At 39.9% G+C, this 122,586-nt stretch overlaps 2 protein-coding genes across 6 annotated transcripts; one reads left to right on the top strand and one right to left on the bottom strand.

Annotated features, from left to right (window-relative positions):
* The first annotated feature begins 4,835 nt into the window (after positions 1-4,835).
* On the top strand, positions 4,836-62,562 carry APPL2 (adaptor protein, phosphotyrosine interacting with PH domain and leucine zipper 2). 4 transcript variants are annotated; one of them, XR_009689807.1, is made up of 23 exons: positions 4,836-5,092; positions 13,124-13,222; positions 24,096-24,155; positions 24,717-24,788; positions 30,203-30,290; positions 34,191-34,232; positions 34,349-34,407; positions 35,377-35,523; positions 38,803-38,885; positions 42,239-42,397; positions 43,836-44,024; positions 45,468-45,510; positions 45,596-45,652; positions 45,753-45,841; positions 49,489-49,647; positions 49,803-49,855; positions 51,397-51,571; positions 55,676-55,712; positions 55,905-56,045; positions 56,823-56,870; positions 58,318-58,456; positions 59,844-59,955; positions 60,965-62,562. XR_009689807.1 is itself a non-coding variant. In XM_061125458.1 (21 exons), the coding sequence occupies exons 1-21, from the start codon at positions 5,039-5,041 to the stop codon at positions 58,342-58,344; spliced, it is 1,881 nt and encodes a 626-aa protein (XP_060981441.1). In that variant the 5' UTR covers positions 4,836-5,038; the 3' UTR covers positions 58,345-59,220. The 4 variants fall into 4 exon arrangements, 2 of the variants coding, with proteins under 2 accessions (XP_060981441.1, XP_060981440.1); XR_009689806.1 differs by lacking the exon at positions 59,844-59,955; XM_061125458.1 differs by lacking the exons at positions 59,844-59,955; positions 60,965-62,562 and having other exon boundaries at positions 58,318-59,220.
* Positions 62,292-114,943, bottom strand: WASHC4 (WASH complex subunit 4). Of its 2 annotated transcripts, XM_061125456.1 has the most exons (34): positions 114,812-114,943; positions 111,844-111,983; positions 110,896-110,949; positions 110,733-110,798; positions 109,911-109,956; positions 109,378-109,445; positions 106,115-106,197; positions 104,589-104,631; positions 103,837-103,940; positions 103,139-103,259; positions 101,385-101,508; positions 101,158-101,285; positions 100,152-100,312; positions 95,789-95,915; positions 92,151-92,276; positions 90,185-90,292; positions 89,552-89,698; positions 89,348-89,427; positions 88,075-88,180; positions 87,441-87,557; positions 86,140-86,308; positions 85,315-85,469; positions 82,775-82,849; positions 82,414-82,518; positions 80,118-80,252; positions 78,022-78,130; positions 74,025-74,091; positions 73,438-73,524; positions 70,628-70,775; positions 67,775-67,871; positions 66,974-67,170; positions 66,551-66,650; positions 64,476-64,551; positions 62,292-62,520 (listed from the first exon to the last, which is right to left on the bottom strand). In XM_061125456.1, the coding sequence occupies exons 1-33, from the start codon at positions 114,870-114,872 to the stop codon at positions 64,484-64,486; spliced, it is 3,522 nt and encodes a 1,173-aa protein (XP_060981439.1). In that variant the 5' UTR covers positions 114,873-114,943; the 3' UTR covers positions 62,292-62,520; positions 64,476-64,483. The 2 variants fall into 2 exon arrangements, with proteins under 2 accessions (XP_060981439.1, XP_060981438.1); XM_061125455.1 differs by having other exon boundaries at positions 62,292-64,551.
* Between the last annotated feature and the right edge of the window lie 7,643 nt (positions 114,944-122,586).

Here is a 122,586-nt window from a genome sequence, read left to right on the forward strand (position 1 = left end):
TAGTTGTGAGGTGCGGGCTTCTTAATTGCAGTGACTTCTCTGGCTGCAGAGCATGGGCTCTAGGGTGTGCAGGTGTTAGTAGTTGAGGCTCCTGGGTTCTAGAGCACAGGCTCAATAGTTGCGGTGTATGGACTTATTTGTTCAACAGCATGTGAGATCTTCCTGGACCAGGGATTGAACCCATGTCTCCTGCATTGACAGGTGGATTCTTTACCCCTGAGCCACCAGGGAAGCCATATCTATCGATAGTTGATAAACATTTGGGTTGTTTCCCACTTATTGGCTATTACGAATAATGCTACCCTGAACATTCACATATAAGCTTTGGTGCAGACAAATCTTTTCAATTCTCTTGTGTTTACACTAGGAAGGAGTTGCTGGGTCATTTGATAACTTTATGTTTAATATTTTGAAAAGCTGCCAAACTATTTTCCACAGTGCTATGCCATTTTACATCCCCACCAGCAGTATATAAAGAGAGTCTTTGGTTTTAGCTGGGCATACTGAGCCTGGGAAAAGGTCAATTTTCTAGCTTCTCACATATCTATGTGTGGCCATAAGACTAAGTTCTGGCTTAGGTGATGGAATATAAGAAGTGGTACGCGCACTTTCTGGTGGAAGCATGTCCCCTGCTGCTTTATTCAACCTGCTGGTTTGGAAGGTAGACTTAATGACCGGAATATCAGCAGCCATCTTCGGCCATGGAGTGACTTTGGGAAGGGAAGCCAGAGGACAGGATAGAAAGAATCAGTGACTGATACTGTGGAAGGCCATGCCACCACCTCTAGACTTCTTAAGTACTTAAGAGAAATAAAGTTATATCATGTTTGACACCATAAGCTTTTTCTTATTAGTTACAGCCATATTTAACCCTACTGATACCTCACTGAGCAAATTTTCATTGAAAGCCAATTATAAATCAAGTCCTGAGCTTGGTGTTGAGGAAATAAAGATGTGTGAAGTAAGGCCTGTGAAAATAAAAGCAATCAGAAAAGAGCTCCTGCATCATTCTCCATTTACTCTACCAACCCACTGCCTTATCTATCAACCTGAATGCTCTGTCCCTGCTTCCATTCCCCCTATGTGTGACTAGGTTCCCACTTCTTTTTGTCTGCTCAAGGATTGTGTTCCTGCAATTATTTCTCCACCCTTCTGTATCGTCTGTTTCCCCTGTTCCACTGGTTCATCCTCATCAGTGTACAAATAATCTAAGAAATACAGTCTTCTCACCCCTCAGTTTCTCCCATACCTTTATGTTTTCTTTAAGCAAAGAGGAGTTCGATTTCTGTCACTTGCAACTGAGAAAGTCCTGACTAATACAGGACACACAGATAGTTACCTTTGGAAACAACACTTGTACTTTTCCCCATTGGTCTTCAATGGGTAAAAAGATTGTAGCTCCATAGAGTTCAGCTGTCTCTCCCCAGAGGACATGACAACTCTAAATTGTCCATTTCTCTTCTTCCTGTCAGTAACCTCACAGCTGTCCAGGGATTTCAGATACAGCTGGGTGGATGTTTGAAGTCTATCCTCATAAGAGGTTTATAGGAACAGATACTTATAATGAAAAATGTCTCTTGTTTACATAAAAACTCCTCTTACATAGTTTTGTACAGATTAACTATTGAAGAGGAGAATCCTGGCTTCAGAATTTAAATGAGAACCACAAAAAAGACAGTAAAATAAGTGGGAGACACAGTGCTTAGCATCTAGCAGGGTATATTTATTAAATGAATGAATAATTGGATAAATTAATGAAATGAATTAACCATTTACAAATGTGTTGTATTCCCAGGTTGGTTTTATAACTTAGTTGTTTTGAATTTGGGATGCATTTTCTCATAGAAACAATTTTATAAATGGTCCTTAAGTGCCAAGAAATGCCACTAAAGCTGTTTAGCCCATAGTGTAGCAATAAAACATAGAAAAGTAAGAGCATCATGTAAGGACAGAGTTTAAACAATTTTGAATACTGGTGTTTGAGGAAAAGTAACTTTAATCAGGAGATGAGGGGGTGCATGAAAAATGTGGTAATTCCCAATGGGACTTCTGAGACCTTTCAAGTATTCTGTCCCCTTTTTACATCTATTTCAAATAAAAATGCATGCAATCTCTCTCCCTTGGTACAATCTTGTACTATTCTTATCTTCAGAAGGACTTTTACTGTTTGTTTGGTCGGGAATTAACAACTGTTGTGTTTCCAATTGAATGGAAGGGTAGAAACAAACCAAGATGGAAGGTTGAGGGAAATTCCTCTTAATTGGAAAGGAGTGGAAGAAGAACTAAAGAGCCTCTTGATGAAAGTGAAAGAGGAGAGTGAAAAGTTGGCTTGAAGCTCAACATTCAGAAAACTAAGATCATGGCATCCGGTCCCATCACTTCATGGCAAATAGATGGGGGAAACAGTGGAAACAGTGACTGACTTGATTTTTCTGGGCTCCAAAATCACTGCAGATGGTGATTGCAGCCATGAAATAAAAGACGCTTACTCCTCGGAAGGAAAGTTATGACCAACCTAGACAGCATATTAAAAAGCAGAGACATTACTTTGCCAACAAAGGTCCGCCTAGTCAAGGCTATGGTTTTTCCAGTAGTCATGTATGGATGTGAGAGTTGGACTATAAATAAAGCTGAGCATCAGAGAATTGATGCTTTTGAACTGTGGTGTTGGAGAAGACTCTTGAGAGTCCCTTGGACTGCAAGGAGATCCAACCAGTCCATCCTAAAGGAGATCAATCCTGGGTATTCATTGGAGGGACTGATGTTGAAGCTGAAACTCCAATACTTTGGCCACCTGATGCGAAGAGCTGACTCACTGGAAAAGACCCTGATGCTGGGAAAGACTGAGGGCGGGAGGAGAAGGGGACAACAGAGGCTGAGATGGTTGGATGGCATCACCGACTTGATGGACATGGGTTTGAACAAACTCCGGGAGTTGATGATGGACAGGGAGGCCTGGCGTGCTGCGGTTCATGGGGTCGCAAAGAGTCGGACACGACTGAGAGACTGAATTGAACTGAACTGAACTGGAAGAAATGAATGTGCTATAAACAGCAAACTTGTATTATGTGTCTCAGTATTCAGAATAGAGGGAAGGTGATAGAGAGAGACTCACTATAGACAGAGTAAGACCTGCATATAGAAAGAAAAGGTCCTACTGAGTAAGTCATGCTGGATGACAATCAAGTCACTTCAGATGATGGTCAAGGCTCAGAGGAGGTAGCAATCGTTGGTGCCAGGAAGAGAGAAGAAAGTGTTTGAGTCTGACCTTGCGGAAAAGGATTTCAGTCACAAAAGAGTTGGGAGAGTGTGTGAGGTGAAATTAACTGAATGCTGTGCATGAGGGCTAAGCCACTTCAGTGGTGTCAGACTCTTTGCCACCCTCTGGACTGCATCCTGCCAGGCTCCTCTGTCCATGGGATTCTCCAAGAAAGAACACTGGAGTGGGTTGCCATGCCCTACCTGTAGGGGATCTTCCAGACCCGTGGATCCAACCAGCATCTCTTACACTTCCTGCATCGGCAGGTGGGTTCTTTACCACTAGCTCTGAATGATACTTGATAGAAAATACAGGAAAAGGAAGAAACACAGTTTGAGCATGATGCTACCCAACAAGAAGAAAGAATATGATGGGGGAAGGATGGTGGACGATTTCCCCATGGAGCCTACACCATGGCTCAGGAAAGGTTAGTGCTGTCTAGAGCCAGACAGGGAATAATGGCCTTGGAGCTTTCAAGTGATCAGGCAGAACACCACTGGCTTTTCAGAGGTGTTTGCAATTCAGACTGTGCCTTAATATACCCAGGTGTTTCTATAAAACACAGAATTTGTATTTTTAAAAAAATCATATTCTGCTTGCCATTTTTGTTTGTTGGTTTGGTTTTGGTGTTTTTGTTTGTTTTTGGTGACATGTCCTATTACAAAAATCTTAGATTCCTAAAGGAGGAGATTCTGAAACCCTTGCCTTTGGTATAAGAAGATACCAAGTTTCATTCGCCATCACCTCCTCTTCCCTCTTTCTCTTCTTCCTCTAGCTTCCATTAACTGACTGACCAAATCATTCTTTGGGTCCCTTAAAAAAAAAAAATCTCTAAATGACAACACTGAACTAGATCATCTACCCTAAAAACTTAATTAGGACATTTTCCAAAATGATAAAACGTAGCAATTCACGAGGACGAGACCTAACCATGTTGGCCAAATAGCTGTGGTTTCGCCAAAAGGTTATTTGTAAATACCACAGATGATTCAGTTACCTATTTTTTTCCCCTAGAACTAACTGACCTCTCTGCTCCCAGAGCTGTCCCGAGGGCACGAGGATTTTTCTAGAAAAAGTGGTGCGGGGAGCTTAAGATTTTCACACAGCATTTCACAGATTTTCAAAACCTATCGACTCTTAATCTCGTTTACTCAAAAAGTCTGGGTACCACAGGCAGATAAAACCTTATCTTTCCGCTTTTGTGGCTCAGCTGGTAAAGAATCTGCCTGCAACGCGAGAGACCTGGGTTTGATCCCTGGGTTGGGAAGATCCCCTGGAGAAGGCAAAGGCTACCCACTCCAGTGTTCTGGCCTGGAGAATTCCATGGACTGAATAGTCCAAGGGGTCGCAAAGACTCGGACACGACCGAGCGACTTTCACTCGCTTCCGCTCTTGAGTTCCCCCTCCTGGGCTTTAGACGCATTGACGAGCTTAAGCACCGGCCCCTTCCCACCGACCCTCACACTCTACTGGCTCTCTGGGGCCCGGCGGGGTATGCGGTTTCCCGCGAGAGAAGGGCGCTGGCGGAAGCGGGGCCGCCACACTTCCGGTGGCCGCGTCGGCCGCTCGCCACACTTCCTGTTGATCCTGCTCAGCTGAGGGCTGGGCTGAGAGGAGGGCCGGCGGGCGGACGGCGACGGCCACTGGCCAGGCGTGGGCGCGCGCGGGGCCACCCAAGGCACAGAGCATACGCTCGTCGCCTGAGCCTGGAGCACCCTCGACTGCCGCGCCATCCGCCCTCCGTGCTTCCATCCGGCCCCCGGCTCTCCGCGCGGCGCCATGCCCGCCGTGGACAAGCTCTTGCTAGAGGAGGCGTTGCAGGACAGCCCCCAGGTACCTCCCGCCGCCCGGGTCCCCCTCGCCCGAGGGCTTGAGGCCGAGGAGGCCCTTCCAGCCCCGGGGTGGGGGCGGGGAGTACGCCGGGCCACCTTGGGGGCAAGGAGGGGGCGGGTCCCGGCCCTGCGTCCTGAACCCGGGATGCTCCGGGACATGGCATCCCTCAGGCAGAGCTGGAGACACCAGGAAAGCAACCCCCTGTCTTTGTGTCCCGACCCCTTTCCAAACTCAGCTGAAACCGGGGCTGCTTGGCCTACACCTGGGCTCACCGCTTACTAGCCGAGTGCCCCGGTCAGATAATCTTTTTCTGCCTCAGTTTCGTCATCTGTAAGATAGGGATAATGATTGTACCTGCCTCCTAGAGTTTTAAGAATTAAAGAAGTGCCTGTAAAGTTGTTAGCGAGTAATGTCTGACACAGAATAAGAAGGCAGTCTTATTACTGCTGCTGATATGCTGAGACCTGGTGGATTTAGGGCCAGAGTGAGAGACAGAGAGCCTCGACCTCTTTCCCAGCGGTGCCAGACCTCCCCTTGGCCCTGTTTTCCCATTTGTGAAGAGGAAATTGTAACAATACAATACCTCTCTCATTTGTCGCACGGGGATACTTCATTAGCACTCCCGAGATGAGATTCAAGTCCTTTGAGGTCTGCAGAAAGCTGGTGTGTAAATATAGTGAGTGCAGAATAACTTTAGTTCCTAAATCAGTGCACCTTTCCCCAGGGAACCTTTGTTCACCTTCATTAACGTTTCCCCAGCTTCTTCTTTACCCTAGTGGCTCTGCATCCCTGGGTTATTTAAGTAGGTCTCTTTATTCCCTAGTGTCTCAACTCTTGAAAAATGAGAGTAAGATTTTAAGAGTAAAACTGTTTTTCTCTCACAACTTCTCTTCCCTTTTTGCTTCCTTTCGATTTCCTTCTTAATGAATTGGGCCTCCTGGAGATGATCCTTTGATGAACTTACCCACTCTACATCTCTCCACTTCAGACTTAGTAGTCAAAGGACTCTGTGCTTAGAAACTTGTGCCCATTTCTTTGTGATCTTCCTTACATAGTCAAGAAATTGTAAGGAAGCTGTGATTTTTTTGTCTGTTTGTGTTTTAATTGGCATCCTCTGGTCTGATTGACTTTTTCAAAGTCTGCTTTGAAGTTTCTGTACTTCTGGCATTTTGATGGGACAAAAGCCCTTGGTAGAAGTCATTTTGTCCATCCTCACACCTATTGTATGGGATCTGAAGATAATAAAGTGGGATTTCTATCATTTTGAACAAGAATTTCCCCTTGCTTTGTAGTTGGAGAAACTGAGATGCAAAGATACATTGCTTTCCTAATGGAGCATGGTGATGGCCGAGCCAGGTTAGAGAGGCTGCACTAACTGAATCTCAGTGTTGCCCTCACCGAGGAGTTAACATTCGGAATTTTTGGGTTTCACATCAATGAATTTGCACTAGTTCTGAGTGGTTTTCGGGATGTACTCAGCTGTGAGGCAGGCTAAAGAGGACTGGCAAGCAAGTCGGGACACCTGGGTCCTAATTGTGGCTCTAACATTAATTCACCATTTGATTTGGGTGAATTCCTCATCTCTGTCCTGTGACTCGGGCTTCCCAGGTGGCACAGTGATAAAAACACATGTGCCAATGCAGGAGACACAAGAGACCCGGTTCAACCCCTGAATCAGGAAGATCCTCTGAAGGAGAAAATGGCAACCCACTCCAGTATTCTTGCTGGGAAATCCCATGGATGGAGAGAGGAGCCTAGTGGGCTGCACTCCACAGAGTTGCAAAGAGTTGGGCATGACCGAGCGACAGCACGAGCCCAAGCGTGTGACTGGCTCGGTTTTTCTCATCTGCAGAATGAGAAGCAGATGATCTTTAAGGGGCTTAAAGTTTTATCATGCGTGAGGAAGAAGAAGTATGGAGGCCTTGTCCTTCGTCTTTAATGTTCCTCTTTATGTGATGAATTTGTCATTGCTTTTGAGACATGAGTGTTACTTATAAGGGTTCTTGGTGAGGTTTGAAAGGAAGCTAACTTCTAGGACACATCAAAGCGTAGTGTTCTTGTGTGGGGCCTGTGCCTAATGCAGCTTTCCTCCCAAGAGATTCATAGACTTATAATTGGAAGGAATCTAATCCAACTCCTTCATTTTATCTATAAAGAATAAAAACCATAGCAAACACCTGTATCATACATGCACTTTATGTGCCAGGCACTCTTCTCAATACTTTACGTATATTAACTCATCTAATTCAACAATCTTTGAAGTAGGTCCTCTATTAAAATTACCAAGGAGCAGAGAAGTTAAATAATTTGCCCCCAAGATTATACATTATAGACTGGAAGAGCCGGGATTGGAACCCAGGCAGTCTGCCTGTGTTGTTCAAGTTAGCCCAGCTACCTAGCACCTGGCTTTTCTGTTATTGGTGACCTAGAATATTTCACTAAAAGGAAGTGTTCTTAAGAAACCGTCTATTGTTTGTTTCCTCTTGTTTTATATGGAATATTTATGAGGGTTACTCTAGTAACCTGGTTGCACAGGATTCTTTAATGAACACAGAAGCTTTTATGTTTAAACTCAGTGACCCAAGAGAAGCTGAATAACAGTTCACTGACCTTAGATACATCTATTCACATCCTTTTTTCTTTATAGTTCACAGCGCTGCACATCGTATTATAAGACTAGTTGATGGGTGTACATGTATTATTTCTGGTTCAGTTCAGTCGCTCAGTCGTGCCCAACTCTTTGCGACCCCTTGGACTGCAGCATGCCAGGCTTCCCTGTCCATCACCAACTCCCAGAGTTTATTCAAACTCATGTCCGTCGAGTCAGTGATGCCATCCAACCATCTCATCCTCTGTCATTCCGTTCTCCTCCTGCCTTCAATCTTTCCCAGCATCAGGGTCTTTTCTAAGGAGTCAGTTCTTCCCATCAGGTGGCCAAAGTATTGAAGCTTCAGCATCAGTCCTTCAGTGAATATTCAGGACTGATTTCCTTTAGGATGGACTGGTTGGATCTCCTTGCAGTCCAAGGGACTCTCAAGAGTCTTCTCCAACACCACAGTTCAAAAGCATCAGTTCTTTGGCACTCAGCTTTCTTTAAAGTCCAGCCCTCACATCCATACATGACTACTGGAAAAACCATAGCTTTGACTAGATGGACCTTTGTTGGCAAAGTAATGTCTCTGCTTTTTAATATGCTGTCTAGGTTGGTCATAACTTTCCTTCCAAGGAGTAAGTGTCTTATTTTTACAGCTGCAGTCACCATCTGCAATGGTTTTGGAGCCCAAAAAATAAAGTATCTCTCTGTTTCCATTGTTTCCCCATCTATTTGCCATGAAGTGATAGGACCAGATACCGTGATCTTCATTTTCTGAATGTTGAGTTTGAAGCCAACTTTTTCACTCTCCTCTTTCACTTTCATCAAGAGGCTCTTTAGTTCTTTGCTTTCTGCTATAAGGTTGGTGTCATCTGCATATCTGAGGTTATTGATATTTCTCTCGGCAATCTTGATTCCAACTTGTGCTTCATCCAGTCCGACGTTTTGATTGGTGTACTCTGCATATAAGTTAAATAAGCTGGGTGACAAATATACAGCCTTGACGTCCTGCTTTCCCGATTTGGAACCAGTCTGTTGTTCCATGTCCAGTAGTAACCGTTGCTTCTTGACCTGCATACAGATTTCTCAGGAGGCAGGTAAGGGGGTCTGGTATTCCCATCTCTTCAAGAGTTTTCCACGGTTTGTTGTGATCCACACAGTCAAAGGCTTTGGCCAAGTCAGTAAAGCAGAAGTAGATGTTTTTCTGGAACTCTCTTGCTTTCTCAGTGATCCAACGGATGTCCACAATTTGATCTCTGCTATATGAGAGACAGGATATTTTAGGGATTAAGATACTTGTCTCTGTTGCTGTTTGGGAGCCGCTGATCCTGTCCGTGCTAAGTCACTTCAGTCGTGTCTGACTCTTTGCAACCCCATGGACTGTAGCCCGCCAGGCTCCTCTGTCCATGGAATTTTCCGGGCAAGAATACTGGAGTGGGTTGCCATTACATTCTGCAGGGGTTCTTCCTGATGCAGGGATTGAACTTGCATCTCCTTTGTCTCCTGCATCGGCAGGCGGGTTCTTTACCACTAGAGCCACCTGGGAAACCCCCTGCTCCTGGCTGAGTGCCGGTAAATGCTGGAATGTAGTGACAAATTAAGACGAGAGTGCCTGCCCTCTGCTGGTTCACAGTCTGTTCTGGGAGACAGATAAGGACGCAGCAGTTGCAGCACTGAGTGAGCACCACTGTGATAGGAACACAGATGCAACTGTGAGCTGCTGCAGCTTGCCCCTCTCCAGGGGCTGGTCTTTTGCCTGTACGTGGTGTGCTTTTGAGATAAAGGGAAGCGCTGTTGCTTGCTGTTTTGTTATGATGTTTGTTTCCTTTGCAGTTGGCACAACTGAAGCACAGACAATTTAAAGATTGAGTTCTGAGATCACACAGTGAGAGGTCCAGCTGGGAAACCAGGCCTTTTTTAACTCAGGCAAGATGCATCAGAACATTACCTAGTGGTTTTGTCTTCATTGTGGAAGACTTTTGTCCTGCTGTACTCTTTGTTTATAATACATTTTTATTTCAGTAGACTTGGCTCTACCAAGACATTTCTCTCCCTCTCCCATAATATGGGAATAAGAGTTTTGTTTTTACCTTAAACATATATATGTAATATTTATACTTGTATATAGTATATGTGATAAATATTGAAACATTTTAAATATATATAAAATATACACATATGTGTGTATACATACACATATGTGTGTGTATATTTTATAATCACAGCTATTAAAATTGTGCCATTATATAATTAGATGCTGTTTTTAGGCATGAAAAATGTTTAGGACTATTTTATTAGATGGTGCTTGGTTTCTTTATTCTGAGATAGAGGGTAGTGTGGAGCTAAGGCTAAGGTGTTTGGTTTTGTTCTTCTATCCAGGCATACTCTTGAGAGTACAGACTAGTAGAGAAGGGATGGAATTTAAATCTTGATCCAGCAGGTGACTCAACCTCTCTAAGCTTGTGTTTCAGCATGTGTAAAATCAGAATAAAATACTTGCTTAATTCTTATGGAGAATAAGTAACATGTAAAGTATCAGTATCTTCATGCTTGCATATTACAGTAACTCCATAAAGGATTGCTATTATTGTCCTTATAATTATATGCAACAGTGTCCTCTGGATTTTTTGGTAGAACTTTCCAGCAACTAGTGTACCTTTGACTGGTCCTGTTCCCTCTTCATATCTCAGAACATTCCTGTTGTTCCATGTATAAGTTTAAACAGATATAGAGCTGATAAATGTGGATGTTAAACAGTGTCCGAGATAGCTGGGTATTTTTTTTTCAAGAATGATCATGGCCTCGTTCAGTTAGAAAGGGAAGATTGGAGAGTTTTTGTTAGTTTTAATGAGTATCATGGTAAACATGTTCAGGATATAAAGAAAAAAAGATTTGTGATGTAGTTTTGGCTGTTATCACAGGTGAGAGCATGATAGTAGGATGGCCGAAGAGAAGCCAGCTCCAGACAGCTGCATCCTGCCTCCAGACGGGATGGTGGGCTGTGGGCCAAGGAGCATGCCCACTGATGATACCCATCTTTGCTGGGTGATGGACGCAGACTCCTATGGTGGAAAAAAGGTTGGCCATTGGTGCCAGCCAGACCTGGGTTTACATTGCAGCCCTGCTGCTTCCCAGTTTTGGGAGGTTTCTTAACCTTGATGAGCCTTAGTTTTGTCATCTGTAAAATGGAGTTAGTTTAACTGTGGTATCTAGTAAAGTTGATGGAAGGATTAGATGAAGTAGTGTTTAGTGCTCGACACAGTGTCTGACACTTAGGACATATAGAGTAAATGGTAGTTTTTAGTTTTCTTTCTGCTTTCTTTGTGGAGGATATTTATACAAGCCCTCTCATTTCATCCTACAGCTCTCTGTTTTGTTCCTAAGAGTTTTAAAAACAGTAAGTAGGAGTCAACTAAATGGATGTCAGTAGTGTTTTAAAAAATTAAATAGCCTCAGTCCAGTTGTATCACTCTTTCTCATTCTCTTAGACATACTGTTACAGCAAAGAAGGGAACCCGAATCATAATAAACATTGAAGAACTCCTTCATCATTGACACCATGAATACCGAATGGTTCTCTCCTATTAGCTGATGTTTATATCAGTAGTTAACTGTGTAGATGATGTTGTTGCCGTAGAGTTGAAATGAAATCATACATGTGAAGCCAATGTGTAATAAGCAGCCGACATTCATTTTCTTCTTCATGATCACTATCCTCCGATACCACTATGTATTAGACGCTGGTGGGCACCTTAAGTGCTTTCTTTACTAATAGGGCTACCTGCAAATTAGTGTTAGGGCCTGAATTAGTACCCAGGACTGACATGGTCCCAAGGGGATCACAGAGCCTTTGAGAGGCCCCAGTAGACTATAAGCTTCTGGAGAACAGAGTTGGTTCTGATCACCACTGAATCTCAATTCCCATCACAGTGTTTCATCCAATATTGGATGAAGGCATAAGTATATACATGAATGAATGACTCCAGAGTAATAGACTAGTCACTGTAGGTTCTAAAAACATCTTTTAGCAATCTTCTTTTCTTCAAATAGTATATTTGAAAGAGATGTAATGAAGAATTGTAAGCCAGTGCTTTTCACCTACTCATTGACACCCAGTGATGGATTAAGAGATCCAGTGGGTCACAGCCATGGTTTTTGTTTCATTTGTTCGGATCCTTCTGTTGATAGGAATTGGTACTGAAGAGAGTTCACTGGTTTCAGAGAAGGTATTTTTAGCCATAAAGACCTCAGGCAAAGCCAGGATAATATGTACTGCTGTGAAGTGCCCCAGAGTTTGTCAACAAAATCAAAGGTCGGATGATTCAAACGCCTGGATTTCTCTTCTAGTTTACTGGGGGATGCTTTTGGGTCAGTTATTGTTCTCTTGCCTGAGATAAGTTAGAAAAAGAAAGAAGGAATTGAAATTCATTTGCAGGGAAGCTGTGCACCTTAATGGATTGTTCTTTGTAAGCTGCCTGGGTATCACCTTATTAAAGACATTTCTGTATAGTTTACTCTCTGTTCTGTGCCTCTTGGGTTGTTCTCTGAAATAGAGATCCCATTGTCACTAATGTTTCCCATTGTGCTGGACACATTAACAGTAGTCCCTTGAACAGACATGGTCTCTTATGTAATGCCGTGATACTTCTTTAGACATCTTCCAATATATAAATATTTTCTTAGTGCTCAGCAGATCAGGCACTCTGCATGAAAATGATAGGAAATACCTTTCATCTAAGACATTGGTCAGCTGTTCTTGAAACACTGAGTAGTCTTCCCAAAGGAATGGAGCTAGCGTTCCTAAGTTTTTGTTTGAGTTTTGTGCCCAGAACTTCTGCTGGCATGCCCACCGTACACGAAGTTTCCTGGCCATGAGTTTAAAAACTTGGTTGACTAGAATGTGATGAAAGACATGGAGATTGACTGTAGTGTCTTAAGCGGAAGCAATGACACACTCCCGCAAGACACTCAGGATTGCAGAAAACCAGACAGGTGGTTAACTGCTGTGATGATGCCGTGCCGGGTGACCGCGCCCCAGGCACACAGACAGGACTGGCGGTGAACTCAGTTTACAGGCTTGAAGGGAGAGGCCGCCCTTTCTAACACTGCTTTATTGGGTGAGCTTGACTGGTGCTTAGGTAAAGGCTAAAGTCAAGACAGATAATAGCCCTTGAGTCTTAACCCTTTAGAAACTGGCTTTCCTTCTCTGTTCCCAGTACTCGAACTGTATTCAGTTTGCCCTTGCACTGTAGTCTAAAGGATTAGAAAAGGAATTCTAAATTAAAGCTCCAGGAATCAACTTGTATCAGTATTAGGAATAAAAAAAGAAAGCCAGAGAATAGGCATCTTCCTTCCCCATTTCTGTGTGTGTCTGTGTATTTGTTTTACTTCTTTGTAACTTTCCCACTTAGAAATAATATTGTTCTCTTTTCTTCCAGACTCGCTCTTTACTGAGTGTATTTGAGGAAGATGCCGGCACTCTCACGGATTATACCAACCAGCTGCTCCAGGCGATGCAGCGCGTCTATGGAGCCCAGGTATCCTCCTGCCCACTCAGCTGGAGGCGAACAGAGTAGGAGCCCTCTGCCCTTGTCTTGAACTTCTCTCAGGAGGTTGAGAGATTTGAGTCAGAACACCCCCTTTTAAATTTTTGAAATAAAATCACAATTGTTTTTCTCTTCTCTTCACCTCAAAAACTAAGACAGTTTGTTTTCATAGCCTAAGAAAGAGGGTGATTTTCCTGTAACTAGTAGAACCAGTAGAAAGGTACCACATCACTGCTTATTTAATTAAAAAAAAAATGCAGTCCCAAAGGGAAACATTTGAGTCTCCTCTTCCTACTTGTGAATGAGTGGGTTCAGTATTCTGAGGCATGGCTCTTTTCTTTCTCATAAATGGTCAGTTTTAGATGTCAGTGCAGGCACGTAGAGATGTTTTTTTCAATTGCTTCCTCTGAAAAGACTTGAGTCACAGTTCTAGAACAGTTGGGTGGTTCTTTGTTTTGAGGAACAAGTATCTTTGTCTTGCAAAACCTTGGAAAATAAACTGCTGAGTAGCAAAAGTGAATCTTTTTAAAATTAAGAATTGCCTATGTATGTTACTTTCTAGGATAAAACTTGAGAGTTACTTAAAAATAAAATTTGTTACGTTACACATCAAAATATTATGGCAGCCAATTTCGTTATTAATTCCTTGCTGACTTAAATCTGTCTTTTTCTCACTTATGATCTCTAAATAAATACCACATTCAGTGTATAATAGTATATGTTAGTAATCGTGTGTAGTCATTTATTATTACATGCTTACTCTTCATGTATAATCACTTATTATCATTGTTTTATTAATCATTCGTCCATATCATAAATGGGAAAAAGACTCAGTCCTTGCCATTAGGGAGCTTACAGCTGGGTTGGGAGACAAAACAGTTACCAGAGTGTAGAGGTGCTGGGCCAGAAAGGGCACCTAACCAGGAGGAATTGTGCTGGGACACCCAAAAGGAGGAGGATTGTGACAGTTGAGATTTATTGACTACTTCTTAAGTTCCAGGCGCAGTTTCAGAGGCTTTTACCTGTAATCATTTCATTTAAATTCACTCACAACTCTGTGAGTTGAGTGTTGTTACTATTTTCTTCATTTTCTAGGTCAGGAGATGTAAGGATTCTGGTGATGAATGGCTTCCCAAGTCCACCCTATTAATACGTGGTATAGCAAGTCAGCCTGAAGCCAAAGCCCAGACTCTTAACTACTAAACATACGGGTGGTAGCCTGAGCTAGGGCGGTGGCAGTAGGAAGAGTAGACTGGTGCTTGACTGAATGTGAAGGGTCAGGTCAGTGAAGAGGGAATCGGGAGTGATGCCCAGGTCTCTGACCTGAACGACAGGGTGCACAGCTGGGAGAACACAGGAGGAGGAGCGGGCTGTGTGTGGGGGTGAGTGTGACCGTGACAGGAATGGCAGAGATGCCGGTCTTAATTCTTGAAAGGCTGAGATGTCCATGAGACATCAAAGGGGGGAAAGAGATCATGTTGAAAGTTCAGATCCAGAGTTCAGGCTGGAGATAAGAGATTTGCAAACTACTGTGTTATAAAAGTGTTACTTATTAATTGGAACTAATTTTAATGACCAAAAGAATCACACACTTATTTGTGGTTTTGCTTGTCTGTTCAGGTAAAGCACTCAGAAACTGGGAGACCCACTTTGTCAGTTTTTTAAAAACCCTCTTTATTTCAATTACATTTTTTGTATTTTTTTTCCTGAATATTCAAAATTTAAGAGAATAGAAAATTTTTTTTTACTGAGCTTGTACTGAAATTTGCTTGCTCTTCAGGAATTTGAATATTGTTGTCAAATGATTGGTCTCCTGTTTAAGGTTTAAGAGTCCCAAGACTTAAGGGACTACGACTCCGCCATTCCCAGGAGTCTCTGCTCTGCTTCTCCATGTCTGTCAGAATCATTTACTTGGAGATGTCCAGAGACTCTCTTATGTGTTTTTTTTCTTCTGAGCCCAGAAAACTGCATTTTTCCAAAATTAAGTGGGTCTTGCATTCCAAGAGACTGTAACCAGTTTTCAGTTCACACCACATGATTGTCACATGGGCTCTTGTGCTGGCAGAAACCCTTCCTTCTGCCTCGGCGTTTCCTGTGGCAGAAGCTTAGCAGGAACGTCTGGCTGATGCTGCCAGCTCAGTGACGGATGCTGGCAGTGTCCAGAGGCACTCAGATTGGCTGAGGTCAGGGCTAGTTGGGTCAGGGCTACTTGTTTTTCAGGTTTATTTGAACATGTTTTGTTTCTTTTTAATTAAATTAAAAAGAAAACTTTTCTAACTCCTCTTTGATCCATTTGTTTATGTCTTTGTATGTGGTTGGGAAGAAACAGAGAAAGAGAGGGAGGAAGAAAGAGAAACAGCTGCCAATATTTTCATTCAGCGTTTCCCCCTTAGGTTATGTTTTCTTGGTTTTATTTAACATTCTTCCTTAAATATTTTACACCTAGACCTGTTAAATTATATTAATAGAGTTTTGTAATTTCGTTTTAAAATACAGGTGCTTAGCAAGATGTTTTTCATTATTACATTTTTTAAACCAGGTTAATGCTGTTAATAAATGATAAATGTTCATAAATGATATTTTAAGTCAAGCCACATGGTAACTTACTAGATTCTGATACAGTGAACTTGACCATTTGGGCCTTAGTTTTAGAAAGAGGAAGAGTGAAAAAAAACTAGAGCAAAGTTCTGTGAGCAGTTTTGCTGATATTGGCTGCTTTGGGGAAAATCTGTAATTTTATTTGTCTTAAGCAGTAGAATGAAGCTATGGGCTCTAAGCTGTTTTCAGCGTTTTGCAGCAGTCCCTGGATCACATGTGGTTTCCTAAGTGTTAGACATGCCTTTGCACACGCAGGAACTGAGTACTCTATTGTGGGTCATCTGAATGAAAGAACTCGTCTCCTGCAGCAGAGGTGGTTTGCATACTTAGAAATCTCTTCTGTCTTTGAAACTATTGACTAAGTAAGTTTAAAACTTACATAATGTTTAAATATATGCACGTGTATACATATTCAGTAAAAATCTGCCCAAGTTTTGCATTTGATATATTTCATATATTTGTTTTGATTTTGTATATCTGCCTTACTTTTGTTTCTTTCCTAGAAAGGTTAGGATTAATGGATTTATTAGGGATCTGGCAAGTTTACTTTGGTAAGATACCTTCCCCTCTCAGACACTGTACTGAGGAAACAGGGGGAGGTCAAATGATGTTCCCAGCAGTGTTAGTGAAACCTGACGTCTCCTAGAACCTGTCTTTCTCCTCCAACAGATGACAAGTCTCTGTAATTGGTGCCTTCAGTCTGGATGGATTTTTTCGTTTGTTCTGTTTGTTTTTTTTTAATTACATTTTGGATGGAATTTTTTGATGTGAGAACCATGGTTCAGGCTCTTTGCCTTTCCTTCAGCAAAACTGGGTTGCTTAAACATGGTCTTATCTTTGCAGCTGTTCCTTTTTTATTTAACTTTTTTCTTTAATTTTTTTTTTTACAAGTTTAAAACACTCCCTGCAGCATATAGGATCTTAATTCCCCGAATAGGGATCGAACCCATACCCCTTGGATTGGAAGGTAGAGTCTTAACCACTGGACCACCAGGAAGGTCCCTTTGCAGCTGTTCTTAAACAGACCTTTTGGAGTGCAGAACTCCTGATTCTAAAATGTAAAAGTCCACACTGGAGTTGGGAATCATATCTTTTCAAATTGGGCTTAGACAGCAGGAGGGGATAGGAGTAAAATACTTTGCAAGATATGCATACATTTGTTATTATAAAAAGGGAAATACTTTTCTTTATAAATGATGATATATATAGATAGGTAGATAGATATCAAGCTAAGTAAGTCAGTGTTCCTCTTGGGAAACAGAGTGGTGGGCATCCAGGAGTGTGAGCCTCAGTGGGGAGAGAAGGATTTGGGAGGCACAGAGGATCAGAACTGTGTACTTTAGTGATAAAAATAGTGTGAGACACATAAATGTACCACACACTTGGTGAGACACCTCTTGTGTATAATCTCATTTAGCTTTCACAATAGAGAGGTGTTGTTATAGTAGGTGTTCACAGGCAGGGAAACGAAGAGAGGTTATGCAGCTTGCCTGTGATCTCACAGCCGATGAGAGGCAGGATCAGAATTTGAACTCAGGTCTTTGGCTGTGAAACTTTACTGCACTCTCACTCTGCACCACCCCTCTTGACATGTTGGTCTCTGGACGTGGCAGCCGAGGCTAAGGAAGTGGGAGTCTTCCACAGTTGTTCTTGTCATCACGGAACAACCCTGCTTAGCAGCCTAGCAGCTTTGTAGTGTTAAAGGTGGGAGCCAGCTCCTTTTTGTGTCCCGGGGAAACTCCCCTTGTTTAATTGGATTTATTCATAATGGTTTCAATCAGTGCATTTTAACAGCTCTCAAAAACAGTCACACTGAGGTTCATGTGACCCGGACGGAGGAATACGTGTAGCTCAAGGAACAGGTACAGGTACGAGGTGAGGTACAGGAGCAGAGAGCCCCTGAATGGTTCCTGGAAGCAACCTCAAAGACCTGGGTTTGCATATGGAATCTACAGCCTTCCCTCATGCCAGCACTGAAGGCTTTCAGATTGGTGGGGAAGATTATTCTGGGCCAGGCTCATTCCTTAGGTACAAGGTTAAGTGTGTGACCTTAGCTGTATCAGCTCTGAGTTCCAGTCTTGGCCACTTGCTGGGTGACCTTGAGCAGGTCACTTGATTGCCTGAGTTTCCTTATCAGTTAAACAGAGGTCATATTAATATTAATAACCACCTCATAAGTTGTTGTGAGGGTTAATGGAGCTAATACCTGTAAAGTATAAGATCAGTCCTTGGCAGGAAGTGCTCACTGTTAACATAACCACCTTCTAAGCATTAGAATAATCATAGTTACGATAGCACTGTACCCTGGGTCCACTGGTTGGGTTAAATAGAACTTGGTCCTCTGATCTTGACTTTCCTGAAGCAGCAGTGTACCTGCGTTCTAACTCCTCACTGCATCGTTGATGTTTGCTCCTCATTCTAGATTCCGTCCCCCGCTGGCTGCACAGGCCGCTTGGTGCCTGGTTCCCAGCCCCGGTCCACCGTCCCTCCGGGGCAGCCCCTGACGCTGATACCAGCGGCCCCTGCACAACTATCTTTGGTCCCCGTGACAGTGTCTCTCCCGAGTCTCTGCCCACCATTCTTGATTGCTTTCTTGTGCTGGCACCCTTTGCTGCCTACCGCTTAAGTCTAATTCCACAGGAACCCTTCTCTGGTTAGTCTCTATAGCTTCCTGGGCAAGGTCACTGCAGCACAGCCTGGCCATTTCAGAATCTATTTCTAGCCCTCATCTTTAGGTTCTTATTACAAATGACTTTTGCCCCTTGTCACTGTGGAGAGTGAGTTTTCCCCTCTTAGCTGGGCTACTGCAGCACCGTCCTAAGCAGTTTCCCTTTAGTCAGAGGATTGTCTTTTGCTTTTCAGTCCATTCTTTACCCTCAAGCTACCACATCCAAACCTTCCCTCCCTCCCTCCCTGTCTTCAGATGCTTCTGTGGCTCCCTGTAACCACACAGCAGAGATGAAACCCCTCAGTAAGGCATGCAAAGCCCTTTGTGAGCTGAGTCTCAGCCTACTCCTCTAGTTTGGTCTTCAGCTGGGCCAGTGTGCCAGGCCCTCCACACATCTCGAGACTTTGCTGTGCCATTCCTGCAGCCAGGAACCCCCGTGGGCCCCTTGTCCTGGCAAATGGCCTTACCAGCAGGCGACTTTTAAGACTGACTTCAGACCTGAGGTATCTGACGGCTTTCCTTTGTTCTTTTTCTCCCTTCTGACCGAAGCACCCGGATACCCTGCACTCTTGTTGGTCAGAGCTCTGAGGGACAGTGTGTGGGGTTTTTTTTTGCCTCTCTGTGCACTGTGAGCTCTGAGAGCAGATTTTCTTGGTCTCCAGTGCCCAGCACCTTGCCTGGCCTCATTCACCATTTGATAACTAGGTGTTAAGTGAAGGACCGACTAGAATGTCGCGTACCCCCACTGTGTGCTTGATTGTCCCTCCCAGATCTGTGCCCCGCCATCAGCACCGGAGCTTGGGACACTGCCATCGTGGGTCATCCGGTCTAGGGTCCAGCCGTCTTGGACTCCTCCTCCTCCCCCATTCACTCAAGCCTGATGTTTTTGCCTGGGCAATATCAGGCAGATCTCTGCCACCTTCTCTACTTTCTGGCTTGGCTTCAGCCTTTTCTCTGTCTCACTCAACTTCAAATGGTCTCCTGACCCTCATGTCATCCTCTTTCTCCCTTCAAGGTTTCTTTTGCAACACAGCCACTTATGAAATTCTGCTCACATCTGACCTTGTTACTCTCTTGCCCAGGTTCCTCAGGGCTTCCCTGGTGCCTGCAGAGTACTGTCGGAGTCCTCAGCAGGTACCCCTCAGGGCCTGCCCCGTCAGGGCTCTCTAACCTCTGTCCTCCTCAGGGCTTCCCCGGTGCCTGCAGAGTACTGTCGGAGTCCCCAGCAGGTACCCCTCAGGGCCTGCCCCGTCAGGGCTCTCTAACCTTTCTCGCCGCGCTCCAGCCAGGGCTCCCGATCCCGTCAGCCTGGGTGTAATGCTGTGATGAATGAGACTCTCAACCACTTGACTGTAGGCAACGCTTCTGGCCAAATGTGTGGTGGAGATGCAAGCAGAGCCTCGCTGTGACAGTGACCAGTGGACTTCCTCTGCCCCCGCCCCGGCCTCTCCTCCCCTGCCCGGGGCCTTCAGGTGGCTTCAGGTGACAGTTGCACTTGGGGAGTGCTCCCTGCCACCATGAGGTGAACTGTCCTTTGTCCAAATCTCAGTTTTCCTTCTGGGTTTGTCTACCAATGGTCTTTCTGCTCCATACCAGCCTTGCGAAGCGCTGTTTAAAATAGAACATTCTGTCAGTAAGCCCTTCATCAGGTTCTCTCTCTTAAGGATTCTTATGACACATCTGATAGAGTAGATAGTAACCAGAGAGCTATTCCAGAGTGCTGAAGGACGCTACTCCCAGAACTCCATTATTCATAGAGTCTACATTTTAGACCACTGCTTTTGCTGAACTACAGCTAGAAAAATAGAGAATTTATGCTGATATTTATAGGCCCTATGAGGCCTGTCCACAGAGTACAACTAAGTGCAGTTTTGGACTTTGGATAGAAATAGTATTGGGTTGGCCAAAAAGTTCATTTGGGTTTTATAAATGAACTTTTTGGCTAACCCAATATATTGTTAAGAACTTGCACTTTAAATTTTGAGTCTGACAGATCTGAGTTGAGTTGTTGCCGTTCCGGGTACTAATTGTGTAGTTATAGAAGAAACTTTCTGCTCATTTGTATAAGAATAAGAATATTCTCTACATTGTAAGTGCCGTATAAGGATTAAATGTGATGATATATAAACATGCATAACAGCAATTCAGGTACCTAGAAAAGACTCAGTAAATATTAGCAGCTACTTTTATTATTGTTACTGCTAATATTTACTCTTCACACAAGTTCCAGTTTTACAGGTCTTATTGCAGAGATAATTAAGCAGGCTTACCTCACAGGGTGTGGATTAATTAATTGATGTTGGTAAAGCGTTTATGAAACCTTTGAGTACAATAGATTAAGTATGAGTTAAGATTAAAGTTGGTCTAGTTTAAAAAGACTTCATGTCGTGTGCTCTGTACAGGGGAGTTTCATTTCCTTTCAGGGCAGGTGACAGGCCATTTTGTAGCATGTATTGTTTTTGTCCTTGGTGGAGTCACGCTGGTAGAACAGTCTTGCTGCCTGGAATCACACACATGAGATGCACAGCATTTTCAGAAACTCTCTCTAGTAGAGACCTGGCAGAGGCCAGTGTGCACAGGAGTTCTGGAAGCGGCCATGTGCGTTGCTGGCTCCGCCCGTCTCCCCGAGCCTCTGGAGCTGTGCACCACCCCCTCCCCGTGAACACCCCCCTCCCCCGCAGGCCTGGGCACAGTCGGGGGCCGGCGGCTCCCTGGCAGGTATCTCCACCACATGTGAGGGTGCTTGCCAGGACCTCTGAGGTAGAGAAGGATTCAAGCAGCCTGTGGCCCTTGCTTGTTATGAAAGCAAGGAGTGTGGTTATCATGTTGATTGGTCTCTAAGGAGGCAGATATGGGGCAGTAATATTTTAGACTTAGCTAAAATAAAGAAAAGAATGGACTAGAAGAGCAGAGTCTGTTCCTGTCTCTAGAAGGGTTGTAGCTTCATGGAGAGCCTCCTGAGGGAGGTGAGGCAGAGGACAGTCTTGTGAGACGTTTACTGTCTAAACAGGACCAGCACTTGATGGCCCTTGGACTGGCCTCTTATTTTTGTAAATAAAGTTTTATTGGAAACAAAGCCACACTCATTTGCCCATGAATTATTTATGGCTGCTTTTGTGTCATGACAGAGACCATCTGTCCAATAAGTCAAAAATAATTGCTATCTGGCCTTTTATAGGAAAAGTGTGTCATCTCTAGCCCAAAGTAGTGGTCTTCTCAGATCTTTTCTCTTAGCAGGACTTAGGTTCTTAGAGAATAGTGTTTAAGAGCATGGGTTTTAGAGTCAGACAGACCTGAACTCACATCCCAGCCCTGCTACTAACTAGCTATGTGACCTTGGGCAGATGGCCTAATGTCTCTTCTTCTTCTGTAAAATCAAGTTAATAGTTAGAACTTGTCTTACCGGGTTGTCAGAATGAAATGACACAATGCCAAGAATGCACTTAGTGTGGTATCTGGCTTGAATTAAGTGCTCTGTAGATGTTCACTGCTATGGTTAGGATGATTCTGTGGATCTGCAAATCATAGTCTCCATTGTGCTGTCTGCGGTGACTTGAACAGATCCATCTCAGACCCACTGCCATGAACTCAGAGAAGAGGAGTCGGGGGTTTTCTGATACCGCAGAGTAGCAGCTCAGTGAATGGGCTCAGACCTTGTTCCCCTGCGCCCTGATCGTCAGAACAGCACTGCTGAAGATGGTCAGCAGACCGTCTCCTGGCTGACTGCATCATCCCTGTCCACTCTGTACTCTGTTCCCCCTTGTTTGTGATGCTGCATTATACGATGAGGAAGTATTTTTGCCCTTACACTGTGATCCCAGGTATTGTTTAAAAACTTGAAATTTAGGTGAATCTTCTAACCCTCTCTGTCCCTCCATTCATCACGTACTTGTGGAGCGCTTCTCTGTGCCAAGAACAGTTGCACACTCCTGTTTAGACCCAGGACACGGTGCTTCTGGATTTGTTCCTTGCCTCCCTCTTGGCTACCTGACTGCCAGCTCTAGTTTGTTTTCAAAGTGGTGGCACCCCGGTAGGATGCCAAAGCTAGGAATTTTCATTATGTTTGCCTGACTCTGTTATGGGAGAGAAGAGAGCATACCATGTTTCAGGGTCTACTGATGTCTGTTTCTTGGGACAGATGAAGGAAATTGGGGAACAGGTTGACCAGTTATCTGCAAAGAAGGCCAAAAAAAAACCCACAGGATTGGGTTCTGATGGATCTTGCAAAGGAGGCCCATGAAAAATAAAACAAGCCCCGGCAGAACTCAGGCCTTCACCCCTAAGGCACAGAAACCCAGGAGAATTAGAACAGCAGTGGAGGTCAAGGCTGGCCAGTACCCTCCCCTCATCTGGCACTGTTCCTCTCTTAGGAGTATACCCCAAACCTAGAGAGAAGCCTTAACTGAGCTATAGAAATGTAAGACACATTTTCTAGGCCAGATGTGTTGATTGTGGGAGGATAGTGGTAGACAGCTGCTGTGTAGCCAGAGATTAGAGGGAGAAATACAAGATGAAAGTGGACCATGTCTGCCAGTGAAAAACAGTACAAAAGGGACCTTCCCAGGCGTTGTAGCCGTGCTTCTGAGTTACCGTCCATCATTGGTAACACAGTGATAACCCGTGGATAACACTGACCTAGTGCCGTGGTTTTGGTAGAATCCAACTATGTGTCCTGTCGTGATGCTGCTTACAGCTGGGCCGCAGAGTCCTGCATGCCCTCCCTCTGCCTGCCTTGCCAGGCTTGTCTCACTTCCACACCCTGTACCCCAAGCTCCAGCTGCTGCTGCTGCTAAGTCGCTTCAGTCGTGTCCGACTCTGTGCGACCCCATAGATGGCAGCCCACCAGGCTCCCCCGTCCCTGGGATTCTCCAGGCAAGAACACTGGAGTGGGTTGCCATTTCCTTCTCCAATGTGTGAAAGGGAAAAGTGAAAGTGAAGCCACTCAGTCGTGTCTGACTCTTCACGACCCCATGGACTGCAGCCCACCAGGCTCCTCCGTCCATGGGATTTTCCAGGCAAGAGTACTGGAGTGGGGTGCCATTGCCTTCTCTGAAGCTCCAGCTACACCCCGCTTTATAGCTTTTCAAACATGCTGGTTGCTTTTCTACATGCCCATCCCTCCTGGAAAGCTCATCCCTGTGGCCAGTTCCTGGTCTTTCTCCAGGGGTCTGTCTGCTTAAAACATCTCTTCATTAGAGACCATCCAGCTCCTCCAGTCAGAGCCTCCTAATGCACCCAGTCTTTCCTCTGTGGGTCTCATCATGCTTGTAACTAGTTTTTAATGTCTTCTTCCCCAACAAACCCTGTGAGGGCAGGGACCACACCTTGGTTGGATGTTTGGCACATTTTAGTGGTTTACTACATTTGTTTACTGACTGAATGACCAGAAGGAGCACTGATTTATAAATGGTGGGTATGAGAAAAGCTTTTTTTTTTTTTTTTAATTTTTGTTTTGGTCTTGTATTTCAAATAATTTCTGAACAAAGTATTTTTTTATTTCATAGATACATACTATGTTTAAGGGATTTTCTGAGGTGGCATTATTTTCAGTGTATGTGCACTGGACAAATCTTACTTACTTTTCTCTTTTCCCTACAGAATGAAATGTGCCTGGCTACTCAACAGCTTTCTAAGCAACTGCTGGCATATGAAAAGCAGGTAACAGATATATATGTGGCAGATGTCTTAAGAGAGTCCTAGGTGGAGTTCTTATAAAGGAATTTTCTACGGGCATCCTTTAGAGACCTTCCTTCTTTCCTTTGTTTTTTTCCATAGGCCAGTTCCATTTTTTCTTTTTCTTGCCTTTTCCTGTCCACTGATAAGTTCTAACTGATGATTATCCCAAAGTCTTTATGATGTATTCTTATGTATGCTTAAAATTAGTTTACAAAAGTAATCAACTGCCCTGAGGGTTCATTTTTTTTTGAGGGACTACAAGTGCATCACCACTGAGAATTCCAGGCAATAAACTGAAAGATACCATTATATCGAGACAGAGGGGTGATGACCACCAACGGGATAGCCTGGGAAGGGCAGTTGACAGCGTGGCCGGGGCAGACCAAGGGAGAGCTCTGGTTCTCTGCAGTCAGACCTCTGACATCATGTGCTCTTGGGAGGAGAGGCGGTCGATGTGGAGGGCAGTGTCTTGTGGGATGATGCTATAGTGCTGAATTCCCTGGTATTCAGCTAACACCTGGCCCTTTTTTTCTTTGGTCTTAGAATTTTGCTCTTGGCAAAGGCGATGAAGAGGTAATTTCTACACTCCACTATTTTTCCAAAGTAGTGGATGAGGTAAGAGAGCAACATGGCAAACTTTTTTTTTTTTTTTTTTTGATTGAAGGATAAAGGTTTTACAGAATTGTGCTGGTTTCTGCCAAACATCAACATGAATCAGCCATAGGTATACATAGCAAATTTTTATTTGATTCTTTTTCTGAACTTTCTTTCATCTTTATTTCTGCCTACTTTTTATTTTTAGATATCTACTTAAATATTTGAGAAGGTATCTCAACTTTTATCTTCCAAGGCTCATTTCATAAATGAGGTTGTGTGTGGTTATATTTGATTTTGGCTTGAGGGGAAGGGCTTTGGTACACATAAGCAATAGACTGAAAGAAAGACTTCTAAGAATTCAGTTTCCTAAGGAGGAAGAATTAGTGTCTTGGGGCTGCTATAATAAAGTTACACATAGGTGGCCTAAAACAATGGAAATGTATTCTCTCACAGTTCTGGAGGCCACAAGTATGAAATCAAGTTGTTGGCAGGACCACGTTCCCTCCGGAGCATCCAGGGAAGAATCTGTCCTTGCTTCTTCCACCTTCTGGTGACTCTGGGTGTTCTTGACTTGCAGCAGCATCACTCCAGTCTCTACCCCTGACTTCACGTGGCCTTCTCTCCCTACCCTACCAGCATGTGTTTTCTTCATCTCTGTGTCTTAGCTTCTTATTAGAACACTTGTCAGTGGGTTGAGGGCCCACCTGGATAACCCAGATCTGATTTTGAGATCCTTTATTGTATTTGCAAAGATCCTTTTCCCTGAAATTCACATGGTATGACATAACTTTGCAGGAGCGTGAGTCAGCCCACTACAGAGATTCTGACAGCTGTTCTTACGGCTCTGTTGTATGATATATGTGGAATATTTGTGAAAAGTGCCTAAATCCTAATTGTAAAAAACTCAGAGCTCAGGTGCTACTGGTGCTGGGCAGCACCCTCTGCCAAATTAGATGAGCATAAACGACTTCATTTTTCAAAGCGTTTGTAGTACTTACAATAGAATGTCTTCAGAGAATAAGCAAACAAGACAGTGTACAGGTGCCATTTCATTGGGCAACCATTGATGTGAAGGTGACAGTCTTCAGCATATAAAATGAGAAACTAATGTTCACATAAATTTGTGCCAATTGTTTGTTCATTCAGTTCACCAAGTCGATATTCATTCAACAAATACTGACCACCTGCTATTTAGCAGATGCAGTTCGAGGCACTAGGGATGTAGATACAGACTGTCCAGTTGGTAGTGAGCTTTGTCCTCTATTCCACTGCTGGGGCTCTTTGTATAATAATATGGATGCATGTCTAGTCCAGAAGAGGAGGAAGATGAATGGAAAATGGAATTAGAGAAGAGCAACAAGTGCAGAAGAACTAAAGAGCCTCTTGATGAAAGTGAAAGAGGAGGGTGAAAAAGTTGGCATAAAGCTCAACATTCAGAAAACTAAGATCATGGCATCCGGTCCCATCACTTCATGGCAAATAGATGGGGAAACAGTGGCTGACTTTATTTTTCTGGGCTCCAAAATCACTGCAGATGGTGATTGCAGCCATGAAATTAAAAGACGCTTACTCCTTGGAAGAAAAGTTATGACCAACTTAGACAGCATTTTAAAAAGCAGAGACATTACTTTGCCAACAAAGGTCTGTCTAGTCAAGGTTATGGTTTTTCCAGTGGTCATGTATGTATGTGAGAGTTGGACTGTAAAGAAAGCTGAGCGCCAAAGAATTGATGCTTTTGAACTGTGGTTTTGGAGAAGACTCTTGAGAGTCCCTTGGACTGCAAGGAGATTCAACCAGTCCATCCTAAAGGAGATCAGTCCTGGGTGTTCATTGGAAGGACTGGTGTTGAAGCTGAAACTCTTAATATTTTGGCCACCTGATGCGAAGAGCTGACTCATTTGAAAAGACCCTGATGCTGGGAGAGAGAGATTGAGGGCGGGAGGAGAAGGGGACGACAGAGGATGAGATGGTTGGATGGCATCACCGACTCAATGGACATGGGTTTGGGTGGACTCCGGGAGTTGGTGATGGACAGGGAGGCCTGGCGTGCTGCGGTTCATGGGGTTGCAAAGAGTCAGACATGACTGAGTGACTGAACTGAACTGAACAAGTAATTTTGTTGAAAGTGAGAAGAATTTTTCTTAATTAACAGTAAATTAATAACTCGGGGAGAAGCAGTAGTCCACTCACTGAAGTTATGTTTTCTTGACCAAAAGAGAGTTGCTAAGGAAATGTGGATTAGGATTAGAAATCCTAAATTAGGATTTCTACTTTAAGATCTTTGCTCGTGACTATATTTTCCTGGGCAGGAATGGTGATTCTTTTTTTTTTTTTTTAATGAATTGATTTTTATTGAAACATAATTGATTTTTCAGTGTTAGTTTCTGGTGTGCAGCAAAGTGATTGAGATATATATTTTTTCTTTCATATTCTTTTCCATTATAGTTTCTTACACAATAGTGAATATAGTTGTGATTCCATAGTAGGACCTTGTTGTTTATTTTATATGTAGTAGTTTATATCTGCTAATCTCAAACTCCTAACTTATTCTTCCACACCTTTTCCTCTTTGATAACTTTAACTTTGCTTTCTATGTCTGTGAGTGTGTTTCTGTTTTGTAAATAAGCTCATCTGTATCATATTTAAAATTCCATGTAGAAGTGTTACCATATGATTTCCATAGTAGCTGCACTAGTTTACATTCCCACCAACAGTATAGGAGCTTTCTCTTTTCTCCACACCCTGTCCAGCATTTATTATACCTCATTGTAGTTTTCATTTGCATCTCTCTAACAATTAGTGATGTTGAGCATCTTTTCATGAACTTATTGGCCAGTGATGATTCTTTCAGTGGGGAGTGATCATTCCAAAAGGATGGAAGCTTGGAAGTGTGATTTTTATAGGCAGTATCATAGCCTCCTGGAAGCTTAGCACTGTGACTTTTCACACAAGCCTCTTGATGTCAAGACTTAAGCCAGTAAAAGCAGTTAACTCCGGTGGGAAGTGGAGAGTAACTTTTGAGGTAGTTTTCTCTTCCTGGCTCTATATCAGGTTGACAGTTTTTCAAAAGAAGTAATTTGACTCAGAAATTGAAAAATCTAACTAAAAGTAGAGATTTGTGTCACTTATATTTAATAGGATGTGTTGGATTCAGATCTTTGATGTTATAGGCATATAGAGATTTTTATCCTGTATGATTTCACCAAAAGCAAGGTTTCTAGATTACTTATTTTTAGTGCATCTGAAACAGGAAATTTTTTACATTATTGATTCCGTTGCCTAGTGTGTGTGTCAGGCCCCTGCTCTGAGTGTTACTTATTCACGTTATTGTTTTATCCTCAAAAGAGTCATGCAAGGGACATGCTGTGATGCCCATTTTCTGTGTGATGATACTGAAGTGCCAAAAGGTGGTCTGTGCTCTTTGCACACTTCTCAGCAGAGGCGGTGTGTTTGGAAGTGATTATCCCTTACCTCCCAAAGCCCCAAAGGAAAGAGTTGGCGACACAGATCCCTTGGTCCTTAAGAAGAAATTAGGAAGAAAGTGAATAATTCGGAAATTTGCCATTCCTGAGGTTTATGACCTTGGGAAAGAAAACCATTTAACCTCTCTGTGTTTTGTTTTTTTTCATCTGTAAATGACAGAAGCAGGATAGTCCACTTAGCCAAGCTGTTATAACGATTAAATAATTAGAGCATTCGATGCAGAGCCAGTTCATTGAATTCATCTAATTAACTTAGTTAAAACAAAAAAAGGTACACTTCTTATTGCAGTTATTCAGGAAAAGTAGTTAACACATTCTATCCTAATGCATTTTTTGGCATGGCTGTCTTCATGTGTTCCCCCACAGGTAGAAAAGAAAACAACTGCCATTCTTTGGCTTGATTGAAAGATAAGGGGAACATTGACTGTTTGGCCAGCTGCTCCCTTGCCTGACAGATGGTTGACCTTAGGCCAATTTTTAATCTTATCAGAGCAGCCCCTGCAAGCACGACCCTGAAGGACCAGATCTGTTGGGAGATCTATGTGCAAAAGGGGGATGCGGGCGTGTGACTTTGATCACTGCTGAAAGAAACTTCGCCTAACATTTACCCCAAAAAACAGTCGTTGGGTGATTGCTCCTTATACCCTTATACACCCAACAGGAATCCCAGAGCATCCTCATAGTATCCGGAAGTCTGGGCCTTCCACTGTGTTCATTACCAGCTACCACACGTTTAATGTTTTGGCCACTTTGTGAGCGTGAAAGACAAACTCTGTATCCTAGACATTGTTTTGAGAAGAGTGTGAATTTTAGATCCCAGTAGCCAGAGATTAACATCCTAGCTGTTCCACTTATCTGCTCTCTAGATTTAGAGATTTATTTGCCCACCTATAAAACTGAGGATAATAAATAATACCCATCTGACAGAGTAGATGGGAAGTAAGTGATGCAAAAGCACAGAAAGCTGGCACACAGTGGTACACGAGGTGCTCCAAAGAGCTAGTGCTGGTGGGTTTTATTTCTCCTAGACCTTTTACCGGAGAAGGCAACGGCACCCCACTCCAGGACTCTTGCCTGGAAAATCCCATGGATGGAGGAGCCTGGTGGGCTGCAGTCCATGGGGTCGCTAAGAGTTGGACACGACTGAGTGACTTCACTTTCACTTTTCCCTTTCATGCATTGGAGAAGGAAATGGCAGCCCACTCCAGTGTTCTTGCCTGGAGAACCCCAGGGACGGGGCTGCCTGGTAGCCTGCCGTCTATGGGGTCGCACAGAGTCGGACACGACTGAAGCGACTTAGCAGCAGCAGCAGACCTTTTACAAAGACAAGATTTAGTAAGGCCTTGAGATGGAAGGGAGGAAAGAATCAAGAGCTGTTAAAATTATCTGGTGAGGAGGAGCATATCTGAATATAGCCTTCTTGCTCCTGGAAAGGTCTGCAATCTGGCTGGGTTGTCTCCACAGGGAGCTTTCTCTCTCCAGAGCAATTCCCAGGTCCCCAGTGCCTACACTTGCAGGGTAGGTAGGTTCCCAGTGGGCCAGTCTTTAAGGTATGACCTCAGCCCCGTCTGAGAGAGTGCATGCGCACAGAGGCCTGGCAAAGTGCTAACCTCACTGCCCACACATCAGAACTTTCTCCTTCTCCAGGTGCGTGTGGCTCACATCGAGAACACAGAGCCAGAATTTGCACAGTAAACAAACAGTAACCATGGGCTCAGAAATTCCTTTAGCAAACTTAAATGGTGCTCTGGTCAGTTAGAACCTTGCCTTTAGTTTTTAATACCTCTTAGCCTATGTCATTTACTGCTTTATGAAGGGTAATTTGTTTGCTAAGAAGTCTAACTGAGCTCTTTAACCACATGGAAGTGTTCAGTGTGATGGCTCGGTGAAATAAGACAATGTCAGAAATAGTAGGTATAATTTTCTTCAATAGATTTCTCTTTCTTTCAGCTTAATGTTCTCCATACAGAGCTGGCTAAACAGTTGGCAGACACAATGGTTCTACCAATTATACAATTTCGAGAAAAGGATCTTACAGGTAAAGTATCTGAGTTCAATGCCATATACTTTCAGAATATTAATTCTTTTAGTATTTTTTTTCTGCAACTATTTAAGTGTGTGGATCATTGAGAAATAGCCTCTTTTTCAGCTTTTATTAAATCCTCACAGTGTTCTTGGCTCACCTAAAGGAAGTCAAAGGCTAATAAGAAAACAGAGTTGGAAACAATTGTAATGTGACGAGGGCAGCAGGGTAGAGCTGTACAGGGAACAGAAGCAGCATACAGAAAGGCGCGATTACCCTTTTGAGGGTGGGGTGCCAAGGAAGGCTTCCTAGAGAAGAAGATGATCTCTGAGCTGGGTTTTGATAAATAAATGTTTACCAAGTAGACAGAGATAACAAGGCTCATATTACAGGTTGTTGTTGATCAGTCGCTGAATCGTGTCCAACGTTTGTGACCCCATGAACTACAGCATGCCAGGCTTCCGTGTCCTTCACTATCTCCCGGAGTTTGCCCAAACTCATGTTGGGGGCATTTGTTAAAGGCATGCTGTTCTTGTGGAGCCAATGAATACTTTGGAATGTAAGTGGGAAGCTTCGGGAGGAAACGTCAAAGTGGGGACCTGCCGGGGTCCAGCCTTGGCAGGATCTAGGGGGTATCCTCGGGGTGAACGGCGTCGGCGAGAGAAGACACGTGAGACCAGCCTTGATGGGGCCAAGTCTGCGAGGGGGAGAGGGAGAGAGAGACAGACAGACAGACAGAGACAGACAGAGACAGACAGAGAGAGAGGGGGAGAGACCAGACGGGGGTGTTTGCAGGGTCTGGTAATGCTTTATTTTTTACTGTAGCTTTTATACCATAAGTTAGTACATTTCTAAGGGGAAGATAGTTTAACATTACATCAGCTTGTTCTTCACGAAACCAGGGTGTTTTCTGCATACTTCTTTGTTTATGAGGGTCTTGTACATTATCTTTTGGCCTTGGGGCCCATTAACATTTTATGCAGGTCAGGTGAATGTAAACCTATTTTCCGTTTCTGTGGTGACCTTAACTGAAAGGTAGCAGTCTCATAGGGCAACAGTACAGAGTAGAAGTATAACCTTGTTAACATAAAAATTAATCCTTCTGCAGATGTTGTCAGTTGAGTTTATCTAAGAAGTTTACTCCACACTGACTCTGCGACTTTGGTGAGGCAGCCTCTGCCTAGCACTCCTGGGTGACAATTGACAACCATCTCATTGTCACCACACTAGGGCTTAGCTCTTATTTTTCTAGATCTATAACTATATTAACAATGGTTTCCATAACACAACCTTAGCACATTAAGAGCAAAAACAGCAAGCAAATGTTAATCCAATAACCACCTTTAGAATAATTTTTCTTATGTTTTCTAATAGGACTCCTCCACCCCACAAAAAGGCTCTATGTCTATTAGGGCTTTTATATGATCAGTTTCTTTACGCTATTTTATGATTAGGGTATTATGAGCAGTCATGCATATTAGTACCAACGGCATAAAGGCATTTGCTAAACAAACTAGAATGCCAGCAAAGGAGTTTAAATTGAAACACTCCTTTCATCCTGGATAATCTCGTAAGATACTACCACCCGGGAAAATTATTGATGAAAGTTCTAAATTGATTCTTATTTGGAAAGAGATCGGGGAAGGCCTTCTGCCTGTGTCACAGAAATTAGGGAGTAGTCTATTGAAGCAAGCATCAGAAAGACAGATATCATCTTTAAGGTGAGCACCAGGGGCAGCTTTTCGAAACCCCTGAAAAGCTGATCCGCCTGGCCTGTCAGGCTTTCTCCTCGTGACCTTGTCATGGGTGGGATCTCGTGAGCTGGCCTTTTCGAAACCCCTGAAAACCTGATCTGCCTTGCCTGTCAGGTTTTCTCCCTCATGACCTTGTCATGGGTGGGATTTTGTGTGCCGGCTCCCGGCAGGGACCATGCAGTATCCGTGCTCGATTCTGGGATACAGCTATGAACAACAACAGTGGAGCTCATTTAGTGGGAGGGAGTACCTGTGACTAGTTCAGAGAACCTAGTTGCTCTTTTCGGTTAATTTTGGTTCTTCAACTAAAATAAAACTTTAGGATAATTTTATATCATTTGAAATGAAGGTAGTGAAAAAATAAATATAATCTTGAAAAAACTTAGTTGATATTACTTTTGGGAATGTGGATTTTCTAGTCCTTTTGTCCATTTTTATTTCATTGAAAATATTCATTGCTCAGAGAGTAAAGAATTGTATTTTCTACAACACCGATATAAAAAATTATAGAACAGAAAGTCTGAACCTGAGTACTGAAAGATCTGTTGTTTAGGATAGTACTTCCTCTTTAAAAATACAACACCTTAAAGTTTTCTTTTTAGGCAGAAAAGATACCATTCATGGAAGGCCAAATCTTAAATATGACGCTTTCTTCCCCCTCACTTTGAGATCCTCTGTGATCATATCACCTGAGGCCTACCAGAGAGATGGCAGAAGTGGCATAAACTCCACCCAAGAGCAGTTTGGTAGCAGTAACACTTAATAAATAAAAAATAATACATAGTATGTCAGCTTGTACGAAGAGAAATCTCGATTGAGCAGAATTTTTTTATGTTTTTTAGTGTTGCTCGTCTATAATGGCATGTAAATCCCAGACCTAAATACAATTGTGTTGTGTGCTGTTTATCCAGTGGTAACTGAAAACTTCATAGAGTGCGTTTTAAAAAAAGATTTTCTCTAAATGAAAATACTAGAAACGTGTAGGGGTGTCATTTAAAAAACAAACTCTAAGTCTTTTGGAGACAGAAGAATTTCCCCTGACGACTTGTATGGTCAGACTGATGTTTCTCAGGTTTGTTGATGGGAACCTCGGCTTGAGAGTGCCCCGCAGCCTTGATGACGTGGCTTTGGTTAGTCCAGAGGGCTCAACTTGTGGAGTAGTAGTATTTACCAGGATGTTAATTTTTATTTTAAGAGAATAAAAATATCCAGTAGTAGTTTTGAAAAGAGAAGTCTCTTAGTATCCATGAAAGAAGTTGTTATCCTTTTCTGATGACACCAAGACAGAGATTTGAAGGGTTTGCCTTGGGTCATACCAACTCTTTAGCAACTCCGTGGACTGTAGCCCACCAGGCTCCTCTGTCCATGGGATTTCCCAGGCAAGAATACTGGAGTGGGTTGCCATGTCCTCCTCTGGGGATCTTCCCAACCAAGGGATGGAACCTGGGTCTCCTGCATTGGCAAGGGGCTTCCTTACCACTGAACTATCTGGGAAGCCTGCTTACCCACCAGTATAAGTACATAATCTGAATGAAGATAATACAAAAGTTTTTAAGCAAGTGATTTAAAATTGATAAGGAAAAAACTCTAAAACTGCTCCAATGGGAAGTAAAAGATGAGAAAGAAAGAAAAATTAAAGAATAGAAAGGTAGAAAGTAGCCCCCATATTAGAAAGAACAAAAATGTGAAGAGAAATTTGTAAGCTGGAGGCAGTTTTGAGACAAAAAAACAACACAGAAAATGTGAAAATGCTTTTCTCTGTTGATAAAGTAAAAATGGATTATTTTAGACTTGTAGAAAGTGTCACTTCCTTTTAAATATCTCCATGCTTTTAAGTTTTTAACCTTGGACGGTCATTGCTGTCTTAACATTGACTTTGATTATTTGGTCTTAGACTTTGTTACGCTGTCTTTATATATGATGTGTGTGGCACCTACATGGGGTAACATTTATTGGTGTTGGCTTGTTGCAAGTACAGTATACTAGATCACTTCAGATGTTTTTCATTAAAGCAAGCGTCCCCAGTCACCAGGACCTGGGAGTGCTGGTGAAGACTTTCCCCTTCCATGTACATATCTTTATTTTCCTGGGAAAACACAGAGCTCTGGGTTGGCATACTTTCTTTTTCCTTGTTTTAAGATGATTCTTTTCTCTTATTCAGAAGTAAGCACTTTAAAGGATCTTTTTGGACTCGCCAGCAGCGGTAAGCATCTTCTCTGGTCTTGGTATGAGGGTTTAGTTTGTCTGTGGGTAGAGATGCTGAATGAATGTTCTTGCCTTTCAGGCCATCTGGGTGCTAAAATATCTCTTTATTTTTAGAGCATGACCTCTCAATGGCAAAATATAGTAGGCTTCCTAAAAAAAAGGAGAATGAAAAGGTAAGAAAACCTACCTTCTATGTTATTTTTCACTTCATTTATTTAAGCTCCTTTTATGTTTTTCTGTTATAAATTTGTGGCATTGAGGGTATCCTGATGAATTCTTTTTTTTTTTTTTCCTACACATGGATTTTTAAAAATATTTATTCTGAATCTCTTAAGTAGACTTCTGCTTCTCTGTTCTAGCTTTTCAAACTGGTTTATTAAACATGAACTTGGAACCATTGTAAAATGATAATCATGTAATGATTCTAACTTAAGCTTGATACCTCATATGATTATCTGAGTCATATATACTCAGGCACTTGATCAAATCCTTGCCCTGGATGTAGACTCTGATTCTTTAACTCGTGCTTTCTAGCTTCTTAGCTGCTATAGAGAATATCGGGGACTTCCCTATAGCCCAGATGGTAAAGAATCTGCCTGCATTGCAGGAGACCCGGGTTCAGTCCCTGGGTCCAGAAGATCCCTGGGAGAAGGAAATGGCAACCCACTCCAGTATTCTTGCCTGGAGAATCCCATGGACAGAGGAGCCTGGTGGGCCGCAGTCCATGGGGTCACAAGGAGTTGGACACAACTAAATGACTAACACACACACACAGAATATCAAATATTTTCAGGTATATAACTTTTACTTCCATTCCATGATTTCCTGGGAATACAGTCTTATGAGTGAACCAGAATGTTTATGACTTTGATTGCATGCTGCCATATTGTTTCCCTAAAGGATTGTAGTCTTTGTAGTGCTGCCAGCAGAAAGTCTTGTCTTCACCCTCCCAAACACTGAGATGCCATTAATTTTGGTATTTTTAATTTGACTTTTTTAAAAACTTGAGGGAGAACCTTACGTTTTTTGTCACAAATATTGCTCTAATGAGTAAACAAACATGTTTTGAAGTTGCCAGCTTGTACATTTTGCCTCTTGCTTTGGACAGCTTGCCATTGGTCTTGCTTCCCCCTTTTAACCAGGTGAAGACTGAAATCGTGAAGGAGGTGGCCGCAGCCCGGCGGAAACAGCACCTCTCCTCCCTTCAGTACTACTGTGCCCTCAATGCGCTGCAGTACAGGAAGCGCGTGGCCATGATGGAGCCCATGCTGGGCTTCGCCCACGGACAGGTAGGCCGGTCCCCCTGCCCCGAGGCCTCAGACCTGACCAGCTGTGGAGAACAGCGTGGTGTTCTGCTGACGTAGCCCCTAGGAGACATGGAAGCATCATCAGAGAAAGAAACACAGGTGCACAGCCTTCCTGGAAGCTACTAGATGCAGCACTTGGAGAGCTTCCAGAGGGGCTGGGTCCTCAGTAGCTGGACCTGTTAGGCTGTATGTGCAGGAAACAATGGCCCAATCCCAGGACTCCGTGGGGAGGAGCCGGCATGGCCTTTGTGTCTGATTCCAATGAAAGCCAGGCCTGGTTCAATTTTCTGAGAAGCCTCTGACTCCCAGATTGGTGGAGCTGGGCCTGCAACCCAGGACTCTGCATGTTCCTTTGTATTCTGTGTGGGAAGGGCTCTTCTCACAAGATAACCTTGCTGAGGTTATTGCCAGCACCTTGGCTTCTGGGGCATGGGGAAACGTTGCCACTGCCTGATGAAGTCTCTGTAGAATACTGATCCAGCTTCTTCCTCCCACTTCACGGGCTGCTGAACACTGTCTGCAGGGAGGCTACAGTTTCAGGATGGGGCCTTGACCTGGGGCACCAGCCCTCACCCTCCACCCCTACCCTGCGTTTGCCCCACTTAGCTTGGCTCCAAAACCTCACTTGGGCACGTGAGAAACACACTTGGGAATCCTCTCAGTTAACCTTCTAGGGACAGAAGGGAATGTGAGGAAGCAAAACATTGAGAAGAAAAAAAGCAACTTTAAAAAAACCCCACATGTGAGCATCTATTATTTTTAAAATACACTTTAAAAATACATATACTTCCAAAAAATAAAATATTCGTTTCATACAAAAAGAATGAGAGAGAACCTTCAAACATTTAAGCTCAACTATCTTCTCAATACGTTTGTTACATTGTTTAGTGGTGGGGACAGTAAGGTCAGCTTATGTCTTCGGAGGTAATATTTAACTAGAGCAATATAATCTGTGTGTCAGCTGAGTAAAGCTGGATTAAACCAAAAACTGGCGCTGTCCAGCTGTGGGCTCCAATCCTCAGCAAATCCCTGGGCGCTGGCCAGCTTCCTCGGAAGGGGCACGTGTGTCTACTCGTGTATACTCACTCACACCGTGCTGCCCTCCCCTCTCCTGCTAAATACTGCCCCTCTGCCCCTGCCCTTGTCCTGTCATAGTTAGACAATGCCAGGATTCCCTGCTGTCTCTGACTGATACCTCTTCTTACATCTGACCTCCTTGATTAGCAGTTCTTGCCTTTGGAGCAGTAATTCCTTCTCAGTTAGAGGCCCCGAGTCAGGGAAGGATCTGAACTCAGCATCTCAGAAAGATGAACAGCTCCAGCCCTGACGGGTCAGTGCCTGGGGAGCTGGGTTGGTCAGAGCAGGGTCCTCACAAGGCCTGAAGAAGAATGGGTTTGATACTGGCTGGTTTCACTGGCTTTCACCGCCAAGGATTCCAGCACGTCTCCCAACCTGGCCGCGGAGGGGAAGACAAGACGGGTGCAGTAGCGCTGGTGTAGCCCTCGCACCTGGGAAGGCAGAGCAGCGCACACCATCCTTGTTTGATGGTGGCAGCATCGTTTTTGAGGACTGAGGATGGCATGTTTAATTTTTTATATGAAAAGTATGCAGATTTCAAGACAGAAAGCTGGATGAAAATCTCACCCTGCAGACTTTTTAATTCTGATAAAAACTATAGTTCCTTCCTGTAAACAAGGTTGTTGTCTGACACTGAATCTTTGGATGATTCTGAAGCATTCACTGTCCTCCTGCCTCATCAGCCCTTTGTACCCACTGCCCACGGAGCACCTGCTTTGGTAGCGATGGTCACATGACCACAGTACTTCTGTTGTTCACAAAGGGCCACAAACTGAGGTCTTCGGATGACGTTGCCCCAGATGAGCACCACTCACTTTAATGGGGGTGGTTTGACTCCATGTTTTCCTTCTCTGGCCCTCAGTAAACAGCTTTCCAGTTAAGCCATGATTCAGGCTTGATGCCTGCCTACAGATTGAGGTTTTGTCATCTGTGTACAGGCACACGAGAACACAAAAAATGTTGTATTTACAGGGTGAGTTGTACATCATGTGGTGGTAGAAGCCAGTGGCGAATGCCTTCCTTCCATCAGGTTTTTTTTAAGAACTGCATGAGCCTCTGCCCTCGGCATTTACGGAATAGTAGGGGAGCTGAGGTATGGACTTAGAGTATCAATTCCAAGGAGTTCAGGGAGGAGAAGCAGAGGAAAACCACCTTCATGCTGTGTCCTCAGAAATGTGGAATGCTCATTTAACAGACTTTGATTAGTTTAACATTTCTGGGACTCAGAGTGGCATTTACAATGTTGATCTCTGTGTGGGTCCAAGATCATGGAGCCAGGGCATCTCCTTGCAGGTATCCCTTGCGTTAGGAATACCCTGAGCATTGTGATTCTGTGCCGTGAGAGCTAAGTACACTGGTGTACGTACCTCCCCAGGGCGTCTGGGGGGCCAGGCATAAGGATGCCAGACTGTACCAATGACACCTCCTAGCCTCTTCGAGGTGAGAGGTCGATTTCCATGCCCACCACCCAGACAAGACCTGCTTCCAAATGAGAATGTAGGGGAGCAGGAGGGCCCCGCCCCCAGGGTCCAGCACCCATGCAGTGCCACAGCCCTGCTGTGTCCTTCTCATGCACGATCCCCTATAAGTTGATGTCAGAGTTGGAAGGGCCTTTTCAGGATCCTCAGCCCCATTTTCCCCCTGCAGGCTGGCAGCCAGGTCACCGTCTGTCCGGCCTGTTGAGAGCCACACGTGGCTCGGTGAGCAGGGCGGTCAGTGTGGCCTGCCCCTCGCTGAGAGCCGCACACTGCCTCTCTGCTTCTTGCTGGTGCTCTGCCTTTCACCGTGGTAGCTGCTGGAGGTTCAGAGGTGAATAAGACCTAATTCTGACCCTGAAGAAATGACTCTAAATTCACACAGGAAAAAGGCGGATGATAGTATCTAAATAATTATGAGTAGTAGTTATTGATGAGGGGAGTGTGCACCAAGCACTTAAACCACCTCTGGTCTTTACAGACTTTCGGCGAGTTAGCAGGCTTCATCCCCCTCCCTCTGCCGACGCACTGAGGGCTTTGGGAGTGACTCTCAGCTGGTAGGGTGGGGCTCAGCTAGAAGGCAGCCAGTGCTGCGGGCAGGAGGGCCTGCTAGTGTCTTCTGCCCTGGTGCTGTCAAGCTCACATTTCATGAGTTTTATCAATCACCTTTCCCAGACAGTTTTCAGAATGTGATAATTGTATCTTTCAGATTAACTTTTTTAAGAAGGGAGCAGAGATGTTTTCCCAGAGTATGGATGGCTTCTTATCCTCCGTCGCAGACATGGTTCAAAGGTAATGCTGTGCTCTGGTTTGAGTCTCCTTTGCCTTTTGTCTTTTCTCCTGAGTCAGTCTCTCTGCAAGGTGGAGGGAGGGCCCTGCAGAGCCCCCCACCCCGACCGCCTCCACTCCGTAAATGCTCAGAGACCGCACCCATCTCTTCGCTGTGCTCTTTGTGAGTAGTAGTGCTTGGAAAGTCATGATATCTTCAGTTCTTGACTTGTATGGAGCCAGAGTCCTATCTACTACAAATTGTAAATAAAAATTAAGACGTCCACAAGGGTACTTTCCCATTAAGTCCAAGTTGCTCTTCTTAAGATCTTCTTTTGTTAATACTCAAGTTTCACATTATAAGCCAGCAAGTTTGGTTTAGAAGAGATGCTTGCTTTTTTCTCTTGAGAATTAATGGGGTTATCAGCCAGAAGTGCTGCACCTTTTCAGGAAACTTGCCATCGTTTGTGAATGACAAATAGATAAATAAGACATTAAGCCTTTTTAAAATTCATTTAACAAACTGCAGTTCAGCCTTGCAAATATAGACTGCCCTGCCCACGTTTAATTGAGGCTGCGGCTGCTCGGAGTCTCCTTGCTTCCTGCCATCAGTGTCCCCGGTAGTAAGCTCATGGAAGGCGCCCAGGCACCGCCAACACCAGGCTCATTTCATTAACAGCACAGACGCGCAGTTCCTTGAGCACCCCTCACGATTGCTGGAATATAGAAATGTTGTCTCTCTCTATATATATAGATGTATAACTGATAAGTCAGTGTAAAAAAAGTATAGGATCTTATGTTGTGTGGAAAAATGAAAGTTGTTCATTTTCTTGAGGACATTGCATTTCAAAGTATCTTTAAAAGGCCAAGGAGCAGAATTTACTTGGGCAACACGAGGAGAATTGTGGTTTAGGAAAGCATATATTCCTTCGTGAAAGTCCCTGAGCTGTTTCCCCCCCGGCCCACCCCAATTTCTGGATGCAGGGTAAGTTTATAATTATGCTAGAGAGGCTTGTGAAATCTGAATTCCGTTTCCTGCCTTGTAATTTGACTGTGAGCCCCTGGGAGTGTCAGGAGAAAGTGAAAATAGGGAGCCCATTAACTTCTCACTGCAAAACGCTCTCTCCCTTATCTCTCGCCACCTCTCTCATCCTGCCTTAACTCTCAGAGTCCTGTGGTTTTCTGTGTCTCTGCGAGACTTATTTGTGCTTCAGGGTTTTCTCGTGGACTAGATTTTTATATTAACGGATGGCAGGACGTTTGTGCCCGTTTCCGGCATGCTGCAGTGCTCGCGCCCTCTCTCCTTATCAGCCTCTCTCTGAACCATCACCAGGGCACCAGCTGTTCGCAGAGTCTCATGACTGGGCCCTGGCCACACAGCTTGCTCCCGAGGGCTGGGTCTACTTTTGTGAGTTGCGTTACGTTTCTGCTGCCTGATGAGGCATTTTGCTACAGAGGCAGCAGGTAGGGTTCCCAGCTGAACCCGGGAGCCCCGGAACCTCCTGGTTCAAACAGTGAAAGCATTCAGTGAAGAATTCTCATTTTCCTGTCCCTTCCGTTTTCTTCTGGTGAGTAGATAAGTACTGCTGCCCCCCGCCACCCCACCGGGAGGGGTCTTACCGCTGCGCTGCCGTGTGTCAGCAGCCAGCCCACCTGAGAGGCCGAGCAGCAGTGTCTCGCGGCGGCTCTGGGCTCTGCAGTGCTCCCCCGGGAGATGGACACCTGGGCTCCCATCAGGTGTGAGAGGATTCAGAACCCAGCCTGAACCCAAATGGGTGGTATTTCAAACCACCCCTGGTGCCAGGGGCTTTGCGTTTAATCCCTACTCCAAGTGATAACACTTCAGCCTTTTTTTCTTGGTTCCTCCTCTCACACACTTTTTTTTTTGTTTGTTTTGTTTTGTTTTTTTCCATTTATTTTTATTAGTTGGAGGCTAATTACTTTACAGTATTGTAGTGGTTTTTGCCATACATTGACATGAATCAGCCATGGATTTACATGTCTCACACACTTTTTAACTAAATAAAACATGATTTTGTAAAAAACAAAAAACTTTGAAGGGAACATATGAAGATGGTGACCTTTCTACCCTGTTCTCTGAATTCCTGCGTTAGCGCAGTTTTTGAGCCCGAGTCCACATGGGTGGGGAGGGGAGGGGGCAGTTACTAAAAGCTCCCTGCAGATGTGCGCACGATGTTGTGTTGGTTCACATGAGGGCTTTTCTGGGGGAAAGCATGCTTACCTTTCATGAGATCTTCAGAGGCTTCTCACAAAAGCTGATGAGCCTGCGAGGTTTTGTATATGTTTGGCTTCCTCTTTCTATGTCTTTACTGCTTAATTTTTTTTCCCTCATTTCTTTCTCTCAGCCTTGGCAGTGACAGGCAGGTTAAACTAATGAGGTTCATTGGTGGAGCCCCAGGCATTCCATTCAAATGTCTCAATAGCCAAAATTAACTCAGACTGTCTGCTTGTATCAGGGCAACATTAAACAAGACCCAGGCAGTAGACACTGTGAACCTCTGAGAGGAGAACGTGGAATGACCAAGCCCGAGCTCACTCACCTGCAGAACGCTTTTGAAAGGAAATGCTGAGGAGCTCACTCTAAAACCCTGGACTCACTGGCCCCCAGGCTTCCTTCTGAAACCAACACTGGAGTTCAGTCCTGCCTCCTTACCGCAGTGGGGACGTGGAACAATGCCTCCAGAGTTTGTTTTCTTGGGTGGAGGGACCATCCCGGCAGATTGTGTTTAAGACTTTATAACCCAGGCTGTCCTCACTGGGTGGGGTAGCTGTTGAGGCCTCACTTTATGGGGGAGAAAGGGCAGCTGCTTGTTTCAAGGTGAAGCTTCCAGGTTTTCCACACTTGAGGGCACAAGGAAATGAAAGCCAGACCATGGGCAAACTGGCCCGCCAGCCCGTGCCGTCTCAACTCAAAAGCAGTTGAGTAGCTATCACACAAGGCAAAAGCATTGGCCTTGCCTTTGTGTTTGCGCCTCCACTCCTGCCTAGATGGCAGGTAGGTGGGTGCATGAGTGACGGCCGTCTCCTTCTCGCCTCTCCGGCACTTCCGCAGCTGCCAGCACCTGTGGCTCCCGAGGATGGGCTTGCCTTCTCAAGCTCGCGCTGGTAGTTCTGAGCCTGGACACCTCTGTGTGGGCAGAGTAACCGCTTACCTGGATTCAGGCCTTGCCCAGTTACGCTCTGTTTGGAAACAGCAGTCCTGTTGACACTTGGGGTAACACAGACTGGAGTCCCTGTGGTCTTCAGCTTTCAGGGCCTCAGGTGGAGCCTTGTATACCCTGCATGAGGCAGGAAGCCATGGGGAGGCGCCGCCGTCTGCTGTGACAAGCAGCTGACCTGACACCTTCTGTCCCAAGCATCCAGGTGGAACTAGAAGTGGAAGCAGAGAAGATGAGGGCATCCCAGCAAGAATTACTTTCTCTGGATGAAGCTGTTTACACCCCAGACTTCGATGTGGCTGCGCCCCAGATCAACAGGAACCTTATCCAGAAGGCCGGTTACCTTAATCTTAGAAAGTAAGAGTGCTCTGCTTGCCTCCTTCTGAAAGCTGTGTTCCCTAGCAGTGAAGAGCAACTGTCACGTGCCCCATCAAAGGGTGGGGGTGTGTGAGGGTGGGGAAGAGCTCCCACCAGGCGCCCCTCCTGCCTGGGACACAGGACCTGGGCCAGGTCCCAAACTGTGCTGAGAGGTGGGCTTGAAACAGTCGTGTGAGTGAGAACCCGGGAGACTCGCCCATAAGACCCAGTAAGACTCCAGGACACCACAGGCCACCCCCTCCTGCTCTCCAGGCCGTCTGTAGGTAGACAGCGCCTACCGGTCATCGTCCTAGACCACTGAGACCCTTCCCCAGACCCCCAGTGAGTGAGAGCAGCGTGCCAGTGGCCCAGCACTGAGGCCAGAGTCTGAGGGCAAGGAACCTTTCAGAGTCGTCTAGATTTCTATAGACTGAATCTCACATTTAACCTTCAGGTCTTCCAATTGCCCATTTCAAATTAAAGAGACACTCAGGTTTACCTGTGCCTGAGAGCAGAGCAGGTGCAGTGGTGAACTCCTACTGGTCAGACGCCCTGGCTTGGCCGGGCCCCCAGTCACTTCTTTTGTCAAATAGAGCTGAAAATTGAACCTACATCATTAAATTGTTACAAAGATTAACTGAGGTAATTCCTAGCAGGTACAAGCACTCCAGTGTTAGCTGTTACCATTTTTGGAAATTGTAATTATTGAGGCAGGAAACCTGGTGTCCCATACATAGTCACCACTCCATACACACGGAATGAAGTAAATATATTCAATGCCCCCCAAATGGAGGGTGTATGAAGAGGAATAGCCAGTTGTTTTCCTTCCAGGGTAGAGCTTTGAGAGTCTGTAAAGCTTGTCAAGATCACAAGCCACACATCTCCTTTAGTTCTGTACAGAAAACGCCACAAGGTTCTGGTGTTACTGGCCAGGAACTGGATTTTTCTCTTGTAAACAGCCCAAAAAACAAGAATAACACCTAAGCTGGAACAAAACCCAGTCTGATAAAAGGCACCCAGGATTCTGGGGTATGTGCTGTGGGCTAAGGTGACCCTGGTAACTCTATAACTAGATTTCGAGTAGTTCAGCTCTGAGTCTTAAGAGAAGTGGTCGTCCAGGTTTTCAGTGTCCGATGGCTGACACTGGGCTGAGAAGCAGTCTGGCTGCAGTGGCGTAGGTGCCTGCAGTCTCCCCGCACACATCCTGGAGCTGGCCCTGGGACCAGCAGAGCCTGTCTTCTTCCCACTCGTTCAGGCCACGTGGTCCCTCCCCTGCTAGTCTTTGCACTTGAATTCTTTTCAAAGCACTTTTGCTTTAATGTCAAGAAACCCATTGTTTCTAAAACACTACCAATATCCATAAAGAGGCAGCAAGACTCTTGAGGTGCTGTTCATGCTTCCTAGCGCTGACAGGCTTTTCACAATTCAATTCTCACAGTAAAACAGGGCTGGTCTCCACCACCTGGGAGAGACTCTACTTCTTCACCCAAGGTGGGAATCTCATGTGCCAGCCCCGGGGCGCCGTGGCCGGGGGCCTGATCCAGGACCTGGACAACTGCTCTGTGATGGCGGTGGACTGTGAGGACCGGCGATACTGCTTCCAGATCACCACTCCCAATGGAAAAGCGTAGGCCACATGGGCTCCTGCGGGAGGAGTGGGCAGAGTCCGCCTCTGTGAGGGCCTCCTAGGTCACTCTGCGAGCTGGCCCTCCTTGGGGGAGGCCCCGTTCTGAGTGATGTCGACCTTTGCAGAGGCTGGTTTTATGTTCTCTTTAATTAAGCAAGGACACAGGACCATATAGAGTCCAGCCTCCCTTATATAAGAAGTCCCAGGGAGGAGACTTCCCTGGAGGTCCAGTGGTTAAGACTCCATGCTTATTACACTGCTGGGGGTGCAGGTTGGATCCATGTTCAGGGAACAAAGACCCTGCATGCCACGCAGCCAAAAAGAAGAAGTTCCAGGCAGGACTTGTCTGTGACTTTGGAGAAGGGGTGACCTACATGTGTAGAGAGCGATGGAAGGAGCTATTGATCAGTAGCAGCTCAGAAAGAGGGGTGGTGCCAGGCTCTTCCTGTTACTAGACAAGCCTTTGTGTCTGCATCATGGGGGTTGGCTGTGCAGCTGAAGGGGAAGGTGGGTGCCTGCCTGAGGAGTCCACTCCTCCAGCTGACCCAGCTGATGTGAGCAGGACGTTCGGCTGCAGCAGTGTCGTTTCGTTAACCCGCTGTCCCCACATACTGCTGTGCACCTTAGGCCCAGAAGAGACCACACACTTACACAGTGGCAGGCTCTTGTCATCACAGTAGACCCTGTCCAGGCGGGATCCCCTCTCATTTAGAGCATTGTTCTGAAACTGCTCCGCGGAGTCCGGAGCCCCGTGAGGTGCTCCAGCCCTCACCTGCTTGTGGGAGGAGCGGCCCTGTGCTCAGAGCTGCTCTGCTTACATTTCCCTTCTCCACTGGGCTTCTGAACTGACGTTCTCAGGGGCGGGGCAGTGTTGTATGGTGTAGACCGTCTCTTCTCCCAGAATGGCAGAGCATATTTAGACATCCTTCCTCCCTGGGTGTTGGGGAATGACTTGGGAATGAAGATTCTGGATTCTAGCCACAGTCCCAGGCAGTTACGTAACTCCTCTGGGCTTCACTTCCCTGAGGTAAGAAATAGGGATACGATCCATGTTGCCCAGCTCCCAGAGATGAGATGAGGAACACACGAGCCGGCAGGTGTGGAGTCCCTTTAGGAGCGATGCCTTTATGGAGGTAGGGCAGTGTGACTTGTGTCTTACTCCCAGCCCAGGGCATGCAGCTATTCAGTTTTAGGAAGGTGTGGAATGGCTGCTGGTTCTTCTCTGGGTGTGGCTGGAGGAGTAGTGAGGCCAGAGTTTTGGCCACCTTGGATCATCTACGCAGGGCCACAAGATGGTCCACGCTGCAGAATCATGACCTTGGGCTAGCAGGTCTGAGTCCAGCTTGTTCATTGTAGAGATGGGAAACCTGAGGCCCAGGAGAGGGAAGTATGTCCCAGTCACAGAGATCTGGGAGGCACTTACTTAGATGTTCTTTATTTCAGGGGAATAATCCTCCAGGCAGAAAGCAGAAAGGAAAACGAAGAGGTAAAGATTTCATGTGTTCCATTCTGTTGTAGTATGGTGGGTGACTTTGGGATTCAGCAGGATTTTTTTTTTATGTCGTCTGCAGTGGATATGTGCAATAAACAACATCTCCAGACAGATCTACCTGACTGACAACCCAGAGGTAATTCACAGCCACCCCGCCTGCGTCTCAGCACTTTTCTCAGTGTGAAAGGTAAGCATCCACCTCCTGGACCTGAGTGTGTCTTCCTGTGGATTTTTAGGCGGTCGCCATCAAGTTGAATCAGACGGCTCTCCAAGCAGTGACTCCAGTTACAAGCTTTGCAAAAAAACAAGAAAGTCCATGCCCCAGGTAACTAAAGGACAAAAGAAAAGTAGCTTTTTGGAGCCAAACTGTGTATTAGGAATTTCACATGTACTAGAAATTTCATGCTTCCAGACCTCCCAGTCCAGCCCTGTTCTATAGAAACAGTAACTCTGACCAGGAAAGGGTAAACACTTCGCTCAGCGTCACACCACAGATGGGGGGCCAAGCCGGGATTCAAAGCTGCCTGCTTTCAACATCAGCCGCCTTCCCCGGGTCCACGTGGCTACAGCCTGAGCCAATGGCATGTGCACCGACCAGCATGTCTGCTAGTCAGGAGTTCTCCCCACATTCGTGTCAGTATCAGCAGAGTTATGGAACCAAAACAAAATTTTTTAAAATAAGGAAGAAAATCACCTTTTTTGTGTCCATGTTACAGCTGTAGGCCTTCTCAGCACATACAGTGGTATTTTCATATCTGCATGTTTCATATACATATTTTTCATATTTTTACTTTTTTCATAATTGTTCCTTTAACTCCACACTATTCCATCAATTATTATTATTGTCTGTTTGAGTACATTGGTTGTCTTCCCTTCCTTTGCTGTTGTCATTTATAGTGAGCATTTTCACATGGACAGCTATCCTCTTGTTTTGAATGCTGCATTAGGATTTATTTTAGGAATGCTGCCCTTTATCTAAATGGGATTTTCCACTGGTTAAATAATAGCAGGCCGATTTATCTGTTATGCTGATGAAAGCGTGGTATCAAGGGGTGAGTTAAATCATGGGTGTGTCAGGCACCCATCTTCAGTGGCGTGGGAGGAAGAACCCCGTTAACGTGTTTTACGGCTGCTGTCCAGTGATTCCAGCAGACAGTTGTCAGAAAGCGCAGAGTAGTTAAGTAACTTGCCAGGGTCTCAGTCCGGTGCAGTGTGGAGCCAGTGTTCACACACCCAGCATGGGGACGGGAGGAGGAAGAGTGCGCGATGAAACAAGACAGGTTGAGTCCAACCGTGAAAGAATGGCAGCGGCAGGCTCTGAGAAGGGGGGGCAGTCTGAACGCCGTGGCCAGACTGCTTGGTGGCCCTTCCGAGGAGAGAGTGGGTGGGGTGGGAGAGGAGAAGGGCAGAGGGCCCCCTGCGGTGTCCTGTGAGGAGAACCTGAGCCAAGGGAATGAACATGAGGAAGAGGCAGCAAGTCTTGAGAACACTCCAGTGCCCTAATTTAAGGATACCAGTTTACACACAAGTAGCATGCTTATTAAGTGCAGCTTTAAGGAAAGCACTTTATGAATGGAAATGGAAATCCAGATCCAGCCAGTGGGGCTCCTCTCTGAGCCTTGGATTGGGTCAGTGTCTGTCCTCTCTTTGTAAAGCCACGCGAGTGTGAGGGCACAAGAATGTGAGGGGGACAGAGTGGAGAACATGCCCTAGACTGGAGTTAGGAGACGTAGTCTTACCAACAGCTCTGCTCTGAACACAGTTGGATGTGCCTGAGTGAGTTATCAACATTCCAGGCCTCTGTCCCGACTCTGACATGAAATGAATTAGACCACCTCCGAGGCCTCTTCCCACTCTTAAAACACTGTCTTTCTGGGGTGCCAAAGTTCAGTTATTGTTAGTAATTAGGTGTGATTGGCTTTCTGAAAAAACAGTTTGCAGCTCAGATTCAGTAACTGATTTTTCTCTTCTCTTCTAGAATATGTAAACTACATTCTTACAAAGGACCCCATAGAAGAATCCCTAGAAAAAAATGACTGTAGCCAGCTGGCTGAATCAGCCCAGAGACTGGCAGGGTGACACATGGCTGCCAGGTGGCCTCTGAGCAGTGGAGGGGCAGGGTACTCTCTTAGGGTCAATTCATTAAGGATAAAGAAATGTTCTGATGACAGTGAGGGGGTGAAGCAGACAAACTATGTTCTTGGGGACAAATTGCTGTTCACTTCCAAGCATATCTCATGTGTGGCCTTCACTCATTCTGCAGTTACTTATAGCTAATGTTCATTCATTTATCCTGTTGTTCAACACATGTTTGTTAAATGTCCAGTATGTGGCCAGGCAATGAGCTAGGGCATGAAACTTACAGACTCGTAGGGAAAGACAGGCAAGAGGTAAATAAGTTAAAATACAGGAAAGCACTATTATGGTAAAGATAAGAATGCTGTCGTAAAGAATAAAGAGGAGACCAATTTAGGGCCTGTCTGGGGAGATAGTATTTAAACTGAGAAGTAAGAGATGAGAAGTAGCCTCTCTTGTAGAGAGCCAGACATACTGCATTCCCGACATCAGCTGTGGCGGCTGAATGGCAGAGCAGAGCTTGGTGTCTTTTGGGAACTGAAAGGATATCAGTGTAACTAGATGATGGTCAGCCAAGGGAGGCCAGAGAGGAGATGCGCTTGGGAAGGAGGGAGACAGGGACAGATTGTGAAGGAAGTCAGACTCACACCTTCCTCCAGTGAGTCACTTGAATCATACTTCCCTCTTAAAGACTGCATTGAACAGCAGGTGTGATTCTGTCATTCTGCTTACTAAGGCAGTGTGACACTGTGGGAAAGACTCAGTTCTTAATCTAGCTCACCCACCAGATAACCGAGTGCATTCAGGATCATCAGCTTCTCTAGAAGCTGTGGATTCCTTTTCTGTTAGTGGAGGTTAAACGAAGTGTCTCTCCTTGTAGTGACTATCTACTATTCTGTCTGTTGTATCTCTGTCCACTTTCCATTCATTATGCTCATTTGTCAGATGATACTATAAAATAGTTCTTACAATGTATTAAGTTATTGACATACTTGAGAAATTTGAAATACTGATATACAAAATATCAAATGAATGGAAAGATACTGAGAGTCTTCTTTTGGTTCAAATAATGTAAGAAATTCAAAATACTTTTACATTCTTTGCCCCTCACAGGCACTTACACTCTAGCTCAGGAGAAAAGATTATAAACATACGAAAGGTTAAATTACAGCATGCTGACACTGGAAGAGGACAGACAGGGTGAATCACTGTTCAGACAGTGCTCTACTGTTCTGGCCACAATCTCCAAACAGCATGTGTGGGTCCAGTGCTAAGCCCCGGAGGCACATGGAGGTCCACAACTATCCTCCTGCCTTCCTGAGAAGCACCACAGGACTGCAGAGGGAGAGGGTCGGGCTGGCTTGAAAGGCCTGGTGGACGGAGGGCGATCTGAGTTGATGTTTGCAGTGCAGGAGAGGGTGAGCAGTGGAACTGAGGCAGAGTCGGCAGGAGGAGCACAGTGGAGGGTGCGCTGAGAGGGGGAGAGTGAGGCCCTCAGGAGGAAGGACAGCCAGGGTGTGACTGCTAGGCCAAAATGTAGTATTCATTCAGCAAACATTTGTGAGTGCCTACTGTGTACCAAGCAATAAATAGGATTTAGCTACAGCTCTTGCCCTCAAAAACCTGTCTTAAAGAGAGAAAGATACAGGAAATTAATAGGTAATATAAGCAGCAGTCTAGCATCATGTGGAATGTCATGCACAGAACCAGCTGTATCTAACAAATTTTAACCACGGATGTGAATGACAACTTAAAAGATTTATTGGTAGAGTAAGTTAGATCTTCTCCCTTATCTACCTGTAAAAGTCACGTAGGCATTTGACATGTATTCATTTGATTGTAAAAACTTAAGGTCAAGAGGCATTTAAAAATTTTTTTTCCAACTTTGTACTCTAGCCAGAATGTGAAAAGTTCAGAGGTGGAAAATGACAAGATAGTTCCAAAAGCAACAGTCATTATACCTGAAGCTGAACAACTAATTGCACCTGGAACACCTATTCAGTTTGACATTGTACTTCCCGCTACAGAATTCCTTGATCAGAACAGAGGAGGCAGGTATGGGCTAAAAAGAGGGGTTATCTCTGGGAGAATGTCGTTCCCCCCCTGCCCCCCCTCCCCAGAGACTGTCCCCTTCTGGTGTAGAGTTCAGGTGTTAAGTGTTGTTTGAACTGAAGCCCTTGGGATTGTTTTGACTCTGGCTGTCCCCCTAGGCGTACCAACCCCTTTGGTGAAACTGAGGATGCGACATTTCCAGAAGCAGAAGGTAAGTGGCTCGTATTGTGTGCTTTTTCTTTCCCCAGCACAGAATTATCAGGGCCCTTGAAGTAAGATGTGAAGTCATGTTAGGACAGGTCTAGCGTAGAAACTGAGGGGTGGCTGACACATTCTCTGCAAGCATCGTACCATCTAGCCACATCCATAACCTTTTTGTAGCTCCTGCAGAGCAATGTTGCCGAATCTAAATCTGCTATCATGTTACTGCAAAACAAACTCCAAGAGGGTAAAATCCAGATGAGTCATAAATAGGCTGTTTCATTTTAGAAAAATAAAAGCACAAAAACTCATTCTTAAATTTGAAGATGATATGAAAGATGGGGGGGGGAATAAAAGGTATTTAATTCATTGTAACTCAGATTGTTGTCTGATTTACATTCTTGTAAGGTACATAAGAACATACCCAATAGAGCTAACCATAACCTGCTACTCCACAGAGTGCAGCTCCCAGCCAGGACAGTTCAGAAGTGCTGGCAAGGCCTTTTGTTTTAACACAGCTTCCTGACTGAAGCCACAGAATGTCATTAGAATGAAATGCCACTTATGTAAATTTAAAAGTAGGACTTGTGAAGAGGCATTTCTCACAGCTTTAGGCAGAAAAAGGAAAAATGATGTTATTAAATAGGCTCTGCCTCAGATCTGACTCTCTAGCTGACTTTTCACACAGTCCACACTTTGTTACCGGTCTCTACAGAAAACATCAAACTTGTAAAAAGTATCTTCATATGGGAGTAACCATTTATAACATGTCAGTTATATTTTCCTAATTTGTTTTTTAACCATTTAGTTATTTTTTAGGGGCTAGGATACTAAAAGGGAAGAAAAGTGAAGAAAATGTAGGCTGCTTACTTTCAAATGGTAGAAAGGAGAACTGTTGTTCTTACAGAAAAAAAGATCTTCCAAACCTTCTTCATGATTTTCCAATTGTGATTGCTGTCACTCAGCTTGTCAGGTTATGTGTTATTATCAAGAAGCCAATACTGTAAGCTCATCAGCATCAAATAAGTTAAGTGAGATCTCCCAGAGTTTATGGAATGTCATCACTGCCCTTCAGTAATAAATGATGTGCATAAATTGAGTGAGATCCAACATCAGGTCTTCAAATAAATTTTCTTATATAAGAGGATTTTATCAGCAGGCCAAAGTAATGAATGAATATTCTATTATCTGGAAAAGCTCATTTTCGGACAAAAGGAAGATGATACACTTTCTTTTACATGTGGTCACCTAGAGTTTTAGTACTAGAAGGACATTCATCTGGTTTCATTTTATAGATGAAGAAAAAGAGGTGCTTTTCTAGTTTAATGAATAGTTCCAAACAGACAAAATGTAGACAGTAGAAGATTCAGAGCTTTGGCGGTTTGTGGTTTACATAATCAGAGTACTGAGAAGTTTTGGCTTTAGAAAGCCCTCCAGAAGGCAAGGAGAAGCTGAAGCTGGCCTGTCTTCAGACCAGAACGTGTGCCTCTTGTACGTGGGTCGGCAGGCAGGAAGTGAACATGATCCTGAGTGGAAAATGCTCTCTCGCAGATTCTCTTTTGCAGCAGATGTTTATAGTTCGGTTTTTGGGATCAATGGCAGTCAAAACAGACAACACTACGGAAGTGATTTACGAAGCGATGAGACAAGTGCTGGCTGCTCGGGCTATTCATAACATCTTCCGGACGACAGAGTCCCACTTGATGGTCACCAGTCAGGCCCTGAGGTGCGTTCAGTTTCGCTCTCAGACTTCCTACAGCTTCTGCCAACTCCCTGTTAAGGCATGTCTAACCGTCTAGAATGTTCACAGTAGAATACTTGTTTGATTGGATTAAGTGAAGACACGGTTCATATTTCTGCTTTGCTTTTTATAATACATTTCGATTTCATAAGATACACTGGCTCAAAGAAGTGCCCTTAAAGACGAAAGCTGGTACTTTTAGAAACTGGTATTTTCAGTGGTGAGTGAATCCCACCCTTTGTGCATAAAGATGCTGTCCTTTGAGTGTACTCTCTCTCTGAGCTTGCAAATGAAAGGGGTTTTGTTTTTTCTTTCACCTCAGCTCAGAGTACTGTTTAATAAAACCTTAGAAACTGTGAAAACAGAACATGAGCCTTCCTGAGATAACTAGACCACCACAAGGAAAATCTGGTTAATATTTGTTGGGCTGAAAATAAAGTCAAGCCATACCAACTACATGATTTGGGGTTTCATATAATAAGACCTGTATGGATGATGGCAAACAGTGGTCAAGCTGTGGTTGGCACAGGTTTTATTAAGACCTGCACTGTCCATGCTGCAGCTACATGTAACATCTGAAACCTAACTCATCTGAGCTGAGAAGTGTAAAACACATGCCAATATTTAAGCTCTCATACTAGGGTTAGGGTCAGGGTCATACCCACCTCAAAGAGAAAGCAAAGTAATTGTTATGTTAGTAACACCTTTGGCTGGTAAGATTTTAGATCTGTTATAGTAGTATATTAATTACACTTTCACTTTTTTTTTTGATGTGGCTGCTAGAAATTTTTGAATTACATATAAGGCTTACATTAAATTTCTATGGGACAGCAGCACTGCTTTAGAGTCTTATTCCTGACTCTGGCATTTATTAGTTGTTTGAACTCGAGCAAGTTACTTAACCTTTGTGCCTCAGTTTCTTCACTTATAAAATGAAAACAACCATATCCACATCACATAGTGTTGTCATGAGGAATTAATGTCATGAGTTAATTCATGTAAAATACAGCCATGACTGTCACATAGAAGGTGCTCAATAAATGGTAAGTTTCAAAACAGTTAACCGGTACTTTGGCAAAAATCAGAATATAGTTTCTTCCATTTATTAAAATCAGTCCTTTTCATTTGTTACAAACCTACTTAGAATGAGGGTTTTTTTTAATTAATTCATTCATTTTAATTGGTGGTTTCTGCCATACAGCAACCGGAATCAGCCACAGGCGTACATGTGTCCCTCCACCCTCCCCTCCGACCCCTCTGGGTTGTCCCAGGGCACCAGCTTTGAGTGCCCTGCTTCGAGAATGAGGTTCTTACGAATAAAAATTTACATTTATTTAAAGCTTTTCTCCAAGTATGTCCTGGACCTTTCATAGGCATTGGCTCATTGTTCTTATAATCACCACCAAAAAGGTTAAATATATGTAAAAGCACTGAGGAAAAAGTAGTGCATCAGAGAACACGATCCAAAAAAAGGGCAAAGACCACACACAGAATGGGAGAGAACACTGTCAGATCCTCCTTATCAATACACAGAACTCTCACAATATCAACAAAGGAAAACCTCGGTTTAAAAATGGACAAAGGACTGTCTCTGCCTCCAAAGATATGTAATTGGCCAACAAGCACATGAATATGCTCATGTCATGAATAACATGTAAATCTTATCCAGAACCACTTCATACCCACTAGGATGACTATAGATTTAAAAAAAAAAAAAAATAGCAGGTGTTAGCAAGGATGTGAAGCAACTGGAACCCATTGCTGGTGGGCATGTAAGATGGTTCAGCCACCGTGGGAAGTAATTTGGCAGTTCCTTTGTAACTTAAACATAGAATTCTGTTCCTGGGTTGATAGCCAAAAGAATTTAAAACAAGTGTTCATATAAGAGTACTATCCACAATAGCCAAAAGGTAAAGAAATAATCCAAGTGTCCATCAAAAAGATGAATATATAAACAAAACAGGGTATATATGTACAGTGGGGTACTACTCAGCCTTAAAAAGGAATGGAGGTTCAAGAGGGAGGGGACGTATGTATACCTGTGGCTGACTCATGTTGATGTATGGCAGAAACCAACACTATTGTAAGCAATTATCCTTCAATTAAAAATAAATTTTAAAAAAAGGAATGAAGTACTGGTATATACTACAACACAGATGAACCTTGAAAACATACTAATTGAAAGACAGGCACGAAAAAGCCACATACTGTATGATCATTTATATGAAATATCCAGAATAGGCAAATCTACAGAGACAAAGATTAGTGAGAACTGCCAAAAGCTGAGAAGAAAGTAGAATGGGAAGTGACTGCTCTAACAGATACAGAATTTCCCTCTGAGGTGATGAAGTTGTTCTAGAACTAGATAGTGGTGATGCTTGTTCAATACTGTGTTGTGTTAAATGTCAAGAATGGTGAATTTGATGTTAGGTATATTTTACCACTATACACACACACACATCCTTGTATGGGAATTCATATGTTTTTAGAAGTCACACAGAAATCAGATCTTAAGAAGCAAATACAGGTTACCTGATACACACAACAAACTAAAAGTTTTAAATTTCCATTTATAGAAAACTTACAAAATACTTTGGTTATCCCAACTTGAGGGAAATTGTTTATATTTTAAAAATCATTAAATTCATACTCACTAATGAAAGTCAAAGAAAGTGAAGTCGCTCAGTCGTGTCAGACTCTTTGCGACCCCATGGACTGTAGCCCACCAGGCTTCTCAGTCCATGGAATTTTCCAGGCAAGAATACTGGAGTGGGTTGCCATTCCCTTCTCCAGGGGATCTTCCCGACCCAGGGATTGAACCCGGGTCTCCCGCACTGCAGGCAGACGCTTCACCTTCTAAGCCACCACTAATTACTGAGCCACTCACTAATGAAGACATAAATAATTATTTAGCTTTGTAGCTTAAAATTCCATGCATGTTTTGTTAATCACCTCTTTGAAGTTTACCGAGGTTCTTATCCCAGTTTTAGAAAGCAGATGAGAGAAGGCAGGGTGACTTGCATAAGATCATGAAGTTAGTATGCAGGAATTTAGTCTTGAGCCCTCTGATGATAAATCCTATGCTTTAACAAATATAAGTGTATATTTTTCAAATTGTTACCATGGAGTGGGGGACAGCTTTATTGAAATATAACTTAACATACTGTACAATTTACCGATTTGCAGTGTTTTTTAGTATGTACAATTTGCACAACTGTCGCCCAGACAGTTTAGAACATTTTCATCATCCCCCCAAAAAACTCAGACACCTTAGCAGTCACTCCCTTTCCCCTGCAACCTGCTCAATTCTAGCCACTAATATGTCTTAGCAGATTTTCCTATTCTGGACATGCCATATAAATAGAATTATAACCATCTTTTAATAAAGAGAATAGATATTTCACTTATGAAACTTACAGCACATCAATAATAATTTATATACACAATACTATGTTTTAGAAAGTAGAAATTTGTATCTATAAAATAACGGTAAACTCTCTATAGTTTTCTCAGATCAGATATGGATGATGCTTAAAATGCTGTTGAGAGTATCTAGAATGCCTTCCTACAGTTACTCCTCCTACACCCAGACTGACGGTTTGGTTAAATTTGGGGACAGTTCTGTTAAATCTCTTAACTGTTCTCACCTCTACCCCATGTGTTTGAGAAAACTTCTTAAAACTGAGAAGTATCTGTTTCTGGTACTTAAGGGAAACAGGCTGATAGGAATTTCTAAGGCGGCGGCTGCAGAGTATTATCCATCCACGTTTATTTTTCTGGAGAATTATAATGCTGCCTCTTTGGATAAGCACTAAAATGCCGTGAAATCCACTGTTTGCCATCATCTTCCATTAAAGATGCCCTGAGGTTTAACTGCACAGGTGCAATCAAGGCAGAAACCAGGGCACTCGCTCCCTTTGGATGGTCACAGGATGCGCTCACCTCGCTCTCAACCAGACAAAAACATGTGAAAATATGTTTTCATGTTTAAAGTGTTATATGGTTTCCTTCTGAAGTTCTACCGACTCATCTAAGAATATAATTTTATCCAACATTTGTGATATAATGAATCTCTTATTAAAATTTCAGGTTGATAGACCCCCAGACCCAAGTAACAAGGGCCAATGTAAGTACCCTGCTGCGTGCTAACTGTAGTGATTACTCTTTAATTCCCCTTTATAGTCACCTTAAACACCAAGTGTGCACTTAAAATTTACTTGCCAGATTAAACGTCACTAGTAGTGGGCACTGTTTCCATGGAGAATGACTCTAACTCCAGTTTGTTGCGTCGTAACAGTCTATTCCTGTTTTTTTCTAGTTTGAACTCACCAGTGTCACCCAGTTTGCTGCTCATCAAGAAAACAAGAGACTGGTTGGCTTTGTGGTCCGCTTGCCTGAATCCACAGGCGGAGAGTCTCTGAGCACATATATTTTTGAAAGCAACTCAGAAGGCGAAAAGGTCTTGTTCTTTTCTTCATCTTAAGATGCTGCAAAGGTGGCCGAAATAGCAGCTCAGTTGGGAGTGCATTAGACTGAAGATGCCATAATATTTCAGTCCAAAAATAGATACTTAAAGGGTTATTTTGCACAAACCTCTTCAACATTTAGTTAACTATTCTTCAGGTCCCCACTGAAAACTGGAGTAAAATTTCCATATGGAAAGTACATATCAAGCGAAAGAGTGAAGAACTTTAATGGTGAAATACAATCCTTAGGAGAGATCAGGAAATGTTAAAAGGCAGTTCACCTCAACTTTGTTCTTTTTTTAAAAGTTACAGTGGAGAAAATCTTTTCTCAGGGAGGAAACCAAGGAAGCAGATGTCAGGAAAGTACATCTTAACTGTTCTTTTCTTTAGTATGAAACTTTGTGGCTGCCTTTGCTACTTAGAAGTAATCAAAATGATTCAACCCTTCTTTCAGGAAGTATATGTTAAGCACTGTGTGTATGAACATGCAGTGGCTAAATATGGTTGAGAGAAAGGAAAAAAGCATCCGGTAAGAATTTTAGACTATTTAATAAGGTCAGTTTTCACTTAACATAAAGTGGCAACAGGAGACCAGTACAGGTGGACGCTGGTGTTCAGAAGCCCCACCTGACGAACTTCCTGCAGCCAGGTCCTCTGCCTCCACGGTGATGGAAGCAGACTGTGACCTCACTGTACTTTCAGGATCACATCATCTTCTCAAGTTCTTATCCTTCTCTGCCAAACACCGCTTTTCTTGTTTTTTTTTGCAGATATGTTATGCTATTAATTTGGGAAAAGAAATCATTGAGGTTCAGAAGGTAAGGTTCATTTTAGTGCTGACTGAACAACTCAAAAGTTATCTGTACACTTACCTTTTTCTCAAAAACGATGCTCAGTAGGCAGGGTGGCCACGTCTGGGGCTTCCTTTTAGGCCTTCTGTGTGTCAGGCATTTTTGATCAGCTGGTTCCTCTGTCACTGGAAACACGTGGCATTGCTAACAAATACCACGGCTACAGCTCCTGCAGTGGTTGGCCAGGTTTCCTGTTTCAGATTAAAGGACACCAACCAGTATCTGCCATGTGGTCCAAGGCAACACTGAGATGTTATCTGGAGACTGGAAGTGAAGACTCTCAGACCTATCAGTAGTTTATCATCTTTCATTTAGCCAACTAATTTTTGATAGCAAATTCTGTGTAAGAAAAATCCTTGCAGTTATAGCAGTGAGCCAGAGACAGTTCCTGCCCCCAGGGGCTTCTAGTTCAGCACTGCCCCGCAAAACTTTCTGTAAACTTTCTGTAGTAACGGAGACAGTCTGTTTAGTATGCAGATTGAATGTGGCTAGTGTGACTAAGGAACTGGATCTGAAATTTTTAGTTTTACCTAATGTAAATAGTAACGTGTAGCTAGTGGGTGTCACACTTGTACAGTTCTACTCCATCAGGGAGGGGCAGGCAGGTCAAGGACTAGGACCAACATGATGAAAAAGGAGCACGCGCGGCAAGTTTGTATTTTATGGTGTAGGTCAGAGTTGGCAAACTTTCTATAAAGGGCCAAACCTTTCCAGGCTCACCATCTCTGCTGCCAAACTGCTCAACTCTGCTGTTGAAACACGAAAGCAGCCATAGTACGTAAATGACCTGGCGTGGCTATATTCCAGTAAAACTTTATAAAGACAAGTGCTGAGCCGACCGGCCATAGCTGGCACTTCTCGGTAAAAGGAAATAGAGTAAAAGGAAAAACAGGAGTTTAAAGACAGCGGTCAGGGCTGTGAAAGAAATTCCACTCTGGACTCTTCCACAAAAATGATTGACTTTGCTATGTAAATGATATTTTGGCTGACAGGTAGAACCTTTGCCTAGTTTTTGGGAGAAGTAATACAATTGAGGTGTGGTGTTTTTTTTTTTTTAAGAGATGCAAGAAGGCATACCTAAGACAAGAGTCAGAAGAAATGAAGCTAGATTACAGAATATAATGTCAGCCAAACCACAGGGGTTTTAAGTGCATTTTAAGTGTTTTCTTTTCTCCTTCTTAAACTCCCGTAACTTCAGGATCCAGAAGCACTGGCTCAATTAATGCTGTCCATACCACTAACCAATGATGGAAAATATGTACTATTAAACGATCAACCAGATGACAATGACGGAAGTCCAAGTGAAAATAGAGGCGCAGAATCTGAAGCATAACTTCCTTGCGCCTTTGGGTGAAGACCACCCAGGAAGGAGAGCTACCTCCTTAAGGGTTTTCAACTTCTCTGATACATACAGGCACACCACCTGGTTTCAGAATGCTGACAATCGCTTGTGGAATGTACTCTTGATGCCTTGGTACTGAGACTTGGGAGGGAAACAGTAAGGAATGGTTGACAACATACCCACCTACAAATGTTATTTTAGGTGCTTTGTGGTAAGTCCTTTTCTTAGATTGCATTGTTTAGTGCTCAGAATGAAAGCTATGAAAAAAATACACTGTTCACTTTATTTCAATGTCATCTCTTTCCAGTTTCCAGTATCCTTTAAAAAAAAAATGGTAAAAGTCTAGATTTATAATTTGATAGACACTAAATATTTCCTATTAATATAATCTATTTTTGTATTTTAATGAAACTGAAAGTGCCTGTCATTCTGAAATTGGTCTGTTTATAATCAAGTCTGTCTCATCATTTCGACCTAACAGCATTAATCTGTGCAGTCAGGTGATGAAGCTGTGTGCTTTGAAGTCCGAGCACTAGCAGAAATGCAGCTCTAGTTTTGGTGATTGTTCAAACATCACACAATAAAAAGACAAGCAGATAAGTACCACAAAAGATGTCTGATTTTACAGTGGAACCTTAATGAACCAGCATTTGGAGTGTATGGGCCTTTAGATACTATTTTAGGGGTGGAGCACCATGGACAGTGAGTGTGCAGCTCTACCAATTTCTATTTCTGAGCCAGACCCTCCTTAAAGAAGGGACCAATGAATTTTTAAACTCACTTGAAGCACAGCTGGCCGTGGGGCTTGGTAGAAAAGTACCCTGACACACAGGTTCCAGACATCCTAGCCCATTAGGAAATAAGCATAATGATCTTTAATTGATACAGTGTATTTAATTATAACCAAGTTCAACAGAAATACCACTGTCTTTGTAATAAATTAACCTAGCAATAAATGCTAGCAAATAAAAACTATCCTTCTGTTTCTTTTTGTGGTTATTTTCTACAACATCCATGAAAGAAAACTAAAGTTGTTTCTGTAGCTTTAACAGTTAATTAAAAAAAACAAAAACCAAACTCCAGGACATAATGAAATCACAGCAGAGGGTATGCAAGGTAAGTGGAATAATGTGACCAAGGCCAAATTTTTAAAAGGTGCTGCTTTTAAAATGGATTAAAACTTTTGTAACTCAAAATTAAACCAGCACCATCAGAAACACAGTAATCTGGTCAAAACAGTATGAAATTATACACCATAAAATCATAGCATAACCGTAGTAGCTCATAGCTGAGTAAGTTCTGACAAGCTTCAAGAGCCACAGCCCCCTGAATTCTTGCTTAGAACCGTTCAGGGTATAAAATATCTACATAATAAAACAATAAAAATCAATGTTTTTAATTAAAAAGTTTTAATAATGTATAGCCTATGGAAAATAGTATGGAAGTTCCTTAAAAGATGAAACAGAGCTACCTTATGTATCCAGTGAAGATGAAACTAATTTTAAAAAAAGTCATGAAAACATTTCACAGGAAAAAGAAGACTCAAATAGAAATATGTTCAATCATATAAAAAGGAAATGCAAATTAAAACCCCACAGATACGATATTGACCAGACTGCAGAAATCCAGCTCCTGGCAGGGAATGGGAGTCTCCTCGCCCACTTCTGGGATGGGACAACAGCCTGGCATTCTCTTCCAGTGAACCTGCAGGTACAGCTGGCCCTGCCACCAGTCAGGTTCACTTGTGACCCACAGCCCGGGGACACTCCACACACGTTCCCAGGGACAAGGACAGTGACGGTGAGAGCAGCGCTAGTCACACTATCCCAAATTTGGGAATAACCCAGATCTTATCAACAGACTAAATCTCTGTATTCATGTAATCCAGGATGAGCGAAATAAAGCTAAATGAACTAGATCTATATACATCAATGTGGATGAATTTCAAAAGTGATACTGAATTAAAGTCATATAAGCACACAGTAAGAATACATTTAACTTTAAAAAATAACACAAACATCACCATATTATTTTTTAAAATATTGACAGTTGTAACTTTCAAGAAAAACGCAGTGCCCTGTGGCTTCCTCTGCAGTAGAAAACTCTAGATTATTTGTAGGAATAATGGGGGCATCTAAGGTAATAAGCTCATAACCCACCTGGTGGCTACACAGGCATTCTCTTTTCAGTCACTAAATAGTACATACATACTAATACGCTTTTGCATGTATCAGATTTTTAAATAAAAATTTTAAATTCAGAAACAGTGGGTGACTCCCTTTCTTTCAACTGAAATGTGCATTAATGCATAGGAAAGCCCTCTGAAAAATTCACAAGTGCCATGTAAATGAAAGGTGGGAGGGAGGAAAATGAGACCTTTTATTAGGCAGCTAGCCTCACCAAACTGCATCTCCCAGCACTGCCTTTCCTTGTTTAGGCACCTGTCAGACCAGCTTCAGGGAGGAGCAAGACCTGCCTCACGCTGTCAACGCTCCACTGAGCTATTTAAAAAGGAAGATTTTATGAGACCAACAGAGTCAAATACAGACTGCTTATCTTCAGACTTTTCAACAGCTAATAATTACATGCCAAGTGCATTTCTGCCTATAGGAGCAACCACAGTAATAGTATTTATAGCAGTTACTGTTTCCTAATAACGTGGCTTTATACATATTAACTAAATCCTTAATCTATGAACAATGTTATCACACCATTTTAGGCCTGAGGAAATGAAGCACAGAAGGCAAGTAAACTTGTAAGCGGCAACTCGATTCAAATCACTCCTGGTTCCAGAATCTACGCTTCTGCTATACCGTTAGCAGACAGAAAACCAGAGACAAAGCAACCTCCAAATGTTCCAATGCAGTCATCTCTGAAGATTCTGATATTCAGTAATTGCATCAACTTAAAAGTGCATCTTTAATGCCTTATTACCTTTTGTACAGATTCTGAAATGTTTACTGTAATAGTACCACCTTTATATAAACAGGAGATTCTGGGTATAGAAGTGTTAACTTTTTGGCCCCTCACATTAATGGTAATGACGGCATTATGAGAAAATGTTTCAATACACAAAGATCTTACATTACAGAATGTACACCTTAAAGGTGATTCCAGAATTATGACATCAGATCTACACGGACTGAGAGAGAAATTTCACCTATTTTCCCCGAGTATGTTCTCCACTCATGGGAACAAGCAGTGCTATTAGGTAAACTAGGTGATAAAGAAGAACCAAACTATTACAATAGAGGAAAATATCCATATACTTGCCCAAATCAACCTTTCCTATAAGAAATTCCTGTATAAACTAAACTCTCATTTGTCATCACCATCACTGCACACTTCTATGACTTCACTTAATAGCTACAGACCCAGTTATTCTGGACTCCTTTTTTAAAACTGAAATGTGTGACAATTTAAACTTTTAATTGTCCTAACATCTAAAAACAAAAAAATGTAGCATTAAATCTCTTAAGGAATGCCATCAGTCTGAAACTTCTGCAACTTAAGCTGGAAAAAGAACTAAAATTATTAAAACTGGCTAAAGTCCACCATTTATATTTGGCCAGTCCAGCATAAAAAAGTAAGGGGACAATGTATGTGATGGTATTGTCTCAGCTTTCCCACAACCTTACAAATTTACCACCTCAGAAGAGAAAAGCAGAACATTTTTTCCAGCACAGTATTTAGAATGCTCTTTATTATACTGTTCCAGTCCAAGTCATGACTGCAAATGGCACTACAGCACCACAGATTAATGATCCCTCCCCAGGAGTAAGATTTAAAATTATACATTCATTTGGGTTCTTTTATTTGAAAACAGCAAGCAACAGAAAGATTAAAAATATAAAAAGGAAAGAAAACAAAAAGTTCACCTGGGCTACACAGAGGAGCCAATGTCAATTTTATACTTGAAATTTCTTGCCTACATGCATGCAAGTATTTGTTTAAAAGACATTTCCACATACTATTAAAGGGAACTCCAGAAAGAGTAAGAACTACTGGTTTAAGACATTCAAATCTGAACAAACATCCAAAGGAAGTAAATTTTGGAAATTGCATTTATTAATGTTCTATTATACATATTGTATTCTCTTAGAACTGGGGGAGAGGAAAGCCCCCACTTAAGGGAGATAACAAACTTACCATCTTTTATAAAATCTAATTAGAATTGACAATGTTATGGTTAGTCCTTAATTCCTGAGAATTTGAACATTAAGTTTTCTGTGAATTTACAACAAATGCTTACACAAATTTTAAATTGCAGTATGTCTGAAAAAAATGAAAATGTTAACATTAATACATTGGCAAGGAAAACCATCATCTAAACGTGTACATTAACTTAGGTGTGAGAACACTCAGCCCTGTTGCTCTGCACTTTAACAGCATTTAAATATGCTTAATCTTTTTCAGAGATTTTATTTCAAATAAGTAAACTTATTATACCCTATCCAGTCTGCAGTGACATTATTTTGAACTAAAGGTAAAATACTGATCTGTCACATTTTTTCGTAATCATAGGTATCCATGGAGTCAGCATGTGACCTCTATCTAGTATGGATGAAATAACTGACATATGTGGGAAAAATGACAGAAACCTTTGATTCTCTTCTAATTAGAATTTCTATTACAGGAAATGATTTTAGGGAAGTTAGAGAACAAAAAAATACTGTTGCTATGAAATGGTAACCAATTTGATAGAGTCAAATGCAAGATCATTACTATAAACATTGATGATAATGAAAATATAAATTATTAATTATGCAGCATGCTTCAGGGCCATTTCTACAGTTAGTATGAATTACAAATATTAAATGTCTTTAATCCATCCATTGTACATAATTCTGTAAGTCATGTTGACACAATAAAAAACATTTCCTACCTATTCTGTTTCTTCTGAATTTTAACAGTGAAAATGTTTATTTTGAGCTGGGAAAGTTACCCTGACTGTGATCAATGAGAACAGACAGGGTATTGTACACCCATTCCAAAAGCTGGAAATCAAACAATGTTAGAATTACTCCCAAGATTTACCCAAAGAAATGCTTTATACGCAAGTGCAATGGAAAAATCAAGTATTTCCTAAAATAACATTAGCATTACATGTAAAGTTTCAAACTTTGTTTTCACTGTAAAGGTATCATTATATTAAAATATTATAGGCCATGATTAACCGTTTTACTATTAACTGATATAATCTTTACAAAAATAAAGCTAATAATTGCTTGTCCGGAACTAAATTTACTCTAAATCTTTCTGTACTTTTTAAATCAGTAAATGATTTAGTTATTTAGAACTTCATTCTCACAGTGGTAATTTTTTTAAAGCCTGCACAGTGCTAAATCTGATTTCTTAGATTATACTTGGTTTAAAGAAAAAAAATCTGCCCAAACCATCACCAAGACTTCAACTGAACCTAATGTAGAAGAAACCTGAGTTTGGATGTAGAAGTAAGAATTCATTCAGTTTTCTCTGGTATAAATATGCCTTCAGCCAAAAGTAAAGCGTCAAGCAGGAATCTATGGCTTTATCTGTATTTTCCTCCATCTTGAGTATTAAGTAAATCTTAAATTTAAAGCAGTTGTTGGAGGTTAAATAAGTTCTCAAAGCAATGTAAACGAGTTATAAAATTTCTCACTGGACAGCAGCAGCTCTTGTGAGTCACATGAAATTAACAATGAACCAGTTCACACTGTACATAAAGAATACACTAGCGCCTCACCTCTAGTATCAATACCATCTTCATATATCCCTTTTATAAGAATATTGGTATGTATGCTTCATGAATTTCAGGCTCAATTCCTTTTGTTTAAACATATTTACTGGCTGAACATAGTATATGCACTGAATTTCCAATGACTGAGACAAATACGGACCAAAGACCTATGCAAATACAAATTATAAACATTCACGTAGATTATAAGAGATCTGAGGTGGCAGTTTAGGAATGTGGGTTAACCCTTCTAACATTTCATTTCAAACACCGGTTTCCCAAGCAGGCACATCAAGCCTAAAGTCCAAGAAAAAAATCTTATTTTAAAATCTCATTCTCAACCTTCGAAAAGTACAGCTTTTAGACGGAGAATGGACTTCACTTTAGAGCACTGACTTAGAGAGATGCAGCATCTAAATGTTTCCCAGAGATGCAGCCCAGGAAACACTCTGTTATTAGCTTATAACATCCACTTCACATACAATTCTGATGATCTCACAGGGGCAACGCATACCATCAGTATCATTTGACAACAGGATCTGCAGACACAGTGCTGTTGGACAGGTCTCCGTTGCTTGTTTTAGTCTCTTCTGAAAGCATGAGTGAAAATGGACATATTTATGTTCATTTAAAAAAACAAAAAACAAACTAAAATCAAGGACAATACTGCTAAATTTCAAGTGAACAAAATGTTGCACCTACCAAATATTTCTCTAATATCACAAATTATATGCAGTTTATCTACGTTCATGTTTTAGAACTCTAGGCTAAATACTGCAAATGTGATGTTCTGACTAGTTTGAAATGGGGGTGTGGAACTGTTGAGACATCAGAACTGTGTCTGGAGTGGGGCTGGTTTCACACTGCACGTTCCCCCACCTGGGCTAGGAAATCGTAGGGCTGTTACTGGTAAAAACACGACTGCAAATTCACACATAAAACTGTCCAGAATGAATACCTTCCCAATTATGTTTACAATTTATTTTTAGACTTGATTTTTTATTATGAACATAATAAAATCAATTTCTGGCTTTTTGTGAAAAATGTCATATGCATATACTTCATTAACAGAGAAAAACTATTTAGCGAATATATTTAGCAACTCTGAGCAACCTTTAGCTAAAACAGCCCTACAGCAGAGCCACCACCGAGGCATCAGGCAGATATATGGGTAATATACATTAACCCCAAACCCCAGAGAGTTGCTGAAGAACAGCAGTCCAAAGCAAGGAGCTCTACTGAGACTGCGATGTTCATTTTGTCTTAATGCTCTAGGCCTTAAAGTAAACATCCAGTCCACCTGCAGACAAGGTTCTGGCATCATGACGGGCCTGAGCACAGCCTATGTACTGCAGTAACTGAACTACTGATTCTAAACTCTTAGATTCTAAGAGTTGTTATCTAAACTCTTAGATTCTAATCTAAACTGAACTCACACTTCAGTTACTAAACTCTTCACAGTTTAGATTATACTGACTCAGATTCTTCCAGATGACTTGGCTAAATATTTTTAAATGAGCCCCAAAGTAATAAATATGTATTTTTTCACTTAATAAATACTGATTATCTTCCAGGCAACAGCCTGAAACCATTTTTCAAGCACACAATTATCAATACTTATTTAGTATAGATTCCAAAAATGCCTGCATATGCTAGTAATACTGATGTAACATTATCAATAGGGAATAGGGTAATGGATGTAAGTGGTCTACTTGAAATGAATGATCTCTCTTCAGTGTGAAATATATATTTTAAAAATTTAACTGATAAAATTAATAAAAAGTATCATAGTTCATGAAGCTCTTTTATTCTTGATTAGTGAAATAAATACAAGAAAAAGGAAACAGCAAATGTGAACCTGTCAAGTTGCCGTCCCTGGTTTTGAGCTTTCTCTGAAGAGGAAGCCCAAGTGGCATAACTTCCATAACAGAAAAAAGGAAATCATCACTTTTCAGAGAAAACAACTGGTGTTAAATTTCAAATCTGAGAGAAACGGTCATGAGGGTCCCTTAAATACGAAATACTGCAGGATTTACACCCACACAGACTGTATCGGACAGAATCTCTCCTCGGTGACCGTCAGTGGTTACGGCTGGACGGCTCTGACTCTCCAAGGTCTGGCCATAGAGGAGCACGGAAGCTATCACTCTGACACTGAAACAGTCCTGACTGTTCCACGCCCCGAGTCACCTGCCCAGGCCCTCAGTCATCTAGTCTTCAGCAGACCTGCCCTCAGCGGCATGTAGTCTCCTCTCATCTGTTCCTTCTCATCTGCTAACAGTTAAAGGGCAAAAGAAAAAACCCAAACTTCGTAAAATTTTAAATTGAGAAGATGAACTGAATAAAGTGTTATTCCAGAATGAAATGCATGTTAAATTTCTTTTCAGTTTCACAAATGATCCACTTAGGCTTTACTTTTAAAAAAAAAAGGACATTTCTAGGTTTATATATTTTTTCAAAAAGAAAAGTCTGACTAGATAAATAGTAGATTTGGGGTATAAATAGTAGATCTGGACTAGATATGGGGTATTCATATCTATTATTGATGAAAGATTTACTAGTCTTTCCAAATAAAAGCCACTCGCTAACCTTCTTTCTCTTTCTTTTCTTGGTTTTCTTCAGCCGCAGTCTTGTCAGCTCTGAAGAAAATTCTTGCACTGCTCAGTGAGAAATACAGCAATTCAAATTCCTAAGTAAATAAAAATATCAGAAATAAAAGTTGAAAATATTTTAGCAAAATATCAAAATTACCATATTTAATCTCTCTTCATTTTCTAAAATGCTCTAGTGAGTGCAAATCATGAATACAGAAACTGAACTAAGCAATCCATCCATTTTTAAAGATATGAGTCAAATGGCTTCCAAGTATCATTCATTTAAAAATATACTCTTTATGACCACTATTCATCTCACCTATTAAAATGGGAGTTTCAATGATTGACATTTTTTCAGTGATCAAGAAGTAATGGGTACTAAAAAGTCAGACCAGATCTGACGACTCTTCTCCTCTACCTGCAGATAAACATCCAGGCGTTTCTGAGTGAGATTCATGGTCTGTAGCAGTTTCTCATCCTGGCTAGTTGACTGCACATTCTGCTGCTTAGCAACTGCTCTCATCTCCTTCAGGTATTTCTCTCTAACAGACTGGAACCAGTGAAGCGAGTCAAATTCCTGGTACTGGTCCAAAAGCTTCAGGATGTAAGCCACACCTGGGTCGTCAGCAAAACCAAAATCAAATTACAATGTGTACAGCAACTGTATTTTACTCTACCAATAATTCTTAAAATTAACTGTTTTAAAATTAATCCTCTTTCCAATTACACTTTACAGCACAAATGAAAAGTTTAGCAACATGGCTTAATTCCTCCTTAAAAAGATGTGATCCCATAAAGAAATTTTTTTAAAAAAGCCAATCAAGAAGATAAAAAGAAATAATATGGCTATGAAGATCACTTGGTGATAACACAGGGCTGTAAGACTGGTTCTACTGCTAAACAGACAACAAGTGAGGAAACTACAAGGAACCCAGAGAAACGAAATAAAAGATGGTCAGACTGTAAACCTACAACAAAAAACAAAGCCTAAATAATTAACCCAAGTGATTAGCAACACCAAAGGAGCATGAACAGTACAAATGACGGGAAACAAGTATTACCAACCAGATGACCCAGCTAAAAGTAAACAGTAAACACACACAGCTTGTGAAAAATCAATCTACAAAGAGCACATAGATCTATTCTCAAGCAAACATTTTGAAAAATTCATTGTAAGGTAAACACAAAATTCATGGGAAAAGAATTTCATTAAGCTTACCCATGGCAAAGCCATCATCAGTAAAGGCAGCTCCAATTTTATTTTTTTTATTCAACTTCTCCTTGCAACTAATGGAATGCTCTACAAAGTTGAGGGTCTAAAAAAATATAACAACATATCAGAGAAACAACTGTGCTAAAAAGAGTCGGCAGAATTTAGTTCCTAAAACAGACATTTCAAAAACTATAAATAGGATCTCTTCTAAGTTCCTGCCGTTTTGATTTGAAACACTTGCCTCATATAAAAAGCCTTTTGGTGAGGTCACAATATGTGTAAGTATCTCATAATGGCTCTTTTCCAAATCCTTTAAATATCAGCACTCCCTCAATCACCACTTAACCCAAGCACACTGCCTTGCTGTAAGATTCATTCTAAAATATCATGGCATTTTACAGAAGAAGGGACTAAGGCTTGAGAGGTTTAGTAACTTCCCTAAAGTCATAACCTAAAGCAAAGTTGAGTCAGAAAAGTAGGTCTGCTTCACTTAAAAGCTTAAGTACTCTTAAACACAGCAATCCTTAGTTCTGCCCACCCAATTCATGCTTACCATATTCTTGGCTTAAAAAGCTTAGTGGTCATTTGGATAAACAAATTCCCCCCAAAAAGCACTTCCCTAAAAATTTAGCTCCTGTAAAATACTTAACTAATCACAGCATTTGATTCAACAAAGATTTACTAAACTTACTACGTGTGCTCAGGTGCTTTAGTCGTGTCTGACTCGTTATGACCCTCTGGACTGTCCATGGGATTCTCCAGGCAAGAATACAGGAGTGGATTGCCATGCCCTTCTCCAGGGGATCTTCCCAACCCAGGGATTGAACCCACTCCTCCTATCTCTAACACACTGAAGGTAAACTCTTTACCCACTGAGCCACAGGGAGGCCCAATGAAATAATTACAGTGAAAAAACTCAGCACCATCTAACACTCCCAGGGCAACATCCCTGACGACGGCAGGAGTGCAGGGCGCCTACACTGTCCAATCCGGTAACCGCCAGCCACAGCTGGCCACGTGCACTTGAGACGTGGCTGGTAAAACTGAGGAACCGAACTCTTTATAAAACCATAACTGATTTAAATTTAAGTGGCCACTTGGGCTACGATCGCACAGCACAAGAATAACGAGAGGCCTGTTTAAAAATAATTATGGTACAGTATGACAAGTGCTACAATAGCTTACAATGGAAACAAGATTATCAAGTTTCACTTTTTTTTTTGGCCTGTAAAACTTACTTGGCAATGAACTGCATTTTGTAAAGTCTTTGTTAAAGATTTCTTCCTTAGATATTTCATGGTTTTTTCTGAAATTAGATTAAAACTCAAGGAAAACAATAGTGTCCCATACTTTTCTTCTCTGTAGTGTTCTTAACCCACCTGTTTTCTCCATCACTAACTGAATTTTGACAGCTGCCCTGCAAAACTCCACTCTTCCTCAGACCCACAAATGGTTCCTCACTGCTGTTTACTATGGCTTCAAATTAAAGAAAGATGGTGAGAACTCACCGTGAGTTAACTACATTATTACTGAAATATGACTAAGATTTGCCTCCAGTCTCACAACTATCTAAATATGAAAAGATAATCCTTATCAGATAAATATGGACATTTTTGCTACATGGTATAACAATTATTATGACAGAGTATTAACAGTAATGTATTTAAAAAAGAGACAACAGAAAGGAAAATGCATGAAGAAAAAAGCTATCCGTACCCATCAGATACTTTGAATTCATAATAATGGTTCTAAGTTGGCAGACCACAGTCCATGGGGTCGCAAAGAGTTGGACATGACTGAGCGACTAACACTTTCACTTTCGGGTTTCCCTGATGGCTTAGACTGTAAAGAATCTGCCTGCCATGTGTGAGACCCCGGTTCAATGCCTGGGTCAGGGAGATTCCCTGGAGGAAGGAATGGTTACCCACTCCAGTATTCTTGCCTGGAGAATCCCATGGACAGAGGAGCCTGGCGGGCGACAGTCCATGGGGCTGCAAAGCGCTGAATACGACTGAGCAACTAACAGCAGTATGTGAGAACACACATGTTAATTCAGGCGCAACGTGAAAAAAGTCAGTACTCTTGATCAAAGTTAGATGTGATCAGAAGTTACATCTGCTCAGTGATATTTAGACTTTAGAGCTATTCTTTTACAATTTTTTTTTAAGAGCTTTGTTAAAGAAACCTTTAGAGCAGAATAACTCTTTTTCCTAATATATACCTCTCTAATCTCTGAACTCCATTTTCCTCACTGTAATAACTGTTTTCATACTGCAATTGTGGTTATTTTTAAGATGTCAACTACAGAATTAGAGCAGCACACACTATATATGATATAAAAAAACTTAGTTTAGATGCTAACAGTTACTACTGAGGAGAGAGATGCTACGCAAGTTGCTTCAGTCACGTCCAACTCTTCACGACCAACGGTCTGCAGCCTGCCAGGCTCCGGCTGTGGTTCCTTACCATTAACACCATCTGGGGACTCCCTTTAAACAGCATGCTTTTAAGAAACACTTCACATTTTAACAGTCTACATTAATCACTTAAAAGGACTATATAATTCAGTCCAAAGATTACATGGTATATACATAAAATGGAGTATACTCAAGTCATTTAAATCACACTAGGATTCCTCTGGCAGTTATTAACTAATGAGAATTTATCTTAGTTATAAAGAAGTCTCATTCTGCATAGCCAGTAAGTGAAAATTCTAGGCCACATTCACTGAGACCACATTTAGTTTTATCTACAACCAAAAAGTCAGCAGTACAGTCTGCGTGCATTTCTTGCTGTAAAAAAACTGGATCTATTTATTAACTCTTTAAAAAATTCATTTTGGGTATTAAAAATACTCACCAGAGGGGGAACAATGATATAGAAATTTCGGAGATGTATATTCTTTGGTCTTCGAAATTCTGGAGCAAAAACATCCACAAGCATTTTGAAATATTCTGTGCCTTCAGCAGAATTTCGTGTGTGATCACTGAGGACTGAATCCAAATGCCTAAAATGCAAAAAAAAAGAAAAAATGTATTTATTTGGTTCCTTTCTCAAAAGAAGAGGAAGCTTTTAAAATCTTATCTCTCATTAGTTTAGGTGAGAGCACCCAAAAATATGAATTACTATAAGACATCTCTAAACTTCCTTGGAGTACAGGATGAACTTTTTTTTTAATGGACAGAAGCTTATCATTGTTTAATTAACTTAGTCCCTAAAACAGAATATGTAGTGCCTCTTGAAATTTTAGTTTTGTATTTCTTCTCAAAATGAACCCTGCAGAAGTCCATTTCATTGTAAATAAATTCCTTTTCATCTTAACTTTCTTCACTAACACTTCTACACTTCCTGACTTCAACTGTAATCGATCTCCTTTTCAAGAATCTAGTTTCTCACTCAAACTTCAGGCTTCCCTCACAGCTCAGTTGGTAAAGAATCAGCCTGCAATGCAGGAGGCCCTGGTTCGATTCCTAGGTCGGGAAGATCCCCTGGAGAAGGGACAGGCTATGCACTCCAGTATTCCTGGCCTTCCCTTGTGGCTCAGCCAGTAAAGAATCTGCCTGCAACATGGGAGACCTGGATTTGATCCCTGGGTTGAGAAGATCCCCTGGAGAAGCGAAAGGCTACCCACTCCAGTATTCTGGCCTGGAGAATTCCATGGACTCTATAGTCCGTGAGGTCGTAAAGAGTCAGAAACGACTGAACGACTTTCACTCATTCACTGAGTCAACCTTCAGAAACATTAGCTGCTGCTTCTACATCCTTATGTATGGCCATTATCACTTTCAAATTACTATTCCTCCACCAATAAATGGTAGAAATCTCTCCTTTGAGATGCATGTGACCCAACTATGTCCAACTATCCAACCCCTCCCTCTGGAAAGCAGGCATCTATTAACCATTTTAACCACTGCCCTTCCATTTATCTTCAACTATGATACCTGCGGCAGAAGACATTAATGTCCATTTAGAGAGTCAATTTATTATCATAACCTCCTAACTCCCTGACATCACCTGCCATAAACTTTGTTTCACTTGACAAGTAAACATTAAGGCAAGAACACAACACAGGTACTTGCCATTACACTGCATCAGGGGGCCCTATGTCAGCATGTAAGGAGGATACATCAGTCTTTCCATTGGGAAGGTGGTTGTTTTCCCCTTTATGATTAATAATCAATTTGTGAGACAATGTTTCCACACTGAATATTCTGTTCTCCAAAAATGTTTTGAGAATTCATTGATGATTTTTGTCTGATGTCAAGTACTACAGTGGTAGTTGCAAAACTGGTTTTTTCCCTAAATTTTCTCATCCCTTTCATATTTACCAGCTGGCAAGCACTATAAAAAGGAACTTTCCCTCTGTCTCTCCAACTTTTATTATCACTGTATCACAGATTCTTCTTAAATTCAGTATTATAATCAATTTCTACCATTATTCTTTTTGATATTCAAATTGTTTCCACTTTGTCCAAGGGTGCCCCTTCATGCCTGACTCAATAACTGTTACAGTTATTAATAAGGAAACCCCATTTTCTAAATACTTGCTTAACAATTCTGCATGCCTTTTCAAGTTTTAAATTGCGTTCCAAAATCACTACTTAAAAGTCTATACATCTGCACTCTTCAATAAGATTGTCATTAGCTATTTAAATTTAAATGAAATAAAGATTTTATTTCAGTTCCCTAGTCCCTTAGCCCTATTTCCAGTGTTCAACAGCTATAATTGGTAGTGGCCACTGTACTGGAAACTACTGCTCCAGGTTACATAAAAGGACGGACCAGTATTCTAGAGCCGTGCTGGCAAAGAGGAATATTAAAAAAGAGTAGAAAGAAATAGGTAAGGGGCTTCTCTGGTGGCTCAGTGGCAAAGAATCCACCTGGCAAGGCAGGAGACATGGGTTTAATGTGTGATTCGGGAAGATCCCGCGTGCCGTGGAGCAACTAAGCCCGTGTGCTACAGCTCCCGGGCCTGCGCTCCAGAGCCTGGGAGCCGCGACAGGGAAGCCTCCGCAGTGAGAAGTCCATGCACTCACTCGCCACAAACAGAGAAAAGCCCACACAGCAACAAAGACCCAGCACAGCCAAAGATAAATAAGTAAATACAATTATTTTTTTAAGATAGGTGAAATGAATTTTGTTACTGAGATTTTTTTTTTTAATTTCTACTTTTTAAAAATTATCTGTCTGCACCCAGTCTTCCGCTGCAGCACAAGCACTCTGAGCGGCGGGGCGTGTGGGATCTCGTTTCCTGACCAGGGGTGGAACCCAGGCCCTCTGCACTGAGAGCGAGAAGTCCCAGCCACTGGGCACCCAGGGAAGGCCCCATTTTGTTAATGAGACATTTGGCATTCTTTTTGAAACACTAAATCCTCAAAATTAGTTATGAACTTTATACTTCTGCACATTCCAATATGGACTAACCACATGTCAAGTTGTTGAACAGTCACATGTATTTGAGGGCACCGTCTAAAAGATCCCTTTTAGTGACATTGGAAAGATCTCAGAATACTGTAGTCAAAAAAATTATATTTCATAAACAGACCATTATTTGCATAATAAAAACACTGACATATCAGTTTATATGTTATCCTCTAGTCTTTAATGTTTAAATGAATATAGATTTTTTAAATCTCCAAATTTAACTTATTTTTCCAAGATTAGATTACCTTGCTGCTTTTAATGTTTCTTCTGCAAGACCTTCTTCTTTGACTAGTTCTTCAAAATTTACAATATCTTCAAGATCAGGTACAAATCTACGTAAGAATTTTAGAAGGCATTTATTAAAGCAAGTTAAATATATGAAATTGACAGACATAAAAGCAGTACTGTAAGACTAAATTTTTCAACAATATCTTTGGAAAGAACTTTGCATTTCAGTTATATTATTAATATCACCACTTGTATTTGGAACAACTGAATTCCAAAACTCAATTTCAGCATTTTTAATTATTTACATATAATCATCAAATTATAATCTTTAAAAATTATGTAATCTATAGAACATTTCAAACTGCACTGATAAAAGAAATTAACTTCAAAAGATACAGATTTTCAAGTCTGCTATAGTCTTAAAATTTGAGAAAAATACTTAAGTAGTAGGATTAATGGTTTTCTTCCGTATCTGATCTCAAAATACATCAGTAAGAAAAGAAAAAAAGCCCCTTAAACAATATTACTTTCAATAAAGACAGATTTAAATGACATAAAATTTCTACATGGCATAAATAAGGCAAAAATATGTTTGCATCCATACCTAATGGCATTGCTGCTACAATGAAGGCCACCAGATCTTATCATTCGTACATAGCCCATAGCATTACCTTAAAAACCACATACACACAAAAAAATCAGATGTTTATATAAATAACTCTAAGTTCTAATAATCAGGAATAAAATTATATATAGCATTCAATTACAAGGTTTCAACTCGTAAGTACCAAGAGATTTTGCTGTATTTTACTTCAGTTTTGTTCCACAAAAATAAAACTTACATATTTGTGCACTTAAAATATTGTTGCTCAGTCACTAGAGTCCAACTCTTTGAATATAAATGTACATAAACTTACACAACCTATATTAAATATTTTAAAAATAAGTGTGTTTCAATTGATAAATGCATTAAATTGAGCACATTTTAAAAAAACATTTAAAAATTACTGTTACCAATAGCTTCTTCACTCACATTAAATAATATCTCTCTCTCTCTCCCCCTCTCTCTCTTACATACACACACACACAGCTGCAAGTGGTATCAAGAAATCCTTATTTGATTCCTCCCAAACTAGTATCTCCAACCAAGACTATTCCTCTAGGCTTTTTTTATCCAATGCCTACATCTCCATGTCTAAGAAGAATTTTTAATTTAAGTTTAACTCCAACTGAAGATCTTCACCCCCCAGTTATATTTTCTTCCTCAGAAACTGACAAGTCTGGAAGGATTTCCAGTAGCTCAGGCCAAACACAGTGAAGTCCTCTCTGCCTCCTTCTTTACCCTCAATGTCGTTGTGTAGTTCAGGTAGTAGTGTCCAACTCCCTGTGACCCCATGGACTGTAGCTCGCCAGGCGCCTCTGTCCATGGGATTCCCCAGGCAAGGATACTGGAGTGGGCTGCCATTTCCTTCTCCAGGGGATTCTCCCTGTGGATCAAACCTGCATCTCCTGCATTGGCAGGAGGGTTCTTTACCACTGACCACCAGGGAAACCCTCCTTTCCCTTTCCCTCATACTTTAATCAACGGCAGATTACACTGGCTCTATCTTCAAAATGTCACCAGAATTCAACCAGTTTTCCTGACCTTCACAGCTCTCACCCTACTCCAAACCACCGGCAGTTCTTGCCTAGAATACTACACTATGCAATGGTTTCCTGATCTGTTTCTAACTCCATTCCAGCCCCTGACTGGTTTCCAAAACTGCTAAGCAGACTCGGGACTTCAGCATTTACCGCCACCTCTTCCTGGTACACTCTTTCCTTAGCCATGCATGCACATGGCTTATTCCTTCGTGTTATTTAGGTTCCTGCTCTCATGTCACCTACTTAGAGCTCTCCCTAAATATCATTAAACTATATCATTTCCTGAATATCATTTTAAATCATTAAGTGTTTAATGATATGTCACCTTACTCAGCACCTATTACTGATACATATCTTTTTGTCTGTATCTCCCCCCACTAGAATGCAAGATCTATGATATACCTTTTGTTTTCTTCACTGCTCCACCCCTAAAGCCAACATTTCCTACTCAAATGAAATGGAAATACTTGTGAGTAAGAACAGACAAAAAGTTAAGAAGCAGTCAACACTTCATATATTATAATGATATAATTATGTACTTAACAGACATTATCTCATCTGATATCTTTAAAAACCTTCAATTAGGTATCACTGAATCCAAGGCTTATCCCAATATAAGAAATGATGTTAAAATGCTTCTTTAACATGCATCTTAGAAAAATGAGGTATTTGATTGTTTCCCTGTGCTTTTTGGCTACAAAACCTAGGTTAAGTTATAAACTTTGTATCTTAGTCTCTTCATTTGTTAAATTAAGCTATAAAGGGTTAAATACTGGGTTTACTGTCATAGATATTACCAGCACCTACTGTACTGTCCTCAATAAATTTGTGGAATCAGTGAATATAATACTTACTTCTTAGCACTGAGTTTTACATGTGTTAGAACATATAAAGCACTCAGAATAACTTTGGCACATAATGAATGCTCAATAAATGTTAATGGTGGTGATTATTCATTCAGCAGGCAGGTTATTAGACAAAAAGACTTCTCATTTTGCTCCTAGCTCTAGATTCCTTACTCCTTTTCTCAACAGTTAACAGACTCAAAAGCACATTACAATTTTTACAGGCAGAGGTAAAGAACTTATATTTCCTAAGAAAAGAATAAAGAATAAAATACTAGAACAAACTGAAAAGGATAATATTCACCAACTGTGCAATAATGGCAGGGGCGGAGATGACATGATTTTTTGTGTACTGGGGAAAAATGTGTATTTTGATGTATACTGGGAAAAAATGACTAGCGTCCTAAGCTCATGAATTAATGATTATTTCATAGTACAAAACTGTACTTTTAGAAAATATAAAAACATGAAATAAGTACTACCACAAGCAGTATTCACAAGGGGAAAAAACTTATTGGTGTGTGAATTTAAAAGTTTTAAGCAACACTGCTCTGAAGAAACAACTCTTAATTTGAGTACCATGGACTCTCGCTTTGGGCATCTGACCTCTAGTATATCTTATGCAAAATTATATGTGAACATGCATGGGGCATTATTCTGAGGAAAATCAATTCAGTATTTTCATCAGATTCTCAAAAAGGGTTAAAAACTATTGCTCCATAAATTTACAATCCAATACGACATTAAATATCACTATGACTAAAATAATACCTCACTATTAGACAGTACCTCACTATTAAATTGCTTAAAATTAAAAATTTACAAAGGTAAAATTCTCTAAGTTCTTGTACTAATAAAAAATAGAAAGTTTTAATGTGTAAGCCAATTAATCTATACAATTTAGCTAGTGCTGACTTTATTCCCTAACTAAATGTTTATCATACCTTTCTCACTAGTAAATTTAAAGCTTCTTGAGAACAAAGGCTATTTGTATTCTCAGCATTGAGAAAAATATTTGGTTAACAAAGCCTTTTTAAATGTTTGATAACAATGAATCAGTGAATCTCAGGAGGCCAAATTTTACCAAATTAGAGTCAATAAGCGGCCCCAGTGGGTCAGGCGGTAAAGAAATTGCCTTCCAATGCATAAGACCCAGGTTTGAATCCTGGGTCGGGAAGAGCCCCTGGAGAAGAAAATGGCAACCCACTCCAGTATTCTTGTCTGGAGAATCCCAGGGACAGAGGATACTGGTGGGCTACCGTCCATGGGGTCACAAAGAGTCAGACACGACTGAGCGACTAACAGTTTCAGTTTCAGAGTCAATAAGAATTGACTGAACTGCTTGCGGTCTGCAACTGTGAAGAATATGAAACATCTTCGGACTTGGAGCTGAAAAATCCTGGTTAAAATCCCGGCAACACCACTTATTTCTGAGTTTCTCTTTTTTCATCTTTAAAAAGATGATTATATGCCTATCTCAAGGGTTACCATGAGGACATTAATAGAGGTAATGCATATGAAAAGCTCAAATAAGTACACAGTTTTTTTTAATCTTGGATTATTTTTAAGTGAAGTTCTTCCTTTTAAACAGTGTTACACATTTCAGAAAACAAGTTCTACTCGTAAGGCAGAAGGACAACTCAAGAAATTATATATAAATATAAAATGATGGAGCATAGAAAAATTATTAAATAACTTTTCACATAAACACTGCACAACTCTGCATTTAGGCTTAACTTGAGGGAACCTCTTTTAAAAGTCTGAAATAGGACCTTGAAAAGAAAAGGCACCCAATAAATAATTACCAGCTGACTATTTACTGAGTATGGCCTTTGAGATGAGTTAGTTATATTTTTAATTGAAGAGCTTTTATTTATCCACAAAATATTTATTTATACTATTTTATTTATAAATATTTTATTTATCAATTATTTGTGCACCAACCATCTAATCATACTTGAAAAACTTTTGGTAAGGAAAGGAAATTACTAGTGCAATAAAGCTAAACTCAGGCACACACATATTAAGTTTATTCCTATGAGATATTTATAATATATCAGACAGATTCTTGGCATTTGTACTTTACTTTTCAACATGTTTACAATAACTTACCAATTTGGCTGATGAGCTGCCTGAACTGATCAAGGTAGCTTTGTCCCTCTGGGGTTATTCCAAGTTTTCTGATGCCTCGATTGAATTTTTCTGCTCTTTCAAAAGGATACTACAGAGAAAATTTGAAGACTGCCATTATTAATAAAGACTCCTAAAACATAAAATACCCACCAAATCAATCATACCAGTATCACTGTTCTAATTTTGCATTTCCATTGTGTTCAAAAAAACAATTACTGAATTTAATGACAAAAAATTCATATATAGCACAAAAACTACCAATATTCAAGGTCAATATAAATTAAATATTTTTATATTAAAGGGAATAATTATGAATGCCACCAAACTTAGGTTTCCCATTACCAACATTGGTCTTCCAACTGCTCTATCAGATAGATAAAAGAAATCAATTCTTCCTAGAAACATCTGTTCAGAGATTTGTGAAAAGTTTCCATGGGCTGAAAAGTATTAGGGGCTTACATAAAAACACACTCCTTCCCAAATAACACACATCAGCTGAACTAAAATTTCTAGCTGCTATCACCGATAAAAAATGGTTTTTCAAGTCTTAGTCAATTAAAAAAATTTTTAAATCACTCCTTTTATATGAGTAACAAATGGAAACAATTCTTATACAACAGCAGCACCATTTATTTCTCTGAACATTAATTTCTGATGCAATAAAAATGAGTTAATGTAATTTCCTGATAACTAATCTGTAATTTTATTAATTATTTTGCTGCTCTGACACTGAAAAGAATGAACAACTAATATATAAGAGGGCTAGAACTAGGTGATGCTTAAGAAGAGTAATAAAAACAGGTCTGGATGTGGCAAATCAAACATAAAATCCATCCAAGCTTGCTGGTTTCTCTACCCACATGGCTATACGTGCCTCTGTACTGTTAACACTTACAATTCTTCACTTCACTATGGGAAAATTCAGTCCAGAGGGCAAAAGTAAAATAGCATTCTTATAAATTACTGGTGGGATTGTCAACTGGTGCAGTATTTTTACAGTACTTGGCAACATGTATCAAAATTTTAAACAATCATATTCTTTGCCCTTTTCCTCTTCAAGGAATCTGTCTTTCAAAACCAGTCCCTAACACACAGAGATAAATATGCAAGGATGTTATCTGTAGCACCGTTTGTAGCACAGATAAATCAGAAGCTACTGAATAACTATTTCTCAGTAGGAGGTTAAAGGACTTACAGTATGCATCTTTACTATCAACTCTGCAAAAGAACAAGGTAGATCTATGGGTACTGACACGTGATAAGCACACTGCAAAACAGTATGCTTAGCATCAGTCCATTTTTGTTAAGGAAAAAAGCAGTATTTGTAATGCACAAATACATGTTTATCACACAGACATCTGGAAGACGTCACATGACACTGTTAATAGCAACTGGCCCCAGAAAATAGAGATGGGAGAAGACAGAAATGAAGGAGAACATTTAGTTTAAATGTTAAACAACACATTGTTTAAATGTTTCTGCTCTTGCATTATTTTAAAATGAGGAAAAGTAATACCTGGTTACATTCATCATTTACTTTTTCCTTACACTTTCACTTACAGAGAATGCAAAGGGTAAGAAATTACAAGGGAAAATACAGATAATTGGAAGTCAAACCAGGGAGTTATGTGAAAAAGAAAAAAGAAAAAGAAATCCCTAGTAGAGTAACTCATAATGAATTTCAGCATAAACATTTGCTATATAGGCAAACACTGAAGTTATTGAAGGTTTGGTTCAAGACCCTGGAACAAGGCAAATACTGCAATGAAGTGAATCACATTAGTTTTTTGATTTCCCAGTGTAATACAACAGTATGTTTTCACCGTACTATAGTCTATTAAGTATTCAATAGCATTACGTATAAAAAAATAATGTACATGCCTTAATTTAAAAATACTTTGCTGCTAAAAAAAGCTAAGCAGCATCTGAAAATGCAGGTTTGCCACAAACCTTCCATTTGTTAAAAAAATACAGTACCTGCGAAGCACAATGAAGTAAAGCACGGCAATGGAAGGGAAGCCAATATATTCAATAGTTGAATCAAACTACCTTTTCAGAAGAATATGTGAAAATACCTTATGATCATTTTGGTCCTTGATTTCCCTGAAAAACCGAATATCTTTAATCAATCTGGATTTGATATGTTCATCATACATAAATTGGCTAAATATATAGAACTTCTTTTTCAAAAACTGGTAGGTGAAATTGACCTATAAAATTAAAATTGGAAAAATTAAATATAAAACTTAATTTCAAATCAGTAGTACTAAATAAAATAATCCATTTATAAAGTCTAATTCATTTTGGACCTGAAATAAATGAAGTTTTTATTGCCATAGTTTATAAAACTTTCTAAAAGCTCCTCTTAAATATTTTTATGACACAAAAAAAGAAATTTAAAAACAGAACATATAGTCACATAATAATATGACTAAGAGCTATAGTGAGAATCATAAACCAGATTTGCTGACACGCTAGGTTTTATGTCATAAACCACACTCAAGAGATTATTACCAATGCACATGAATGAACTGATACTAAAGTAAAAAACATGGTGCTCTTTGACCTTTCCTAAAGGAAGATAGTAAACATTCAATTATTTATCCATAAATATTTTAAGCACCTCTTATGTGCAAGACAATGAACTTGCTCTCATGCTAGACACTGCCCTTGTCATCATCAAGTGTATTCTAGTGGGAGTGACAGGCATTTTAAGACAAGTATAATATATGTTAAATAAACTAGGAAATCTCAACTGCAATAACCTATAAAATGAGAAGTGCAGGTGTTTTGAGAATGGATTAAAAGGTCCTGATCTAGACTTAGAAAACACTGAAAAAGTAGGATTTAAGCTGTGATTAAAGTCAAAACAAGATTAATTCTGACCCTCAGATGAAAGCCTTGCATTAATTTCCATCCCCACCACTTTCAAATATTACCAATTATTTTGGCACATGTATGCCCATGTTAACAGTCTTCATCACCCAGTTATAGAAATGGGTCCTTTCTCAGAACTTTTCTTGCAGCTTAAAACACTGCTTTTTCATGATCTCCTCAGTTGTAGTAGTTCTTAGAAGATTATTACCCATCTTAATAGTGGGTAAATCTGCCAGTCTCTGATCTTATGTTTTCTGTGCTCAGCTCACCATCACCAGACATCAGGAATTTACATTTAGTAGTGTGGCTAACTGAGTAACAGCTGTTTCTCCCGCCAGAGTACAATTACTATGAGAGCAAGAAATGTCTGTTTTTCTCACCTCAGCACCCAGCACAGTGCCTGAGACACATAAAATACAAGCATAATTACATTTGTTACATGAATGGTTGATAGATGAGGTCAAAGAAGAGTTTGATCCTGAAAGGTTCAGAAACAGATGATCCCTGACTTGAAATCTGAAACTCCATCCATGTCTCATTTTTCTCCTGGTAACCACTAACAAAGAGCTCCAACCATATTACTTATCAGGTCAAATACAGCTTCTCCACTACACTAAAAATGGTCCTTTGTAACCTTTCAGTCATGTAACTTTTCCTTATTCCCAAATATGCTTAATAATATTGTACTATTTAAACATTCGCATTATTCTTTCCTCAAGGAGAAACTGTGACCTGAAAAGCAGGTATATCTAAAGATTTCTCATTTTCCCACAGAGGACAAATAGCATATAAGCTCAAATGATTCATTTTCTCACATGACTGCCCATTTTTAGGAAGATTTGAGATATTTTTAGCAAATTGCTATTTTTAAGGGTATCAAATAACTAGTAAGTGCCCTCCCCCAAAAAAGAGCACGTAAGTGTAAAGTGTTAGTCGCTCAGTCATGACTGACTCTTTGCGACCCTATGGACTGTAGTCCTCCAGGCTTCTCTGTCCATGGAATTCTCCAGGTAAGAATACTGGAGTGGGTTGTCATTCCCTTCTCCAGGGGATCTTCCCAACCCAGGGATCAAACCTGGGTCTCCTGCATTGCAGGCAGACTCTTTGCCTGGTGGCAGAGCCACTAGGGATGATGTTAAATAAACTATCAGTGATTTGCTTTCAAAAGCAACTTTTCAGACTGTCAGACAATCCACATAGATATATATTCATGCTGATGTCTTCAAATCTCCAATGTTATTCATGATGATGATCTTGAGATGGTAAGACATTCTAAAGTGCCTTTTGAATCACAAAGCTTCCATTTCCATCCCTAACACAACTTCAGTGCCAGGTATTTCAATTACACCAAACAGAAAAATGGAAATTCAGGTGTTATGAACAGGTAATAATGTGTATTTATCAGAATATTCAATGAAAAAACTATTTTTAAACTTCCAAACTAAACAGCAGCATCAAACATCTATACAACGCCCCCTCCCAGAAGCTCCTTACTGTTGTATTCATGATTCCTGTGCCGTGGGTTCGAATTGAATTAGCAATATGCCGAATATTAATAGTGTTCAAATGTTTGTTATTACTTGTTCGTTCAATAAAAATCTGTAATAAAACAAACACAATCCATAGCAAACACTGGTCAGTTAATCTAAGAATTTTAGAACTCTATTTTATTAGAGATAATTGGAAAGTCATTCAAGAAGATAATACAGTCAAAGCAAAGAAATAAACAAGATCTATAAACAATCATTGTTTCCTTTATTTTACTAACTTTCACTGCTAAGAATCAATCCTTTGCCCCCAGCCTTTCCTACTATACACGCACCCACATTAAAAAAATTTTTTTTAACTTACTCACTTGATTATTGAGATTATAGAGGTATCGAGATACAAATATATGAATGTTTCTCATAATTTCCAAGACATCCAGGCCCTACAAAACAATCCACATATAAGTTCTATTATTATTAGTTTAAAATAATCAAACTTATCAATATGGTAACTTACTGCTTATATTAAATCACCCAATATTTTTAAATTATTTTAAAGAACTACAGAAAACATACAATCAAAGGGCAGAAGAGGCTTCTGACACATACAATCAGGACTAACTGCTTGGGGAAATCTGACTGTTATACCTTTTGTGTAGACAGGAAAAGTTAAAACTTCAAAGATCAATGACTCACAATCATTTCCCTACCACTTCTGAGAATATTTGTCTTCCCAAGGAATTTTTCCTATATTTTTCAGAAAGTAAATTAACAGCCAGATTCTAAAAGGCAGCCAGAATATGTGGTGATCTCTAAAGTATATACTATTTTTCAGGCACTGTGCAAGGTCCTTTACATGGAATTCTCAAAAAGATATTCTTCTTCTAAATTCCACAGCTGATCACCCTCTGCTTTTTCAGTCTTTTATTTTTACTGAGGCTTTCAATGGCTAAGTTAAAGATCTCTCTTGGTAAACGACACATTGCACTTAAAAATATGTGGACTATTTTCAAGTACCTTTTGATATTGATTTCTAACGTAATTCCAGAGTGATAAGAGAACAGACACTGTATGACTTCAGTTACCTTTAGACCATTAAATTTTTACACCTTGTTTTATGTCCCTGGATATGTTCCAGTGTCTCCGGGTTTATAGTCTATGGGAACTTAAATAGAATTTGTATCCTGCTATTGTGTGAAAATTGTATAAAACTTAATTATGTTGAATTGATTCATAGTGTTTTTCAGGTCTACTATATCCTTCTACTTTTCTATTCATTTTATTAATTTTTGAGAGTCGATAAGGAAACGCCAACTAAAAATCTTAATTGATCTACTTAAAAAAATAATTATAATGTATAGTGGACTATATGTAACTTTGTTCCGTATTTTCTAAGTCTCCTACAAATGTGTTACTTTCATAATTTAAAAAATAAAAAAGGAGGATAAAAATAAAATCCCACAGCTGAAGAACATGAAACTAAGAGAGTTCTGCAAAGTCAAAGAGCTGGGAAGAGGCAGAACCCAGGGATTTTAGAAAGTCTAATTCCAAATCTTTATGCTTCTTTTAATTATGCTAGACTATCTTGAATATAAAGACTTCTCAGATGACTCAGTGGTAAAGAATCCTCCTGTCAATGCAGGAGATGCAGGTCTGATTCCAGGGTCAGGAAGATCCCCTGGAGAATGAAACTGCAACCCACTCCAGTATTCTTGCCTGGAAAATTCCATGGAGCCTCCAGGGGAGCCTGGAGGGCTATAGCCCATGGGTTCATAAAGAGTAGGACATGACTGAGCGACTGAGCTTACCCATATGTACCGTTAATATACAAGTTACCTAATAAGAATCCTTCATTCTTCAGTGATTACTCTAATATCTAGTGAATGGTATCATGTAAACTGTTCCACAGCTTTTCTAATTGGGACTCAAAGTAATACCACAACACCCCTTTGATTAAGTTTTTATTATAGATTTTCTCACATTTTAATCTAAAAATTTATTTACTCATTATTTTTCTCCCACTAGGCTACAGGTACATGAGCTAAGACTGTTTCTATTTATTTTTGTATCCCTAAACATACTGAGGACTTCACAGGAGACTCAGTGGTAAAGTCTGACTGCAAAGCAGTCAATGGGTTCAATCCCTGGGTCAGGAAGATCCCTGGGGAATGAAATGGCAACTCTCTCCAGTAACACAGTGCAGTGTCTAGCAAATTTCTGAAAAATATTAATTTTATAAATAAGTGAATGAAAGGATATACAAATTGATCCTGGAACTGGCCCCTATACATGCAGTAAGATGAACAAAAAATTATGATCTTCAAATTTTGGAACTAAATTAATGGATTTTAGCAAATATTCTATCTGGATTATCTTAGAAAGAATTACATGCAAATTAAATGAAGACAAATCTTTGCAAATCCTGAGATACAACCATTTTGTAAATTAGCTTACTGAACGAATAAAGCTAAATATTTTGCACTCAATTTAAAAACAAATACAATCTTATAAATTTAACCATTTTTCTAAGATATTAAAGCACATATATTATATCTAGTTTAAAATTCTTAACTGTGACCTTGACTAAACTTATAAAAGTTCAGCAGAAGTCACCTCACTATCCTAATTTGTTTCTGAAAAGCTGTATGTAAATTTATGTATGTACCAAAATTTCAACAAAAGGTAAAGTATAAGCCTTTGGAAGCATGTGATAAATTCTTTCATAAAGCAAATCAGCACTAATTTTTTATTCTTCTCAACTATGAGGTTTTTTATATATAGCAAATATTCTCTTTTCACTTTCAACTTTGAAATATAAACACATACTAAATAAAATTTTTTTTTTATTGTCTTAGAGAAATACTATTAAGCTACCATTAGACTATACTAAGAACACTTTATACTATACCTGTTCCAAAGTCTGACTAGGAAGATGGGCCTCTGTCATAACCAATCCATAACGCTGAGTTGCTAAATTTCTCATTTCACTGTAAGTAGCCCAGTCATGAAGAGCTACTGTCGTTAGATTGTAGAAAGTCTTGTCTAGGTAGTGAGTTACATAAGCTTCAAAACAAACAAAAAAATCAAAACTTTTTTTGATTCATGATAACAGTAGGAAAGGAAGAAAAATGACACTAAAAAGGAAACTACTTGTCTTTGAACATTAAATTTCTTCCTTTAAAATAAGGTGCCAGGAATGGGACTTCCCTGGTGGTGCAACGGATAAGACTTTGCCTGCCAACACAGAGGACATGGGTTCAATCCCTGGCCGGAAGATTTCACATGCCATGGAGCAACTAAGCCAGTGCACCACAGCTAATGAGGCTGAGCTCTAGAGTCCACAGGCTGCAACTAGCGAGCCATGGGCTACAACTACTGCAGCCTGCGCTTCACAAGAGAAGCCACCGCAACCAGCAGCCCACGCACCACAACGAGAAGTCCCTGCTTGCTGCACTTAGAGAAAGCCCACACACAGCAACAAAGACCCAGTGCAACCAAAAATAATAATGAAAAATGAATTAATTAAAAAGTAACGACTGAGAGCTAAAAAGTGTTCTTTAAATAACAAAATAAGCTGCTAGGAAAACAAAAATGAAGAAACAAAAAAGGAATTCAAGAATAAATGGACTAATACAAAGAAAGATTTTTCTCAAGGTTTCATTTTTGTTATTTGTTCTTTAACAGAGCAAACACATATAGAATATGACCCTAAGAAGAAAACCAGAACACTCACCTCGAATGTCAATGAAACGATTGAAAAACCGAATTGGATTGAGAGAGAAAAAAAGGGCCAGGTCTTTCATGCCAACTTTGAAAGGGTTTCTGTCATCCAGCTTTAAATGAGTATGCACAGAAAGTCGCAGGTCCTTCTCTATTTCTTTGCACAACTTGTCCAGCAAATGCTATTCAGAAAAGAATTGATATCTTAAATTTTCAAAATGATATTCCAATTGTATGATTCTTCTAGATGTCCATGTTCTCAATGTGAAGAGCTTTATACTCAATACAATGATGAAAAAGCTTGTCAAATTGTCAAACTAAATACTCTCTGGTAAAATACTGTTTCACTGGGAAAGTGAAATTATTTTGCTATCCATTTTAAATCAATGGCTTTTTTTTAACCAGGAAGCAGTCAGATGAGTTCTAATGAGTTCATTAGTATTTTAAGTATAATACCCTTGCAAAAAAATCAAAAGCTAATGTCTGGTAGTTTCACCACAAGGAACATGAATATACAACATGAAGCATAAAATTTACATAAACCAGAACAAAGGAAGAAAGATCCTGAGAACATGCAAGAGAAAAATTTTTTAATGCTTCCATGTAATAATTATTAAAAAATCACAAAACTCACTGAGCTAACAGCAATGAAATTAATCATCTTTTTTGGTGTAACATGGGGTTCTAAATACTGACCAAGACATGTACCTTATTTTCTAAATATGAATATTCAGCACGAGAAATTAGATTAAAAATCTCACATTTTTAGCAAACCTGAGTAAGATTTATACTGTAAAACTCATTTTTAATTCCTTCCTCCATATAAAAATACTGCTGGCTGAAAATACAGTTTTAAAGATAGCAGTGTTTACAACACACACTTCATTAGAACAAGGAGAGATGCAATTAAATTGTTACACAAGAAACAGGGTTTCCTTTTAAATATAAAAGATTTCAGTCATTAGCTCTCAAAACGAAATTCAACATTGACAGTTGTCTTAATTGTATTACCATGAGCAGCAGACAGTATTCAAACCAATTTTGCATTTCAGTCTTCTAATGAATAGGACTTTAAATTCAAATATACTACTTACTAAAGTAAAAGAAAAAAAAAATTCCAAATTCCTAATCTGGATTTCTATACAAAAAATTAGGAATTAAAGACCAATTAAGCACAATAGTGACAGTTCCTTTGTTCTAGACAGTGATTTGTAAGTAAGAATCATAAATTTGTGAAAGTCTGCTTCAACCCAAAAAGTTTTTCCAAACACTGCATTCCAAACACGTCTTAAGCTTTTCAATCTCAAATGTTACCTCATTCAAAATTTCCATGATTTCCTTGTCATAGCAATCCAGAAGTATTTCATAGGACTCCAAATGCCTCGCATGCATCATAGCAGGAACACAGTCACGTAAAGCACTGAACATGTACTAAAGAAGAAAATTAGGATGTACATGAATTTAGAAAAACTACATCTCTAAATTATATTGCAGAAGTCACCTATCTTAAAAAACAAAGCCTCAATCTGAAGGCTGTTTTTCTATACATGACTATCTTACTTTCCTAAGTAAGAGTTGAATTTTATTCTCTAAAGCATATACTAAAACCAAAAAAAAAAAAAAAATCACATTAACTAATCCTTTTTAACTTGAGCATTCAAATACATTCATTTCCATAGGAAATGGAAAGATCTGAATACCTTGCTGACAAATGAGTCAATTATTTTGACACAAACTAAAACCCAGTGAAATGAGAATGATTAGGAATAAGAGAAGATTCAAATTAATTTGTATTAATATAAAATTTATATGCATAGCACTGTTAAAAAACAGCACCAGTTTTTAAATGGTTTATTAAATGATCTATTTTAAAATTAATTAAAATGGTTTGACAGTGAATTTTAAAAAAATGAGGAAATAATGTTCTTTACACTATTCTTTTACTTACATGTAGTCTGGCTGCATCAACAGCATTTTCATATACGTCATCTAAATAAATTGGGAAGACAGCTCGATGCCAGTATAGAAAACAACAGTCACATTGTGTCTGGACTCTACAATGTAAAGTAGTAATCAGTGGTACCAAAAGTGAAGCAACCCCCCAAAATAATGAAAAGAATGACATTACATACTGTAAAGGTAAGAGTGTCTATTCACATCTGTATTCCCTATATAATTTAACTCAAAATTAGCATAGAAAAGTCACAAAATATTTTTCAAATAATGGTAACAAAACAGTCCAATATCTGACACTGTCAGAATTTTATAAATGCATTTTAGTTTTAAAGCATACTTAAAAAAATATAACTTTAATTAAGATAGTTTAAATTTTCAGTATTATTTGATATGACTAGACTTACAAGACCTGCACCACATGCACCATTTTACCTGTCTTAAAGTTGAAAAGGAGACCTTTCAAAAAACTGTGACCAAAACAGCAACCACAAAAACCAGTGGCACTCAACCTATTTATTATCTTTGCCAAGTGACCATTTCATGCTTTATAGGGCAACAACTTGATCATAAATATCTTATAGTGAAGAAAAGTTCAGTATTTCTTCCATGGATAGAAAGTGAAATGCCACTAACTACAAAAATCTGAGCTTCTCCGAATAACAAAAACATTATGCTATAAATATGAGCATTAAATAAAAATTGTGCAGTAATCTTAGTTCAGCTGGAAATCAAAATTCAGAAAACCCATTTTCCTAAGAAACTCAATGCTTATTTGATAAAAAGAAAACAATAAAGCCACAGGAGTTATACAAATAAGCCTTCCAAAAATGAATCCATCTTAGTGATTGTCTAACCAACAATGTAACTCAAATTCTGTCCCAAATAAAATTATGGAAGACCATGTGAGATGGCCCTAAGTCTCTCACAAGTAGATGAAGGCTTATTACAAAGCAGCAACTCTGAGTCCATCAGAGATACCCATCACAATAAGCACAATAGTTCCAGAGTCTGCCAATCCTCTAAGGGCTGTATCACATTTTTCAAGTGAGTTCTTCCAAAAGCTTCATCCTTACTACAGAAGACAAGTAAAAGAAATACGAACCCTTGTCAGAGTCTCATTCTAGTCATGCCACAGATGTTACAAGGAGGAACCAAAGGTCTACCTAGATTATATTCCTTCTATTGCTAGCCTATTTAACAAAAAAAAAAAGCCCTGATGTTTCCACCACCCGTATCTTTTGTTACCACTGCAGAACCCTCCTTACCTTTCTCGAAGTTCACTGATAAGATCCAGCTTTTTCATGACTACTTGAAGTGGAAAGAGTTCTTCATCTTTAAATGTTTTCTATTAGGGAGGGGAAAAGCGCAGAGAAGTTGCACTTGAAGGACAGGTTTCTTAAGTCAGTAAAAAGGGAAGTGTGAACCCTCAGGTCTCATTTTTACCCTGTAAGTAACAGCAATACCCTTACCATCTGTGTGCCCACACTCAGCGCCAGAGAAACAATAAGTCGTCGCTGCTTTGTGCTTGGTCCATTTAGAGTGTTTTCAGCCAAAACTAGAGCAGAGAGCACATCAAGACGCTGTTCACTATATTTTTTGTCAGAAATTACTCTTTTCTTAAAGATAAAAGGAAACAGGACAGAGCAGCTTTAAATTTGAGGCAGTAACAAAGGACTCATGAGGACAAATTTTTCAGTTATCTTTTCCATGATTCAACTTAACAGACAAATACTTAAAAGACAAATACTTTCCCTGTTCACTTCTTATGATAATGCCAGATGCTTTATTTCCATAACATTCTTGCTGAGCACCGTCAGGAATAGCAAATTACTAGGCGTACCTCAAAGTTACCGTATCAATTTAACAAGGAAATAATTTAAGAAAGACACAACATTATTTTAAAAATGCACAGTTTGTCCTTTTTTAGTAGAACTGTGTTAATGCTGGAAATTCAGGCTAAAGATAATCCTGATCACTCTCAGTAAAATCATGGAATACCTTGGAGATAATAACCAAGAATACTGTGGATAAACAGGTTTAACTAGAAAACACAAAACAACAGAAGGGCAAACTAGAAAGATAATATAATTATGCTTTTATACCTTGGCCACAGAAATAGAATTAAGAGCCTGATGCTGAAGGTGCTGTGTTATATGTGAGACTGAATCAGCCACAACCATGCTTCTCCTGTAGAACATATGCTCTATTGCCTAAAAAGAATAAGAAGTGATTCTGTGAGAATCAACTTAAAATTTAAAATATTTAGGCACAATTCTAGAATATCTTTATGACTTTGGGCCTGGTAAGAAATTTATAAATGAGATGAAATAAGCACTACTATAAAGGGTAAGACTGGTCAATTCAACTATATTAAAATTACAAATTTCTGTTTATCAAAAGCCACTATAAAGAAAATTAAAAGATAAACCAATGTATGAGAAAATACCTGCCTTTATCTATTCAGTACTCAGAATATGCAGACACCAAACAAAATAAATACTTTTTTTAAAGGCAAATAATTCAACAGATACCTGAACAAAAGACATGAAAATATTTTTCACAAAAGAAACAGTTAATAATATTTGAAAAGATATTGTCATTAATCATCAGGGAAATGTTAAGTATAAAGTCATCTATAAACACTAATTCATAAGTACATGTGCACACACACAGACACACACACACACACACACACACACAAACGGTTGATAATACCAATGTTGGCCAAGTAGGGAACAACAGAAATCTAATATATTGACGGAGGGATGTAAACTGATATTAACTACTTTGAAAAATAATCTGGCATCATCTTAAAAAGCTGATTATATACATAGCATAAAACCCAGCAATCCACTCATAGGTTTGTAACACCTCATAAAAACTTCTGCACAATTATACCATGAAACATAAATTAATACAAGAATGGCAACATGATTTAAAACAGCAAAAACTGGGAACAACCCAGAAGTCCAACCCCAGGAAGACGACACAGTAATGATAATTAATGAACGACAGCTACTCATTCCAACATGGGTGAGACCAAATAAAAAATTCTGAGTAAAAAGAAACCAAGACAAAGAGTACATGAGACATCACTCCATTAGTACAAACTTCAAAAACATTTATAACTAAACAAAGAGTGGTTGATAAGTTCAGTCATATGCCACAAACTAAAAAGAAACAAGGGAATGATAAAGTTCAGGACAGTGGGTCCTCCGAAAGCGCAGATTAAGATGCAATCCGGGAAGGACAAGACAGGGGGCTTTGAAAATACTGGTAACATTCGCTTTCCTAAATGGGATAATAGGTTTTTAAGTGTTTATTATTTTTAAATTATGCTTACATATTAAATAAAAGATATACATGCATTTATACATATATACACTTCTGTATTTGCATTTTATTAAAAATAAATATAACTAATAATATCTTAAAGGAAAAAACTGCTAAAAATCTAAAGACAAGATCTCCAAACTATCTTTATTTCCTAAGCAAGTCTAAAGCCACTATTAACAGAAATTCACTAGCAAATCTTTAGCTCAAATTTTACAAAAAGCTACAAGTAGGCTCTTCTGCCTATGAGTTTTATTTTTTTTACTTAAGAGTATGCTAAGAAACATTTTACCACATTTTCAAAAGCAATCAAATCCCAAGATTACAACACTTCCTCTAAATTACAAAATAAACAGCCTCAGGCTGACTAGCCTCATATGCATTTTAATGCTATAAAATATAACATTTCATGTGTAGTTTTTAAAACTCATGCAACACACTTAGAACTTTCATGAGTAAAACTACTAATATTTTGACTAATCTTTTCATTTTCCTTCTTTTCCCTTTAACTACATGTTAACTTTTAATAAAGTTTAAGTATATTGGCCATTCACAGAAAATTATTCAGAAATTTCTGTCACTGGCAAGTTCCTTTATCTAACTAAGAGACAAATATACATTCCCATAATTTTTTATACTCATAATCATGAAGTCAAACCGTACCCCCCAAAATCCTACTTTATGCTCAGATCATTTCTCAATTATAATGGCAAGGTAAAATAATCCAAAACTTACCTTGAGAAGTTCAACAAGCCTACATAATGCCTTAACTGATGTTTTGGTCATTGGCTTTTGCATGGACATGTAGAGATTCATTGTGGTTTTAATAATGGTACTAATACTATATGCATATAAAAAGCCCTATAAAAAACCAACATAAAACATCAATTAAAATCACAATAAAAGGTTTCATTTCTTCAAGATTTCATTCTCTATGTGATAATAATCCTTCAACTCACCAATATCTAACGTTTCTAGAGTGCATTTAAGATTTTGAAATACTCTTTACACAAAGTATTATACATGGTGGTGAAGTTTCAAAGCACCCCTTTAAAGTTATGTAACCTATCACATACTAGAAGGTTGGTCCTATTGACATTACAGTATATAATTGCAATTAAAGAATTGTGAGCAATATATATAGGAAGCACTAAAAAAAATTTAGTGCTAATAAACCCAAAGAAAAGGGACAGAATACAAAAGAAGAAAAAGGGTATTACCTCTCAAATATATTTTCATTTAGATCCAAGAAGGACACACAGAAACAGAATAATGGAGATTCCTTGAGTTTATAAAGAAGGACCAAAAAGAGATACATGTACAGTTTAGAGATGAACCAAAACTATATTATTGAGAATATATCCAAGGAGCCAGGGCAACAGCTATATGCCAGTGATTCTCAACCTTTTTCTCCATCTCCACCATGAGTAACAGCGGCTGACTATAGGAATGACACAATGCAGGGAGGGGAAATTTCTGTGAACCAGTAACAGCTCTACGGTGAAGAGATGAGACAAGTAAGAGGACTAAGAAATCAGAGAGCAGGTCGCTTCCTAAGAGGTGGCAGTAAGATCAGAGCTTGGGGCGTGCGTGCAGGAAAGAGCCGCAAGTCTTACCCTGTCAGCTACAGGCCTGTTACACCAGACCCTGAGCCTACTGCAGCACTGGGCAAAGTCAGAAAGCAGAAACAAGGAACAGGGGAAGCTAACGCTAAGGCAGGCAGAAAAAGAGGTTTTCTTGGGGGCAGAGGTGGGAGGGGGCAGAGAGGTCACAAGCTATCACCTCATTCCCAGATGGTCATTAACTTGTGAAGGGTATACAAGAAGGATGTATTTTAAGCATCTAAATGGGGTGGGGAAAGGTCTGGGGTCTGTTTCTGTCAATGGCAGAATAGGTAAGTTGGACCAACCTTCCCATATGAAACAACCAGAAAATCTAGACAAAACATTTTTTTTTAACTCTTGGAAGATATGAAAGAGCTATTAAGAAAATAAGGAACCACAAAGCCATCATAGGGAGAAGACAGAAACCCAGAGACATGAGCCCGGCATTTGAGGCTGCTTTCCCATAGAGGCATCTGCCCATTCCAAAAGAGGATAACAATAGGAGCTCATGGCCCATCAAGGAGAGGAGGGAGTCCTGCTGTATCAACCAAGCTCTGAGTTGGGATTCTTAAAAACTACCCCCAAAAAGTAAGGGTGAACTAGAAAAAACAGCCATCATACAATTTAGGTCCCAATTTAGATCATCTAAACCCATGACTGGGCTGAGGTAATCTCAGTTACTAGTTGTCCTAGACTAATGTGTATAGGAAGAAAATACTAAATCCTCTGTGGAGGAAGAAAAACAATACCCAGATCTTCAAATTATGTCTATAGTTCTATATACAATTTGTGTTATTAAAAATCACCAGGCAAAAAAAAAAAATTTAAAAAAAAAATCACCAGGCATACAAAGAGATAAGATATATCCAAAAAACAAACAACAAAAAATAGACAATAGAAATAGCTACATAATGCAATTATTGGACATGGGCTTCAAAGTAATTACACTGAGTATGCAGAAGGAAATAAAACACAAAATTATTTCTGAAAATTGGAAACTATAAAAAAGAAACAAACTGAAAAGTAATTAAGAACTAAGAAAAAATTTTAAATGTCAGTAGACGGGTTTAATATAGTAGGTTAGATGAAGAAATAATTAAAAAAGAGACTAGAACAGGAACAGTACTTAAGGAGTTGATAACTGAGCATTTTCCAAATTCCAAAAGCTTTACAAATCCCAAGTAGCAAAAACACATAGAAAACCTCATGTAGGTGCATCAAAGTAATATTGCTTAAAAGCCAAAAAGCAAATTTTATAAGCAATCCAACAAAGACATATATTGAAAAAAACAGCAAAACTGACAGCTGCCTTCTCAACAAAAACAAAGGAAGCCAGAAAACAATAAAAAATTAAGTGAAATTTTAACAGGTATTCCACAAGTAGAAAGATGAGGAGATGCAAGAAGGATAAAAAGCAACAGAACAGGTAAATATATGGGTAAATCTAAACGAATACTATTAAAGACAACAGCAACAATGCCTTATATGGTTTAAAATATACATAGAATCAAAATACACAATAGCAGCACAGGTGAGAAGGGGTAAATAGAATTAAAAGGACCTAAGAGCCTTATACTGTCTGGAAAGTGAATTACTCATTTATATTGGAGCTTAATGTTCAATAATGCATCTTAAAATCTCTTCAGCAACCACTAAAAGAACAGTGAAATACTGAATGAAAGTAACAGAAGGAAAAATAAATAAAAATAATTCAAAAGAGAGCAAGAAAGGAAAAGAATACAGACAGAGAACAAGTGAGACAAATAGAAAGCAACTAATCAGGTGCTAATTAAATAATGAGTATCAGTATTGACATACATAAAAGAGTTTCATTGGGGAGAAATATATGTTGCTTAAAGGAGACACACACTAAATAAAGGAGCCAAACAGGTTGCAAATAAAAGGATGGTTAACAGACAGACCTTGCAGACAGACCTAATTAAAAGAAAACTGGTACAGCTATGTTACTATCGCACAAGAGACCTATGACAAAAAGCATTACCAGGTTTGCTGTCAAAAGGTTTGACTCACCACTAAGCTATAACGATTCTAAATGTTATGTGCCTACTTAATCTCAAAATACATAAAATGAAAGTTGACGAAGCTACAAAGGATAAATAAGACAGATCTTTAACACAGCGGGAGATTCCAACCCAGTTAATTATCTCAGTAACTGACAGAATATTCAGACAAAATAATTAACAAATATGATCCTACTTGATATGTATAAAATACCATGACGTTCGAACAAAAAGCAAACTACGTTCTTTTTAAGTGTACATGAAATGTGTGCCAAAGTTGTCCATAGCCCGATCCACAATGCAAATCTCAACAAACTTCAATACTGAAAGTATTTTCATACTGGGAGAAATCAATAATAAAATGGTAACTAGGAAATCCTCATGCCTTTGGAAATGAAGAATTCTATTTCAAAACAGTCAAGAGAGCAAAGTAGAAATCACAACAAATTTTTTAAAGTATTTTGAAGTAAAGAATAATACAGATACAACACATTAAAACTTACGGGATACAGCTAAGAAGTCAGGACTTGCATGGAGTGTAGATTTGCATACATTAGATGCATATATTAAAAGCATATATTAGAAAATCTAAACAAGTCACACAGACCCAAACTTACATAACCAAATCAATTTCAGTTTTAAAGACAAAAACATATTCTACCCTTTACAGTTCTTTCACAGTGTACCTTCTGTACACTGGATTAACAAATAAATAATCCAAACATTCTAAGAAAGAAGATGCAACTACCTGTATAAAAACATTACATCTACTGGTGAGGTCTTCAGCAAATTTATCCATTCTCTGCTCTTTAGATAAAATAGATTCCATTTTCATCATCCATGAGCTCACAAAGACGTAGTAAGACTGTACATCTCTAACAAAGGAAAATATTGAGGTTATTCAGCACAGGAAATAAAATTTACTTCCATTTCTTCATACTGGCTAGAATAAAATATTTCCTTGCAGCAGCCAATTCAAAATACACATATTATGCACACACATAATTTACTTAAGCAACAAATATTCATTCAATGTCTATACAGGCCAGGCACTAATTTTCAATACTAAAAACAAAAAACAGCAGTAACAAAACAGACAAAAATCTCTGCTCCCGTGAACCTTACATTCTAGAAAGAAGAGTTGTGCAATAAAGCAATCAGTAACTGAACTCTGAGATGTCAGCTATGTGCTACGGTAAAAATACAGCAGTGAAAAGTGACCAGGGCAGCAAGTACAGTTTAAACACAGGGATCAAAGTAGCCTTATTGAAAAAGTGATCGTGAGCCAAGATTTGAAGGACATAAATAAGTAATCCATGAAAATATACAACAGATGAGAATTTTAGGAAAGTAACCAACAAAGGCAATCATCTCACAACAGAAGAGTGTGTGCCATGCTGAAGTGCTAAAAGAAGTCAGGATGACTGAAGAGCAGAGAGGGGAGTGAGAACAGAAAAGGAGATCAGAGATACACAGGGGTGAGTGGGTGGAGGAGCAGGCAGAGTGGAGAGTAGGAAGGGGTTTGTATAAGGCCTGGGAAGGACTTCAGTGGAAAGCCTCTGAAATGAGGCTGCTTAGTCGTGGGCGACTCTTTGCAATCCCATGGACTGCAGCCCACCAGGCTCCTCCGTCCACGGGATTTTTCAGGCAAGAGTGCTGGAGTGGGTTGCCATTTGCTTCTCCAGGGGATCTTTCTGACTCAGGGATTGAACCTGAGTCTCCCACAGTGCAGGCAGACGCTTTACCTTCTGAGCCACCAGGGAAGCCCCCCTCTAGACTCAACCTTGTTGGCACCAGGGACCGGTTTTATGCAAGATGATTTTCCCACAGCCTGGGGGAGCTGGGGTGAATGGTTATGGGATGATACAAGCACACTGCATTTATTGGGCACTTTATTTCTATTATTATATCAGCTCCACCTCAGGTCATCAAGGCATTAGATCCGGAAGGTTGGGGACACCTGCTAGCAGATTTGAGCAGACTACTCTAACTCTGAGGAGGATCAATATCACTTTGGTTGGCATACTGAAAATAAACTATATAGGGGACAATGGTACAAGCAGGAAAACCACTTAGGAAGTTGCTGTGATAATGCAGAGGAAACAGGATGACAGCCTGAACCAGACTGGAAGTATTTAGAATCTGAAAATAAAAGCTAACATTTACAGAATGCTTACTAAATGCCCAATCACTGTTATAAGCACTTAACACAAATTAACTCATTCCAGCCTCACATTAACCTTATAAGTAACTAACATATTATGATCTCCATTTTACAGAACAGGAAATTGACACACAGGGAAATTAAGTAATGGGCCCAACATCATACTAGTACTCAGCTGAGCCAGGACTTAAGCCCAAATCTAGGAAACTGTCCCAATCTGGAAAAGCTGAATCAGTAATAAAATTCTACTAAGCAGGTTGCTTATTAACACTACATTACTCTATCAATGCATATCAAATTACTCAAGATGAGAACTTTCAGGGCACAACTATTTAAGGTATACTCCTCTTTTATTTTAAAAATAATAAATTAACTTCAATTAATTCAATGTGTTTTAAGGAGGTGAAACCTCACCACCACACCTGAGAAAAATTATTTCTGCTGAGCCAGGATTCCATTAAACAAACACCACCAACAGCTGCACTCTGCCTCAAATGGTGCTAAAATTTATTATTTGACTTGTGGGTGATCTGATTTAAAAGCCTGGAACACAGATAAAGGGCAGAATCCCAGGGCAACGCCTCCACTTTTAGGAGAATATGATCAGGACTCAAGCAGGACTCCCCTCTCCTGGGCTTTACTTCAGTGTTGTGAATTTGAGGTTTCTTTGGCGAGTTCTGAGAATGAAAAAGACACTGCCCCCTTCGCTCAAAGGTGCTCTGCAGGGACTGCAGGTTTATGTTCGAAATAAAAGAATTTAGAAACATTAAAATGTTATCATACGGGGGGACGAATCTTTGAAAGTCAACTTACTCAATTTTTCACTTAAGACGACTCAGTTCCTATAGCACCGTGGACTGCCTATGCAGCACTGGTGTGAGGGTCATGGCTCCTCAGGGCAGCCTGCACAACTCTGCTACAAAGGCTAGGAGCAGGCTGCGCGTGGGCCTGCCTGGCCTCTCTGACACGTACCTAGCTGTGTGCCCTGGCAACATTCATTTCTCTAAGCCTCATTTTCCTTACCTGAAAATGGGATGAACATAGTACTTTAGAGCGGTGTTAAGGGCTTGTGCTCTAGAGGTGAACTCCCTGCTCTGCCACACATTAGTTGTTTAAATTTGAGTAAGGTCACTCTCTCTGTATCTCAGTTTTCTCACTTATAAAATGGCTATAACAACAGTATCTACCTCACAGGATTTTCTGATGATTAAAAAAGAAGACACACACACTGGCTTATTGAAAGCACACAACTAAATATTAGTTGTGATTTTACTATTTCCCACGAGAGGATTGTTACAGAGTTTATGTAAGACTGTGTTTAAATCCTTTAGCAGAAGGCCTAGGACAAGCTTAAAAACATTGGCAATTACCATTAATATCTGTTCATCCTTTGGTTCTGATTGAACTTCTGGAGCCACAGGAATTAAATCTGTTCCCTCTTCAACCTGAACGCCCTCCAAATATTTAAAGAAAACACATCATTCTTCAGATTTCTCTTTTAAAGGTCAAACCATATAGAGACTTTTCCACTGAGTCTTCAAAGGTCATGGTTCTCAGATCTAACATCCTGATCAGCTTCATCCACGGATGCTGCACTTTGTGGCCCTCTCAAAACGTGGCACCACCAAACACTAATTATGTGACCAGTAAGAATTCAATGCCACTATCAATTCCCCTAGCCTAGACACGACAGCTTATTTCCAAAATTTGGGTATAATTATTAATGTAGTCTAAATACGAACTGACATTTTTAGCAACTGTATTGCATTGTTAAACAATGTTAAGCCTCTGATAACAAAAATATCCAAATCTTTAAGATTACTGCTAATAAATCTGATTCCTGTCTCTCCATCCTACTGAATTCATCTCTGTAATCTAAACCCAAACTTATGTCTTCATCTCTCAACTCTGTCTTACCATGTATTGGAGAGCCCTGAAATCTCTGCCCTGAGTAGTCCTGCCTGAATTGAGTTGCTATCACTCTCCATGACTTTAATCACAGGACTTGAGAGTACTAAAAGATGCTTTAGGGGATCTCATACATCCCACACACCCTCCTCCTTTCCCACCGTACAGGAGTGACGCAACTGCCCCCTCAACAGTGACGATCAACAAAAAGTGGGTAGTTTTCCATATTATCATATAACCACGTTACAGATAAAAACCGTGATCAGCACACGGCCAGTGGCAAAGTCCCATGACACTTCACTTAAAGTCTTCATCTAGGTCAACATAAAATTTTAGCACTATACTCCAGGGAGGATGCAATATACTCCAGTGAGTAAACTTCACTGTTGAGCCAGATGATGAGAACATGGGAGTTCATTATACTATTTTCTCTATTTTGTGCATTTTTGGAATTTTACATAGGAAGAGAAGCTAAAAGATGTAAATATTAAAAGAAACTAAGAGTTAAAAGTGTTCTTTTAGGGAACAGGACTAAGGTATGGGGGCAATTCAGAAGAGGACAATTAGTTTTCCCTTTGAACCTTTAGTACTTTTTAACTTCTTAACTATGTGCATACATTACTTTTACAAAAATAAAAAAAGGATGGCATCAGAGTCAATCGTGCAAAAATCAACACTAAAGCATGTGCACGCAATGTTAATGTCATCAGATGGCGTCGACGGCAGTGGCTTCAATTCACACAAAAAACACGCAGTGCCTGATGAAAGAGTATGTATGTATGAGAGTACGCACAGGTACATGTATTTCCAAAAAGCATAATTTGTCCACATCTTAAGCTGAGGTTTAAGCCTAAAACATTTAAAACAAGAACACACTCCTAGAAAATAAATCTCCAAGAGACTGTCCAGCCTTTCCTCTGGTAATGAGTAACTATGTTTGTTCTTATAATTCAAATGCTTTCCATATATTCAGAATCAGTGTAAGAGTTAAAATATAAAATATCTAAGTATTTTCATTATGGATACTTATAAAACCTACTTGGTAAGTGACTGAGCTTTCTGCTGCAGGAAAGTCTCTCTGTGTATTTTAATGGCCTGAAGACTTTTTTTGTCCAGAAGTTTGGCGGCTGCTGGTATTTTCTGGATCAAAAAATTATCAGGAAACCAAATAATATTAGCAGTTAGAGTGATGGCTGGTACCTGAAACAGGAAATATAACAAAGGGGGAAATCACTAAATGCAGGCTAAATAATGAACTATTTAATAGTTTGACAACAGGCGATGGAAGACAATTTATTTCAAGAAAAATAATGATAAAAAGATAATCATTAATATGAAAAATTATGTTAACATGGCACAAACTTCATGGCAAGGCATTCTTGTATCTGGTGTGGAGCATGACATTAATTTTATTCTGCCTAAATATTAAACAACATACACATGCATGTGTACACACACTTAAACACACTCATGGATTTTCAGATGAACAAAAATATGTAAAAATTAAACAGAAACTTGAATTGTTATGACCTTTATTTTCACTTTATATTAGTGAAAAAATGCAAAATACATATCCAAGATGGCTTGGTTCTCATGGTCACTATACTTGATTCTACACAATATTTAAATTTTCAACTTTGAAATCAGGCATCACACCACGGAAACAGCAAAGACAGAAAAAAAAATTATTTCATATTTTTCCTACTTCAGTAATGGGAATGAATGACAAAAAGAAGGAAAAGAAAGAGAAGAGAAAAAAGTAGTAATAGTAATAGGAAGTTAATGCATAGGGAAAGATCCGGAAAAGCACCTACTAATCTGTGTTTATATGATGTGGAATTACGGGGTATTTTCATGAACAACGTTACTCATTTCTGGACAGCTTAGTTTTTTAAATGAATATTATGCTATTAGTTTTGTAACTATTATTACAAAATTATCATTTTTTGTAAGCAGGAATAAAACACATTTTAAAATATCTAGTTTTATCCAAAATCTTTCCCATCTATTCAAATTGAAAAAAAACAGAAGTTACAAATTCTTACCTTCTTACAAATGTCCAATAAAGACTTGTAAAACTTTTTATCAACGGTTCGAAAAATTTGAAAGTGCAATACAAAGAGTCCACAAACTCCCACATACTTGTCTCTCTGATCAATTTCAGAAGGTTCGCCTTATAAAACAACATCATGAGAGAAAAACAGTGTACTTAAAGTTCTCCTTTAAAGGAAATGAAAACCTTACAAAAACCAAAAAATGCATTTTACATTACCAAGTCTGGCTTCTACATTTGCAAAAATTGAGCGAATACTATGTGCAAATTCTTCAGCAAAAGTGCTATTTTTTGACACAGATACTCCTCCATTGAGAGAATCAAACTGCTGTTCTATACAGGCCTACAAAGAAAACATTTAGAGAAATTTAGACTCTCATAAGTTATTATGACTTAATATGCTATGAAACAGAATTAAATATAGAATGATAAAATCCTACATTCATCATTTTTAATTTTACTAACACTGAGGCTCAAGTTTTTAATCTAGTCCAATATCTAAATCTTTCTGAATGGGAAATGTATATATATTTATATATTTGAGCACCAGTTACGTGAAAGTAATAAAACTGAGCTGAAAATCTATAATCCTACATGAAGGGACACAGTGGTGCTCGGTGATGTACAGACGGTATATCTGATGAAGCATAGGAAAGCATGTTTTATTATTTTAATTTACACTTTTAAGAAGAGACTTTATTTTTTCTGGTTACAATTACTCTCCTAGCACTTTATTACATCATGTGTAGAAATGGCTCCTAGACAAAGAATCAACAAAAAAATTCTTCTAAAATTAATGGATTAGTAGTTAAATTGGTATAAACAAGAGCTGTGATCATTCTGTAAAAATTGTGACCATCTAAAATGTAAATTAAAGGTAACCTTGAAACAGATTTTAAATGGAATATACATTTGACCCTTGAACAAGTGGGAGTTAGATCACATATAACTTATTGCTAGCCCTCTGTATCCACAGTTCCTCTCCACACTTGGAGTCAACCAACCATGGACTATGTAATACTAGAGCGTTTACTACTGAAAACTATCCACATACAAGTGGACCCATGCAGTTCAAACCCATGCTGTTCAAGGGTGTACTGTAATGCAACTTCTGGTGAACACTACCAAAGCAGTGTCATCTCACAGAACTTCCTGTGATGATGGAAATGTTTTATATATGCGCTGACTGGTATGACTGTTGGCCTCAGCTGACTTTTCCCCCCGTTTTACTGAGATACCACCAGTATGTAACATATGTTAAGTTTACAGTGTGAGGGCTTCCCTGTGGTTCAGCAACAAAGAATCTGCCTGCCAATGCAGCAGATGTGAGTTTGATCCCAGAGTCGGGAAGATCCCCTGGAGAAGGAAACGGCAACCCACTCCAGTATTCTCGCCTGGAGAATCCCATGGACAGAGGAGACTGGAGGGCTACAGTCCATGGGGTTGCAGAGTCAGACACGACCGAGCACACACAAGTGTGAAATCTATAATACATGTGGCTGTTAGGCATTTGAAATGCTGCTAGTATGGCAGAGGGTGATTTATTTTAATTTAAATTTAAATAGCCACATGCGGTTAGAAGCTACCTGAATTGTATAGATCCAAATTATATTCCCCGGGTAGGAAGAAATAAAACAGACTTTTAAGAGGCTGTTTCACAAACCTAAAATCTAGAGATTAACAACAAAAAAACACTTGACACAACTGTTTATATACTAATCCTCCAACAGTTCTATCCTTTTACATAATTAAAAAAAAAAACTTTATCCCAAGTACAACCAGTATACTATTAATTTCATTAGCTACTAGATACTGACATAATTATACCTTACAACATAATCAATGTTTCAAGCTTAAGCACTTTTAAAGAAAAATACAGTCACAACAATAGGTTATCAAAGTGCCCCACTATAATTCTGAGCTGGGTCTACTAATAGAAGCTCATTTATTACAGTCTGATACAGCTCTCATACCTGAAATATCATTCCATCAAGTAACTGCCCTTCTAGTTTCAGCAAGAACTTTTCAAATGGCTTTAGCTTTTCCTCCTGAATTCCAAACTTCGAAGGATTGTGATGGACAGATTTCAGTAACCTTGTAGAAAAGTAAGAGAAAGACCTTCAATTTGCCAATAAATTCTTATATTAAAAATATCCCCCAAAATCAAAGTCCTATATTTGTCATTATTTATTTGGCTCTATACATTTGAAAATTTGAACAAAAATAATCCTAATATATTTAAATTTCTAATCACATACCTTTTTATATCATCTTCAATTCAGATACCTGGTATTCTCTAGATAAAAGTGAATACTTTAATAGACTGAATAAAATACCTTCACTTTAAAAAGTTTGGAGTATAAAACAAAACAAAACCAAGCTGAGAATAAATAACTGTTACTTGTAGAGAACAAGGAAAATAAACCTGGGTCCTAAAATAGTCAAATTAACATTCACTATACTTTAAAAATTAGGATGCTTTATACAAGTATACCATACTCTCAAAAAGTCCATCTGTAATTAAAAGAATGGTTACTGTCTTCAAAGAATATCTGAAATAAGATCCTTCTAAATATATATCTTCAGGTCTCTTAAAGGATCTGTACTATTTATTTTTTAGTAATACATTAACTGTACAAAGAGAGTATTTTAAACATTTTGGTTGGCTCACCTTTTGTACATAGTCCAGTGGTCTTTTAACGTGATGTGATTATCAATAATTTCATCCAGAGTAAGCAAAACTGTTAGCAGCTCTCCCAAGTGCTCATACATAGTCTGTCAAAAAACCTTTAATGATTATCATTTAATCACTAGTTAGAAGTTAAGCTTCATGTGGATTTTAAAGTTAAACACACTTGGGATAATTACTAACTTAAAGCAGTGGGTAAGTAAAGCTACAGATGAAACTACTAATCCTCAAGATGGAACAGTCATCCTAAAATTGGAAAACCCTTCACCCAAATTTCATCCTTAATCACAATACTGTAGATTCTCTCAGACCACTTAGAGCAGGGGTCCCCAACCTTCAGGATCTAGTGCCTGATGATCGGAGACGGGGCTGATTTAATAATAATAAAGTGCACAGTAAACGTAATGTGCTTGGATCATCCCAAAACCATCCCCTCAGCCCCCTTCCCCCACCCCTGTGGTCTGTTGAAAACTGTCTTCCAAAAAAGTGGGTCCCTAGTGCCAAAAAGGTTGGGGACCACTAACTTCGAGAGTCTGCACTGGGCCAATACTAGGAAGAGTTACACTGACAGTGGGTCAATAACGCCTCATCAAGTTCACAGATGAGAGAACAAATGCAAAAGAAAGAAAGAAATCCTTTAAGAGTCTTGCAATAAGTGTAGCACTCCCCAATCATATAAATGCCAAAGTAAAATATACTAAAAATTATTGTTTTACAAGTTAAATTACTTTTACCTGAAAATGAACTCCAGTTGTTTCTATAATTTTGGGTGCAATCCTGTAATAAAATAACATCCAAGTTTAAAAGAAAACCTCGTTTTTTGGTCACAGTTCATGTTTATTTTAAGGAAAATGTCTCTTGGAATTTAAAAATGTATTTACTTGTATTTAGGCTTTAGTCACTAAAATTTATGCAACCAAGTTTACTTTCACAGTCCACTCCCAAGAAGAGAACTAACCTATACCCAACTTGGTATACGTCAACATGTGGCCCATCTAGCTTGGGATGAAGCAGACAAATAACGAAACTGATATTCATTTATTTCTAAACTATTAGAATTTCTCAATTTTCAACTAGAATCTTTAATATCCTACCCAAACTGGCATTTGGAAACTAGTCCTCTCTTCAGTTGGATTTATTTCTAGAGTTTTCACTCCTACTGAGGAAACAATGCATATAAATGGGATTATACCAAAGTCAAAGCCCCAGGATAATTCAATTTTACTTCCCAGAGAGTCAACCTACTCAACAATAAATAAATTAATACTTAATATACTAAAGCACATATATTCAGCACGATAGAATACTTTAAAAATTAAACACAAAATTCAAATAACCTTCGTCTTTCTAGGACCGGGGCGTGGTAGAGAAGGGTCTCTTTGAACCACACACCAGGTTCTATAGCGGTTGGGGTAGCTATGCTCTCATACCCTTCTGCCACGAGGAGAACTTTAGTGAGAACACAGAACATAAAATAAGTATCTTACAGAGCAGAAAAACACGAGGCTGAGAAACAACACACTCTTCCACTTTATAAAGAGAGTTAAGACGCAGCATGGCAGAGGCGGAACAATGAATGGACTGGTGACCAAAAGGACCAGACTGAAATGGCTATGGAATCCTGGCAAATCCTTCCTTTGGGCCTCAGTTATCTCTTTTCTCACAACTGAGAACCCCTAATCATACATCTAAACAAAGTGATTAAGATTGTAATTGAGTGGGAAAAATTAAGTATAAAGTTTTAATCAAATGCCAGATATTACTCTGTGGTGGTTAGGAATACTAACTATGACAATTTGATCATTTTTCTTGATTTAGGGCAATGATATCCAAACTTGGAAGATCATTAGAAGTACAGAATATCTAGTCCCCTTTCCCTAAGATTCAATAGTTTAGGTGTTACATGATTCTAATGAGCCAAGAAAACTTCACTTCAAAAGCAATAAGTAAAGAGAACTCAGTACATTCTATATTAGCCCTTTTCTCTACAATTAAATTTAAGATTATCCTGTCAACATTCTCAGACAGATAATGGGTTCCTGCACCAGGGTATAAACTGTCTTACTAACCTCTGCATTACACACAACAAGGAGTGTTTTAAAACATCATGAGTGTTCAAAGAAAGCTGAATAAGTGAATGAAGGAATGAGTGAATAAGTGAGTAAACACACAAAAAAGCTTTTAGATATTTAGCTAGTTTAAGAAAAAACATTCCCTGCATTTCTATCAAAAATGCAAAATGATTTTTAAAATCCATTACTTGTTACTGATATAGAGGGCAGCCAACTGATGGACTACATTCATCACCACTTCATAGCACCTCGTAACAAAACAAGACAGTTCCTGAAATGACAAGTTGAATATATGTTACAAGTTGAGTAAATGTCATCATTTCTGACTGAGTTTTATGTTAACAATGCTAAACATAAACAATAGTGTTTTCCAGTAAAAATCTCCAGTTAATCTGCAATAAGACAACTGCAAGCATCCTTCAAGCAATCAGTTCTTCACTCACCTCCCACAGTCATTTCTAACTCTTTGCCTTCATAGCATTTCATTCATTCTTGTATTTTAAGTCTTGCTTTCCCTGCTCATATAATTCCTAAGTGACAGAGACTGTCTTACTCCTTCTTTGAATAGCCACTGCCCAGTATGGTGACTAATCTTCAACTGCTTTTCAATTTCTGCCTATTAAATAAACATCTGAATGAATGAAGCTCAAAAGCTGCCAGTTTAGAAAGGGAAGGGAAAGGGTCTTCAGAAATCACTCTGAAATAACTTCCAATGTTTATAACCTTTAACCCTACCTATTAACAGGCTTGGCACACATTAAGTGAAATATAGATTATCCCAGGAATGTGTTTGTCATTAACTAACTCACACCTATCCTAAAGTATTTAGAATCTAATTAAATTTATGGCTATTCTAAAAATAAGCTCTCTTTGGGCAGAATTTGTCCGTTCTGTGCACTGCTGTATCCCAGGCAGCAATGACAGTTTCTAACATATGCCAGGCTCCCAGAACATTTGTTGACTGATTGTTGACTGTATAAAATGAAATTATATGCAGCTGTGAGAGCCACAATTTTTTTTTTTGAGAGCCACAATTTAAATTTTTAAAAGTGAAAATAATGCATTTCAATTTTATTTAAACAGCTCCAGTTATATATCTCTTATTAAACTTCTATAAATCTAATAAAAGCAAAGCAGACTAGAAAATGCAGGACAAACAGCACAAAGCAAAAGGCAGATAATAGACTATCTATAAAAGACAGAAAAAGAACCAATTAAAACACAGAAATTTTCAAACTATATGAAAAAGCAAAATCCAAACAGACCCAGTTTTAGAGAAACACAACTGAAACATAATGACACTGAAAGGTTGAAAGAATAAAAAAGAATTTAAAAAAAGAGAAAATGCTAACTAAAGTAGAGCTGGGGCAGTGATAGTAATATCAAATAGATTTTTATTAGCATTAGTATAGCTAATTAATATATATGTAATTATATATTATATACATAATTATTATCACAGTTTAAGAAGGTCATCACACAATAAACAATTCGATTTACTGGGAATTATTAACAATTCTAAACTCATCAGCACCAAATAAAACGTCATCAAAATAAATGCAAAATTTGACAAAACCAGATGGAGAAACTGACACCCTCATGTCAACCCTGCAAATCAACATTTCCTCAGACCCCAGCCCAGCAGGCTTCCTGTTAGGTTCCGTCAACAGGTGGCACTAAAAGGAGACTTAAGGCAGGCAAGGGACATCCTTTCCATTTCTTGCTGTTTTTATCAAGATAATCCAGGCAGGAGCAGTTCAACCCAGCAATGACAACTTGCCCCAGGCTCCAGCGTCTCTCAGCACTACAGAAGCAATATTCAATTTTAAACTCTACCAGCAACAGCCAGGCTGCACTGATTCCTCAGAGCAGTGACAGTACTAGTCCCCTGGAGCCCCTCCTCCGAGCTCTGAGAGTCTAACAACCTGAATCTTGCTCCTTTTTCACCCTAGATGTAGAGGGGATGTGTCCTCTGGCTTACCTGCTTTTGCTCTCAGCCCTCCAATTCTTACGTAACCAATTCTCTATATTTAATATAAATTCTTTTTTAATTGAATACAGTTGATTTACAATATTGTATCAGTTTAGGTGTACAGCAAAGTGATTCAACAATATTTTTTTCTCAGATTAGTTTCCATTATAGGTCAATAAAAAAAATTGAGTACAGTTCCCGGTGCTATGTGGTGAATCACTGCTGTTTACCTATTTTGCATATAGTATAGTAGTGTGTACCTGTTAATCCCATACTAATTTATCCCTCTCCCCACCTTTCCCCTATGGTGACCGTAAGTTTGTTTTCTATACCTGTGAGTCTGTTTCAGTTTTGTAAACAAGTTACTTGTATTATTTTTAGATCCCACACATAAGCAATATATTTGTCTTTCTCTACCTTCACTTATGGTATGATAACCTCTAGGTCTAGCCATGTTGCTACAAATGACATTACTTCTCTGTGACTGAGTAATATTCCACTGTGTATGTATATACCACATCTTCTCTATCCATTCATCTGTCGACAGGCACTTAGGTTGCGTCCATGTCTCTGCTACTATAAACTGTTGTATTATTGGGGTGCATGTTGACTTTTCAAATTAAGAGTTTTCATCTTTTCAGAATATATGCCCAAGAGTGGTATTGCTGGACCAAATGGTAGCTCTTTATAAATCTCCCCTTTTGAAATACCCTGTGTGATACTTGCTTTTGGACTGAACCCTGACTGACACATACCATCATAAAGGACAACTGCAACAAAATGCTCTCAATAAGGTGAGAAGACCAAAACAAAGCAGTAAAGATATAAAGGATTTGAACCTATTAGCATGCTTGATTCAATGAAATGTATCAAATCTTATATCCAACAGTCAGAAGTAAGTGGGATTATGGCTACCATTTCCTCATTTCCAGTTTTCGCTTTTGTCATATAAGCACTGCTTTTACAATGGAGAGGGGAGAAACAGAACTAATTTCATTCTTTTGATAAACCAAAAGACCTAGAATAACTTTACACTGTAAAATAAAACTTTACAGTAATGAAAAATACATCTAAATTGAAACATCTGATTAAAAGCATCATATGCTGCTGCTTTTAAAACTTCATCCTTGTCCATATAATAGCTTAATGAGCTCCATTAACCACTTTTTCTAACATAAATGATCTTTTCCTACCAGGTACAAAGTTTAAAATTGTTTTAAGAGGCATGGTGATAAACTGTCCATAAATGAAATTATACAAAGAAATTTATTTTGATAGCTATGTCACTAAAAATGCTATGAAAATCTTTCAGGAATTACAATCTCCTTAAATATAATCCAATGCCAACGAAGTGCCTTACCCTCAGAGTACAATTTCTTAGCATTTGACATTTCAGGACTCTTTTCTGATTACATGATTTACTCAAACTTTTTTGGGAGGAAAAAAAAAAAAACTCAATAAAAAGTAAAAACCACTTACCTGTAAGAATGAAATAAATCTCCCCATTTGAATTTGACAATCACCTTCCACCATGCTGGAATCTGTAGCTTTAAAAGGCAACATGAATATTTCAAGTTTTTATCTTAAAGTAAATCAACATCAAAAAAGGAGAATAATTTTTATTCATTAGGACATCTTCTAATCTGCATAGTATGAAAAATAGAATTTTACACTAAAGAGAAAAATGAAACAATCATTAATCACACAATTAAAAGCAACCATCTGTCCCACTATTTAATGAATTCAAGGAAAATCCTCATCCATCTATTGTGCTTTATAATTTATAAAAATATTCACGAATCAATTTTATACAGAATTTGCTGCCACTTATTTACTGAGGTTTTCACCTGTTTACTAAACAAAAACATAAACCAACAAAAAATGTGACTGTTCACTGCTCAAATTAACACTTTAGGTGATCTTAACAGTCCTAGAACTGTCAGTTAACTTTCTGTTTATTTCAATCTCAATAAAGGCACCACAACATTACAATATGAAATTTTAAAACTTACCTCCTTCTCCATAAAACAAGAGACCGTTGTAAAATTTAGTTTCAGCCTGTTTAAAAAAATTAAAATAATTTTAAAGGTTGCTATTTTGTTTTTAAATTCCTAGGCTCTCTTCATTATCCCTATTTAATAACACACAGATAATTACATCAAACATACAAATGTACTTAACTTCAAAAACTGCTTATAATATAGGTAAATTCCATTTATCTTTAGAATATCAAAGATATTACTGATACTCAAAGTTATTTCTTGATTTCTTTAGCCTTTACTTTATCTGACCACTCTTTAACTGTCCAACATCCTCTCACAAGTTCATGAAAGAAAGCAACCATATAGTATGGAAAACGTAAAAAACAAAACAAAAAAAATGTAAAGAAGAAAAGATGAAGTTTACCATCTACCAGTTTCAAAGGCTCATGGGTGACGCAATGCAAAATATTAAAAATTCAAATTTTAAAAAAATCAGTTATATCCAGAAGACCCAGTGTATATGACAAGTAATACAGAAGGAATGCAGGCCCAGACTCAAACTGTTACTACCAATAAAATGTTAGATGAGTAACACCCTCTTTAAGCTTCAATTTTCTCATCCATTCCTCACGTCCCTCCCTGAGTGGTTATTACTGTTAAGAGGGTTAGCATGGTGTTTGGTAAATAGTACTTAGTGAATGGTCTCATTATTATTGCTAAAATAAATATATAGCTCATCCAATATTCATGAAATGTTTGTGCACACTTACACATATAAACACATATTTGCTTTCTTTTTCATATTTGCTTTTAAATCATGTTTTTAATCTCTTAAAGAGTACAAATAATTACCTCATATTTTAATTTCTTGATTTCACAACAAAGTGCAGCATAAACAGTGATGACTTTGTTTAGGACCTAGTTTCATGAGGAAAAATACAAAAGGAAAGAAGTAAATTATAGAAGATAATTAAAGCATTTTAAAAAATAGATTTTTAGGTTTAGGAATCTGTACCTTGTTTTCAGTCTTGATGAGTTCCAAAAGGGAAGACTGTTCATAAGGCAAAAGCTATAGAAACAAAGGAAAATAAATTCCTTTTTAATTTGAAAAAAATCATTAAAATTCTAAATACACAATTGAGACTAGCTCTATTTTACTGAAAGTTGTGTGAGACCCTGTACTCAGCACCCGGCCCACAGCAGATGGGGACTGCTAACAGGTACAGGGTTTCTTTCCAGAGTGGTGAAAATGTTCTAAAATCGACTGTGGCACAAGTCTATGGATACACTATAAACCAAAAAAATTGTATGATACATAAATTACATCTCAGGAAAGCTGCTACTAAAAAAGTCAACACTGGTGCCTTAGGACATATATGTCTAGCACATATATGTCTAGCACATAATAAATGCTCAAAAATGTTATTATTTAAGTAGTAAAAGGCTACAGTTTCAAAGATGAAACAAAATAGAACCACCTCAAAATAGAACAGAGCAGTTTATTTTATATAATTAAAAAAAAAAAAAAAAACTCCCATATTAAGAGCCCCTAAATAGCATAAAGGACCTTTTGAAAAATCATGGAAATATTCTTTATCTTGACTGGGATATGAGTTACAAGGGGATAGGTGTTTGGTAAAATTCACTGAACGGTATATTTTAAATCTACGCACTTTTCTGTATGTAAAATAGTCTCAATAAGAAAACAAAGCCTGAATATGCTATTCCAACCCTCTTCATTTTCTTGATTATGAAAGACAAAAGTCAGCTCAAAGACTCGAGTTGGTCATTCTTTAAAAAAAAAACACATGCATGGCTTAGAGAAAAGGAAATTAACTATGTTTCTCCAAGTTTTTTTTAGCTTTCTAGATCCCAAAAAATATATACACCGCATTTTTGAACACTGTTTTCAAGGCATATATATTCTGAAAATGTATACATAAATTAAAAATAAAATTCCAACCTTTAATGCTATAGGATCAAGATTGAAATCCCAAACATCTCCAATTGAGTCATCCAGTGCATCCTCAATTCTTCTCAATTGAGAGGTATACTCCTCAAGAAATTTCCCATAATTCTTAAGCTGGACTTCAGCATGAATTTCTAAATATAAATTTGAAAAGTTTGTGAGAAGTAATGAATTACAAGACATTTACTTCAAATAATCTCAAAAGTCACAGAAAAGTAGATACTAAGCATTGTTAATGTATCACCTTGGAATGTCTGGACTTCTTGAAAATAAAGTTCTAAAGTTAAATAGTAATCGAACTTTCTATCTTTTCCAAATAGAACAATAATTGTACATACAGTAGATGGTACTTTAAGAAATCATCTTAAAACCATAAAGTACTATGAAAAAGTCACTATTCCATTTACCCCATAATCTAAACAATCTGAAAATGCCTTAGACAACTCAATGTCCTAATTCTATATTTCAATTGTAAACTATTTTGTGCAAAAAACCTGATTTAGGTGCAAAAATCTGAGCTGTCATAGAAGCAAAATTTTTAACTGTAATGCTTAATTACACAGTAAGCTACGCCTAAAAATACACCTAAATATTGTTTTTGAAATGATTTTAGGTCCGCTTCATCATACTATTATTTCTGTAATGCCCCAAGTTTATATTGCTAATTTTATATTTATAATGCCCCAAGATATACTGTTCTAATTATCATAATAGAATTGGAAAAGCCAGTAAGGACACCGAGTACAGAACATTGTGTTGATATTTACAGACTTTACACATTAAGACAGGACTCTAGAGGTCACTGGAATAAACTGGACAAAAAAGTTTCCCTACTCATCAAAATTAGTGGTAAAGAAACTGTTTGTCAATGCAGGAGATGAAAGAGATGTTGGGTTTGAAAGATTCCCTGGAGGAGGGCATAGCAAACCACTCCAGTCTTCTTGCCTGGAGAAGCCCACGGACACAGGAGCCTGGTGGGCTACAGTCCATGGGGTCACAAAGAGTGGGACAGGACTGAAATGACTCAGCACCAGACATTATGTCATTACTTACTCCAAAGGGAGCAAATGCAACTCCAACTCAGATTCTCTTACTGATGTGAATTACTTTATTCAATCGCTGACTTCTTAAAAAAGTAAAACTTCCCTCTCTTCAAATTGGCAATGCAAAGCAACTATAAGTATGTTCTAATTCACTGAAGACCTAGCTTCACATTCCCCACTATTTTGCAACTAATGTTTGGAATCAGGTGGATTCATTTAATTAACTTAATGCCTGGAATCAGGTGGATCCTTGTAATTAAGGTTCCTGCTTCATTATAGCGTTAATCTAGGCAATTCTGAAAAACAATATAAATGATTCATATTCCAAAAATTAATGAAAACCAGGCCCAGAGAAGAGAGCTCTTCCCTTCCTTACAGCTTAAATTTTAAAAACTGTGTTAAGACTCTCAAAATCCCAAGTATCTAATTTTCAGTTACAAGGGAAATGACCAAAGCTGCATTTAACCAGCAAATGACTTCTTAATGACAACGCTACAAAACATGCCAATGAACTATTCATTTAGTCTGTTTGGAAATGAAAGTAGCTGGCAAGAGAAAACCTGTAATAACATTAACGTTCGTTGCTGGTAAGTTTTTAAGTTGGTAAAAGTTAAAATAAGATCTGAAATAAGAACTCTACAGTAATTCTTCAAGAATTAAATTCCAAAAACATATTAACATGCTTATCACTTCCAAGGGACTGAATTCCTTTTTTTATCAAATATTTCACAGATAGAGTAAGGAACCTCTATCCATAAAACTTCATACATGACAAGGTGCAGTTCACTTTAAGGAAGACAGACTCCTCTCCACAGGCAAGTTGAAAGATCCTGTCACTACCACCAGGATTCTTTTTTCATGCTGTGTAAGAGCTAGTAACTTATGGAAAGTTTTGTGAGAAAGTGCTAACCATCCTGAATTAAACTCACCCTTTTGACAGGCTAATAAAACCTAGTTACATCTAATGTGCCTGTCTCTGTAAAAATTAAGCAAAATTTACACCTAATTTTTAAAACCTACACCTTTTGAGAAAACTACATAAACAAATTCACAAAGCAGTTAAGGCCTAATATCTCTTATTTAAATCACCTATACAGATTCATGTTACCAAAGATAAGACACAGATTTTCAATTTGTATTCATCTTTAGTAGTTTCAATGAAATAGCTTGACCTCTAAATTTTGCTATGTGGAACTGAATTTGTTAGGTTTTGGGGGTTGGACTTCTAAATCAAAATGAGACAATCCAATTTTATGAAGTAAAATCTGCAGGAGACATGCTGTTAATTTCCAAAACCTTTCTAGGTGCGCTGGAAACCACAGGGCATCACTTTTGAAAAATACCACTAAACATAAATAAAAGACATGGAAGGTAATAAATTGACATTCACGTGTTTATTTTTCACGCGTGAGTTCTTTTTCGCTACCTTCTACAGTTCTAAGAATATGAAGGCAAAAACACTCAAAACTTCCCAAAGTTGGTTTGGGAGGAAAAAGAAGAAAAACAGGAAACCGAAACAGGAACCTGGACCTCAACCTCACCTAAAACTGCACGCTCGAAGGATCTGGCGCCAGGAGACCAGGGACCAGGCCGCCCCCGCTCCCCAAGATGCGGACCTCCCCGGGGGCGCCCCGCCCGGGGCCCCGGTTGCACCAAGTGGACACGCCGCGCCCCCCGGGCCACGGCGCGCTCCGCAGGACAGTCACAGCCCCATACGCCAAGCCCTGGCCCGGCCTGCCTCACCCACCACCCCTGGGGCTCCAGACCCCGAAAGTTAGGCTCGCGAGCGCGTCCCTCTCACACCCCAAGGCGCAGAAAGCTGCGCGCCCACCGCATCGCAAAGCCCTCCCGCAGGAGCGCTGCCTGGACGGCGGCGAGCCGATGAGCGTCCACCCGCAGCCTTACTGCCGCTCCCTTACTCTGTGAGCCGTCGTCTACGCGGTCGAACTCCCAGTCCGGGGACAGAGTCTCCACCGCCATCACCCCGGCGCCTCCCACAGTCACAGCCCAAACCAGCCTTGGCTAAGACGGCGGCCTCACCCCGGCGGCTGTAGCAGCACGTGACTTCCGGCTTCGGCCCCGCCCCCGCTCGCGAGGGCCGGCTGGGCTAGACGCCCCTGCGGGCCGCGGGGGCCGCTGGGAAACCGAGTCCTCCGCGGGGGCCGGCGGAGGCTGCCACAGCCGTGGCGGCGGTCCTTTAGAGGTCCCCGGCTTCCTACTTGGGCGTCGCAACCATCCAGTTCATTTCTCACGCCACATCTCTATACCTTCAGTTTAGCCCTGCAGTCTCCAGGTGCTTTTTAGTACTAGAAGAGTTGCTTCCTCATTGTAGTCTAAAGAGGGCAAAATTGATGGGGTGAGAGCTTAATAGGAAGGCGTGGTCCACTAGGACATCGCCGTCCCAGGCACTTGATACCAGAAGCTCGTTTAGCCAGCGACTTCCCGGTCGCCAACGTTCGAGCTCTTGCCGCTCTTGTCCTGCACTCCCTATGCGGGTTGTTCTTGAAGGGAAAAACCAAAAACGGTGTGCAAGAGGAGTTACTTTAGGAACACATTTAAGCGAGGAATTTTACTACTCTGCTTATCTTGCACTCATCAGCTCTCTTCACCTTTCGTGCTTCGTGCTCAGTCATGTCCGACTCTCTTCGACCCTATGGACCATAGCCCACCAGGGGATCTTCCTGACCCAGGGACTGAACCGGCATCTCCTGCATTGGCAGGTGGATCCTTTGACCACTGAGCCGCCTGGGAGGCCCGGGCTCCATTCATACCTCTTCTTACAAAGCCAGAGGGGAAGGAGCGCAGTTGAAGTGGCTAACTGTTGTGTTCAGTTGCGCAGTCATGTCCAACTCTTTGAGACCCCATGGACTGCAGCCCGCCAGGCCTCTCTGGCCCTCACCATCTGCTGAAGTTTGCCCATGTTCATCATGTCCGTTCCATCAGTGAGGCCATCCAGCCATCTCATTCTCTGAGCCCTCTTCTTCTGCCCTCGGTCTTTCCCTGCTTCAGGGACTGATCCAGTGAGTCAGCTCTTGGCATCAGAAGACCAAAATACGAGAGTTTCAGCTTCAGCATCAGTCATTCCAACCAGTATTCAGTGTTGATTTTCCTTAGGATTGACTGGTTTGATCTCCTTGCTGTCCAAGGAGCTATCTGTGCCTACCTGCTAACAGGCTTTTCAGTGATCGGGGACCTGTGTTACTCAGTAATGCTACATGTCTACATGTATTTGCACAACAGTGTTCATTGCTGCATGGTTTTCAGTAGATACTAGTAAAAAACCCTGTGCATGTCCATACATGGGGAGTAATTACACAAAGTTGAATATGTCTGTGCTGTGAAATACTAGATAACTGTTCAAAGACATGGAGTATATTTATAGAGACATGAGAAAGTAACAAGAGGTAGTTGCAGGAAAATGTGTTTGTGTTTACATTTGTGTTTTCATGTAAACCTGTACTGGCATATGTGCATTAAATGCATATAAAGACAAATTACTACACAGGACAGTGGTCAACTGGAAAAGAGTATGTATTGGTGCTTTCTGCTGCTGCTGCTGCTAAGTCGCTTCAGTAGTGTCCGACTCTGTGTGACCCCATAGACGGCAGCCCACCAGGCTCCGCTGTCCCTGGGATTCCAGGCAAGAACACTGGAGTGGGTTGCCATTTCCTTCTCCAATGCATGAAAGTGAAAAGTGAAAGTGAAGTCTCTCAGTCATGTCTAAATTACACAACAATGTGAATATAGTTAACACTGCTAAAATGTACATGTAAGAAGGTAAATTTCATATTATGTGCTTTTTTACTACAATTAAACATTCTCCTCCCCAAAACATTTTAAAATGTATTTTACCAGCTCTTCTAGTTGTTATCAGCAGGAGAGTTGTTCTGACAGAAGCAAGGCAGCCAGAAGCCCTGAAGGTGTATCTATTTTTGTTTTTAATAATACGTATAGTTGCTTACTCGGAGAAGGCAAAGGCACTCAGTACTCTTGCCTGGAAAATCCCATGGACAGAGGAGCCTGGTAGGCTGCAGTCCATGGGGTCGCGAAGAGTCAGACATGACTGAGTGACTTCACTTTCACTTTTCACTTTTATGCATTGGAGAAGGAAATGGCAACCCACTCCAGTGTTCTTGCCTGGAAAATCCCAGGGATGGGGTCGCACAGAGTCAGACACGACTGAAGTGACTTAGCAGCAGCAGCAGTAGCAATAGTTGCTCACTTCCCTGTTTCCATTCTTTCCCCCACTGTAATTCTTGACTTAGTAGTCAGAGTTTGATTTTTAAAGTATAATCAGTATTCTATTCCTTTGTTTTTTAAGAAAGCTGTCAATGGCTTCCAGCTGTGATTACAATAAAACGCAGCATCTATAGCAAAATCCTGTCTGCCTCACCAGCATCGTCTTCAGCCTCTTTTCTTTCCACTCCTTACAATCCAGCCGCATTGGTGGTTCAGTTCCTCCAAAATACCAAGCTCTTTTTCCACATGAAGGCTTGCACACGTACTGCATCCTCTTTTTGCCTGGAAAGTTCTACTCCCCCCTCAACTGGCTACTTTCCAGTTATCTTTCACATCTCTGATTAAATATCTCTTTCTTAGTGAGGACATCCTTGATGACTCAAGCCCAGATATGTATTCCTATTATATGAAATTCACTATGTTTCTTTCCTTTGTAACTCTTACCAAAATTTTTAATCATACATCTGGAGGGTTACTTGCTTAATCTCTATCCTTCCTCCTAGATGCTAAACATCCATGCCTTGTATCTCTGATACAGTTTAATGCCATGTACAGTGCTTGGTACACAGATTTTATATATATATATACACACACACATACATACATATATATATATGTATGTTGAAAGAATAAATAATCTTTATTTTTTCAATTTCTCTATAATATTCATTTTGGGGGACTTCCCTGGTGCCTCAGTGATAAAGAACCTACCTGCTAATGATGCAGGAGACACAGGTTTGATCCCTGATTGGAAAGATCCCCTGAAGAAGGAAATGGCAAACCACTCTGGTATTCTTACCTGAGAAATCCCAAGGACAAAGGAGCCTGGCAGGCTACAACCCCTGGGTTGCAAAGAATTGGACTTAATTTAGCAACTGAGCATACACCCATAATATTCATTTTACAAGAAAATTATTTACTCTTAGTTTGTCAGTAGGTGGCACTGTTGGTTAAAGAATGTGTAAGTGTCCAAAATAATTAATAAAGTGGCTTTTTAAATTGTCCATTTCTTCCACCAGTATTTAATCAGGATCCTCTCTGTTCGATACATCATATTGACTAAAATCTTTCCAAGAGTCCAGTTGTCTGGTAAGATAAATTATTAAGGTATTTTAACTTAGGGATCGACAGAGTAAGCAGATCCACCATCTGCTTTTGTAACTAAAGTTTTTTAGAACACAATCATGCCCATTTATTTGCATTTCGTCCATGACTGCTTCATAATACAATGGGCAGAGTTGGGTGGTTGCAACAGTGACCATTTTAGGATCACAAGCCCAAAATATCTCTACTATCTGGCCTTTTAAGAAAAAGTTTGCCAACCCTTGTTTTAATTCCAAAAGATCAAAATGAACTATATATATAGTATATATACATACAGATAAATGAAAGTGAAAGTTGCTCAGTCGTGTCTGATTCTTTGCGACCCCATGGACTATACAGTCCATGGAATTCTCTAAGCCAGAATACAGGAGCCTTTCCCTTTTCCAAGGAATCTTCTCAACCCAGGGATCAAACCCAGGTCTCCCACACTGCAGGCAGATTCTTTACCAGCTGAGCCACAAGGGAAGCCCATGTGAGTTTTAGTCTATAAAGTGGGTTGAAATAACCTAGTTTACAGCAAAAACTAACACAACATCATAAAACAACCATATCCTAATTGAAAAACCAAAAACATAACTATTAGAAAAATCTTATAATTAACATATTAAAGTAATCCTCAAAGATACTTCTGTGTCCTTCTCAAGAGGTACTGGAGGTAGCTTAAAGCAAGTGGGTTGCTGCTTGCTGCTAATAATAAATAAAGTAGACAAAATAAAGATAACTTTTGAAAAATCTGAAAGAGAATAAACTTAGGCAGAAACCATAGGAGAATTTCCTGAGCAGCTGGTAATAATTATGAGTCTGTGGCTTCTTAGCTAACAGTGTCCTCACCCCTTCAAATGTGGGAGTGAAAGACTGCGGTCTTCCTGGCTCAGGAGAAGGATGTTTTTGTGTATGCGGGAGTGTTTTGTGTATGGGAGGGACAGAACTGTTCTGTGTTCTGGCTGTGGTGTTCCTTACACAAAATCTGTATGTATGTTAAAACTTATGGAAGTGTACACCAAAAACAAAGTCAATTTTTACTTTATGTTAACACAGTGGCAGGACTGGGGCCCTTATGATGTCAGATCTTGACTTTTCACCATTTCTTTTCCATCTCTTGAACAGTTTTTGATACCTTCTTTAGATTGTATTTACTAGTCCTTGGCAACTTTGGTCTCATATCAATATAATGTCACATCTAGCCTAAGAGAGATAAAGAGCAGGTGGATTCTTTACCACTGTGCCGTCTGGGAAGCCCCAATCATTTATTATAGGTTCTCAAAGGAAATTGTGCCATGAATTGTTTTCTCTAATAAAAATGATCGTCAAAGGAGAGATTAAATTGGTGGGAGGTGGGAAGTTGAAAGGTGATCATTTCGAAGGATGATGATTTACACAAGAAATTCTCTTGGCAGGAATATGGTTTGGAGAATCCCAGGAATCTGAAAAAAAGATTTCCCTGTCAGCAAAATTTGAGATTCATGATGGTTTTAGGTGTATACCTCATGATTTTTCTGTAGCCAGCTAGACAGCTCCACAGGAAGCACAGGCATCTTATCAAATTTAACTCATTCACTAGTGAACTCATGATCTTCCATTCCAAAACCTGCTTCTCATTCTGTATGCGATCCATGTCTTAGTAAATGGGTTCTTTTCCTACAGAAACCCACTGTGGATATACCTTCTCTCATTCGCATCCATCCATCAGTCACAGGGTTTAGTTGATTTCTACGATGTCTTTCAAATCAGTTCATTCTTTTTCTTCCCACTGTAACAGGGATGACTTGTTTGACCTATTGCAGTTTTTCCTAAACAGCCTCCGGCGTCACTTATCACCTTCCATGCTGCAAACAAAAGCATTTTCTTAAAATGCAGTGGAATTGCCCCCACCCCCTGCACTGCTTAACTGTGCTTCAGTGAGGAAAAGGACCCAAATGTTGAATCGCAGGATTGATGATTTGATGTTTTTGCTCTTTGTATGTTTTGGCATTTTACAATATTCAATACTGAGTGGATGAAAAAGATTTAGCCCTTTTTGTCACCTACTTGGCACGGTATACAAGCCCTTCAAGACCCCACGCGGCCTCCCTGGCTTTGCCTGCTCCCCCTGACTCCCGTGAACACTCTGTAGCCCACAGGCTTACAAAATGAGCTTAACGAAGTCTCTTCTTGGAAGTGCCTTGGAGGTCACAGCAGGAGATCGAGGGCTTTCCTTCACTCAGAAGTGAAGTGAACCCATGCCCTGCCATTTATTTTTTAATATATTGGGGTTCTTCATAATATTTCCTTTGAAGAATACATTTTTGCCTCTAAATAAAAGTTTAACAGTCGTTATCTCAACTAGCCTTAAGAAAGTGTTTTCTGATCTTGCCCAGAGCTCTTTCTGTCCTTCCTAACTTTCACTTGCTGTTTCTTGTACCACTGATGCTCTTTCCACCTTTAGGTAAACTCTTTCACTTCAAAACTTATCTTTTAGGGTGGGAGGTCAAAGTGGGCAGAGTGTTAAATCTTCTGTGAAAATCCTCCCTTATGATGTGAAACTGAGCTAGTCACTCCTTCCTCTCTGCTCCTCAGCCTCTATCCAGTCACCACATTCACTTACTTCTGTGTTCCATGAGTGTGTATTCCATGTGTCAAGAATTAGATTGCACATGCCTTGGAGCACCTAAACCAGTCCACTACAACTGAGCCCTTGCTCTAAAGACTGCAAGCCGCAATTACTGAGTTTGCTGCAGCTACTGAAACCTGCATGCCCAGAGCTCATGCTCTGCAACAAGAGAAGCCACTGCAGTGGAAGCCTCAGCACCGCAACTAGAGAGTAGCCTCTGCTCACTGCAATTGAAGAAATTCCACGCACGGCAACGAAGATCCAGGGCAGCCAAAAATAAAATAAATAAATAAAAATTTTAAAAAAGAATTATGCTGAATACTGGGGTGCAAGGTGATCAGCACACTCACTAGACCTGAGTTAGATCTTCCTGTTTCATGTTTCCATGAAACCCTGTTTCATCTTTTATAGCACTAATCACACTTTGCTTATTTGCCATCCCCTGCTGGACTATAAGCAGCATGAGGGAAATGAATTATCTGTCTTCTCATCTCTCCATGCCCAGCGTCTACCACAGTACCTAGAACATAGTAGATGCTCAGACATTATTTATTGAACACTTGCGCTTAAATGGGACACAGTTTGGTACGGGCGGACATGATAAAGCAGTATATTATCTATTTATTGCACAGAGATGACTGGTGGGAATATGAAAGTGGTAGTGGTCATTTCTACCCTAAGCAGTTCTCATATGATACTGTTTGCTTCTTCAGGCCATTTTTCTTGATATCTCTGGCATTTTTTGATTGAATGTGGGAGAACAAATGAACAATTGCAAATGTTCTGGATAATGTTATCTTTCTACAGAAAACATTGACCTTATTTTTTGGCAGGCAGCTAAAGTAGGGCAGATCAGTTCATTACAGTGAGGGCTGGGCTCATGTGAGTCGGGCTACAAGTTGCTCTGCTGCAGGAAGGGGGACCCCTTCCGGGGTCCGAGAGTGGGCTCCTAACACTCAGAAATGAATTGTCTGAAGAGACACACATGCTGACAAATGAAGAGACGTTATCAAGAAGGGGCACCTGGGCAGAGAACAGGGTAAATGAATCCAGGAGAACTGCTGTGCCACGAGGCTTGCAGCCTCCAGTTTCATGGTGATGGGATTAGCTTTCAGGTTGTCTCTGGCCAATCATTCTGACTCAGGGTCCTTCCTGAATGCATGCATTGCTCGGCCAAGATGGACTCCAGCAAGGAGGATTCTGGAAGGTTGGCAGGATATGTGGCATCTCCTTCTCACACTTCCTGGATTCTTCCAGTTGGTGATGACTTGTTAGTTCCGTGTTCCTTACCAGGACCTCCTATCCTAAAATAACTTATGCAAATAGTCACTATGGTGCCTGGCCAGGATGGGCGGTTTCAGTCAGTGTTTCCCCTAATACCTCTGCCTCTAGATTACACTCTTTCTAGGCAGATGTCTTCTATGAGTATCAGTTGAGAGGGATGAGATGTTTCCTAGACTCCCTTCTTCTTGGCAGATGTTCAACTCCAGTTTCTGAGTATTGAAAACACTGTTTTGCATTTTAGACATTTTCTGCTTAGTTGTATAGCCTCTAATCCATGTATCTGAAGAATCAGCAAATATCTGAAACTGAAAACAAGTGTCAAGAGCTAAGTGCCTTTCTGTATCTCCCTTTCTGCTGAGATCTTGGCTCTTCACATCCTGGCTGCTCAAACTCCAGTTGTTCTCTCCACCCCCATGCAATTGCTGACATCTGCTGGTTTCTCTGCCTTTTGACCTCTACTCTTTGCCTTTTGACCTC

This window comes from Dama dama, chromosome 22 (assembly GCF_033118175.1).
Source record: "Dama dama isolate Ldn47 chromosome 22, ASM3311817v1, whole genome shotgun sequence".
In the NCBI taxonomy this organism is placed as follows: domain Eukaryota; kingdom Metazoa; phylum Chordata; class Mammalia; order Artiodactyla; family Cervidae; genus Dama; species Dama dama.

Coding starts and splice junctions, on each gene's coding strand:
- WASHC4 (XM_061125456.1), bottom strand. CDS start 114,872: ATGGCGGTGGAGACTCTGTCCCCGGACTGGGAGTTCGACCGCGTAGAC. Junction 89,699..90,184: donor ATTCTATTTCTGTGGCCAAG/GTATAAAAGCAT, acceptor TTTATCTTTAAG/AAAAGAGTAATTTCTGACAA. Junction 82,850..85,314: donor CTAGTCAGACTTTGGAACAG/GTATAGTATAAA, acceptor ATTGTTTTGTAG/GGCCTGGATGTCTTGGAAAT.
- APPL2 (XM_061125457.1), top strand. CDS start 5,039: ATGCCCGCCGTGGACAAGCTCTTGCTAGAGGAGGCGTTGCAGGACAGC. Junction 13,223..24,095: donor AGCGCGTCTATGGAGCCCAG/GTATCCTCCTGC, acceptor TTTTCCCTACAG/AATGAAATGTGCCTGGCTAC. Junction 55,713..55,904: donor CCCAAGTAACAAGGGCCAAT/GTAAGTACCCTG, acceptor GTTTTTTTCTAG/TTTGAACTCACCAGTGTCAC.